The sequence below is a fragment of the Cnephaeus nilssonii genome (assembly GCF_951640355.1).
Source record: "Cnephaeus nilssonii genome assembly, chromosome: 7".
NCBI classification, from domain to species: domain Eukaryota; kingdom Metazoa; phylum Chordata; class Mammalia; order Chiroptera; family Vespertilionidae; genus Cnephaeus; species Cnephaeus nilssonii.
This window is the reverse complement of record NC_137078.1, coordinates 45,810,537-45,954,715: the sequence shown is the minus strand read 5'-3', so window position 1 is coordinate 45,954,715 and position 144,179 is coordinate 45,810,537.

The window sequence follows — 144,179 nt, the reverse complement described above, 5'->3', positions numbered from 1 at the left end:
AGTGAATGATGTAGCAGAAGTAATGGTTGGGTCTATTTGAAACAAAACAAAACTGACTTTAATCCATGAAAAAATTGAGTTTTTGTGCAAGAACATTTGAAATGTTAATTTGGTTGCTTCTGTCTTAGTTTAACCTGCCTTTATATAGCCATTTATTTTGCTTTTATCAATTGAATCAGGTAATTTCATATCATTTTTTTAGTAATTATAAGACATAATGTAGTCATTACCCTGATTAATTTTATAAACTAAAGGAAACTTGGTTGTATTTTTCTTGACAATTTGTGCTATAATGTAATTTTCTCTTTATATTAGACAAAAAATTATTGTAGTTTCTGGTGGGCTATTGTCTTTCCTTCCTATTTACTTTTGGAGGACACCTTCTGATTTCATTCCAAGGATTTGAATAAGATATATCTCATTACCATATCCAAGTCTGTCCATACAGTATATCCCATTTAATTTTACATACTGAAGAGACACACTGAAGGGTCCATGACCCAAGCCATAGCAATGAGATTAATCTCTTTAAAGTTAGGTTATAAAGACAAAAGATGGACATTTTTGCTGCAAATGAAGAACACTTGATTGACGATGAAACCAACCCAGAAGAAAACAGAGCTGCAAACTAAAGCTTGAAAGATTCCCAGTGATATTATTTGAGTCTAGAAACAAATGTTTTCCACATGCTTTTTAGTATGTTGGCAATATATACCCTTATCAAGTTAATATTTAGTTGGTTCCTATCATTTGCTAGAGAGTGTTGATTGCTAAAGTACTGTCAATTTTTAAGTGCCATCACTTGTAATGCCAACTAGGAAAGAAACAAACAAAATTTGTCAATTAAACATTGAGTGCACAATGAATCTCACTTTTCAAATTTGTTAAAGTTGAAAAAAATAGTCAAATAGCAAAAATGATATATGGTACACAGACATTGAAGAATTGGGGTTTTGCTAATGAAATATTCTAAAATATGAAATTATATACCTCAGGTTATAAGGGTCAAACTTTATCATGTGGCAAATTGTTGGGTAATGAGACTCAGGCCATGCGTTTATTTAAGCAGGAATATAGGAGACTCAATATAAAAATAAAGTTATATAAATCAGTTGGCAAATTATTATGTATGAACTTCAGTAAATGCCTACAAATAAGAGATATGGACACAGACAACAGGGGGGTGAGGGCATGAGTGGGGAGAATGGGGGGTAATAGGGGAATAAGGACATTTATGTAATAACTTAATCAAGAAATAAATTTAAAAAAATAGATAATCTGATCTGAGCAGAACATTGAAGAGAGAGAAAAAAACACCAGCCTGGTTTAGTGATTATTTTTATTCCCAGTGTTCAACATTACAAAATACCTGATTATAAGGGAGTCATCTACATTTTAGTGTTGAAAAATCTACATTGCACATCCTATGCTCCACTCTAAAGGAAGAAAGCTAGAAACAAAACAGGAGGTAATATCCTATAGGGAACTAAGGCATGGATATAGATACATTCCAAGCATCTTCTGCATTATACTTCTTCTGATTTATACAAACTGCCTACAAATAGTAAAAATTAAGTCCACACTTTTAAAAACGAAAAAAGAGCAGCACTTTACAAAATTTTCCAGTCTTTTATTTTTATTGTTTAAAGTGTTACCTATGTCTCCTTTTTCCCCCATCGATCCCTCCCCAGCCATTCCCATCCCTCTCCCCCAGGACAAGGCCCCATAGCCCCAGTGTCCGTGTCCATTGGTTATGCTAATATGCATGCATATAAATCCTTTGGTTGATCTTTAATGCCCCCCCCCCCCACACACACACACACCACCACCTTTCCCTGCCCTTCCCTCTGAGGTTTGACAGTCTGTTCTGTGTTTTTCTGTCTCTGGATGTATTTTGTCCATCAGTTTATGTTGTTCATTATATTCCACAAATTAGTGAGGTCATGTGATATTTATCTTTCTCTGACTGGCTTATTTAGTTTAGCATAATGCTCTCCAGCTCCATCCATGCTGTTTCGAATGGTAGGAGTTCCTTCTTTTTTTGCAGCAGTGTAGTATTCCATTGTGTAGATGTACCACAGGTTTTTTTTTTTGTTTGTTTGTTTTTAAATTATTTTTATTGATTTTAGAGAGGAAGGGAGATGGATAGAGAGAGATATATAGAGAGATAGAAACATCAATGATGAGAAAGAATCATTGATCGGCTGCCTCCTGCACGCCCCCTACTGGGGATTGAGCCCGCAACCCAGGCATGTGCCCTTGACTGGAATCGAACCTGGGACCCTCCAGTCCACAGGCCGACGCTCTATCCCCTGAGCCAAAACCAGCTAGAGCGATGTACCACAGTTTTTTAATCCACTCATCTGCTGATGGGCATTTAGGCCTTAATAGACACTTTTCAAAAGAGGGCATACAGAAGGCCAAGAGACATATGAAAACATGCTCAAAGTAACTAATCATCCAAGAGATGCAAATAAAAACAGTGAAGTACCATCCCACACCTGTCTGAATGGCTGTCATCAACAAATCAACAAACAAGTGCTGGAGAGGATGTGAATAAAAAGAATCCCTCTTGCACTGCTGGTGGAAATGCAGACTGGTGCAGCCACTGTGGAAAACAGTATGGTGTTTCCTCAAAAAATTAAAAATGGAACTCCCATTTGACCCAGTAATCCCACTTCTAGGAATATATCCCAAGAAACCAGAAACACCAATCAGAGAGGATACAAGCACCCCTATGTTCATAGCAGCACAATTTACAATAGCTAAGATTTGGAAAAATTTCAGTCTCTTATTCTCTGTGAACTTACACTTCCATTCTACATCCCCCGAATAATTTTATTATTCAATAAATTTTATTTCATTTTATCTTTATTGATGAAAGTATTACATATGTCCCTTTTTCCCCCATTGACCTCTTCCAGCCCACCCCCATCCATTCTCCAGGCCTTCACCACCCTATAGTTTGTGTCCATGGGTTATGCATATATGCATACAAGGTCTTTGGTTGATCTCTTTCCACCCACCCACACCGCCTTACCTCTGAGATTCCACAGTCTAAAACAGGGATACCTTAATCTTGTTGTTTTAGAGGTGAAGATCCAGAGAGAAGCCATTATGCTAAAAAGCAAGAGATGCAAGGAAAACATTTTCAAGGGCTATTGTCAAAAGACAAACACCTGGGCTGGGATACAGATTACAAGTTCTAGATCAGAGATATTCAACCAGTGTCCTGCAATAATTTTTAAAACATGCAATACCTATTTAGTCAGAGGCACTGACCTCTTTTCCCATTGTCTAATAAAATAATGACAACAGACAACACAACAATAGCCATCCAGTGTGAATGCTTCAAAATTATATCTTTTTTTTTTTTGTCAGATTGGCAAAAGATATATTGGTGTGCCACTAAATTTGTAATTAGTTTATGTGTATCATGAGATGAAAGAGGTTGAAAATTGCAACTCTAGATCCGTGTCTTTGGAGTGGATTGAATGCAAATTGATAAGAAGCCAACAAAGGTTGAAATGGAATTAGTATCATTGCCTGATAAATGTCTAAGTTTGGTAAACAAAATCCTATGATTACTTATCTTCTAACTAGAGACCCAGTGCATGAAAATTCATGCACTAGAGAGGGGGTCCCTCAGCCCAGCCTGCCCCTTCTCACAGTCCAGGAGCTCTCAGGGGCAGGAGGTGACCTGGTGATCAGGGGAAGGTGACACCCCCATCACACCTCTGCTGCTGCCACTGCTGGGAGAACAAGCCACAAGACAGTGGCACCAAGTCACCAAGTTTCAGCCGGCCCTGGTTACCTGAGCCTCAGGTGGCCCTGGGTGGCTGGGCAGCTGCCATCTGAGGCTTGCCCTGCACCTCGGGCCTGCGCTGAGTGGCTGGGGGGCTGAGGGGACTGGGGGACTCCGGAGGCAGGCACACAGCAAGGCCGGGCCTGCCTGGAGGCGGGCCCAGCCTTGCTGTGTGCCTGCTGCCCCTACGGGGCTGAGGGACTTGGTGCCACTGTCTTGTGGTTGTGGGCACCACCATCTTTGAGGGCATGGCAGCCAATTAGCATATTCCTTCTTTATTGGTTGTGGGCGCTGCCATCTTTGAGAGTGGGGCAGTCAATTAGCATATTCCCTCCTTATTGGCTGTGGTGCCACCATCTTTGCAACAGTGTGAGGGTCAATTAGCATATTTACTCTTTATTAGATAGGATGCCATCCCCTGGCACTGTGATCTAAATCTGTACCAATGGGAAGAAAATGCTAAGCCGTGGCATTCACCAGAAGTTGGTTTTCCAAATATCTTTCTCAAATGTGACATTGTAGAAAAGTGGAAACCTGAAAGCTTTCAAAAGAACAGAAACAGGGACAGGAAGACTGGTTGACCTGGGAACTCTACACAGTAAAGCATGGAGTCTTGGCCATGTGTACAAAGGACGTTGTACTTGGTATGGAAACATACTGTACATTCTCCATCTGCCCCGTCCAAATGAAATTTTTTATTAAACATATTGTACTTGCTTACTTCAACAATACATTACATATGATGATAGTGGGTTCCAGATCATAAGAAGTCAATTCTTATCATAGGTAAATGAAAGCCTTTTTAATTAACCAGGTGCCTTAGACTAAACACTGTACAAAATACATGCATCAGATATTAGGTAACCCCATACCAGGGAGAATTTGAAATGTGCCATGGTATGGTTTGTACCTTGTTAAGAAAAGATACTTTAAAACTGTCTACTTTGAGGAGAAAAATGGGAATGTTAAGGCAATAAGAGATAAATGACTATCTTCTATTTGCTTTGTCTGATCTGAATCTCTTCATGCACAGCCTCCAATCAGTTCATGTTTTTCCAGTGATGTATGAAATCTAGGGCTTGGCATGTGAACCAAAGCCTAATTGGAAAACTCCAAACACTGGCCATAATGTTTATTCAGAAAGCAAACTATGACTTCATCTAAGCCAATGCAAGTTATCCCTGAGATTTGTTGAAGATATTTGTGAGAGATGCTCTCTGGCCTCTGAAATTTCTAGCTGTGCAAATAATTTAGTTTAAATATTGTTTAAACTGGGAATGAAGCCAAAGAGGAAAGCAGAGTCTAATGAAGAGAAAAGGATGTCAGAGCCATAACAAAACTATTAGAGTCTCTGCATTCTGGTGTTCCTTCAAATAACTTCCTTCTTGGACTTTTCAGTTATACGAGCCAATAAACTATATTTGTTTTGCTTATACTGGTTTGATTTGAGATTTTTCATTTGTCACCAAATTAAGAAGGAACATAAAGTAGTAGTCACAAATGCAAAAGCTATGGGGACCAGGAACTTCACATAAATAAAAGAGGTGAGGAACTGAGAAGGTGATAAAACCATAGGAAGTAGCAGGGGCATTGAACATCAATACTTTGTTATCCTGGTTGTGGGAATGCAGATAATTTGACTTTTTTTCTGATCTTTAATAAAACATCTGAATTAAAAAGTATAAAATCAAATTGTTGACAATGCAATTATTTATTATTTTTAAAAATGCATCATGCTGGCTAATTCTTATAAGCCTATGATTTTAGATACAAGTATTTAAAATGTGCAAATAATAATTTATATTCGTCCATATAAGAAAAAATGATAAACATCTAAAGATTATTTTTTGCCTCAAGTTACTTGTCTCCAATCATCCACTTTGATGTTTTTGTATTTCTAGTAAAAAAAAAAAACTGATGCTCTATAAATATTTCTATACCACAGACCGCTTGTCTTTTAAATCAGAGAATGCAAACCCTGCATGTCTCTAAAGGCTAAGAATTTTATGATAGAGCTAGTAGAAATTAGTGATTATCATGGTAAAATGTATCCTTGTCCAAAATTCAAGGATTATTCTTGCCCCAGAGCATCTTACATGTCAATTAGAAACAACACAAAACAAAATACAAGGCTGAAAAATGTGTGTGAATGTTTCTTTCTGAACTATTAATTTGATACATTTGTGATATATTTTTTTAAAAAAGCATGTAAGAATATTTCCCTTATCTATGTAAAATGCATCCTAAAATTTCAGGACATTTTTAGTAACCAATCATATCTACACAAAACAAGGTAAGATCTTTTATGTATGTAAATACTTACATGGATCCCCTGGGGTCAACAGGCTTTCTGAGGATACTGCTAAGGGAAGGCGGGAAAGGTTACCACACCCTACCTAATAATAGACAAATATGCAAATTGACCGCACCTTCGTTATGCCCAAGCCACGCCCACCAGCCAAGCCACGCCCACCAACCAATCAGGACAAGTATGCAAATTACCCCAACAAAGATGGCGGCTAATTTGCATATCAAGACAGCATTGAAAGAAGCCAAGAGCTGCAGAAGGGAGCAAAGCTGCGGAAAAGCAAGCAAGCCGGGGGGAGGAGAAGGGAGGAGCGGAGACTGTATTGGAGATTGACCCTGACATTTGTAAGTAAGTTAAATGAAGTAATAGGGTGGGGCCATCCTACATAATAAAATGGTAATATGTAAATTACCATTACTCCACTACGCCCACGATTGGGCCAGCAGGAGGCGCAGGGGGCGGGACTCAGGGTGGCCGGGGTAGCTGATTGGGGCAGCAGGACGCTGAGCTCGCGGCGCCACTGGCCGCGAGCTCAGCGTCTGTGCCATGGCTGCGCCAGAGGCTTTCGGAAGGCCTGGTGCACCAGCGGACAGCCGGCCAGCTCCCCCGCGATCAAAAGCCAAAGCGGGGGAGCTGGCCGGCTGTCTGCTCCGGCACAAGGCCTTTCGAAAGCCTCCGCCGCGCCGGAGGCTTTCGGAAGGCCTGGTGCACCGGCGGACAGCCAGCCCGCTGGTGCACCAGGTGCATGATTAAATCATGCACTGGGCCTCTAGTAATACAATAGGAATGGTGTCCTCATAGGAAGAGGAAGAGACACCAGGACTTCACACTTTCAGGGAAAAGACCATGGTGAGGACACAGGGAGGAAGCAGCCAATGCAAGGCCAGAGGGCAGACCTTGGGAAAAGTCAAATCTGCAGACACCTTGATCTTGGATTACCAGCTTCCAGGAGCTGTGAGAAATAAGTATGTGTTGCTTCAGCCACCCAGTCTGTGGTATTTTGTTATAGCAGCCTTAGCAGACTAATACAGGAGAGACTGACATGATAAATAGTCTCCAGATCAGGATGGACTACAAAGCAGAGGGCTTTGGGTTTGCTAATTCTTGCTGGAAGTATAGAGATGCACAGAGATGTGCTCATCAGTCAGTGCAGCACTCTGGTTCGCAGGCAGACAGGCACACATTCGATGGGCTCCTCCGAAAAGTCTGAGCAGGAGCTGCCGTGAAGCTCTTCCTATTAGAGTCCTGCATTTGATATTTTGGTCACTTCAGTGAGGTGCAGTTTTGCAAATCAAAAGATTGCCAGGAGTCTACTGACCAGAGCCATCTGTGGCGGGGCACGGGGAGGTCCCTCTTCCTCATCTTTCTGGGCAGCTCCCCAACCCTCTTCTCCACACTCCGGAGGTCATGCCTCTCAGGTGATCATTTGTGTGTATTTCACATTCGTTGCCCCTACAATAATTCTGCCCCCACAGCATACCTTGCATTTTAGATAACTCTATTTTCTGCTCCTGGAATTACAATAGCCCTGAATTAATGTACAATGATCTATATTTATAAGCATTATTTACCCAGATCTCAGAGCTCATGAACTGTAGATGAAGTCATTACAAAGTAATTGTAGATAGAAAAATACAAGCTCCAATTTACTGAGGAATTTCTCCCAAACTTGAATCTATCTATCACACGTGGTAAGGAGTTTTAGTTTGGTTTTTATTTGTATTTATTTATTTATTTATTTATTTATTTATTTATTTATTTATATTTTTTTGCCAATAGCTGCGTTTGAATTGAATACCTTCAGTACAGGTATTCACTATGTAAGAGCAATGTCTGATGTTGCATTACCTTTTCCTCTGTTGATCAGTGTCTTGAGACATGTATCATTCTGGATCCTCCAGATTTCAAAACACTATGATCAGACCTCTCATATCATAAACCTGCTCACCTCTGCAAGAATGTATTACTCACAATAGGTGAGCCATGAGAAAGCATTTAATTCATGCTTAAATAATCTTTATAAAGCATTAAACAGGGTTGCAACTTTACATGCTGAGATGACACATTTTGATTGAACACAGAAGGGGATCTCCAGCTCTGGATTTAGAAACAAGCTGCTGGGGCAGGAGGGGTGGAGAGAGAGAAAGAACCCAAAGATGAAGCACTGAATGTTGAAAGGTTGATCAGGTACCCCTAATTGAATTATCCTCGGAAACATTCTCTAACTTAGAGAAATTAATCTAATGGTAGAACTTTAAGCATTGCCAAAAAGCAACAGGAATTATAATTTGTGACTTTGGTTCACTTCCAGTCACATCACATTTGTAAGTGACCATACCACTCAATTGAGTTTTGACTCATGTATTCATGTCTTTAGCATCACTCATTGAGACCATTAGAAAGGATCTAACATTAAATAGAGTGCACACTAGATAGTTTATATGAGTACCCATCATTCACTGGACAGTTATTAAGCTCCAAGTGTTGGCCAAGCATTATTTTGATGATGGGAATACAGTGAAAAAATAGATACATGTAAAGTATTATATTCTGTAAAGAATTACATCCTACTGGGTATACAAAGAAGAAGGAGTGAAATAATAAGGTGCAATGAACTTATGTAACGGAGCAAGCCTAGGATGTGCTCATAGGAGCATCTTGGAAGGGATGTTTCCTGTTCAGGCCTCAGAGGTCAGAGAAAGCATGCTACACTTGGGAAGTGCAGAGAACCTGGGATTGAATTCTGGCTCTGCCATTTATTAGGAATGTAAATTTGGACAAATTACTTAACAGCACTGTGTGTCAATTTACTCTTCTATAAAGTAGAAGCAATAATGATACCCATCTCAGAGTATGGTTTGAGAATCAAATGAGTTACTATGTCTGATACTTAAAGTCGTTTTTGGCATAGAGTCAGTACTCGATAAAAGTCAGTTGTTTCTATTATGTTATTACGTGTGTACATTGAGTTTTTAGCAGGGTAGTAACATGATCCTTTTTGCCTAGCACCCAGTCAGATCTCCTGTTCCAGTATTTATTGCCTTTTGAACTATCTTGTCTTACTTTTATATAAAAGCAAGCAAAAGAAAAAATGGAATGACCTTTGAGGGGAACATGTACACTTAACACAACTTTAAGAAATGACCCTGATTCTCAATGCAGATTTTCAAAATGTGAGAAGTAAGACTTGATTCCCCCATAGACAACACTGTGGAAAATGATCCATGCCTGTATCTGATTGTGTCAGTGAAGGGAGAGTTTGTAGAAGAACACAGTTCTGAGGCCCTGGCAAACATAATCGTGCCACATGGTTCTTTTGTACCCTACAATACATTTCAGACTCCCTTTTCCTTATAATTTGTGTGTAGCGAATTTTAAAGAAGAATGTGGATGGAAGCCTGAAAATCTGTTTCTCACCTCTCACATTCATCCTGAGGGAACTTTGCATGTTCTCCTAATTTTGAAAACCTACAAACAGCTAACTGAACATAACCTAAGTACCAAATACAGCATCTGAAACTACTTGCTAGTGCCAAAGGCACACTGCTCCTTCCATTTATGCTCATTTTGTGCTGCTCTCTCGTGCCAGCTCATGGCTTTCCTGACTTGGGTCCAGCACCACTCATCCTTCTTGTACTTTTCTTCCAAAATGAGCCTTCTTGCTGTATTCTTCCATTGCCTTTTGGAGTGTGCTATTTCTTTTGTGTTCATTTATAGAAAGTCAGTGAAAAGAACATGAATGCATCTTATAAGAGCCAGGGTCTAAATGTCTTTAGCATTCTTTATTCCTTCTTGTTATCAGCATCACTGAGTTATGTACCTCTACACTAAGATACACTTTTCCATCTTTGAAATCCAGGCTTATTTTATTTTTTTAAGATAACTGGTGGCTTTTTAAAAATGAAAAAAGATGGATTAAATGGAGGCAATCATGCAGCTGGGTTTACAAGCATGAATTACTTACAGAGACTGCAAATCACTAGAAAACTTCTTTCTATCTGATATTTTCCTTGACTTGATTCCAAATACATATTAAGTAATGGATTAACTGTTTTCCAGGATAAATACTGATAATAATTATATTACATACAGCTTGTGGGTGATACCAAATGCCACTTCAACTGAGCCCTGGTTGATTTTCAGTTTGCTTTCCAAGGCAAACTGACACCTCTATACGCTTTTTTATATCTGTGCATCTTCATTCATTTTCAGTTTGATGAACTCATAATATGATATTAATTAGAATTGCACTATGGATATTTCACATTTACATCTCTAAAGAATACCATCAAAAAACATTTACTATTTATTCACTTTGTGCCAGGCATAGTTTAAATTTTAAACATTAAAGTTCAGTAGTAAATTTTTCTGGATAAAAAAACAACCCAGAATGCTATGTGAGGTTCACAAAAAGCAGCTTTCAATAAATAAATGTCTTGTTTCTCATTATGAATAATGTATTTGACTGATATGTGATGTTTTTATATTTATATTATGAATAAAATAAATTTACTTTCTTCATTAACTTCTACATCTAAAGAAACAAATACCTTAAACCACATTCATATTAACACATGCTAAAATTTGCAGTTAAATAGGTTTTCACATTCAAATATTCTAATAATTATAAATTACACCTTAACATATTTTGCCATCAAAATATAATTACCTATATATTTTTCCATTTCTAATTTCATTTCTGCAGGTCTGCTAATGAGAAATTAGCTCAGATTTGCCTAGTCTAAAAATTACATTTCTTTGCTTTCATCTTTGGAGGATATTTTCAATGCATATAGAAGTCAAGCTTCCACTACTCTTACCATGATGTTCCATTTTCTTCCAGCTTCTGCATGTTTGGTATTTAGCTCTCAATCTTATTGTTCAACTTTTGAATGAGCTGTTTTCAAGATTTTCTCATTTAAGCAATTTGACTAATATTATGCCAAATAAATTTTGCTTTCTCTGTATTTTATGTACTGTAAATTGTGTATTTACAAATTTTCTGAGCTTCTTCAACCTATGAGTACATGCCGTTTATTAGTTTGAAATATCCTAATTTTCTCTCAAAGTCATCTAGGAAGTTCTTAATTTCAGACATTGTATTATATAGTTGTAGATTTTCTATTTGACAGTTTATACTAGTGAACTGGCTCAAGGATTCGTGCACATTGAGAGGAAATTAACTAGAAGGTGGCGGGCAGGGCAGGACTGGGCAAGATGGGGTGGACATGCCCTGGAGCCAACCTCCCATGGTCCCTCCCCTGCCAGCTGCACCTGGGGTGGCGCCCTGACTTGAAAGATGTCTGTGGAGTGAGTGGGGTCCCTCGGCCTAGCCTGCGGGGATTGGGCCAAAACCGGCTCTCTGAAATCCCCTGAGGGGTCCCAGAGTGAGAGAGGGCACTCTGCAAAGTTGCTGTCGTACAGGGTGTGGAACGCAAACACAAGTGTGCAATAAATCAGATTCAGGGCCGACAGTGCCCCAGCAACAACATAACCCACGGCCGAAGATGGAATCACTCAGCCCCACAAGGAATCAAGTTCCCCCATCTCTGGTTTCAGGGTGTGTCACCTGAGAACCACCACTGCCAAGTCACTGCATCTTGGCAGCTCTTGCATTGAGTGTCTTCCCACTGGTGGTCAGTGTGCATCATAGCGACTGGTTGGATGGAGGGAGGGACACTTAGCATGTTAGCCTTTTATATATATAGATTATATATATAGATTAGAATATCTTCATTTTCATCTATCATTTTCCATGTTTCCTTATATTTTATGGGATATATTTGCAGTTATTTATAATGTTAATCTGAAAACTTCACTATCTGTTTAACTTACAGCAATGTCTTTCTACTTTCAGGCTCTCCCTTGCCCTCTCTCTCTCTCTCTCTGCTCATTTTCATACCCAGTGACTAAATTCTGGACATCATATTAAAATGGTTAATTCAAATGTTGTTTTCTTCCTTCAAGATGCCTTAAGTTTGATACAATGGTGCACTGAGTTGAAAAAAGTTTGCTATTCAGATAATAGTCAGTCTACATGTGATAATAGTCAGTTTACACCTGTTCCTGGGGTGAACCCTTTCAGTATTTTAAAATAAGAAACTTTCCATTCACAATGTCTTCTGGTGGATGTTGAATGCTAATCACTACCTTCCCATTACTGCAAGATTGCCATAACTTAGCTATAATTTTTTAAAAGATAAAAACTAACCTTTTTGTTTGTTTGTTTTAGAGTCCCATTCCATGCAGTTTTTAATTCCAAAAATGCTTAAGTGAAAAATTAGTCAAAAATTTGTGTAAACTATAGATAAAGTGAAGTGTTAAGACATTTTGGCCAGTTTTATGATGTAGGTCAGGCCTAAAATCCATAAAATTTACTCAAGCTTATTTATTTTTACCAATTCATTACCTTCCACAACTAACATTACCTCCTATCTTGGTCTTCCTATAGCTCTAATTTTCTTCTTGACGTTGACATCTTGCCATTGACAATTTTTCCCTTAATGGAATAAAATACAAATTATAATGTGAGGCAATTTGTCATGAATATGCTTATGTTTTCTTTTTTAGCTGAGGTGAGGTAGCTTATTGGATCCCTCATTTTTCACAAGAGAATGGTAATTCTACTTAAAACTGTACTGATTAATAAAGTACATTATTCTATGGCAAATGGCCTATGGGAACTCTAGTTACTTCAATGAGGTGTGATTTTGAATTCAGTGCAATTTTGGCTGATGGAAACAAAATCTCTGATGAATTTCATGAAGGATAGCATGTCCATCCATTTCTCTAGGGAGAATGTCCTAAATGTATTTTAAGGACCTCTGGCCTCTTTGATGTCCTGAATAAAATGGGATTTAAACAGGCACATGTAGAAAATCTGTGGTATATATACTGTATTTTGTCCGGAAGATCTATAGGAACTGAAGGGGCGGGGGGGACACAATATACCACCCCATAATAGGCCTCTCTGGCATAAGGGTTATTTTAGGCTGGTTATTTTTAAGAAATAGCATAGGAAAATCTCTGTAAACAGAGTAGAAGTTACCCTTTTATGAGAGAAATCTCCATGTGTAAGGGTGTCTCCCTGTCTAGACTAGGAAAAGAAAGATAATTCTAAATCTCTAGAAACATATGAATGGAGAAGTCAATGACTAAAATCCTCATTAACAACCTTCCCCTTGTTCACTGTGTTTGTCCCTATCATCTCCCATATTGGCCTTCTCATACTATTTAATGTGGTGGCTTAAGACATTTAGAAGAGTTAGTTTTTCTGGACATCTCCCATGTTTTTGTTTTTTCCCCCTGTTAATCTTTTTATTACAGTGCAGTCTCAGCCAAGAACCTAGAAGGATAGAGCAAAACTTATTTATTCTCCTCAACAGCACATTAGCACACTAAAAGCACTGCGAATTTGACAATCAGCAAAATAAAGAAATCATTTCTAGATACTGTACATACTGTTCCAGGTATTTTAAAAACTTATTTTGGTATTAAGTCAAGTCTTCAGAAATCTGGGTACTTGTTCGCTGTCATATTAGGTACTAGCTAACAAGTATTAATCTGTAACTATTAACCAGGCTATACTCTAAGTACTTTATTGTGTTATCTCATTTACTTATCTCAGAAAAATTAGAAGGTACTTTCTTTTTCTGTTTTATAGGCAAAAAGGGGGGAGGATTTAAAAAATCCCATGCATAAAAAATGAATTTGTAAAATCAAATGTATTACTATATTTTATTTTTTACTTGCATGTTTAGTTGAATGCCATCAGTCTACTTTGTATTGCTACATTTTAAAATTGTCTATGAATGCAAATAGGAAATATTAATTAATTACCCATGTCATTCTACCCACCTTGCACAAAGAGGCATTGAATAAAATTAACTGATGCAGGTAACAGTAAGAATTATGGTTTTCCTGATTAACTATTTTTACTTTTACCTTATGGAGACTATGAGGCAGGGCATTGATTGTGTTTCCCTTTCCCCTGTTGACTCTGGAAAAATTAGAGCTAACAAGTAAATAGTACTGCATATGCTGTTCTAAGAATACTCCTGGAATCCCCAGTCTTTTTGCATTGTCAGTACAATGGTGAATAGAGGAAAATAAAATATTTTGGCTTGGATAAAACTGTAGTCACCAAATTACAGCTGAAGAAATAGAAGCTGCCTTAAAGGCTTTTAGAGTCATATATTTTTAAGCTTCTAAGAGCCTCAGAAAATTTTAGCCTGAATACTTTATTTCATAAAGGGAGAAAAAGTATTCTTTATTTTATTTTATAGGAACACAACAGCAACATCACAGCAAAACCAAGTCTGTTCAGATACATTTTCACTAAGCAAATATTGTTTATTTGTTTGTTCTTAGGCAATGCATAATCCCACAGGTATTATTTATTTATCAAAAAATGTGATATATTCTGGATTTAAAGTAAAACTCAGGAATGGCAGGATCTCTGCTCTAAATGTTATTGGTGGGAACTCTCCTTGTGGTCAGACTATATAGTTTGGATTCAGGCTCTATCTCTTTCTGGCTTTTGAACTTGGGAAAGTTACCTAATCTACCTCAGTTTTAGTTTCTCATATTTAATATTAAAAATACAGTAGTACCATCAAAGGACTCTGGTAAGGAACAAATGAGTTAACACATAAACTTACCCATATTCATCATTGTACTGACAAGTTACTCCATCAAAAAATATTCTTAGATTGAATTTAAGAACAATGATAAAAACCCTTGCTCTTTACTAAAGAGAAACAAGAAATGAAGTAAACCTGAAAGTAAAAAAGGCAAAACAATATAAGAGATCTTATCAAGGAAACCTCAGAGCCCTTATAAACAGCCCTGCAGTTTGTTATTGTTTCCTTTGATGAAGGCCTTGGAGTGAAGAGGAAACAAGGTACTGAAATCTGGCTTCTACTAGTAGAAATCTGCTTCCACTATTATTTATAGAAAGACACGACAAGTTCTGCAAAAATCTTGACACTCTAATTGCTTGTTGATATTGTTAACTTCAAACCTAAAATCATTCTTTAATGTTAAAACCAAATAATAAAATGACTGTAAAATATTCCACATTTGAAGATCAGATACCCTCCAGCCTTTGGGGCATGTTAAAGGTTAAAGTTAGGACTCATTTTAGCAAAATCATTTACCTGGCTACATAAAGAAAAAACTAGGAAAGAGAAGATGGTGACTTTTTAAACAATATGTTTTTATTGATTTTATAAAGAGAGGAAGGGAGAAGATAGATAGAAATATCAATGGGATGCCTGCCTCCTGCAGGATCGAGCCCACAACCAGGGTATGTGCCCTGACCAGGAATTGAACCTGTGACCTCATGGTTCATGGGTTGATCCTCAATCACTGAGCCACACCAGCTGAGTAAGATGGTGACTTTTAAGGAAAATGCCTGAAGAGAGACCTTTGTGCTTCTTTATCTTCTGTGATAAAGGGGACAGATAAATGGTTCTTCTCTCCAAAGTCAAGTCTGCAGGTGTGGGGCATGGGAGTAGGAGAAATGGGTGGGGGGTAGAAAGACTACTAAGAGGCTACATTCATAAAAGTTGGGGTACCTAAATTTCACCCCTGAAAAAATAGAGAAGCAGAACTAGTAGGATCTGTCTAATATATATATATGTATGCATATATATATATATATATATATATGCACACATATACATAATTTGGGCTCACACAAGGGTGAGTTGGCAAGTAGGAAATCTGTAGAGTAGGCTGACAAGCTGGAAGCTCTCAAATAGGAGTCTTGGGGATAACTTTCTTTTTCTCTCGGAAACCTCAGGATTTTATCTTGAGTCCTTTCCATTGACTGGATGGGGCCCACTGATATTATCTAGAGATATCTTTTTATTTAAAGTCAACTAAATATAATGTGAACCCCATCTACAAAATACCCATAATGCCATAGATTAGTCCTATAGCACAGCCAACCTGACACCCCAAAACTAGCCATCACAGGAAATGATGTCGGTTCCCACAGAAGCACAGACTGTGTAACTACAGACGGACTAAAATAACTTGATAGGAGCTCTGGAACCTTTCAAAACTCTGCAACAAGCAAGCAACCACCCGATCAAGAAAAGAGTGCATTAAAACAATAGAAATTATGGTGCATGTCACTTGCCCTTTCCCACCCTCTCCCTTGCACAGTTCAGTGTAGTCAGGAGAAGTAGCCCAATCTCTGGCTACCTCCCTTGGGCAATCATCATGCATTTAGAAAACCTTCCCTAGTCTCCTTACATACATTAGTTTTCCTAATTTTTAATCTTATAACAGAGTGCATGTCTCCATCTCATCTCTTTCCCATAGTGTAAATTTAATTGTATGTGATTTGTTGCTAAGTATATGTCATCACACTAGGATGTGAATTCAGGTCACCTCATCAAGTCCAAGTTTGAGGAAGACATGTGATTCCCTAGTACTCCGAAGTAAGTGGAAAATTGCCATTTATTGAATTAATTTGAAGGATTATGTTTCTGCTTTATTTACCTCTTTCTGTAACAGAAATACTTTGCATTTGACCCTTCTGAGAAAGATACAGGGTTTATGAAATTCTTAAGATTAATGCTATTGTTCTTTCATCCTAGTTATCATTCTCATTCTCTTCATACCCACAAATAAAACAGAGCTCAATTAACGGAAATATGTTAAATAGATTCTGACTGCTTTTAGAGCTTCAGGTAAAAATACATTAATAGATCCCTGGCCAGGTAGCTCAATTGGTTGGAGCATCATCCAGTACACCATAAGGTTGCAGATTGGATTCCTACTCAGGGCACATACCTGGATTGCGGGTTTGATTCCTGATCAGTGCACCTATGGGAGGCAACCAATCAATGTTTCTCTCTCTCCCTCTTCACCTTCCTCTCTCTCTAGAATATATTTTAAAAACAACAACACAAGAACAAAACATATCCTCAGGTGAGGATTAAAATGATAATAATAATAAAAATTAATAGATACAAAATGTATTTATGTATTTTAAAACACACATTTTTATCTCAACTCAACATTTTGCATGTTTACAGGCAGTTTAGTATAAGAACTAGAGTATTTTTTAGTTCTGATTCTCATATGGATAAAAATTTGATTTAATATTTATTCATCTTAGCACTAAAATATAATCAGATAAACATTATTCATTTTTACCATAAACTTTGAATAATACAAAGGATATTCATCAGGTATTTTTCATAGTCATACAGAAAGTGTCTGATAGCTTTGCAAGTAAAATGTAATGTTGCATATAAATCATATTACTGTTTATGTTTTATTTGAAATATTCATAATACTCATTTTGTAAATACAATATACAGTACAAGAAAATGACAATATTGTCATTGAACCTCTATGAAAAATCTTGCCTCAAAATATTTTAGATGAAATCAATCTTGCCTGAATTTACTGGGTTAGGAAGACTAATTTACTCATCTTCTTTTTTATTCTAGGAAATATATCATGTAAGAGATTACTGTCATTTCTTGCTTTAACTTTAATCAATAACCTGGTAAAAGTATAGTGTAATTATAAACAAATATTTTTACCTATTACAAACCTCATCATGCTTTAGTAAACCCACACAAATGTATATACTCTAACATTCTCTATTAGTCATATAATTATATATTAAATAAATGAGGATGTTGTAACATAAACAGTGTATAAAATATTACAATGTGTTTCCCAAACTGAGGTAAACTTTAATTTTGAAAAACATGTTAATAAAATATAATCATAAGCCTGCTTTTCTGTAAACAATAGACTAATATAAAATTTTAGCAAGAAATTATTTAGGAGAAATGTGATTAGAGTGTGGTAGATCATTGAGAAATAAACAAATTAAATAAGATTTCAAATATTTTCTGCTTCTTACATTAACAACTCTTTTTGGTCAAAAAGCACATATATGAATATATCTGAATCTGTTTAGAAGATGTTAATTTTTTTCTTGATTCATTAAGAAAGTATTAGTAATATAACTGCCTTTGAATTTATTTGCATTTTCTCAGAAGAAAATCTCTTGAAGTACACTAAACACCTAAGAAAGATTTTTAGAAATTAAAGCCAGCTTATCTTTGCAAGTTTTCAAAATTGTCAGGATTGTAGATATTTTAGCACTTTTAAAAAAAAATTTACAACTAAAATATCAAGGTGACTAAATTTGTTTCTCTTTTAAATATTTAAATTATCTTTCCAAAATAAATGAAAAATTTGAGAACATCTATTTAATAGGGAAGAATATAGAAGATGGAATCTGAAATACACAAGATTGATAACATATTGTGTAGACTTTTAAAAATATTTTAAAATTGATTTTAGAGAGAGAGGAAGAGGGAGAGAGCGAAACATTGATGAGAAACAACATCAATCCGCTGCCTCCTGCATGCTCCCTCCTCCTCCCCACAACTGGGGATTGAGCCCACAACCTTGAGCATGTGCCCTGACTGGGAATTGAACTGGTGACATCTGGTGCATAGGTCGGTGCTCAACCTCTGAGCAACACTGGCCAGGCTGTCTAGACTTTTGAAGGAGATCATCCATGATTTCATAACATATGTGGGGAAGAATTAGTACAGTGCCAAACCACAAAGAATTTGAAGCCAGAAGTTATGAAATAATGAGACAATCATTTACAATATGACTCGATATTATCTACCCTCTTTGAGATGAATGAGCTATTACCCTCATTGAGCGAAACTTATTACATGGCCCTATTAACGTGTCTTTATACATGAAAGTAAAATAGAAAACATTTGGAATATATGGTGGCCAATAAAATCACAGATCTAGAATTTTAAACATCTGCAGCTCAAGACGGAAGGGAGGGGTTGTTCACAAACTGGATGTTGGATGGTGTCCCCAGCCAAGATACTTAATATAAAAAGACATTAATAAGTTTTTATTATATTTTGCTATAAAACAGGTCTTCCTCCAAGAATTCCCAGTGACCATTAGGGGAAGATGGGCCTCCCAATACTCAGGTAAGTGACAATGAATCTTGCACTCATACATTAGCAATTTTCTTAAGAGCTATGCAAAGGAAGTGCAGAGAATCCATATTTGAATGTGGTCAAATTTTCCAGTAAAATGCTAATGTTTTATTATGTAATTGAGCATTAGAGTTTTCTCTCTCTACTTTCTAACACATAGCATGAACATAAGAGTTGATTGCTTCATTATTTATCTTTACTCTCTTTAACAGAACTTTAAGTAGCCAAAGAATACAATTATCTAGATTGATTTTTTCTGATACTTCTTGGCATATAAATGAAACATATAATAAGCTTATTTAAGTTTGTGATGTCATAGAAGGGTCTCCATTGTACCCTATTAGGGACAGGCATCTCGCACCTTAAAAGGCAAAATTTCCATATTTGGACAACTGTGACGTTGACCTAAACTCTGTGTTCTTGTATATAATGACCAGAGACACAGACTCTGTGCTTCTTCATAATGCAGCCCTTCAAGGATTTGAAGACCACTCATGTTCTGCCACTGTATTAACCTGGACATATTTGTACAGTTTTCTCATACTCAGCTCAAGGAGGCACTGAAAAAAAGAAAAAAGAAAAAAAGGAGGGGCTGAGAGCTTGGGTCACCAGGGGATAATCAGGCCAGGATGGGACGGCAGTTGTGGGTGATTAGGCTGGTGTGGGGCAGGGCGGTTGGGGGTAAGCAGACTAGCAGGGGGGCCAGTTAGGGGTGAGCAGGCCATCAGTGGGGGTCAGTTGGAGGTGATCAGGATAGCGGGGAGGGGGGGCAGTTTGGAGTGAGCAGGCCAGCAGGGTGGCAGTTGGGGCGAGCAGGCTGGCACAGGGGGCAGTTGGGGGTGAGCAGGCTGGTGGGGCGGGGCATTTGGGGGCGAGCAGGCCAGCAGGCAGAGTGGTTAAGGGCAATCAGGCAGGCAGGCAGGCAGGTGAGAGGTTGGAGCCAGCAGTCCCAGATTGTGAGAGGGATGTCCGACTGCCAGTTCAGGCCCGATCACAGTAAACCAGCAGTAGGACATCCTTCAAGGGGTCGCAGATTGGAGAGGGTGCAGGCCGGGCTGAGGGACCGCCCCCCACACCAGTGCACAAATTTTGTGCACTGGGCCTCTAGTTACAAAATAAAACATGTATTTTTGTTTAAACAATATACAGACTGTGCCTGACTCATGATGGTTTGACTTAATGTTTTTTTGACTCTATGATGGTGCAAAAGTGATACACATTCAATAGAAACTGTATTTTGAATTTTGAGTTTTATTTTTTTCTCAGGCTAGCGATATATAGTAAGATACTTTTTTTTTTTTTTTTTTGATGATGGGCAGCAACAGCGAAATGATTTTACCCAACTGTAAGCTGATGTAACTCTTCTGAGAGTGTTTAAGTTAGGATAGGTTGAGCTTTGATGTTCAGTAGGTTAGGTGTATTAAGAGCATTTTTTTTATTACAATATTTTCAATTTATGCTAGATTTATCTAGATATAAGCCCTTAGTAATTTGAGGAGCATCTGTACTCGTGGTGGCTTGGGATAGATTATGTAAAGAGAATAATTATATTAATACCTGCAGAACAATATGCACTATAATAAATCAGATTTCCGTTTTATAAACAATTTAAAAAAATTGGAAAATGTTATTTAAAAACTGGATTTTTAACCTCATTTAAAAATTAGTCCAATAGGCATATTGTCACCTATCTTTTTTGAAGATGTCTCACCCTAACTGAAAGATATTTTTATATTGATAATTTTGATAGATACACAGTCAGACTAACCAGTTACCTTTCCCCTTGTATGCTGAGAATAAAGCATAAGTTATGAGGTTAAGTCTATAGGTGACTTACACAGCAGTTCAAGGGGAAAAAAAGTTTAATAAAGTTTTGAGCCTGTGTTTGTTTTCCCAAGGCACAATATAGCTGTTATTTATAGTTTCACTGAAAAAGCTAGTGATGAATTTTCAGCACTTTATGAAACTAACTTTCTGCTTGGGAAGCCAACATTACATTCCAAAAGCAGCTAAGAATTTGTCTCTGACAGCAAGATGTTGAAGGAGAGAATTTTTTTTTTTTGGAAATCCATAATTTAACAATAACAGTGCCCGTATGAAGTCAATTGCAGTTTTGTAAAATATATGTCTTTACTATGAGTACTAAGAGAACTTATTTTTTTTTAATGGTGCAATATCCAGGCACCCCGAGTTAGGTCAAATCTTTGATAAATTACTTTCTTAATGGGCATAGGAGTTTTCTTCAAATACTAGAGGAAATTTGCTTCAAAAATAAAACAATTCTCACTCACCAGAGCCAGGGATATTCAGAAGCATGCCCCCAAAATTGATTTTAGTTAGAAAGCTACTTCAGAAATTCCTGTCCCTGTATTTCAAATATTATCCATTTACCTTCTGAACTAACATTTACCTACTTCCATTTCACCTTACTTATAATGTGTGACTTGTGCTTCTGTTAAACAGAAGGTCTGGCTACCTGATAGAATCCAAGAAATTATCACGCTTCCCATTTGAATCTGCTTTAGTCTTGTACATACGTTCTTTCCAACTTGTCTTCAGGAGGTAAATATATTAAGACATTTCAGATTAAATCCCACTGGCTGTGTTCTCAGATCTTCTCCCATGCCATGTTCCCAATGGTGCCTTGTGCTCCATCACTCTTCCTTCCAATATTCCAATTCCTCTCCCCTTCCCTTAATCTGGAGGTCCTCCTGAGAAATCTTTCTATATTTTGCTTTTCTTTCATAGGCAAATGCCTTCATTGATTGAGAATGTGATATTTCATTTTCCCAGCTATACTCTAACATCTCCACAATTTTATTTTCATTGTTTAACTAAAAATGCACTTTCAATGATCTCAAAAGGTATTTCATAAATTATAGTGGATTTTTTGGGGGAAACCAGCAAGACATACCATAATATATGTTCTCTTTTCTCAGAGTAAGAAAATTCCTGGATTTTAGTTAGGCACATGGCAACCTAGAACAAAGACATGTGTCAATTACATTTTAATTAGGAGAGGATGTATCACTTTTTATCTCATTGGACACAGCCAGTGGGATTTAATCTGAAATGTCTTAATATATTTCTCAGACTTCGTTTTTAAAGCAAAGCTCATGCCCTGCTTCATCCTTTTCTCCTTGATGTTGGCTGTCATGTGCACATGATGGTCAGAGTTCTGGTAGCCACACTGGGTCATGATTTGGAATCTAAAGAATATGGAGCAGCCTAAAAGAAGAAGATTCAATCCTTCACTATTTCATGTAACCACCTTTGTCTCTAGACTTTTTTATCTGAGATAAAAAATAAGTCATTATTTGACAAAGTTTTATATACACTGAGTGGCCAGATTATTATGATCTCTGAACGCATAACAATCTGGCCACTCAGTGTAATATATATATATATATATATATATATATATATATATATATATATATATATATATTAGAGGCCTGGAGCATGAATTCATGCATGGGTGGGGTCCAGCCAGCCTGGCCAGGGGGAGGGGACATGGGCGGTTGGGTAGCCTTCCTGCTGGTGGAACTCCTGGTCGAGGGGACAATTTGCATATTAGACTTTTATTATATAAGATATACACTGAGTGGCCAGATTATTATGCATTCAGAGATCATAATAATCTGGCCACTCAGTATATATATATATATATATATATATATATATATATATATATATATATACAGTATATATATATATACACTTTATATACATAACATATATATCTTTGTGTCCATCAGTTAACTCCTCTTAAAAGAGCATATCACATAATTGACTCTCCTTCAAAACAACTTTTCTGGTCTAGCAATTGTTCCCTCTTATACAAATCTTTTGATTTAGAAGACAATTTCAACATAATGATATAACAAATATGACACACACCCAGCAAATATTTAGTAATGGCCCATTTCTTCCTCTCCATTCAAATAGAAGCAATGTTCTTATTGTCACTCTAACATGTCTTCTGCTTTTCCTCTTCACAGTTTTATATAACTGGGTTTTAACTGACTGAAATATGCTTTTTTCAACTTTCCGACAATTATATTTCTCACATGGATGAAGTACCATGTGAGATGTGTTACTTTTTGTATGACAATTTTATCTTGAGAGAATATTGTTTTTCTTTTAGTAATCATGTTTCTTTCTGAGTGGACCTTTAATTTGATACATGACATTTTATACTTCATCTTATTAATTGATTAACTCAAGTACAAAAATAAAAATTTGTATTACCCATGCTCTAGAAAAAAGAATGCAATCTAGTATACCTGGTAAAATAATTTTACAAAAATAAAAATGTAGCCGAAACCGGTTTGGCTCAGTGGATAGAGCGTCGGTCTGTGGACTTAAAGGTCCCAGGTTCGATTCCGGTCAAGGGCATGTACATTGGTTGCGGGCAGGCCCCCGGTGGGGGATGTGCGGGAGGCAGCTGTTCCATGTTTCTCTCTCATCGATGTTTCTAGCTTTCTATCCCTCTCCCTTCTTCTCTGTAAAATATCAATGGAATATATTTAAAAAAATAAAAATAAAAATGTAGTTATAAGAAAAGCAGGGTGGTATTAAAGATAAAATTAAAGAGCTAGTACATTTATTTTGAGAAAGTAGAGACTTCAAAAAAAACATGTTTATTGAAAAGCTTTGACTGATTGGCTAGGGCTTTTCCAATAAGTGATAGAGATAGAAGGCATATAGGACAAAAGAGAAACATAAGAACCAAACAGAGTAGGGAAATTTTAATGAGAATTTTGAAAAATAAAGAAATACTAGTTTGTCTATATCATAGCCATGTATGGGGAAAAGAGTGAAATTCAATAGAAAATATGATAGATCATATTATTAAAGTTGTTAATTCCCACTACAAATACTTAATATTTAATTGGATTTACATTCAATATAAACCTCAAAGATCTTTGAGCAGGGAATTGTGATTGGAGCTTTGTTTTAAGAAATCTCATTTGTTAGTGGTATATAAGAAAGCTCAAAGAAATTGAGGTGATAAGTAAAGAAACCTCTGCTGAAGTTGTATTTTTATGTAGATAGTCTTTTTTTATGTAGCTAGATTGAAATATATCTTTGTGATGTCTTTGTGTATACTATAAGATGTGTAGTGGTATTTAAATAAATTATTATTACTGAATTAAAATAATTTCAGAGCTATAGAAGAAAGTTATTATGAAAAATAAAGTTGATTAACTTCTCATGTTTGACAACAGACTTGAGCCACTGAGAGGTGATTTTTCTATACTTTCTAAAAACCAGATGCTGGTATTTATAATCAAGAAATATTTATTACAAGTGTGCTCATTTAAGCATAGTTCATGCTTCTGAGAAATGCAACATAAAAATAGAAAAATCCATATACTTAGGAATTTAATATGACTAAAGGGTAAGCAATACAAAGGACATATTCACTGAACTGCAAATGGGAATAATTTATGGTGCAATTGCATAGTTTAGTTAAGTAAATGAAGAAATGAGAGAACTACACTATAATATAAAAAATAACAGTGCAAAGAGAAAGAAAATATCTAAGAGATTTTTAATTATTAACAGTTAAGTGAGTCTATACTTTTATGTATCAGACTAATCACCATTTATCCAACAGCATTTACCTGGTGTCTTCATTTACCAGCCATTTGATTCATACAAAATCTCTGCCCTCAGGAATTTTACTTGGTTTGATTTTAATAGTTCTCCTGGGTCAAAAATGTTTCCCACCCATCCTGACCTAAAAGCTAAGTTTTGCTGATAAACCATTATATTAGATATAAAAAAGACCATATTCTATAGTTTCCTAGGATATGCCTCCTAAAAAGTGATCAGAGCGATTATTGTACTCAGAAAAGGAATTACTATTGAAGTAGAAGTCATAGTTTGTTTTTTGTTGTTTTTTAAAATATATTTTATTGATTTTTTTATAGAGAGGAAGGGAGAGGGATAGAGAGTTAGAAACATTGATGAGAGAGAAACATCGATCAATTGCCTCCTGCACACCTCCTACTGGGGATGTGCGCGCAACCAAGATACATGCCCTTGACCGGAATTGAACCTGGGACCTTTCAGTCCACAAGCCTACGCTCTATCCACTGAGCAAAACCAGCCAGGGCAGAAGTCATAGTTTTAAATTTCCAACACAGCTTAGAATTTGTTTTAAAGAGAATGCATTAGTCATTAAATGCATTTTTAATCCATTGAAAGATATAAAACGGGTTTCATTTGAGATAAAACAATTTAAACATAACCTTCATAGTATTATCTGAAAACAAGACAAAATACTATTTAACAACATTTTTATCAACAATTACTTTATTTCTTTATTGATTAAGGTATTACATATGTGTCCTTATCACCCCATTGCCCCCTCACCCCCAAAAAACCCTAAAGACTCCATCATAAAATTATTAGACTTAATAAATAAATTTGGCAATGTAGCAGAATACAAAATTAATGCCAAGAAATCTATGGCATTTTTATGCACCAATAGTGAATTTACAGTAAGAGAGATTAAAAAAACAATCCCATTTACCATAGCACCAAAAAAATTAAGATACCTAGGAATAAACTTGACTAAGGAGGTAAAAGACCTGTACTCAGAAATAACAACATTTTAGAAGAGAAAACACCTGAGTTAGCTTATTGCCTCTAAAAATATACAGTTAAATGCAACTCTATCACCAACGGTAATGTGTCTCAGTACACATGGATCTTTACAAAAGAAGACTCATACTAAATGTGTAGTTTACTTGAATTTGACTGGAAGACTATACATAACCACCACCATCACTACCATAACTTGAAATTGGCCACTTTACTCTTTTCTCCTAATTCAAGCCCCTTTCCTGTATGCCTTAGTCCTGTTTACTTACCTTCTCTATTTTCTTAACTATTTTGTAACTACAAAGTACTTGCTGAAGACAATAGATTAGCAGGGCACAAAAATACATCTTTAAGTGAAAATATCTCTTTGGTGTACCCAATAGTTAATATATAAAATTGCATGAAGATGTGAACCTGTTTAATCCTTTAACAACTTTGATCCTAAATTTATAATATCCCAATGAGCTGGTGTATAAGTTTTCTCTTCAGAAAGTTAGGTGTTCACATTTTACCCAATGGCTAATTTTCATCTAGGGTTCCATTTCTAAAGATGACAAAGAAACCTCATGGGGAGAAAGCAAACTTTTAAAATAAGTACACAAATTCTCTTTTTTCTCTCAGTCTAAACAATGGGTATATAATTTTTTGAATAATAAATAATACCCACGGATTACCAATTGACTATGCATGCCCAATATTTTGGGAATTTATATACTCTGTCACGTTATATCATTGTTATCAATCAGGATCATTTCTTTAACATGCATTTTTAGCTTACTAAATATCCTTTGTGCTAATAGTATAAAAACATGAAGATGACAGTTCTCTTCAAAATCACTAATTAGAAAGGTAGCAAATATTACACACATATACAACCAATTACAAAGAATGTTGACATTCTTTTGGATTTCAATTTTTCTTTTTGGAGCTCATGTAAAAACCACGGATTCATGTCTTAGAGATTTCAGAGTAATGGGGAAGACAAATTCTGCATTGTTTTAAGAACTGGCCTTAATATAAGTCAGTAAATTGATGGTAGTTTGCAATGATTCTCTAGGCAGATGTTAAATATCTCATGGTACATAAAGAAATAATGTGAGTAATACCCATGTCATGCCACATACTTAATAAAGTAGCTCCTGATAGCATTATTAATGATTTAAACATTCTTAGAGTGCTTCATCTCTCCAAACACATTTTTTATAATGTCTAATGCTGTTTCTGTCTTGTGACTAAGCAGATAATCATGGCCATTTTTATTCAGTAAGTCACTTCTTGAATTGTTCAGTGTTGCCATGGGTATAAAAAACATCTTGTAAAACACAGTTCTATTCAATAAACATTTGCCCTTGTTTTCCCCTAAGAAACACCGATTTGTCGAAAAAGACAGTTCAATGAAAGAGTTTTTATTGGAATGATGGTTCCAAAATCACTATGTAGGTGTTTTACATACACAGCTCATATTCTGGTCAAAAGTAGCAATTTCATTAGAGAATTTAGTATTGTTCTTGGTGAAATTTCCCATAAAAGTACCTAATCATGAGCATTTCAAGATCCTTAGCTGGCAGTCCCACAGATTAAAATATTATTCTCTAAATATTTATATAATTCTCTAATTTTGAAATGAACACCTTTCGGATTATGGTATTTTTGTGTGTTTGGAAGAAAACATGGGGTTTGCTGTACAAACAATACTCTGTACAGTAAATACACAACCAAGTACCCTTACGTTAGCATTTGAAGCTACAAATTTGGCTTAGAAATGCAGTTTAGTCAAGACCTGGCATTTTCAGCTACTAGCTATGTAAAATACCAAATTTAAGAGATGAGGTTTTATTAGTGGAAACATATTCTCACATTGACTTCAAAGTCAATATTTAGATTTAATTGATTCTATATTAACAAATAATTATGTGTCTATGACATGTCTGGGACTTTGCCAGTCTAAATAAAACACACATAATCATGCAAATGTATCATTATATATTGTGCAGATTCCTACAATTAAAAAGTATACAATATTATCTGGACCTATCATATCTTGCTGGTAGGAATGTAAAATATTGAAACAGCTTTGGAAAACAGTTAGGTAGTTTTTTACAATGTGAAAGATATAATATATGACCCATTAATTTTATTTTTTTCAAGAGAAATGAAGACCTATGTCCACACAAAGATTTATGCATGCATATTTTGGCAAAATTTTACACAGCATACAAAAATTAGAAACACCAGAAATGTTCCTCAGTTAGTAAAAGAATAAATTAATTTTGGCATATCAATAAGATGAGACATTTCTCAGCATGAGTAATGAACAGATATCTGATACAAACAGTAACATGAATGAATTGCAGAAAATATTAAAGGTGCCAGACACAAAATAGGGACTATTTGTACAAAATTTTAGAAAATAAAATTCTAATCTACAGTACCATAATGCAAACTCATAGTGTTCTGGGGTAAGGGAGGTGGCATTCACTGAAAATGGACATGGGGACATTTTCTAGTGTGATGGATCTGCTCTATCTGTTGATCCATGGATTGTTATACAGGTATATACAAATCTGTCAAAAGTCAGAATTATACCTTCATATGGGCAAATTTTATTGAATGTCTATTATATCTTAATAAAGTCTATATTTAAATATAGATAGTTGTCCAAAAGTGATTAATAGAGGATATATCTTAGTTTGAAATGTATTTTTGATCAAGTATTAATGGAAATTAAATCTGGTGTATTAGCCCTAGCTGGTTTGGCTCCATGGATAGAGAATTGGCCTGTGGACTGAAGGGCCCTGGGCTCAATTGCAGTCAAGGGCAAATGCCTGGGTTTTGGGCTTGATCCTCAGTGGGGGGCGTGTAAGAGGCAGCTGATCAATGATTCTCTGTTATCATTGATGTTTCTATCTCTCTCCCCCTTTCCCTTCCTCTCTGAAATCAATAAAAAAGTACAATAAATCTGGTTAGTAAAGAGTATTGCAAGAAAGGGAGGCAGAGAGAAGAGCCTCTGTAAGTGAGGAAACATGCTGAAGGTGGTGTGTAGTAAACATTTAAGGAACTGAGAGAAAACTACACCTGGAATTCAATGGCTGATGGGAGAGTGAGGTGAGAAAATACTGAAAAAGTAAATTAGCGCCCCATTAGGTATGGCATGCCATATGAAGGATTTTATTGCATCTGCAAGAATGCTTAATTAGGAAGGGTACAATAAGTCAGAACCACCTCTACCCACTGGTTGACTATCTTGTGATAAAGCTTCAATTAAAGTAAGAACTAGACATACTAGTAGATGTTTGCTATACCTACCTATGTTTTACAAGTTTTTGGCAGCACGACTCTATGCAAGTAATTGAAATAAATATTAGAAATCAGTTAGTGAACAGACCATATTTTTCTTATATGTTATGTGTCCAGAAAACCTAAGAAAAGAAACTGAAAAACTCGGTAAGACATAAAGAGAAACTTTAGGAGAATGCCTGGTATATTAGGTTGAGTAGGGTCCCCTCCAAAGTTCATGTCTATCTGGAACCTCAGAATGTGATCTTATTTGAAATGGTGTCTTTTCAGGTGTAATTAGTAAAGACAAGTAATTGTGAATGCCATAAATCTCATAGCTCCAGTTTATATATCAGATGATAATGTGAGCATGCCGAGTGAAGGTGATGTGATAGCATATTCAGAGATTGCAGCGATGCAGCTACAAGCCAAGGATTGCCAGCAACCACCAGGAACTAGAAGAGAGGTAAGGCACAGATTCTCCCTTCCAGTTTTCAGAAGGAAGTAACCCTACTGACACTATGGTTTTTTACTTCTATACCCCTGCATTGAGATAAAATAAATTTCTGTTGTTTTAAACCACCAGTTTTTTTTGTAATTTGTTACAGTAGCCCAGGAAAATAGTACCTTTTATTATGCAAAATACAAAAATCAGGTTTTCCCACATAAACACAGAATAAGCAGGAAGAAAATATAGAGGGTAAAAAATACTATTTGTAATAAAATAAAAAGTTAAGTTAATTTAACATGATTAATTTAATTAAGAATTATGTTAAGTACATATTTGAATAAAACTTTAAAATATTAAACAGAAAAATATACCACCTTTGAATAATCAAAAATTTATAATCGGTTTCTGTAAGAAATAAAAGATAATTCTCTCAAAATAAATTTACCCATCCACTGGGTAGCAATAAAAATAATAAATTAACTTTTATATGTTTGGAGAGAATAAAAAATAATAATACTGAGTAGTTTTATTTAGACAACAAATGCAAACATAGACAAAAAAATCTTTAAAAATAAGGTTCCTAAAAATCTTTAAAAATAAGATTCAAATACACCTCCATATATTAAAACATTTGAATCTACTAGACTTCACATCATTGACAATGAAATTGTGAGACATAACAGGGAGCTGTAAATAGATCCAAATATATTAATTAATGGTTAAAAAGCTATTTCTAATTAATGGGAAAAGTTTAGTAAATTTTTTTGAAAGACAACTATCCAATTGGGGGAAAATTAAGCTGGATTTCCCATGTTATGCCTGATATCAATATACATAGTTGTTAATATAATAGATATTTTTGTACAAGTGTGGGCATCTTTCTTTTGTTCAGTGAAGTGTCCTAAGCATAGAGAAGACTACCTGTCACATTAAGGTAGTTGATAAGTATATGTTTCATACACGTGAAATCTGTAAGAGAAAAAAATAGAATTTATATACTATACTCTGCGTGGAAGGTTAAAATATAAATATTGGAATGATGTGCACAGAAAAAAAAACTCAGGGTGGAAAAGGTTGATTGAAAGTTAATTTCTTTAATTTACAGTAGATTCAGGAAAAGTAATCTGCCAGGGAAACAGACAAGTTGAATAAAAAATAATTATAAATGCTCAGGAAGCATTAGAAAATATTTTCTTCTCACTTATAATTTAAGAAATGCAAATGAAAATTAGATATTATTTTTATTAGTTTTTGCCAAATAGATACAGAAACATGCAAATGTTTGATGATATTCAGTGCTAGTGAGAAAGTGAAGAAATATACAGTCTTAACTACTATTAGAGCCAACTATTTAGAGGAAATTTTGGCAATATATGTAAAAATTAAAGATGCAGATTCCAACTGATAAATTGCACTGATGGAAATTTACTAGTATTCATATAGTGTTCATGAAAATTTTATAAATGTGCTTACTACCAACATGCAATATTTATTAAATTTCACCTATGATACAGGAATATTTTTAAGACTGGTGAGAAAAAGGTAAACAAGAAAGATAAGGTTCTTTGACACAAAATGTGTAATTAACTGAGGAGTTCTCATCTCAGTTATCCTAGTTAGGATGTAGTGTGATATCTATAAGATTGAAAAGAATCTGTAGGCATATATATATTAGTTCCCCCTTATCTATAGTTTTGCTTTTTGCAGTATCAGTTTCTGTGTTCTAGAAATATTAAATTAAAAACTCCAAAACTAAAGAATTCATAAGTTTAAATTGGGCATTGTTCTGAGTATGGTGATGAAATCTCACACTGTTCTTCCCCATATCACCCAGGATAGGAAATATCCCCTTTTCCAGTATACTCATGCTGCATATGCTACCTGCCCACGAGTCACTTAGTAGCCATATCAGTTATCAGATCAACTGTCATGGGCTAGTGTTCAACTCACCTTTATTTTACTTAAGAATGGAGCAAAATTATAAGAGTAGTAATGCTGGCAATTTGGACATGGCAAAAAGAAGCCATAAAGTGTGTCCTTTAAGTGGAAAGGTGAAAGTTCTTAATAAGGAAAGGGGGAAAAAGAATATGCTAAGGTTGCTAAAATCCACTAAATTGTGAAGAATGAACAAGAAATCTATGCTAGTTTTTCTGTTGAGACTCAAACTATGAATGTTATGGCCACAGTGCATGAGAAGTGCTTAGTTAGGATGGGAAAGGCATTAGCTCTATGGTGAAAGACATGGTCAGAAAACATGGTCTGATGGATGGCATCGGACTGCAAGAAAACCTTGAGCCCATATGAAGACTTCTGCAAGGGGATCCCCTATAAACGATTGATCGACTGATATAGAGGCTCTTACTGCAAGTAAGAGGTGGTTACACAGATTCAGGAATAGTTTTTGACTGAAAAATTTAAAAATTACTGAGAGAAAGAGAGACCACATCTGCACAATTTTTATTACAATGTATCATTATAATTGTTTTATTTTATTATTGTCGTTATTCTCTTACTATGAATAATTTATAAATTAAACTTTATCATAGGTATGTATATATAGGAAAAAACAATATGTTAGGATTTGGCACAATCTGCAGTTTTAGGAATCCATTAAGGTCTTAAAATATCCCTCAAGGATAAAGGAGGACTATTATATGCTGGTATAGCAAGATAGAAATAACATGAGCTTCAATTAAAAATGTAATATGTGGAATAGTACATCTACTATGATTCATTTTATGCATATACAAAAATTCTCTGCATAGATGAACAGTATTGTCATTTTGAAAATATATGGGGTGAGGAAGACAATTTTTAATATCTGGATTTTAAAATCATGTCCAAACAATACCAACAGATATTTTTGGACACGTATTAATATCTGTAATATCTGGATTTTTAAATCATGTCCAAACAATACCAACAGATATTTTTGGACACGTGACTTAATGAGCCATTTAACATTTCTTCTTTATGCAAATACAATTTTTTTAACACTTACAAATTTTTCACAATAAATTATTTTAAAAAAACAAGAACTCTAAAGAAAAAAATAAATGCTGTCTTTTTGAGGCCAGGTTTGGAACGAGGGAAAGAACGCTCTCTTTTTGGTCGGAGGAATCACACTTTTTAAAATTTAGTGTAAGAAGGATTCATATTTATAATTTCAAAAAAAGCTGACCATGAAAAGTACACTTTATTTGTTTCAGTCTGAGTTGGGATCTGAAATGAATCTTTATAATTCCATTCGTGTAATCAACAGAAGCAAGAGTAAGTGCTGACAACGGGCAAACTCCAGTCTGTGCTAAGACGACACCATAATGAGTTAGGCTCACTGTCTTTCCCAGGCATGCACTTTTTATTTATTTATTTTTAAAGTCTTATCAGGCTGATGGTCTGCATCATATACACTACGCAAAATTTCATGATAAAATATTTTTTCAGTTCATCTGAAAAGAGGGGGGGAAAAAGGGATCGTTTTCTTTAATTACTCTTTAGTTTGCCAAAGACTTTAGAAAATGAGCAAACTTGTTTTTACAAATTAATAAAAAAAATCTTTCAGGATTTCACATCAAGGTGCTGGATGTTCCTCACATTTAATTTTTTTTCCTAATGAGATGTTTTAGATAGCTGCTTTTTCTGCTTTGTAGTTAATAGATGGTAGGTGTTATCTGCATTATTCATTATCAAAACGGTGGTATATCTTGGTTAGATTCTAAACTCAAACAGTTCTTATGACTAACCCTATGTCTCCCATAAAAATCATGAATTATGTAATGTACAGATCTTTTCACTATAACATCACTGTTTTGGCCAAGCTAGTCAGCTATTTTTATTAAATGTTGCTCATCTGCCATATGGACTCCCATTTTCAACTTAATTATGAAACAGAGATGAAAAGATATTAAATTTGTAAAGTATCTTTCCAATTAAAAATATTTTAGGAGACTGCACATATTAAATGGTTTCTATACGACTCCACACATCAAGAATAAGTGTTCCTTTCCCTAATTATACATAAAATGACACAAAATGCTAAAAGCTTTTATTCAGGTGGAGTTACAAAATATTGGCAATATACCATTACTTCAAACTAAAAAAAAAAATCCACAAAACTCGCTTCATTCTGTATTATACAGAGTCTGCAGAAATTTTAATTGGCTTTAGTCCTTATAGTGATCACTTAAATTGTTAAAAGCTTGAAAATTTGTCATATTGTTGATTAAAATACTATTGATGTGAGTCTACAGTCATTTTAATGTGTCAATAACTCATGATTTTTTCTCCTTAAAAGCCCAAACACTGTATTTCTTTCTTAATCTCAAAACTATCTCCTATAACTGCATACACCTCTGAGCTATATGTCTTTATTTTACATAACTTTTTTTCCAATTTGTATCTAGAATTTCCCATATTAGAACTTCCACCTTTTTTTCCTTATGAATTTTGTTTGACAGAGGAGTGTTAATCTCTTCAGCTACTCAACATTTATGACAATTACCTTACCTAAATCATCTGACTTTTTTTGTTGATATTTAGTAAATTATGTTAGACTGGTGAAGAAGAATATCATACTAATTTTACTAAGATAATGGTAAAATATTGGATTTTTTCTTCTTTTCCTCCCTAGTTTGCAGAAGTGTTAGTCACCAATTTAAAAAATTATATAATTTTTTAAATCATATATATATATATACACACACACATATATATGTATATATGTATATATATATATATATATATATATATATATATATATATATATATATATGATTTCAGAGAGGAAGGGAGAGGGAAAGAGATAGAAACATCAATGATGGGAGAGAATCATTGATCAGCTGCCTCCTGCACGCCCCCTATGGGGATTGAGCCTGCAACTTGGGCATGTGCCCTGACTGGGAATCAAACAGTGACCTCCTGGTTCATAGGTCAACACACAACCACTGGGTCACACTGCCGTGCCACAGTCCACAAACTATATTAATTCATTCCCTAATTCATACCAATAAAAAAGAAAGAAGCCAAAAAAAGAAAAACAAAGGATAACCTGAAGTCAGGTGAGAATTTCTCAAATTAGTTATGAATTCTCAAATTGATAGTTACCAAGGATTTCTACTATTAGGATCATAGGTGCTAATAATATTTTGGGAACTGGCATACTTATTTTTAAGAAGTAAATAGATGTATGCTGAGTAACTAATAGATTCTAATTATGGTCAATTTTGTATCATAATCACATTATAATTTCACAAAAAGTAGGTAATTACTGATAGATCAAATAAATACATATGATTTCAAATCTGTGTGGTTGTGCCCCTTTTAAATTATTTTGTTTCAAAGCTAGAACCATAATTATCAATATGACTGCTATTTTATTCTACTTTTCTGTTTACAAAGCATCTTAAGAACCAGTATGGAATCTGTTTCTTACAGGAACTCAGGAAGGTATGAGTGTGAGGCCTATTATCTCCACTTTACAAAGGAAGTGAAAGAGTTAAAAGTTTGAGAGACATGCCAGAATATCACCTTATCTAAGTTAATATAATCTATCTGCTATAACATAAACGCTCAAATAATAGTTGTTTAATCCAAGAAATATGTATTACTTATTGGAGCATGTCCAAGCCTCCTTTGTGATGATAGCAAGGGCTCTCTATTCTACATAGCCCTTCAGAGGCTGACTTAGACTCTGACTTCTTCACCATGTGATTTTCAGAGTGATCCTGGGCATTGACTTCCATAAAAGGACAAAGAAAGGGTACTGGATTACTTGAAACTTTGTTATGGGCCAAGTATAAAAATAACATTAAACATTTTTAGTACCAGAGCACTGTCACATGGCCAGAGTCATAATTGTACAACAAAGGAGGTTGAGAATGTTGCTGTTTGTTTCAGTTAGCTACTACTGCATAACAAACCAACCCACATATTAATGCCTTCAAAGAAGGAATTAGTCTATCTCTCATGGCTCTGAACGTTGACCAGACGCAGCTGGATGGTTGTTATGAAGAGTCTTCAGTGGTTGCATTTTGATGATAGCTAGGTCATTAACCATAAGAAGTCTAGCCAACAATTTTCAATTTCAAGATAACTCACTCACATAGTGAACAATTGATATTGGCTATTCAATTGATATTGGATAGCTCAGCTGGGGCTGTTGACTGTAACACCCACATCCTAAGAGGAAACATTCTAAGGTCAAGCATTCTAAGGAAGAGGAAGAGAAAACTGCCTGTTTAAAATAGAATTATACTGGAATTTCCACAATTCTGCTTCTGCCCTACTCTTTTGGTCACAGAGCCCACTCTGTTTTAAAAGAGTAGAGAAATAGACACCACTTCTTAGATGGGAGAGTCACAAGATCACACTGAATGAAGGATGGGGGATGGGAGATATTATTGTGATCATCTTAAATATAACGCATCACATAATCTATCTACCTATATGCCTAGCAAGAAAGAGATCTGGTTAGGAATAGCTAGCCTATTTCTGGCACACTCATTTAATAAAATATACACCAAAAATATTAACTTGATTATCTTCATTACCCAAGATATATGCCAGATAATCTAGGTGGGATAAAGTTTTATGATTAGTTTATTAACTACTAATCTCTCCTAAGGGCCAGGGAGTAATAACATTGGGCTAATCATCCACATGCACTACATTATCTGTTACCTTCTTACTGAACACTGAAACTAGACAAGGAGGTTAATTTAATTTGAACACTTCTATTATGGAGAGGATTTCTATTCCTCGGCAGAAAAGAAACTTATTCTGGATGAGTATTTTCCATTTTTTTCCTGCAAAGCTTCTTATAGTACTAACATCTATAGACTTACTTCATCATTATAGTGTTATACACTCAAAAAGTTCATTCTGTTCTATGAGAGGAACCAATTGTAGAGCCAAATCAATGAAGCAGTGATCTCACCTCATACAATGATTGGACCTTTACGTTTACCCCATTACCCAGTTGTAACTGGTTCTAGAGAATATAGATATAATCTTACTGAAGAGTCAGTTACTATCCTAATTGGGAGAAACAAATTGGAAGTTCAGGTGTCATTTTGAATATGTTTGAATGAGTAATCACCATGATCTTTCTTTTTTAGCTAGACTACATTGATCTGAGAGACAAGGAATGGAAGTCAGTAAAGCCAAATTATATAAACCACTTTGTAGTTTTCTAGGTTAGAGTTTGTAGTAATTAGGCTAATTAATTTTAGTTGTATTAGTTATACATGGCTTTCAAAGTTGGCAGAGAGGGGAGACAAGCAATAAAGAAACATGTCATCACTAAAGTGCACACAGACCAGATGTGATATATCATCACTCACATTTCTATTGGCCATGATGCAACCACTTGGCCTTATGCTTAAGTCAACTTCAAGGGATGAAAGGAGTGTGCTAATATGTGTTGTCCCTAATTTTCTCTGCCTCAAAGATCGTAATCACCAAGAGATGAATGATTTCACCAGTATACACAGCAACACTCTCACTCAAGTAGAAATTCAGACTGTCACCTTTTTGACTCCACATGCCACTGAACCAATAGGCAAAGAAAAAAAAAAGACCAATTTGCTGGTTGGGGTGACTAATACTGATTATTAAGGCCAAATAAGATTGCTACTATACAATGGCAGCAGGAAGAACTCAGCCAGACACTCAAGTGCTTCTCTAAAAATTTATCTTAATATTACCATATGCAGAGGAAGTAGAAGGTAAATATAATTGAAGACTACATGAGCGAGTTTAACCAAAAACAACTGTATTAGCTTTTACTATGTAACAATAAAATAACAATAACAACAAGCCTAGGGATTTCAGTGACTAAAAAAAAATAAATAAATAAACATTGTCATACTCACATGCTCACTGGTATGTAAATCAGCTGAGATTAGGCTGATTTGGGCTAACTGCAACTGAACAAGGTTCAGGGCTTTTCAGTGAGTTTTCTGAAGGTGAAGGGGTAGCATGATATTCTTCTGGAACATGGTCTTCTAATGTCAGACCACAGAGAGAAAATAATATTTAAGGTTTTTGCTCACATCACATCTGCTAGCATTTTTCAAGTCAAAAAAGTTACATGGCCAAGTCAAAACCTATCTAATAAAAGAGTAATATGCAAATTAACCATCACTCTACTACGTCCACAAGCCACACCCACCAGCCAATAAGAAGCAAGTATGCAAATTAACCCAACCAAGATGGCTGTGGCCACTGAGCGAGCAGGAGGCTTGGGTTTCCCCAGCAATGTAGGAAGCCAAGCTTTCCGCACACCCTGGCTGGTTCAGGCCTCCACTCAAGGCTACAAAGTTTCAATTATAGAAGATAAATAAATCCCAGATACCAGGGCCTCCGCTTAGGTTGCTGGGGTGGCGTGGCCGGCCTGCAAACCACCACAGGCCCCTCACTGAGGCTGCCCCATGCCCCAAGGGAACCCCCACCCTGATCTGGGACACCCTTCAGGACAAACCAGCCGGCCCCCACCCCCACCTGCGCAGCAGGCCTCTATCCTATCTAATAAAAGAGTAATATGCAGATTGACCATCACTCCAACACACAAGATGGCTGCCCCCATGTGGTCGAAGATGGCTGCCCCCATGTGGACACAAGATGGCGGCCACAAGATGGCCAGCAGGGGAGGGCAGTTGGGAGGGACCCGGCCTGCAAGGGAGGGCAGTTGGGGGTGATCAAGCCTGCAGAGGAGGGCAGTTGGGGGGGACCAGGCTGGCAGAGGATGGAAGTTGGGGGCGACTGGGCCTCCAGGGAAGGGCAGTTGGGGGAGACCCAGGCCTGCAAGGAAGAGTAGTTTCTGGGTGACCAGGCCTGCAGGGGATGATAGTTAGGGGTGACCAGGCCTGCAGGGGATGGAAATTAGGGGTGACCAGGCCTTCAGGGGAGGGCAGTTAGGTGCAAACAGGCTGGCAGGGGAGCAGTTAGGCATCAATCAGGCTGGCAGGGGAGTGGTTAGGGGGTGATCAGGCTGGCAGGCAGAAGCGGTTAGGGGCAATCAGGAAGGCAGGCAGGCAAGCAGTTGGGAGCCAGCAGTCCTGGATTGTGAGAGGGATGTCCGACTGCCCGTTTAGGCCCGATCCCAGTAGGATCGGGCCTAAACGGGCAGTCGGACATCCGTTGAGTGGTCCCAGATTGGAGAGGGTGCAGGCTGGGCGGAAAGACACACCCATGTGCACTAATTTCATGCACCGGGCCTCTAGTCTATAATAATAAAAGTGTAATATGATAATTAGACCGTATATCCTTCCAGACGTTCTTCCAGATGACCTTCCAGATGAAGCTGGGGCTGTGAGGGAAGCCCAGGTCCCAGATGCGTGCTGGTGGCCGGAGGGAAGCCCGGGTCCGGGGTGCCAGAGAGAAGCTGATGCCAGCAGCCGGGGACAGAAAGGCCTACTCTTGCATGAATTTCCTGCATCGGGCCTCTAGTATCCCAAGAAGACCAAGAAAATGTACATTGACTACTCTAGTGAGAGACACAATATTACATGGCAGAGGGTGTGAATGCACAGTTCTATAAAAGATAGGGATTGAAGAATGTAATATTAAGTAATAAAAATTTCAATCTGTTACTGAACCAAGTAATGAGATTTTGGCTGAAAATAAAGGGGATATAGATTGGAAGTGAAAAAACAAAAAACAGTAAAGGTTAACTCATCTGAGAAAGGAAAAGTGTTGATTTCATGTAAACTATCTATTCTCCAATAATTAAAGCACTCTCCTTTGGTCAACTGCAATACTGAACTCCAGCTCCCTTAGCTACACTAAACCATCTTACCTTATAATAGAGAAACATGCAAATTGACCGCACCTCCGCTATGCCCACGATTGGGCCAGGCAGGAGGCTGGGGGCGGGACTCCGGGTGGCATATCCGCTGTTGAGAAGATCAAGATGGCGGTGCCCAGTGGCCGGGCCCATGCCGCCGCTCCCGGGGGTGCCTGGGGCGATCGGCACCCCGGGGGTGCCTGGGGCAATCAGCACTCCGGGGGAGCGTGGCCGGGAGATAGGCACCCCGGGGGGGCGTGGCCGGACCCATGCCGCCACTCCCCGGGGTGCCTGGGGCGATCAGCACCCCGGGGGGGGCGGGGCCGGGCGATCGGCACCCCGGGGGGGCGTGGCCGGACCCATGCCGCTGCTCCCCGGGGTGCCTGGGGCGATCAGCACCCCGGGGGGGCGTGGCCGGGCGATAGGCACCCCGGGGGGCGTGGCCGGGCGATCGGCACCCCGGGGGGGCGTGGCCGGACCCATGCCGCCGCTCCCCGGGGTGCCTGGGGCGATCAGCACCCCGGGGGGGCGTGGCCGGGCGATTGGCACCCCGGGGGGGCGTGGCCGGACCCATGCCGCCACTCCCCGGGGTGCCTGGGGCGATCAGCACCCCGGGGTGGCGTGCCCGGACCCATGCCGCCGCTCCCGGGGGTGCCTGGGGCCATCGGCACCCCGGGGGGGCGTGGCCGGGCCCATGCCGCCACTTCCGGGGGTCCCGGGGGTCGATCGGCCACCCGGGGGGGCGTGGCCCGGCCCCTCCCGCCGCTCCCGGGGGTCCCAGGGGCCGAGGCTTTCTGGGCCTTGGGCACCAGCGGGGAGCCTGCACCGATCGCAGGAAACCACTGGGGGTCGGCTCCTGTGATTGGTAGCAGGGACGCTGGGTGCGGCGAGCCCAAGGCCAGGAAAGCCTGGGGCGGAGGCTTTCCCGGCCTTGGGCACCAGTGGGCAGCCTGCAAGGATGGCAGGAAACCACTGGGGGTCGGCTCCTGAGATCCTTAGCAGGGATGTTGGGTGCCGCGGAGCCCAAGGCCACCGCCCGGGGCCAAGCCCCGATCCTGAAAAAGGCAGAAGGCGGTGGCCACAGCCAAGGCCTGGGTCCCTGGTGCAGGCAGAAAACTGGTGCAGGCAGCCAGGTGAATGAAGGTCTATTGCACGAATCTTCGTGCAAACGGGCTACTAGTGTTAAGATAATGAGTAATGTCATTAGTTCAACAGGTTTTGTAACTACAATCACAAGGCATACATACAGCCCCTGATCATGCAGGGAAGAAATTGGTACTTCCAATATTTTGTATGCTGAGTATAAAGAATAAGACTATATCCACATCATATCATTATTGTATATCTGTCTCTGATCTTGCCACTCTTTTTCTAACAAAAAAACTTCTAATAAAACCCCACAGCTCAAGTTTTAGTGCCTCTACCTTATAATCTAATGTTTGTCCTTGCTTCATTTCTATGTGCTACCCCTAAAATTCCATGCCAAAAGGGGCTCCCCATATTTGCTACTACTCTGTGAGTTTTCACCAACAGACCTCCTGTCTATACTGTCTAACTTGTGTAAAGACCTGAACCCTTCCAGAAATTTGGAATCTAGCCTTGTTCAGTTGAGGTTGGCCCAGATCAGACTAGGCTCAGCTGATTTACACACCAGTGAACATGGTAGGCTTGACTGCCTTTCAGACTCAATTTTCTGCAGGATTCCTGGGAAGGTTTTGGTCCTGTTACATGAAATGTCCTTATGAGATACTTAGAAGTCAGAGTTGGGGGTAGAAACAATTCTTTTGAAAGTAGTGGCAGATATTTGGAGAGATGTGATTTTTATTTAGTTTCTGAATGAATTTATTTCCTCTGAAGGTCATGCATGATTGAGCTACTGTGATGTCAGCCTCCATGTTCTATAGATTCCTAACCTTTAGGTGACAATTGCAACTTCCTTCTCTCGGGACTACAGTTGGACCTCCACTCAGAAACCCTCCAGATTTCAGGTCTGCAGTCTTTCTCAATGTATTTAAGCACATTATTTCCTATAGTAATCCCTTTCTCCTTGAAATAGGGGGATTTCTTTTTTTCCTAATTAATCCTTGAATAATGGCACATCACTCTTTTAATGCTTTTAGATTTAACTTCAACTTTTCCCCTAAACAGTTGTTTTTGTCTTCACGGGTCAGAGATAAAGACCAATCTTCTGTTTTGTTTTGTTTTGTTTTATATTAATCCTTACTAAATATTTCCCTTTTATATTATTTGGGATGCCTGACATAATTCTCTCAAAACCGACCGTTAGTCATTTAGTATAGGAGGTTAATTGAGTTCACCCTGGTGTGCACACCATGTCTGTCAGAGCTTAAGGGTCTGACTTGGCTTGACTCCCAAAGTGAATCAACCCTATCAATCAACTTAACCAAAATACTAACAGATTCTACCTGGAAATATAGGTCAGTAAAACAGACAGACAAAGCAAATTCAGAACATATTTGATTACTTAAAATATTCTGCCATCTCCCAGTTTGTGTCAAAATAGTTTGTATTTGAAAGATTAACTTGTTTTGGAAATCAGAAGCTGATTGTATGTGGGCAGTTTTAGATCTATCTATTCCATTCTTTAGCTCAACATAACCAATGAATACTTGAAACCAAGGAAAGAGATATCAATTATCCATCACATGCTAATAGAAAAGGCAGGTGAAAAACCTCCACATTAAATTAAGGTGCCATGAACATAAGAGAGTAGCAGTGAGAGGAGGATCAAGTGTATTTGTTGTTGATGATGATGATGGTGTTTATTCATAAGTGAGATGGATAAAACAGAAAACATGGGAAGCAGCAAAGAATGACTACTCCCCAAACTGCATAGGTAACAACTGGCATAGATTTTACAATTCTAGGTTCCCAGGATGATTTTTTCCCCCTCTTCACTGTTGTCACAATTACTTGATGCGTACTTTTGTCAATATCAGAAAACGTAAGGCTTAAGAAACACTATTTGTACTAAAGATCTGAAAAAGGGGGTGACGTTTCCCCTTTCCAAAAATGCCTGTTATCTTTGAAACTTGTCCAGGGAAGATTTTACTTAGCATTTAACCTATAGGTTCTAAAATATAACCTAGCAGTTTTCGAAAGAGTCATAATCGTTGTGTATTAGGTAACCTTTGTAGTATTTGATTGTGGTAACAGAAACCTATTGATCCTAAGTTCCCCCAGAAAACATACATTTTCACCAGGTCATCCTTCTTCAGAGTGTTTCCTTATGAATTTTCCAAAAAGTAGAGAAAAAGGCAGAGAAAGTCTTAGAGAGTAATGAATTAAAGCTGAATCCTCCATCTCCTAATTCAAAGGCAGGGCCTTATCACAGGGGCATATCTTAGGCCAGAGACTTTTATAATTTGGGGCTCAGCCTCCTTTTATAAGCAATGGTATTATATATTCACAATGACAGTGTATATTTACACTTACACTTAGTATTTTTATAAGTAAACCTAATTAGCATTTTAATTTTTGGAGATTTTAAATGATGGATGACAAAAAACAAACAAAAAAACAACAACTATCCATTAAAAAAAAGAAAAAATATAAAAATGTATAATATGTAAGATACACCTTATTTTGTGAGAAGGTAATATTCAGATATTTTTATTGAACAAAAAGAAAAACCACACATTACTGGGTGTAGAAATTATATAAATTGTATCTATTACTTAGAGCTCTAACAATGACAAGGTTTATATTTCAGGTCATTTTATTATCATTGTTATTATTTTTCTTTGATAATCAATTACTTGAAAACTATTTTTAACTTCAATGACTCCATGTTAGGACCATAAATATATCTGGAAGTAGTTTAGAATTTGTCATAAATTCCATTATGCTAACATTCCAGTTAGTACAATGAAAAAAATATATAGTGATTGTAGAAATATTAATAAGAAAACTACAGCCATGACCGGTTTGGCTCAGAGGATGGAGCGTCGGCCTGCGGACTGAGGGGTCCCAGGTTCGATTCTGGTCAAGGGCATGTGCCTTGGTTGCGGGCACATCCCCAGTGGGAGATGTGCAGGAGGCAGCTGATCGATGTTTCTCTCTCATTGATGTTTCTAACTTATGTCTCTCTTTTCCTCTCTGTAAAAAAATCAATAAAATATATTTAAAAAAAAGAAAACTACAAATCTAAAATACAAATTAAATTATACATATAAACTCCTAATTCTTGTTTTATTTTATTGTTTAAAGATGTTATGTATGGTAGAGAGAATTTATGGGTCTAGAGACTTAGCTTTTAAGATTTTTCTCATGTAACTTTCCTATGTGGGCCTTACTTCACTCATTCATATAATTTTTTAAAAAATTGAACTTAGTAGTTTATACTTTTTAATTAAATATGATTATTTTAAGGATAAATAAATTGCATTTGTTTCTGAATCATTCAACTGCATTCTTCCTTTTGTATTGGAAGCAGAATCCAATAGATGGTATGAAACTTTAGGTATTCTTAAATGTTAATGTAGACACTATAATGAGGTGCATGTATTATGTTTATAAATCTTTAGTCTCACTCTTTAAGAGCAAATGTCTGAAAAATTTCCAGGTCTTAAAAAAAAAAAATTCCAGGTCTTTTAACAATCATATAGATTCACTTTTGGATAGTATATAGTTTGTTTTGTTTTGTTTTGAATTGTAGTACAATACATATAACAAAATTTACCATCTTACCCATTTACTATACAGTTTACTGACTCTGTGTGTATAAGTATATATGTATATATTTATGCATATATGTTTAATTAACATATATTATTACTGTCAGAGGTTTACTTTCTTCTTGCTTTGTAGATGCAGACTCCTTGCTCACATGGTCTTTTCTTGGTGTGTGTTCATCCCTGGTGTTCCTTTGTGTGTCTGAGTTTCATCTTCTCATAATAGCCAGAGTGTATTAGTGTCCAACCTAGCAAGCTCATTTTAACCTAATCATCTCCTTAAAGGCCCTATATCCAAATATAGTCATATTTTGAGGTCCTGGAGGTTAGGGCTTCAACAGAAATTTGGGGGGCACATAGTTCAGATATAAATAGATAGATATAGGTGTAAATATAGACCACAATGCCCTATTAGCCTATTATGAATAATTCCTTGTTCTCAAACCATTTATTTAAAGCCAACATGAAAAATCTATAAAACATATGACCTACTTGTCATAGTAACAATAGGTTAAAAAACAATTCTTGGACACAAAACAGAAAAGTAAAATACAGTTAGACTCTATAAGACAATTCTAAAATATTAAAAGGGATGTGGTGGTTCTAAAATGTAACCTCAAATATTGTTGGTTAAAATTGTATTAGTTCCATCAGTTTATGCTTTGTGGTTTTACATACGGCTGGTTATGATTACTTACGTGTGGGTCATAAAAACTCAGTGTGTTTTCCAAGCAGTCAAATTGCCTGTCAGCTGCTAAAGGGGCAGAATTAATGAGAAACTTACTTTACAGTCTAAAGAATAGCAGCTGGGGTTTGGTTTAACAAGTCCCGGGAAGTGTACATGGACGGGAATTCTTTGTGGCTAGACTTATATCCTGCCTTGTCTCTAAAACATTCTACTCATTGACTTGAGCAGTTAGACAGACAAGATGCGAGGATGCAGTAATCGCTTTACATATCATTCAATTTGAGTAAAAGAACACTGTGCCACTTAGTTTTCACTGTGGCAGAGAGTGCCACGTGTTTATCAAAGCCCGTTTCCTTTTTCTCCTGGCGTAGAGCTGGACCACCTTTCTCAGCCTCTGTTGCATGCAGATGCAGCCATGTAAATTAATTCTTGCCAAGGGAATTTGGGAACAAGGGGTACGCACTTCCTTCCGGCCTCGACCATCTCCTGTGTGAGTATCATTTTTGTCCCTTGATTTATCCACTGGAAAAGTGGATAGCCTTCAGAGTAAGTCAGAAGACATGGAAGAGGACACAACAATAAGATAGAAGGAGCCTGCACCCTGGAATTATTATATAGACCACCTGCCAAACACTCGTTCTGTTATGTGAATTAGAAAAAAAATATTGTGTTAATTCTCGAATACTTTCAGATCCACTGTTAACCATAGTTAGCTTATCCTAATAAAACACTCACTTAAAACTTAGCTTATTAGGAGAGCCATCTAATAATCTGACATGGTATTCTCCTTAGGAATAAGCAGAAAAATCTATTGAGAGGATATGAAAAATTTTCAAATTTATTTTTAAATCTTTTTTTTTATTTCAAAGAAAGAGAACTTTACTGATATTTAACATGTGCCTCACTGGTAGTATATAATTCTTAAATATGTTTACATATTTTATTGGGGATCAAAATTTAAAAAAAAAATTAATAGTGGCCCTTGATTAAAAAGATTTAGACACCTCTGATCAAAGATAAGCTCTAGGTATAAAGTTCAGAAAATATTTAACTGTGAAATTTTGAAGAATAGAGCATTTCAACATTATGCCAAATCAAAACCCTGAAAAAGTATATAAGGCAATGATATTTGATAGATTTCATTTATCAAAAGATGCTACATTATTATTAGTACATTAATACGAGGAAATATCATTGTCCATTCTCCGTTTCTTATATCTGGAAAGGCCTTGTATTGTGCTTTGACCAACAGAATGCAGTGGATGTGTCCTTGTGTTTGGCTGACAGACACCTTCCTTAGTCACCCCCACTCCACTGTGCATGGTCTATTTCCCTTTGGTTGGACCACTTCCCCCAGTGATTGCAAGGCATGGGCTGGTGGTTCCCTGGGGAGTGTGAGGTTGCAGCTTCCTGGTGAAACTGCCAAAATGATGTGCCTATAATGTCTGGCCTCTCTCGCTTCTTCCCTATAGTTAATAACTAGCTAATTACAATGGTATCAGTGTCGATAATAAACTTCGAAAGGAACCATCTTTAAAAATCAACAGAAAACATATGCTAAAATTCCAGGTCAAGGAAAAAATCCTTTAGCAAAGGGAAAGTTCCCACCAAGTACCTTGATGCTGGTAAGTCCAACAATTGAGCATCCACGAATTCAAAAAGTTGACTGATTAATTAAATGTATTTTATCTCAATACTTAGCACTTTATTTAGTTGACAGAGCCCAGGTCTTTAATAAATAGTAAAGCTGGTTCTACAGGATGAGCTGTATTTCCAGAAAATATAATTTTCTTGGAAAAAAAAAAAGTTGGGAATCAGAGTAGACTCTGCAGGGACATGCTATTACAGTATAAGAATATCAACAGAAAATAGAAAGAAAATCCTCTGAAATATGTTTATCAGTAAATAACCTGATCAGCTATGATCCATCACAGGCATATCATGGTTCTGTAAATCAGAACATCCCAGGGAGCAAGTTTAAATGGATTTGAGATTACTGACACTTTTTATTAACGTTCCCTTAAAACTCGGGCAAGGAAAATATAATGCCCAAAATGTTACACCTTTTAAAACTTCATAGGTTATCTTATTTAAAACAGAAAACTTTCCTATTTTAGACTCCTTTATAGAAAGCTTAAGTCACTAAGGTTTAAAAGCAGAGCTGACAATTTTTAAAGACTCTTTTTGAGGTTGTACTGCCTGCTTCCTATCATGGGTTTGATCAGGATAGCCTCCTCAGCTACCAAGCAAAATGATATATCAGACCGGCTCAACTCAAGGAGTCAATTAGGATAGCAGCCCAAGCACACTCAAAATATTTAGAGGGCTCCTACTTTAACACTGGGGAAATAGCCATTTGTTTTTACAGAATCATCAGCTTGGAAGACTTTATCTTTAGGCAAAGCACTTTGAAAATGATCCCTGCTTTGGGAGAAATACCCTAGTGGAGTCAGATTTCCTAATTTGCAAACCTTGGTTGACTATGGTTCTTTGAATGACCTTAAATGTGAATCCTGAATACATTGTTTTCAGTTGTACTAATGAATTTCACATACTTAGTAGCACATGCAAATTTATGTAAATGGGCGTTCTATTTTTTTAATGAAAAGTCATATAAATATGAAAGTCATATAAATATGCGTGCCCTAGATTCCTTAAAAGAAATACAATTTCAAAAACACAGTTTCTTTATTTCACTTTGGTTTTCCAATATTAGTAGAAAAGACTCACCTTTGATACATAAGTGGCCCTATAACAATAAATTCTAAGCCCTCTAATTAACTTTCATAGGCTGCACGTTTCAGTCTTTGTTTTTCTCAATTTTAGGGTAGAAACTGATGCTCTGATTTTATTAACTGGCTGTGTTAGCCTCCCTTGCAAGATTTCCAATAGACAGGATAAATATATCAGAAAGGTCAACTAAGATCACAAAATGTAAAGACACTAATATTGCCTTATTATCAGGGGCCTCCGGTATTCCTTTTATCTCTTTCCATAGTCAATCAACTTATGCTTGTGTGACAGTCTATTAAACCAAACCTCTTCAAGCAATTAGGAAAAAAAATGAGTTCAATAAAAATGTACACGGAAGTATCTCATGAGACTAACCCTGATTTAAACCTAATATTTGAAAATAGTGGTTTGTGTAAATTATGGGATAACTTTTTTAACAAATGTTTTACCTTTATATGACAAACGATGCACCAAGAATAGTATACATTTTTTAGGTCACCATGCTGCTTACTTGGAACTCACAGTAGTCACCTGAATCTTGATTGTAATTGAGAATTACCCAGCCTTATCTTTAACTGGAGAGAATTATAATGACTGATTAGACTGGAAAAATGTGTAACACAGGTACATACACAGATATACACACAAAGTATGAAATGCCCTCTGGGAATGGTCTATGTAATTAGTTTCAATATGAAAACATTTAAACTAAAAATGATATACTGAATATATTCAGTCATGGCAGTGATCCTTATTAACTGGGAATAATCAGCTGCATGCAGCTAATGACAGTCTTTGCCTTGGTCTTACCTGAAAACTTTATCTTTTTTAGTTACATCTCCATTAACATTTGAATGGCTATTTTTTAGTATCAGGGCTGATATACAAACTGCAAGAAATTTTGATTCTCTCTTTCTACAATGATAATATTCTTCATATTTTTATGTTTCCGCCACTTGTACTAATTTGGATAATTCCGTTACAGTTTTCCAGGAATTACTCACATTTACCCAATATGTGTTTTGTGTGTTTAAAATAGTATCTGTTTCAACCATTGTTCTTAACAGTGGGGTGTCTTCTCTTAGTGTGTTGTTGTTGTTGTTGTTTTTTACTTCATTAAGAAAGATATATGTCATATTGGTTCATTATATTACAAGGACATTCAAGGACTGTTTTATTCTCCAGGAGAATATACCTGTGTTTGGTTTGTCTATTTAACTAGAGTCAGATGTTAATTTGTTGATATCTGCCCAGTAGAAGTCATAATGCCAACAGTTATGGTTTTAATGCCTTGTGGAATATTAAAAAGTTTTATATGTAATTTAACAGCCTTATTTCAATATGCATAAAAGGGGAGGGAAAGGGGACTCCTGCAATAATGTGAACATTAAAAAATTAATACAGCCCTGGCCAGTTTGGCTCAGTGGATAGAGCGTCGGCCTGAGGACTGAAGGGTCCTAGGTTCGATTCTGGCCAAGGGCACATGCCCGGATTGCGGGCTCGATCCCCAGTAGGGGGTGTTGCAGGAGGCAGCCAATCAATGAATTCTCTCTCATCATTGATGTTTCTATCTCTCTCTACCTCTTCCTTCCTTTCTGAAATCAATAAAGAAATATATTTTTAAAAATTAATACAAAACTGAAAAAGAAAGTATGACTTTTCTGAGGGCTATATAAACTTTAATACTCAATTTTTTTTAAAACCAGCTTTATCATATTACTATTTTTTAAATTAATTAATGAGTTAAGTAAAATAATCTGACATGTATCTATTCAATATTTTGCATGAGAGTCATGTTTTTAACCTTTGAAACTACACTTTGACAACTTAGTGTTTTATTTCTTTCTAAGCTGTGAATGCCTCATTCATATAGGAGTGACTACTTAAAAAAATTTTTTTTTGAAATAAGCCTAAATCTAAAGCCTAAATCCTCTCCTCTTTTCTAAACCTACCTTATGCTATTAAACCAGATCATTTTCTAGTAAATGCTGGTACTAGTTTGGTGTTTATCCACTGTGACATTTTCTATGTATTTACAAATATCCATATGTGCATATGTTAACTTAAATAGTAATACACTATGTGGAATAATCTGCTCTATACATCTTAAAATTTTTTACATTTTACTCCTCATTCTTAACTGTTCCATACTGACCTATCATAAGAAATGCCATAATCTGAGTATTTATCTATTAAAAGGGAATCTAATGAACAAAATAAACTGACAAACAAAATGGAACCAGAAGAATGGATACTTGGAACAGATTGGCTGGTGCCCAATGGGAGGGGGTTGGGGGGACTGGATAAAGAAGGTGAAGGGATTAGATAAAGAACATATATGCATATCCCATGGACTTGGACAATAGTTAGGTGAAGGCTGAGGGAAGGGAAGACAGGGGTGGGTGGAGGTGGACAAATGGCAGGAGAGGGCCACTTGCAATAATGTCAAAATTAAAAAAAATTAATTTAAAAAGATATAAAAGAGGCATTTAGGTTGCTTCCAATTTTTTATTATAAATAATGCTAAAATGATCATTCTTGTAAATGTTTCCCTGCCTTTATATTTATGAATACATCTCTAGTGTAAATATCAAGAATTGGATTTGCTCTATAATTTGAATTTTAAATAAGAAAATATATTTTTTAAATTGCCCTCCAAAGGAGTGCCTCTTTTACATAAGCAGTTAGCCTCATTGGTAAATATCAAACAAATATAATATTTTGCCACACTATTTAATGAGATATTTCAATGGAGTAATATATTTTTAAGGGTTAAATTCTAAAGTCATCAAGGAAGATAACAATAGTGTACATAAATTAAAAATTACCTCTAAAATATATTTGATTTGTATATATAACACTATAGAAATTTTATCAGTTTCTCTAAATTATCCTTAATCTATTTATATTGAATATTGTTTGACTCTTATTTAATTGGTAATGGTAAATCAAGGGCAGCACAGTTTTTTTTCCCATATCTTATTTTTCTTTTTTACACTAAATTTTGTAAGAAGCACTGTATCTCTTAACTGAGACACAGCTCACTGAGCTAAGTGATAGAAGCTAAATTTTTTAGTCTCCTATTTTATACAAACAATGCTGAGATAATTTTGTGGAGTTTTTCTAAGTTAAAATGATGTTTTTATAAGATTCTCTACTGTAGCAAATCGATCTTTTGAAATGTAAATCAGATCCCATTTCCCCCAATCTTTTCTCCATAGCACTTGCCTTCTGTCACTGCACTTTAGGACCCCCAGGGAGAGAAGAGTGTGGGCACAGAGAACATATTCAGTTAATAGCTGTCCAGTGAATGGATTGCTGTTAATTGAAAAGAATCAACAAATGGTTAGTCTAACGATGTTCTATGGATGCTTTTAAAAAGTGTAAAATCTCTACTTGTTTTGTAATAATGCATATCTGTTCACTAGTGTACACAACTGAATTGTTTTATTGAAATATTTGATCTGTGGTTTCTGAGAAAGGTGTAATAAACTATCTTGCTGAAGTTTCAGATTTGTCATTTAGCAGTTGTCACTTTTTGAATTATAGAGTAATTCAAAGATTTTATTTATATGCATGAAGATTTGTGACTATTATATTGTTCTGGTATATTGTTGCTTCTATCAATATAAATTATGTCTCTTCATAGTATTTGGGGCATTTTGTATTGAATTTGGTTTTATCTTTTTTGTTTTGTTCTGTTTTGACTTAATCTGAGCAATTTTTGTTTTATAACATTAAAGATTTCAATATATACTATTTTGTTTCTTTATCCCAACTGATACCTACTTTAAGTTTCCTATTTTCCATACCTTATTGAATGTTTCAGTTTCCTTGTTATTTTTTGAGTGTTGAGTGAATTTTCTAATGATTTTCCATTCTAGTAGTTTGAATGGTATACCTTCTTCTTCTAATCATTTATTATATGTCCCTAAATAAATTTGTATTTTTCAAACATTAAATATTAATGAGTATGTATAGCTGTTTTCTACCAAGACAAGATGTGTGGAATGCTTATACTTACTTTGGCTCTCTCCTCTACCCTTCCTACAAGTCACTATGGATATTATCTGGGAATTTCATTTTATATTGTTAGAATTTTTTGTTTACTTTCAACACTGATTTACTTTACATCTGTGGGCCTCAATTTTCTTATGACATTTGTCAGCCCTATTGTATCCACAGCTTAGCATATAAATTCACTGAGCTAAATCATAGGCATTAATTTGTTATTGTCTCTGATTTTTTTCTAAAAAAATTAATTGTGGATTTGATGAGTTCCCAACTTTCCAAACCTAAATAAAATGAAACTTAGGTGACTATGTAAAGTACTTATTCTAAAAAGAAATGACCAGAGATGTAGGACAGAGACCCTGAATTGCAAATTGAACAGTCAAGCAGTACAATACTTAAGACAGTTCTGAAGTGCATTTCTAGTCCAATTATTAGGACAATTATAATGGTTTCTTCTCCCAAAACATGTCCCAACTTCTCTATGTGTATTTTTGTTGTTTGTTTTTGCTTCTCTCTAGTTCTGTCATTAAGGATTCTATCAGCAAAACAGAAATCTACTTAGGTATTTTAAGCAGAAAGAGAACTGGGGCACAAAATTGTTGGCAGGAGCAAAAAGGTGGAGTGGCATTAGTCAGATCAGAAGCTATAGGAAGCTATGAGTGCCTATGCATTCCTCTGTGCCTGCCATGCATTATAAGGAATCAGCATTCACATCTTAGCTACTTGCAGAGCTGGTCTTTGTCCTGTATTATGATATTGATGCTATTTATAGTAGAGAATAATCTGAATAATCAAGAGCCTAGGTGACTTGGTATGGAAAACCTTAAACTTGATCTAATATATGATTTAAAGTGAAGATTAAAAGTATGGGTCCTCACTCTCTTTGTTTGCTAACCATCTATAAATTTACATGAGCTCATTGATGAATGCTCAGCTGGAGGAAAATGACTTTTTTATTTTCTCTGTGCCAAAACACAAATGAGTTGTTCTATTGACTACACACATCAAGTGAAATAGATCTACTAGGCTTCAGTGTCTCAAATCATGACATTTCGCCTTGGTGTCTATTATTGATAAAATCTGTAAACAAGAAGCCAGAAGACTTCATTAAAATAAAAATAATTTGTTATCCCACATGCTGTTTTGAGTAGTTCATGAAAAAAAGTATTACATAGGAAGGATAGAATGATAAGTTTTGAATCACCAACCATTGAACTTAGCAATTTACTATAGCTCTTTTTTTTCTTATTTAAATAAGAAAAATAATTAAATGAAGTAATTTACATGATGGCATCTTGCAAATTGTCTCACAAATATTTGGTACTGTAATTTACTATTCTTAAGTGCCCATCACAGAAATATTTTATCATCGTTGACTCATTTAGTCCTTATAAAAAACCTATAATCTAAGTTTTATTAAGATTCTTATATTTAGATAAAGAAACAAGAGTTTGGAAACAAGACTTTCCCAAAGGGCATTGGCGAAAAGTCCTGTGCAATCATAACTCTCTTTGGAGAAAATACACTTCATCATTATCCCACACACCAAAGTACAACTATTTTTTCAGAGAGTAGTAGGGAGAGTAAAGAATAAATTAGTTGAAGAAATAGGTAAACATCGGGAATCAAAAATATACTTAACATTTTTAATGAAAGATATGTATATGTACAGTTTGCCAGACTTTTGATTAACACTATGGATCATTTTCTTGCTGAAAACACAGAGATATTATTCATCTCTAATTTTCAAGTTTGATGTCTTTAATAGAAAGGACTTAGACAATTGCAAATGTATCTGAGTGTAGAATCTCTCTTTGGCACTGTCCAATAAAATGTTTTGTGATGATGGAAATATTCTGTATTAGTGCTGTTCAATTTGGTGGCCACAAGATGCCTGTGGCTATTAAACAGAGAGCAACTGAGAAATTGAATTTTTAATTTAACTCAATTTTAATTACTTTGAATATGAAGACCTGTGTGTGGCTAGAGGCTACTATATTGATTTATATGTTCCCAAATCAAACCCTCTTCCCACCAAGTAGTTTACCATTTCATTGTTCACATCTAAATTCAATAGTATTTCAGAAAGTTGCAAGAATCATTATATTCTTCCGAAGCACTTGAGTTTTTAATGGGCAAAAATGCCAAAAACTTTTACAGTCTTTTTATTTTTTTCAGTTCATGCAATAGTTGAACATATTACCTAATTACAACAGCAAGTTTGAATGGGATAAAAGGTTGTGAAATCTGACAAGCATATAATTCAACTGGTGGGGAGCACATGTCCACAGACATATTAGAGGGAGTACATTGGATACAGATATTCATTTGCTGTGAACATGGTTTACAAGAGGAAAAAAATGAGCCCTATATTGGGTGAACAGATTAATGGAGGTCAGATGAAACCAGCCCTACTGTGCTATGAGTGCCCCTGTTGATTGCACACCCTCAGCAAAAATAAAATAAATCCAGTTATACACCATATAATGAAAGTTAAGTCATTTATAGACTGCATATATGACATTAGTCTCATAAGATTATGAATGAGCTGGAAATATCCTATTGGCTAGTGATACGGTAGCCATCATGAGGTCATGGTGTAAGTAACACATTACTCTCATGTTTGTTGGTGTAAGCAAACCTACTGTGCTGCCCGTCATATAAAAAATTAGCTCATACAGCCCTGGCCAGTTTGGCTCAGTGGATAGAGCATCAGCTTGCAGACTCAAGGGTCCCAGGTTTGATTCTGGTCAAGGGCATGTACCTTGGTTGCAGGCACATACCCAGTGGGGAGTGTGCAGGAGGCAGCTGATCGATGTTTCTCTCTCATCGATGTTTCTAGCTCTCTATCCCTCTCCCTTCCTCTCTGTAAAAAATCAATAAAATATATATTTAAAAAAATAGCTCATACAATTATGTACAGTACATAATACTTGAAAATAATTATAAACAGCTATGGTACTGGTATGTATTTTTTATGGTATGCTTTTTATTGTTATCTTAGAGTACATATATTTGAAAAGATTTTACAGATTGCTGTAAAACAATGGGCCATGTTACACTATCAGCCATCTCATATATCTCGTGTTCACTGTTCCTTGATTGCATTAATTTCTCTTGTATTTGATTTAATCTCTTGTTGTTCTGTACAGTAACATGCCACACAGGCTTGTAGCCTAGGAGCAGTGGCTGTACCATATTGCCTAGATGTATTACAGGCTATAGCCTCTAGCCTTGTGAACTTTGTGATGTTTGCACAATGACTATATCGCATAATGATGCATTTCTCAGAATATATATCCATCATTAAGTGTTACATGACTGCCAGAAACCGGTTTGGCTCAGTGGATAGAGCGTCGGCCTGCGGACTCAAGAGTCCCAGGTTCGATTCCGGTCAAGGGCATGTACCTTGGTTGCGGGCACATCCCCAGTAGGGGGTGTGCAAGAGGCAGCTGATCGATGTTTCTCTCTCATCGATGTTTCTAACTCTCTCTTCCTCTCTGTAAAAAATCAATAAAATATATTTAAAAAAAAAAGTGTTACATGACTGTAGATACATGAAATATGTATATAAAATAAAATGTTAATGTAAAGTTATTAACACATAATTACTAAGCATCTAAATTCACATAAGACAAAATTAACAGAAAGAAGTAAAATCATCAAAATATTATAAAAATAATTTCAAATTTTCTTTTTTTAATAGTATCTCACTTGAAAAACATATGACAAGACTTTCTTACTCTAAGTGAAGCCACACTGATATGAGAGAGAAAAATCTTTCTTGTGTGTTTCATGAGAAATCCCCCACGCCTGCCTGATGGGTTGCTGTGAGAAAAGGACTGGCTCAGAATGAACCCTAGATAGCCCTTTCACTCCATCCTGAAAATGTCCTCTCTCAGTTATTGCACCTGCAGGAACAGGTGTAGCCAGGTTATAAAAGGCAGCTTGATTGGTTATGTGCCAGATCAAAGTACAGTATATATTTGAAGATAGAAAAAGTCTGGAAAACAGGAAGCTTAAATGAATGTGGCCCTGGGGGCACTAACAACAGATGTGCTGACAATTTATGAATATTTTACTGGAAATGCATTCTTCTTCTTCTGTTAAATAAGGAATTAGGTAATGCCAGACGCCATGCCAAAATGCCTGATGCTTACTTAAAATAACTGGCACAAACTGGTATTTTCTGGAAAATAAGACTCAGGAATGATTGTATTTTATTTTATTTTAATAAGTAACACTAATGTGTCCATGCATAGGGATGCACACATCTATTGCACAGATAGATTTAAACAGGAAATCATAAATATCAAATCCACATGACATGGACACCCATACCCAATTACAGAGTGGAAAAATTGTTTTTAGTGGCCCACTGCCTCTAGTTTTCACCATTTGATACACTAGATGAAGTATGAGCTTCACAACTCTGGAAAGAGGTTGCTAACATTTGCTTGGGGCCACAACACAGGCAGGTCATCTTTATGCTTCCCCAATAGCTGTAGTAATTAGGTTGAGCTTTATATCTAGACCTGCATACAAATAGGCAATAACAGAAAGAGCCATGAAATGCTTCTGTTTTTAATAGTGGGATCAATTTATTCTCGCCTTCTTCATTGATGTAAACCACACCCAAAGACAACATCTGTGTAATCCAGGAGTGTTAATTTATCAATTTAAAGGTGTTTGTAAAGCAAAGTCTTTAGAGTTGTCTAATATAGATATTTACTGGGCTCATTCTGAAGAATGGAAGTCCAAAAAATAGTCTTTACCAAACACTCATGCAATAGGTGATAATGGATTTAAAGAAAATATTGTGGACCATTACATTCTCAAATTTAGCAGGCTCATCAAAACACTCTAAATGACTAGGAAGGGACATTTTATATTACATGTGTTCAATAATTAGAATTTGATTCAAGTGGGAGACTAATATATTTAGAGAAAAGTCTCCAAATCCACAAATTATTTGCATAAAATGTTTAGTCTAGTAGTGCTTTGCTTGACAGAGAAAAAAAATCAAATTGTTGAAAAGTAAGGAGCCCATGCCTCAAGGCTGATAACATTCAATAGATACTTTATGAAGAATAATAGCTTTCCATTTTGATTATTATTTGGAGAAATGAGGATATTCTTGATAAAGAGGTAACATGATATTAAAGCAAGAGCTAGAATTTAAAAAAAAAATAGATCAACAAACAGCAGAGTATAAACCCCACCCTTCCACTACACCCTCCCACTGCAGTGACATAATGTAACTTTATTTATTTATTTTTAAAATATATTTTATTGATTTTTTTACAGATGAAGGGAGAGGATTAGAGAGTTAGAAACATCAATGAGAGAGAAACATCAATCAGCCACCTCCTGCACACCCCCTACTGGGGTTGTGCCTGCAACCAACGTACATGACCTTGACCGGAATCAAACCTGGGACCTTTCAGTCTGCAGGCCGAAGCTCTATCCACTGAGCCAAACCAGTAAGGGCATAATGCAACTTTGAATAGGCTACCACTGCAGGTTTAATCATTTAATGGGGATTTAAAACACACAAACAAAGAAATCTGCATTTATCTATCTAAAAGGTAGACTATGCAGCAGAGAAGATTAAACACCACAGAAATACACAGTGTGCTAAACAATACATGCTTTAGCTAGATAATTCTTGTTAAGGATTAATTTTAGAGGTTTATTAAAAATCTGGGAAGGGGGGGTTGTCCCTCAGCCCATCCTGAACCCTATCCAATCTGGGATCCCTCAGGGATTGGGCCTAAACCGGCAGTTGGACATCCCTCTCACAATCTGGGATGGCTGGCTCCCAACTGCTCGCCTGCCTGCCAGCCTGATCAACCCCTAACTACTATCCTGACAGCCTGATCGATGCCTAACTGCTCCCCTGCTGACCCAATTGACCCCAACTGCCCTCCCCTGCCGGCCTGATCACCCCCAACTGCCCTCCCCTGCTAGCCCGGTAACACCCAACTGCCCTCCCTGCCAGCCCAGTTGCCCCCAACTGTCCTCCCCTGCCTCCCCAGGCGCCCCTAACTGCCCTCCCCTGCCAGCCTGGTCACCCCCAACTTCCCTCCCCTGTAGGCCTGGTCCCCCTCAACTGCCCTCAGGCCTGGTCCCCCCAATTGCCTTCCCCTGCTGGCCTGGTCCCCCTCAATTGCCCTCCCCTGCCGGCCTGGTCACCCTCAACTGCCCTCCCCTGCTGGCCTGGTTACCCCTAACTGCCCTCCCCTGCTGGCCATCTTTGACCACATGGGAGCGGCCATCTTGTGTGAGGGCGTGAGGGTCAATTTGCATATCTACTCTTTATTATATAGGATTAGTATTTTTTAAAGATTTACCAAAATAAATACATGGTCAAAAATTGAATTTTTTTTCACCCTAGTTGTTTTGGATCAGTGGATAGAGTGTCAGCCTGCAGACTGAAGGGTGCTGGGTTCGATTCAGGCCAAGGGCACATGCCTTGATTACAGCCTCAATCCCCAGTGGAGGGAGTACAGGAGGCAGCTGATCAATAATACTCTCTCATCATTCATGCTGCTATTTCTCTCTCTCCCTCTCCCTTCCTCTCTGAAATCAATAAAAATATATATTTTTTTAAAAAGCTGATTTTTTCTACACTTAGTGAAAATTTTGTAACTATTCCCAATTACTGTTTTTCAATTATTTATCCCTCCATAACCCCCAAAGAAGTCTAATATGTATAGTTTGTAATAACAATGACATAAACACCCAAACTCACATTTTTGAACTTCCATCAAGATTTTAGTCATATTATCTATTTATTTTTGTTTTTGCTTTATTTTTGTCTCCTGTTTTGTTTATAATAGAAATCTCAGAGCTTGATAAATTACATGTCAAAATAAGTTTCTGCTTATTGTTTAGGGGCTTGAGGGTTTATTTAAAAAATGTTTTATTTTAGATATTGTTATAGTCACTTGTTATGGTGGCAGAAAAACAAATGCATATGAGCATTTTGATCAATTTATGATATCTATATTATGACATGATTTAAAAATCTAACAGCGCTTCCTAGATTACTATATATATTATTATACAGTGGTTATCTGTTAATCTTGCCTTTCGTGAATAAAACAGATTTTCCATTAGAAATTATTTTCTATGTACTGCAAATCACAAAAATGCACACAGCCCTGAGTAAATATTACTTAGGTAAACAAACAAGCTTAAAGTCAAACAAATAGTGTAGCACTAAGCACGACACTACACTTTACTGTTTTTTATCTTTTAAGTCAGTTAAGCATTCTGTGTTGCTTTCATTTTACCATTTCCCCTCAGTGTTGTATTTTAAAATATAATCAATAAATATATCAAGCTATAGTATAACTGTATGTGAGTGGGCTGGGGGACCCAATGTAGGAACTGTCCTAACAATTCTCCTGTAATAACAAAATCATGAATAATGGATTGACAAATCTTGGAGATAAACTAAAAACAATGCAAAGCATATACAAAGGAAGCTTGTTTGAAAAGAAAGAACTTGTCTCATGAAAAAAATATTAATTAGTTTCAGGAATGGTTTGAACTTGTCTAATATATAATTGTCGCAGAGAACGACCATCATCATTATGATAATAACTACCACTAAAATAGTGGGAAATATGGATATAAGTGATTTAGTAGGAAACAAACTCATTCAGAGCCAAAGTAAAATGAAACTAATAAAGTTTTGATGGTTATTATTGAATTACAGGCCATTTATGAAATTGCAGAAATATGCTTCAAAACTTACATGGCGTAATTCTTGTTCTAGCCACATATATAATGATTCCACTTTTTACTCTATAGCTTTCATTCTGAAGCCCTTGGGGAAAGTGACAGAGTAGGAGCCAGATGCCTCATTGACATTATGGAGCAGGCAAATTACAGCTTGCAGCAATAGTTACGGTTGGGCTTATGCAGTTGTCATTTTAATTCAACAAAGAGTAGACTGTTTTTTGTTGTGTGTGTGTGTGTGTGTGTGTGTGTGTGTGTTTAGATGCCCAGCACTGGGCAGGACAGATTCAATTAGAATGGAAAGAAAATTATACATGCAAATTCTGGCTGCTATTTAGGCACAAAGTCTAATAGGTTATTAGGATTTTTCTCTTCATAAAATAGATAATTTTGGTTTCTATTATTATTAGTTCACAGTGGTTGGATTTGGAATAGCTAGAGATAGTGACGTAACTTGATTTCAAGATGCTGTATAGACAGTGTGCTTTTCAAGGTTTTGACTGATAATAGATTGACATTGCTTATTTATAACTATACCTGCTATTATTAATTGGAACACCCATTCCACAAATATTTATTCTGACAATGTGAAAGGGACTGTTCTAGGCACTGAGGTTGAGTTTCGAATGAGATGGACAGCTATTGGTTAGTATCCACATTTATAAACAAAAAGCATTCCTAATAGATTAAATTTGTATCATTTTAAAATTTCATCTCCATTTAAACATATAAACTACAGGTAAGAAATTTGGAGGCAGAAGACTTTTCAGTTCTAAGATAATTAATGTCAAACTTTGATATTCTTCAGCCTAAGACATTTGAGCAGATTAATATATACAAGGCATGCATTAGATGTTATAGAGAACATAATAATAAAATAATTCTTCTCAGTTTACACAGCTTCATTTAATCCTAGTAACAATTTCAAGTCTGTATATGTAAATATGGAGACTCGTAACAGTTTGAATTAAGGCTGTAATGATCATGTACAGAAGAACTCAGTGAAGTTTGTTTCCTTTGTTTTCTTTTCTATGTCTTTATTTTTACTACTAGTTCCCATTAAGGTCTCTTTTAAAACCCCCTTTCAGCAGCTTCTTTCTTTCAGTCAGTCCCCAATATTGAGACACAGGATGCGGGGCCTTGCAGCAATGGGGAATGTGCTTGCTTATATCTTTGAGGCTTTGCCCGTCCATCAGTGGTAGTAGTCAAGCACCTCTTGACTTACTGCCCTGTGCTCCTCTCCGATTAAACTTAAATGTTGTAATCCTATTGTAGAGTCCTGGGATGAGAACTTATTCCTGTCCTTGGGAAGGGAAAGTAAACCTAGGAAATGAACAGATTGACCCATCCACCTTTTAGTTCCTCCGACTTCTCTCACTTCAGCGACTCTCGGGTCTGTGCTAGTGACACATTATGGGATGAGAGCTGGTTGCCAGTCTCTCCAGTAGACATAGTCCATATGCTTTACAGAGACAGAAAAGACTCCTTGTGTGTTCTTTTTACACTTGATTTTTTAATATTAAAAATATACTGTAACCCTTGCTGGTTTGGCTCAATGGATAGTGCTTTCGTCCTGTGGACTGAAGGGTCCCAGGTTCAAGTCTGTTCAGGGGCCCGTACTTAGGTTGCAGGCTCCATCCCTGGCCCTGATCAGGGCACGTGCAGGAGGCAACCAATGGATGTGACTCTTTCACTTGGATGTTTCTCTTTCTTTCTCTCCCCCCCTCCCTTCCAATCTCTCCAAAATTCAATGGAAAAATATCCACCGGTGAGAATTAACACCAAAATATATACTTTATACTCTCTTCAAATGGATTATGATAGCGATTGTTCAATTACTTGGACAAATAGCCATCCACGCTTCATGTTCCACTCTACTTTTTGCTATGCTAACAACAAAAAAAGTCCAAAATAGGATTTTCCCCCATATAAAACCTTACTTCTAGTGGCATATTTATAAAAGAAATGACTACTCTAGTCTTCTAACTCAAGTGCATGAAATTTAGATTGTTTACCAAGATTTAGAGACATAAGAAGAGTTGCAAAACAGATATGTTACACATGGGAAAACATCTGCTTAGGAGAGATAAACATTGGATGGTAATATTGTGACAATGTTAAGTAGGTCTTGCTGAAATGTTTGAGAAAAATTTCAGTAAGTAGCAGAATATTCATTTATCCTCTCAAAAAGTATTTGTGTCTTCTATTTATCAAGAACTAAGCATGCTTCCTGTTGGGGATACTGGGATGAGTCAATTTGTGTTCCTGCCTTCTGAGAGCTCACTGTCTAGTCACAGTGTGAGGACAAGTTATAATGCAGCATTTTACCCAGGAAGCTCTGGGTGCATTGACTCGGACCCACCTCTTCAGCCTGGGGCCTTTGTTAGTGAATAAACATCTGTTGTTTGTGCCTACATAGCATCCCTTCTGTCTTCCTGAAGAACATGGTACCAATTTTCCATTGGGCCTGCAGTCTATGAGGAATATCAGTTTTGTATTGTTGTATTTTTGTTTTGTTTTTGTTTTTGCCTTGTTTGGTCAAGGGGTAAAATGTAAATACCAGGCAAACATCTGATTAAAAATATAAAAATGAAACATTATCTTTTATAAATGAACAAAGTATTGTAGAATGTATCTTAAGTATCTTCTATCAGTGACTACTTCAAGAGGAGAAGACTAGGCGACTAGAGAACAGTGATGAGTAAGGGACTTAAATTTTTATTAGATTGTGTTTTCAAATTTTTACATTTTTCTAAAACATGTATATGTAACCTACTCAGAAAAAAATTAAATATATATTAAAGCTAAAACAAAAACCAAAATCAAAACATCAAGGCTTGAGACAGCATGACAGGTTCAAGCTTCTAAGAATTAGATAGAATCATATGCAATTGCAGATACTGGATCATTTCCCACTTGAAACTTTGCAGTATCACATTTTCAATAAAAAACTATTGATAGAAATTATTTGAACAACAGCCCATGTGGAAAGATGTAAAGAAAGGGAAAACAGTCAAGCCATAACTGCTAGTTATTCTACCAATTACTTATAACCTTCCATTGTGTGTGTGTGTGTGTGTGTGTGTGTGTGTCTTTAACTAGCTGGGTCTTCTACTTTCAGTCTGAGAGTAAATTGAGATGTTGGTCACCCTACATAATATAATCAGTAAGGGGCAAAATCAGATTTGAGACTCAGGTATTTCTGACTTTAAAGCACATACTTGTTCAATTAGCCCACCATGCCTTGGGACCAAGAGTGGAATGGCTGATGATTCTGTTTCCTGACCCTATAAACCATGTTACCTTTACTGGTCTTTGACAAGTTACTAAATCTCATCTATGCCTCGGTTTCCTTAGCCTTAAAATGTAAACAATATTCCTTACTCTGCCCGCCTCGTGGTGGTTATAACACCCAAATAAAAACACATACACGGAAGGACTTTGTAAACTGTAAGACTTATCTAAATGCATATAATTATCACTGGTTATCCACATCATGATTTTAACTGTGAAGACAGCAGTAACCTTTGAGAAGGAACAAGAGTGTGTGGATAACAGAAGGATAACAAATTAAGTTAGAATGTGAAAGATGCATTTCATTTTATTTTATATTCTTATGAACAGCAATAAGTAAGAGAAAAAAATACATCAAACATCCATTTATTCCCAAATAGACAAGGCAATAATTATTTTTAGGTGTTTAAAGGGATTGAGAATAATATTTTGTCAGTTCAAAACAAATATGCTTTTATTTTATGCAAAACATTGATTAAAAATGAACATTCTGAGAGTAATCAAAGGCTTCACAAATTTTATAAGTTAATTTGGTAGAAACAAATTTTAATGAAAGAACATTAACAAAAGGCTTTTCCTTCTTTCCCTTTACTCCACATTTGGAATGATGAAAGTGTTAGAATACAAGTATTACCATTTTAAGATGAAATAAGACTTCTGTCAGCACAAGAGATGAATAGTTATTATACTTCCTCCCAGGCTCTTTCAACCGCAGTGCCAACAGGCCAGTGATCAGCAGGCTGGAAGGCGAGGAGTCAGGTGCTGGTCCTGGAACAGGAGCTGGCTCAGCTGCAGCCCTCAGGTGGGGAGGCCCCGGAGTTAGCTGTAATGTTTGCAGCTGCAGCACTTGGGGCTACAGTCTCAGCTACAAAACCCTGGGGAGAAGCTTGCTCTGTCTGGCCTTGGGCTCCAAAGTAGCTTTTCTCTATATTAATCACCCAGAAGACAAGGTAGCAGCAGCAACAGCTGAGGTGGCAGGAGCAGCGACAGTTGCCAGGACTGAATTATGACTCAAATACACACTTTTACCCATGACAAACTCTGTGACAACCTCTGTCTCCTGAACCCATCATTTCCTAAATAACATCAGCTGCTAATTAGGATGCCCGCTCTGGAGTAGAGTGAAATTTTCTCCTAAATTTGGGTGGTAGCTCCAGTTATCCAGGGCTTTATTTTAATTCACTCAAGTTTTTGGTAGCAGCGGTGATGCCCAGAAACTTTCTGATTTTACGGAATATGTTTGGCAGTTATCATAGCTACCATTCTTTCGGTGCTTTCTATATATGAGGCTCTGTTATAAGCCCTTTACATATATGACTCAGGTAACCATATGACAACCCTATAAATTGTAGGTATATTACAATTTCCATTTTTCAGATGAGAAAACTGAATGAGGCAAGGAAAAGTTAAATCAATTTATCTAAAGTGATGCAGCTATTAAATTTAGGAAAAATGTTTTAAAATTTTTCATCTGGCTTTAGAGCTTGTGACTGTAATCACTGTACCCTGGTTCCACTCTTTACAATGGAAAAGTGGGCAATGGTAATAAAATCCCTCCTGTTCGACTGACAGTGGAGAAGTGGCTCCTTAATGGGAAAATACCTCATGATGGGTCTCTTTATGTTACTCACTCTGTGTTAACTCCCTTCATTGAAGGCCCTCTAAACTGATTGGCAAAGTACTTGCTGAGGATATATGCCAAAAAATATGCAACAAAATATATTTTGAGCCCTCGTTGGTGTGAGCCTCTCTCATATACACTGAGTGGCCAGATTATTATGATCTTTGAACGCATAATAATCTGGCCACTCAATATATATATATATATTAGAGGCCTGGTGCATGACTTCGTGCATGGGTGGGGTCCGGCCAGCCTGGCCAGGGGGAGGGGACATGGGCGGTTGGCCAGCCTGCCTGCTGGTCAAACTCCTGGTAAAGGGGACAATTTGCATATTAGCCTTTTATTATATAGGATACTAGAGGCCCATTGCACGGTATTTGTGCAAGAATAGGCCTTCCTTCCCCTGGCTTCACTCCCAGCTGCCTGGGAGCCGGCAAGTCCTCGCTTCTGTCTGGAGCACCACTCCAGTAGCTCCCTCTGCCACCCTCCTTCCCCTCATAGCAAGCTTCTCACCTCTCCGTGCCTGCATATGCAAATTAACCTCCATCTTTGTTGGGTTAATTTGCATACTCACTCTGATTGGCTGTGGGTGTAGCGGAGTGAAGGTTAATTTGCATGTTTCTCTTTTATTAGATAAGATACACTCAGTGGGCCAGATTATTATGCGTTCAGAGATCATAATAATCTGGCCACTCAGTGTATATATATATATATATATATATATATATATATATATATATATGAGAGAGAGAGAGTCTCAAAAGTCTCAAAAGTTTCTTGGACATTTTTACATATTATAATTTAGCAATCTTTCTATTTTGAATTAAATGGATTAGGGCACTATCATTTTTATTGCATACAGAACCTAAATGCCTTAAATAAGATCTGACCACTATCAAATACCAATATGAGGTTTCTGGTGATTTTTGAGAAGCAATAGTCATAATTGTTTTTTTTTCTTCTAATACTATCATGGAATTATCAGGAAAGAAAGTTATGTTGTGTATCATTTATAAACTTCAAGGAAAATTACATGAAGTGAAAAATTAACTATACTGTATATTATTATATCCTTATTGTTTGTGATTCCCCCACAAAAAAATAGAAAGCCAATTAAGTAAAAATAATGAACATGCAGGGCAATTTCAGGGTTATAATGACTGCTTGGAAAAATCTGAGGGTTTTGTGAAAGCTGAGCCCAATAAAGCTGTGGCAGTCAGTAATCCCCAGGAAATGTCCTTCACTGAAGTCATTACTGCCACTCAGAAAAATGCATGCTTTTGGATTTATTTCAAAATTATGGATTTGTTTTTATGGCTGATGCCATTTTAATTGCTTCTGCAGAATATTTGTAAGGAAAGAATGTCAAATGTGTTGGTCAATTACATTGATCAAATTGCCTTCCAAATTCTTTTTGACTCATAATTATTTGCTGGAATTCTTCATTAAAATTCCAAAGAAGGTAAAAAGTAATTAGATTTGCTATTTGTTAACATTCAACCCTCCAAGATTCCATTATTTTCTGTTGGAAGAACCTAGCCCATTTAGTTGTAATCTACATTCTATTGACCTAAAATCTACTGGAAAGAGCTTGTTACTACCTTTTTCCCCCAAAATTGCCCTATTTTTTTAAAAAAATATCTAATATAGACAGTTAAAAATCTGTGGTGAAACCTTAGAAATCTATTTCAAATATCTGACATGCTAAAAATTGTTAAAGATACTTTAATGTTTGTGAAGCTTTTAATATTATTTTGTCAGTCAGTGATCAATTTATTAACACATTATTAAAAGTATATCTTTTATACTTTCAATTGTACATTTATTAGGCCTACAGAGCAATGCATAATCCATTTAATAACATAACATTATTCCTTATGGATCCTGTGGAATAAAAAAAACCTACACCCTGTTCACACTTTTTCTGGCTGCCCCAAGTTATGGCACACATTGCCTCCTTGTTTACATGGAAATTTTCATATATGATTTTTTTAAAGCTTTTGGGTTGGTATGGCTGTTTGTGAAATTAAAAATAAAGTTTGAATTTGTTGTTTGTCTAATGCTGACTTAGTACCCAATACCATTCTCCATACATAGTATATATCTTCAAAGTATATTTTAAGTAAAGGTAACCCTCCTTCTCTTACTTTATTTATTGCAAAGTAAATGTTAATTCTTTCACAGTGCTTTTTAGATTTGGGATAGGTTGGAAAAACAAGTTGACAAAGCCTTGCAAAATCCTGTTGTATTTATCAGGTCTTCCACAGTCATCCCAGGTTGAAATAATATTTCTGTGTGCTATACAGCCTCTCAGCTGCTACTCACCCATTCAGGAAAGACCAATAAGAGATATTTTTGTCTGAATCTGCAATGAGCATTAACATATGGATATTGGTGATCTTCTACACCTGGCACCTGTGGAACTGGAATTTTCTACTAAATAGGACCCTAAAAATTTTATGCCCTTGTTGAATTTACAGTTTATCCCTGGTGGAAATGGCATGCACATGAGGAAAAAATGAGGAATTAGCCCCAAAATGCACCAGGCCCCTTTAAAATTGTAAGAAACCCATTCAAGAACATCTTTAAAAAAATGAATAGGTCAAATTAGGTTTGAATGTCTTAGAGAGAAAATGGATTAGATGATATGACTTGCATGGTTTTAAGTATCTTGATGAGAAAAGGTTTGGTTTCATAATAAATATATGTATTTTTTTCCCATACTAATGATTTTTATGTGTAGAGAAAAGGAGATTTAGGGTCAGCAGGGGCAATAAGAGCAGCCTGGGAATGAGTGAGGAAGAAAGCTGGAGTGTGCATTATGCTGGAGCCACTCTTTGATGCAATCATTTGGTGAGGACTACAAACCTCCTGAGAGGGAGAAAACAGTTTAAATATATGTAAAAAGTGCATAGCTCATCTATCTTCAATCCAGTTATGCCGTTGGCCATGCATATCCCCTAAATATGGTGGGAAATTAGGTGTATCCAATAGATAAGAAGAGAATCAATTATAGTTTTGTCCTCAAATTAATTTCTTTAAAATATTTTTATGATATTTATACTAATAAAAGGGTAATATGATAATTAGACTGTATATCTTCCGGACATCCTTCTGTACAAAGCCATGGTGGCAGTGGACAAGGCAGAGGCAGTTAGGGATGATCAGGCCAGCAAAGGAGAGCAGTTAGGGGGCGATCAGGCCAGCATGGGGGAGAAGTTAGGGGGTGATCAGGCTGGCAGGCAAGGGAGCGTTTAGGAGCCAGTGGTCCCGGATTGCAAGAGGGATTTCCCAGATTGGAGAGAGTGCAGACTGGGCTGAGGGACCCCCCCACCCCATGCACGAATTTCGTGCACCAGGCCTCTGGTAAAGGGATACTATCTTTATGAATACTAGTATATATAAAAGCTTTATGTCTCTCTAGAATATTTTGACATATTTACATGGTATTTATTTGAAGTTCTATTATTTTAAGTTATTTATATAAATCATAAAAGCAATTATGAAACAACATATGTGAATAAAACAAAGTCTCATGTAAAACTTAGTGAAAGCAAAATCTTAACAATCTTACCAAAAGAAGGAGATAGAGGAAAAAAGGAAGAGGAAGGGAGGAAGGAAAAGAAGACAGCCTTTTATGACAGCACTCCATCCTATTTTTAATTTTAGTCCTAATTATAATATTCTTAATCATAAGCAATGTTTAAATGATCTATGTGACCATTCTTTATTTAATAATTACTTGGGTATTTGATTGTCAGTATTTGCTTTTGAGATTCTATAATTTGTAATGCTTTATATTGTACTAGAGACCCAGCGCACAAAATCTTGTGCAGATAGGGTCCCTAGGCCTAGCCTGCGATCAGGGCCATCTTCTGCCTGCTTGCCAGTCCCCACTCCCGCCCCGCCACCACCCACCCCGGTTCTCCGTGGTTCCCTGTTTGCCATGATCGGAGCCTGCGGGCCAGGAGGAGGGACCAAGAGGTCTGCCTTCCACCTGCTCGCCAGTGCCCAGGCCCTGCCGCCGCCACCCACCCTGGTTCCCCGTAGTTCCCTGTTCGCCATCTGGTGATCGGAGCCTGTGGACTGCGGGGATGGACAGAGAGGTGGTCAATGCACCTCACAGTGACTGGTTGATCGGTCATTCTGGTCGTTACGCCATTATGGTCACTGGCCTTTTATTATATTGTATAGTTTTCTCAATTACATGATTTTGTATAGGGTTATACAAAAGTCCAGACACACCATCTACAGGAGTCACAAAATAATAGTCAAATATTCACTAAGAAATGCATATACATTTAATTCTTTTGGAGACTATGAGTGCGGGAACATAATGGTAATACATATGTTTAATACATACTATACCTAATGCCTAATACAGTATGTGGCATACAGAATACAACAAAATATATTTTTTCCACAGAGTGAAAGAATGAGTTTTAATTTATTAAATTTATTAGTTGGCTCCACTACATGTCTACCACATTGCTACTTCAAGGCTCCAGGCTTTTTTCATGCTTTGAATAGGAAGTTAAAAAATTTACTTAGAAAAAAATTTGGAGTCACGAAATGAATTTGTAAATGTCAGCATAATAATAGGAAAAGATTTTACTAATGAGAGCTGCTGTCAAAATTGTTGAGTGATTATTGTTATGTGATCCATCAGCCCTCCTAGCTAATTTTCAAAGGGATGGGTATCAATCCTCTGTTGGTTTGACTTTAGCAGTAGTGAGAGCTGCTTTCATGAATGAAAAGAGAGCTTATTCTTAATATGACCTCCTTTGTCCAGAGTCTTTGTTTATCTAGCTCTGTTTTCAAGCTGCATTTTTTTTTTTTTAGTTGCCTGTGGTCATAGAAATCCTCTGCTTTAGTCAAGGGTGATCCCACAATAAACAGTGTTATTTCTTCAAGACTATATAGTTAGAACCTTCTGACAGCTGCCATTCATGAATCCATTTTCTGCAAATATAAGACGTAGAACTTGGGACAATGCAGCCTTTATTATTTGTATTTAATTACGCTCCAGTGGGAAATAATGACTGTATGTTCTCTCCCTTTAATGGCCAATTTTAAGCATTTTGTAGCATGCAACCACCTCAGTTCGGCTTCCCGACAAAGTCCAATTTTGCTGCCTCAGGGTAAATGCTCAATTTTCCTAATATTAATTTAGACAGTTGCAATTTTCCATCTAAATAATTAGTCTCTCTATGAAACTTGGGTAATAAACAAAGTTTAAAATAAATAATGAATGACTCTCTTAAGTCAATAACATTGATCTAGCACTCTCCTCAAATCAAATTGTGAAACAGCAATTTCTTTTGATTAGAATTATAGCATATAGCTAGAAAACATGATTGACATTTTACTTTTTTGGTCAGTTATTGAATATAAAACTAATTTTAAGGCTATGCGTATTTTCTCCATTTGCTTTAATTGTATTTAAAGGTAAAATGTCTATCCATTTATGCATTCCAGCAAATACACAAGATGAACATACAAATATCTATGTAAATGCATAGCCTTAAATGTATAACTGCATTTCATGAGGATATAAACTTTAAAAATGTTTTTTGAAAACAATGCATTTCAACTCTTTAGTCAGGGAACAATTTTTAGATTTTTTAGATTAGGAAGAGTGAGGGCATGTTTTCTGTGGCCAGCACCTATATTTAAAACATCTTAAGCTTCCATTTGAAATAACAGAACAATGGTTATTCTTTCATTTTTTTTTCTTGGAGGCAACATCATGACTCTTCTACCTTGTGGGATAGTTTCCTGTGCAAAAGGATATTAAAATGGGGTCTAAAGTTACCTACCCGGATCTAATATAGTTCATTTATTCAGTAACCTGAGTCCTTTCTTTTATACTTTTCTGAGGTTCCTGACAGCAGGATTGTGTTTACTATCATTAAAAAGGATCTTTATGCCTCTATTACAAGGCAGTTTTTGAGATACAGAACTGTCAAGCCATCTTATCTGACACCAGCTCTGATTAATATACATCCAAGAGTGACCTGCAGGATAGCTTCACCTCAAATATGATCAGTGGGAGGTGATTGGTAAAGAACAGTTTGTTAAAGGACATTGAAAACCTTGTGCTGTGGAAAAGCTTAAGGACCAACATAGGTCACTGTGAGTGTCTGGGAATCCATATTATCTCTTTTCCTTATTCCTATAAAAATGTAAATGGATGCAATCTACCCAGCCCTTGGGTATACTCTCTGGAGCTTCTCTGAACCCTGCCTCCTGAAACCATTGTCCAAGTTTTCCTATTACCATTTTTGTCTTTTCCCCCCATTTCTTCCTCTGACTCCATTACTAAATGTAAGGGATGACCCTTATATTTTCCCCTCTACTTTAAAAATCTTCTGTTTCTGATCTGTAAAATAGGGATAGATTGTTTAAAATACTTAGCAACTCCTGCAGGCTATTTTTATCCCAAATATAAAAGTGGGAAATTGCAACCCACCCCACCATTCTTTTGACATTGTTTCTGCAAATGCTGACTCTGACTTATATGTAGCTTGTAGATAAACATCAGGTTTGAATCTTAGGAACTAACGTCAGAAGATGCAGACGACAACCTTCAATTATACTATTTCCAGGAGATTTTCTGACCTTCAACTGTAGAGCCAGGATGATGAAGGCCAGGATTATGCACACCAGACCATCTCTTGACCAGTTTCAAGATCCTTATCTGAATGGACTGTGCTAGACTGCAAATAGAGAACTTTTTAATCCCCAGTCCTTGGGTGTGTTTTGTTCTGCTTTTCCTCTCCCTCCTAAAACCTCTGCCTGAACTGAGGTGGAGGGATGGGCTTTGTGACAAGAGTTCCACATCTTCCTCAGGTGACGGGTACTTGAATAAACCTCTTTTCTTTTTCACCAGCATCTGTCTTATGAGTTTGGCTTTTCTGGCATGAGACAGCTGAACACTAGTTACAGTTACAGCCTGCATCTAGCAAAAGTAAAAACTGAGCTTCCTTGGTGTTCACTACCTCTTCCTCATTTGCACTCTTCCTATGCTCAATGCTTTAATGCTGTTTCATGCCAATAAGATTTGTTCCCACAGGAGACTTTTTTGCAGTACTATGGGTTTCCACTAGTATGTTATTTTGACCAGTTGTCTTTTTCATTACTTTTGATTCATAGATGTATCATTTTATTATTCTTTTGAAAAGCATATTACATTTGCTAAAAAATGTAAACTATGAAATCAGACTTTCTAAGTTACAATTCAGCCTTGGGTACAAGTAGCTATTTGGCATTTTGCAAGTTATTTATTTCTGGTATATTTGTATAATTATCATTAAAATATAGCTACTGACAGTACTAGCTTCATAAGACTGCTAAAATGACAAAATGACCGACTCTGTAACAATGAACACTCTGAATGCTCATATTATGATCTTAAAATATCATTTCTCACTAAAAATAACTATAACTTATTAAAAGATTCTAGATAATATATAGAAAAGAAATTGTAGAATTAAAATGTCACATTTTTGCAATCTCCAATAAAACAATGAATCTATATCTTAACTATTGTCAGCTGTAAACATCACAAAAAGAGAGACAAACAATCATTATATTCTTCTTGTTGAAAGAACACAATGCCATCTAGAATTTTGCCAAATTGTTAAACCTGAATCTAATCAAGCCTCTGGATTCAGCTGTCAATTTGCAGGAAATGATGAGGTCAGAGGAACATGGTGAGGATTCAAAGAATATATAATCAATTATAATTAATAAAATCTAGAATTCTAATGGCCTTGAAACATCAATGGACAAACAAGTAAATGGCTAGCTTGCTATTGTATGCAAAAAGAAAGGGAACTTGTAGATTGAAAGAGATCTAAAATATTAAATTATTTTTAAATGACCCAGACTAAGCTATTGTGTTTAAATAAGACACTTTGAGTAATAAAGCCATAAAGTAATGCAATGAAGTAATTACTATAAAGGTTATCATGCTGGTAACTTAGAGGGGGGATTAAAGCAGGCTGCAATTGGGATCACTCATTTCAAGTGGTTTCTGAATTGAGTGTCAAAATTCTATTTCTTAATTTGGTAGGAGATGAAAGACACAATAATAATTCATTAAGCCACATATTATATGTATTTCTGTGTCTGCAATTTTAAAAAGAAGTAGAGGTAGCAACAAGTAAAAGGGAGAACTTCCAATTGACACTTGCAAAAATATTCCCAATAAATGATAATGCATTTGCTGTCTTTAGGTCAGCTGCTATAATTAATTAATTAACTATGCTGTGCCCACTTTAAACAGTAAATCGGCCAGAACCAATAGTATTCTGAAATACTTTACTTTCATCCTTTTAGGAAATGACTTATATTTAAATATTCAATATTTTCTCATCCAACTAATGGGAATTAAGTAGCTTGATTTTTAGATTATTTAAAAGTTTTTCACAAAGATGGCCAATTAAATAATCTCATCAGTATCAAATGACTTTTAATTAGTACAGTTTACATGAACATCTTATCTATAAATATATAGAATAATGGTATGTTTATATCCTGCTGGAAATCACTTTAGGTTCACATGCTCATTAAATTAACTTACAAATGAGGAAACAAAAATCTATATACCAGTCTAGGATAATTTCTTTAATTTTTTTGTTAGCTTGCAAGAAAGCTGGCTCACCAGATTTTTAAGATAATTATCTGGTTACCTCTGTGTGTGTGTGTGTGTGTGTGTGTGTGTGTGTATTTAGATAATTTTAATTGTAAGTACATCCTCTTTATTTCAGGAATAGAAAAAAAATTAATAAACTAAGTACAAGTTATAATTCTAGGGGATGATTATGTCTAACCATATGTATTATCAAAGGCTGCTGAAAGGTTAAGGAAGATGTGTAAATGTCTACTGGGTTAATAACCTAGAGTTCCTGGAAACTTTAGATGGGCTTGTTTTGATGATGTTCATAATGGAATTCAGATAGTAGTATGACTTATGAATGGAAGGTGAGGCAATGAAAATAATGAGTAATGAAAATTCATTTAAGTTTTTGACAATAAAGAAGAGAGAAAAAAAAGAAAATGATAACTGGAATGGTACATTCCTCTAGATTTTGCCAAGTCATAATTATCTTCAAATAGTAGAGTGTTTATAGATGTCATAACTTAACATGTGTTATAACACTATAATGTTGTGAATCACATTAATATGCAATTTTATAATATTTAAATATATACAGCTAGAGGATGGTAAATATATTTTTCTTTTTTGTATCCCCATTATTTTTAGCACAGTTACCTACAGCAAAGTCAGCACAGAATAAATATTAATGTGAATGAATGAAGCTTAGCATCGGGATTATGATTAAAAGAGTAGACAGAGCATCTTAAAAATTCTTGCCTTTCAGTAGCTTCAAATTATTTCTAATTAGAAACTTTTATTATTAGCCTATGTGCTTCTTTAGAATGTTTCCAAATGATTTAATATATAAATTGTTATCTGAAAATTTGTGTTGTTATATAAAAAGAAAAAATATACAAAGTTGAGGTTTGCAAAGTGTCCATCATAAATAAAATGTACAATCATTGGTGGCAAAGAAATTTCCAAAAGTTTGAGGCTAAGTAACTGAGTGTTCATATAATCTATACCATGGTTTAAAACATTCATAAATATATATTTCCCAATAAACTCAAACTGTATAAGTAAACAAAATGATTTTTTAAAAGACTTATAAATATGTATAACCACATAAAATGTATGAATCTCGGTAATATATAAAAACTGCTTAAATCATCCACAGTATTTACTGGAGAGCTCAGAACAGCACCACAGTGGAATACTTTACTAACACTCCCATACAGCATGGTGACAATTTACAGAGCCAGAGCTGAACAAATCAAATATGGTATTCTGTAGCTTGTTTAAGAAAATGAAATGGTCCAAAAATCTTGTAAAATGTATAGTAAATGGAATTAATGAATCTATAGGTTAACATACAAACATAGAAATTAATACTTTTAGATTATTCTATTAAGATATAAAAACAAAATATCCAATGCAACTCTTCCTAGTGCAGCACCTTTATATTCTCCAATTTTAAAATGAATTTATGACTCCTAAGGTGAAAATGCATGACATTAACTTGTTCATGTTCAGAAAAAATAATAAAATAATAGTAGTAGTAATAGTAATAACCACAATAACTCATGAATTCTTTAAAATCAAACAGTTATGGGGAGTTCTATGTTTCTGTCACTGTGAGTAATATTTAAAATACATTAAGCAAAATTAACCGAAGCCAAATTTTAAAAGGTATCAGAAATGACATTTACAAGAATTACAACTCCAAAGGAAAGGAATTATATTTTTTCTTGCAAAGTTTAGCCCGATATAAAATTTTAATTTTGTATTACAGTTAAGAATTTACACATAATTTTACTGCATGCCTCTTGAGGTTATTTAAATAGTGACTAATTATTCAATTAGTTCATTTTGGGTCATCAGATCTCTTTCTGGTGTATTATGACTAAAGATCCTGAAACTCCAGGCATTTAAAATGTGTTCAATGAATCTTTTACTCAATTCAAGTATCATTTATTAAAAACTTAACCTGGGCATGACTATCTTTTTGACACTTTGAAAAATTCTTTTGAATGATACAAGTGGCACTTGCCCTCAAGGACCATCATCCAAAGTTTAGAATGGTGAAGAACGTATAGAATTACTAATGTAAGAAAACTATATTATCTGTATATATAAAAGGCTAAGCAACCATCCGACCATCTGACCGGCCAGTAGGTATGATGTGCACTAACCATCAGGGGGCAGACGCTCAATTCAGGAGCTGCTGAACTGCGGTGACTTGGGAGCGGAGGTTCTCGGGTGATGCACCCCGAAACCAGAGAGGAGGGAGCCCGATTCCAGGGTGTGTCACCTGAGAAGTGCTCTCTCGCAATCTGGAACCCCTCCAGGGTTGTTGGAGAGCCGGTTTTGGCTGGATCCCCGCAGGCCAGGCCGAGGGACTCCCACCTTCCGGAGGGACTCCTCTCACTCCATAGATACCCTTCAAGCCTAGGCACCATCCCAGGTATGGCCAGTTAGGGAGGGACCATAGGAGGTTGGCTCCAGGGTGTTTCCACCCAGTTCCACCCTGCCAGCCACCCTCTAATTAATTTCCTTTCAATGTGCAGGAATCCGTGCACTGGGGCACTAGTGCATTATAAGGTAACATAAGAAATATGAACTCTTACCAGTAAATGTCCTGCAAAGTAGATATGATTAAAGACTATCCCCTGAATGGGAGAACATATTCACCAATGATACATCTGATAAGGGGTAAATATCCAAAATTTATAAAGAACTTTTAAAAATTAACACCAAAAAGTAGAAACTTCTCCAAAAAGGAGATGCAGATGGCCAATTGGTATGAGAAGATGCTCAATGTCACTAGTCATCAGATAAATGCAAATTAAAACCACAATGAGATATCACTTCACACCATTAGAATGGCTATTATCAATACATCAACAAACAAATGTTGGCAAGGATGTGGAGAAAAGAGAACCCTTGTGATTTGCTGGTGGAAATGCAGATTGGTGTAGCCACTGTGGAAAACAGTATGGAACTTCCTTATGACCTAGTGATTCCACTTTTGGGAAATTATCCGAAGAAACCGGGAATACTAATTTGAAAGAATATAAGTACCCCTATGTTCATTGCAGCGTTATTTACTAGTACAATAGCCAAGATGTAGAAGCAGCCCAAGTGTCCATCAGTAGATGAGTGGCTAAAAATGCTGTGGTACATTTACACAATTGAATGCTACTCACCATAAAAAGGAAGAAAAACTTACCCTTTGAGACATCATGGATGAACCTGGAGAATATTATAGGAGAATATTATGTAAGTAAAATAAGCCAGTTAGAGAAAGACAAGGACCATAGGATTTTCTTATGTGTGGAATTTAATGAACAAACTGAACTATCAAGCAAAATAGAGACAGATTCATAGATAGGGAGCCAGCAGACAGTTCTGGTGTCAGCGTGTGTGTCGGGGGGGTGGGGGGGGGAAGGTTTAAGAGCGGGAGGGATTGAACAAAAAAGAAAACAAAAAGAGAAAGAACTCATGGACAACACTGTGAGGATTGTGGAGGGGAGGTAGTGGGTGGAAGTAGAAGAGGACATAGAGGGGATAAATGGTGATAGAAAAAAAATAAACATTAAACATTCTAACTGTGCTATGAGAAAAAAAAAGTTGTCTTGCAATCTTTCACAATTTTTAGCCTTTTATAAAACCCCCTGCTTCCTCGCTTCTTTAGAGTGAAAAGAGCCTTTCATATTTCTTAATATTCTTATGTTAAAAGATAAATAATAAAAATTACACATCACTGAAATAAAAAGTAGATATGATTATTGCACATGTACATTATACTAGAAACTAGGCAGTGGGTGTCCAATAGCAGCTCATTAGTTTGAGCTGCTCAAAATGGTGCATTAAACATACTGTATTTTTACAGTTATATATTTAACACTATGTGAAATTCTTGGAAAAAATGTCTCAATAAATATTTTTATTAATGCTTAAATTTATTATAGTGAATATTGTTAATAAGAATGTATTTAATCACCTTGCATGTTTCTAATCATGAGATATAGATGATAACATAAAAGCCTAACTTAACTAAACAGTAATAATTATTCTCTTTATTAGGTTTATATATTATATAATATTTACTTAGGCTAAGGATGAAAATGGAATATAAGAATCTATGCTAATAAAAGGGTAATATGGTAATTAGACCGGGACACCTTCCGGGAGACCTTCTGGACGTCCTTCCAGACAAAGCCATGGTGGTGAGGCCAAGGCAGAGGTGGTTAGGGACGATCAGGCCAGGAGGGGAGGGAAGTTGGGAGTGAGCAGGCTGTCAGGGGGGGTCCAGTTGTGGGTGATCAGGCTGACAAGGGGGGGGGCACTTGGGGGCAAGAAGGCTGGCAGGAAGAATGGTTAGGGGCGATTAGGCAGGCAGGCAGGTGAACGGATAGGAGCCAGCAATCCCGGACTGCGAGGGGTCCCAGTTTGGAGAGGATGCAGGCTGGGCTGAGGGACACCCACTCCCCTCCCCACCCCGTGCACAAATTTCATGCACCGGGCCACTAGTATATATTATAAAATGATTTATCAGTATTTTATTGATTGCTTTGATAAGAGCTTAGTTTCTTTTTTATTTTATTTTATATTTAAAAAGATGGGTTTGTAGAAAGGACTTGATATGATCAAGGGATAACTAGATGTCATCACAGCTAATCATTTCAGATGTTTAAGAAGTAGGATGACCATCAACGTGGGAGAAGCAATGTCTAGGTTGTGTCCACAGAGCTGACCATCAGTGACCTTCATTCCTCTATCCCTCCTAAGACAGGCTAGTCTCCAGGGCTCCTTTGCCCTCTACATTTCAAAGGAGTAGAAGGGGCACCTCAGAAAAGATCAAAGGAATGAGTGTGTATAACTTCTGAATGCACCATAATGGAAATAATGCACTTGTAGATTTTTTTTTATAGTTCTTTTCACTGTGTCATTTTGTTTTCAATAATCACTGGTTTTATGTTTCAGGGTCATTTGTGTTGTTATTTGGCCCATTATTTTTTAATTAGAGGACTGGGGCATGAATTCGTGCACAGGTGGGGTCCGGCCTCTTGTCCCGATGGGGGCTAATCGGGGCCAGGCTGTTGGAGGGGAGGGGATGTGGGAGGTTGGGAAGGGCTGATAAGGGCTCTGATCAGGCCAGTTGGCTGCTGCAGTGCATGTCATAGTGACTGGTCATTATAGTCACTCCATTGTTCCAGTCATTTGGCTTTTATATATATACTAGAGGTCCGGTGCATGGATTCATGCACATTGAAAGGAAATTAATTATAAGGTCGCTGGTGGGGCAGGACTGGATGAGATGGGCTGGACACACCCTGGAGCCTACCTCCCATGGTCCCTCACTGCCTGGCTGCACCTGGGGTGGCACCGGGGCTCAAAGGGTGTCTGCAGAGTGAGCAGGGTCTCTCTGGCAGGTGGGGTCCCTTGGCCTGGCAGGCAAGGATCAGGCCAAAACAGACTCTCTGACATCCCCCAAGGGGTCCTAGTTTGAGAGAGGGTGGTTCTTGGGTGATGCATCCTGGAATTGGGCTCTCTTCTCTCTGGTTCCAGGTGCGTCACCCAAGAACCGCAGCTGCCAAGTCACCACAGCTCAGCAGCTCCTGAGTTGATTGTCTGCCTCCTGGTGGTCATTGTGCATCATAGCTACCGGTTGGATGGTTGGATAGTCGCTTAGGCTTTTATATATGTAGACTAGTGGCCCAGTGCTTGAAATTCGTGCACAAGGGTGGGGGAAGGGTGTCCCTCAGCCTGGCCTGCACCCTCTCTAATCTGGGACCCCTCAGGGGATAACCAGCAGTCGGACATCCCTCTCACAATCCAGAACTGCTGGATCCTAACCGCTCACCTGCCTGCCTGATTGCCCCTGACTTCTTCTGCCTGCCAGCCTGATTATCCCTAACTGCTCCCCTGCTGGCTTGATTGCCCTTAACCACCTCTGCCTCAGCCCCGCATCTGGGACCCAGGATTCTCTCTTCCAGCCAATCACAAGCACCTGGGATCCAGGCTTCCCTCCCTCTGGTCAGCCATAGGTGCCCAGGCCAGCTTCAACTGCAGGGGATGGTGGGCATGTGGCTTTGCCTTGGCTGCAGCCACAAGTGCTGGCATCCGGGACCACAGGATGGGCGGCTTCTCCATCTCCTGGGCCATAGCCAGCTGTAGGTACTGGTGACCGGGTCTGCGGGGTGGGCGGCTTCTCCATCTACCAGGCTGTAACCAGCCACAGGTGCTGGTGCCTAGACCACAGGCGGGGGTGGCTTCTCCGTCTTCCCTAGGATGCAGTGTGGGCAACTTCTCCAGCTGTCTGCAGCCTGGGATCACGGGGTAGGCGGCTTCTTCATCTCCCTGGCTGCAGTCAGCCTCAGGTGCTGGCACCCGACCTCTCTGACCCCCACAGGCCCGGAGCGGTGGGGGGGTAGGTGCTGCCACCATGTTTTCAGGTTAATTTGCATACTCACTCTGATTGGCTGTTGGGCATAGTGGCGTGACGGTAACTTGCATGTTTCTCTTTTATTAGTGTAGACTAGCAGCCTGGTGCATGAAATTTGTGCACAGGGGAGGGGGTCCCCTCAGCCCAGCCTACACCCTCTTCAATCCGGGACCCCTTGTGGGATGTCCGACTGGGGCCTAAACCAGCAGTCCGACATCCCTCTCACAATCTGGGACCATTGGCTCCCAACTGCTCACCTACATGCCTGCCTGATCACCCCTAACTTCCCCCCCCTGCTGGCCTGGTCACCCCCAACTGCCCCTTCTGCTGGCCTAGTCACCCCCAACGCCCCCCCCCACTGGCCTGGTCACCCCTCACTGCCCCCCCCTGCCTGACTGGTTGCCCCTAACTGCCCCCCTGATGGCTTGGTCACCCTTCACTGCCCCCCCTGCTGGCCTGGTTACCTCAAACTACCCCCCTGCGCTCCTGGTCGCCCCATGCAGCCTGCTGCTCAGTCATGTTGTTGCCCCTCGCTAAGCCCCTTGTGGGCCTGGTCGCCCCACACAGCCTGCTGCTCAGTCGTTTGGTTGCCCCACACTAACCCCCCTGCAGGCCTGGTCACCCCATGCAGCCTGTTCGGTCATTTGTTCGGTTGCGATGGTCATCTATATATATATATATAGATAGAGATAGATAGATAGGTAGATAGATAGATATAGATATAGATATAGATATAGATATAGATATAGATATAGATATAGATATAGATATAGATATAGATATGTAGATAGATAAGTACATGTTATGAGGTGATATTTATCACTGAATTTGTTGGATAATTGACCCACTTCTGTATTAACTGTTGAACTTCATATTTCTGCACATGATGTTAAGAACTGCTTGCCATTTAGAGGTATCTTAACTCTTTCTGGTCACTGGAAAGAAGCAATTTATTAAAAGGATTCTGGGTACTTGACAAAAGTTAATGCGGTTTGAAAGAGGAGATTTCTTTCTATCTCACTCAAAGAATAAGGTCAAATAGCCTTTCTCCTTTCTATTTTCTACAATTGCTAAAGATATCATTTGGACTTCATTTTAAATGAAATCCTTGGATGGGGAGGGATGTGAGTATGCCCAAACTCAGCTAGCACTGCATGTAGTGCTTTTGTTTTATGAGATCCAGGGCTATAACATCCTGCTTCTGGGGTTAAGCTGTCAAGAAGGGAATAGCTTTCTCTATCAGAGACCTGAGACTTTAAACTCTTTCTCCACTCAGAGACACCTCATTCCCAATATGAAAGCATTTAGAAGGAGATGCAGAAGCTATTTTCACACTTAAGAACTCCTCAGTCAGGCTAGGTGCAGGTCACTCTTTTTGCTTCACTGGTCTTAGAATTTTACAGAGCTTAAATAATAAGAAATTCATCTCCATCTTTTCTTACTTTAATGCACTTCTATTTCTTTTTTAAAGTGACATTGTTAAGTACCAATATCTCCACCAAGGAAAAAAATTGAATTCCTATGTAATTATACTGCTGTGCAATTATAAAATCACAGTAAACATAGTGCATATTTTTACTTATCTTGAAAATGTCTAAATCATTTATATTGCTTACACTTACTTTCTTTTTCCAGACCCCTTTGTGTAATTAACAGCTTTTTTTTATCTATCCGTTAATTAAATAATTCATGTGCAATTGTTTTGTATGACATGCAGGTAGGGCTACAAGGTAATCTTACTTTTTCTGTGAGTCACATGTGATAAATCAGGGTCTTGGGTCCAATAGGGAAGTGAAACAGAGTTGGATTAACTGTAATTAGAACAAGCAAAGAACTGGTAGCAGTTTCAGGAGTGGGCTCTTATGGCAAAATCCTGTAGGGATCTCTAAAGAAACCTGATATCTTGTGTCTCAGTCATCAGACCTACAGCAATGAATTTTGTCAAGTGAGAGGTGTCCTCATCATATAGAAGTATTTTTCTCTGTTTTTATTGAATTTATTAGGGTGACATTGGTTAACAATAGTATACAAGTTTCAGATGCACAATTCTACAACACATCATGTGTATACTGTATTGTGTGTTCACCACCCAAGTCAAGTTTCTGTCCATCATCATTTATACCCCCAATACCCTCCCTCCCTCCCTTCCCCCCACCACCTGGCAACAACCACACTATTGAACAAAATGAACTAACAAGAAAAATAGTGACAGATTCATAAATAAGAGAGCAGGCTGACAGCTGGGGAGGTGGGGGCTAGGTAAGGATGGTGGTGGAGGGATTGAGCAAAAGAGAAAGAAAGAAAAAAAAAAGAAAAGCCTCATGTAGCATTCTCATGCTGTCAAAAGCAAAACATTTCAGAGGAGCATAATTGGAGTCCAGGGCAACATGAAGTGGGAAGAAAGATTGGGCATATTACAGGAATAGCTTTAGGAATAGTTCGACTATGCCCAACTTAATGTTACGGACATCACGCTGCCTGTTGGAATCAGCTGTTTTCTCTGCACACTTAGCACCCTCCACCTGAGCCAGGTGTTCTTAATGACTATTTCTGCCAGGCAAGGCATGCCGGGATTGCTTCTTATAGTCACAGATACTATGTAAAACTTCAATCTCTGATCAGAAAGAAAAAACCAAGCAAATCGACAACATCCTCTCTCAGTGATAAAGCTGCTTTCTCGTGATAGGACCTGGCTATCTGTCCTTTCTGTTCAACAGCATCCCCTCAGTTCCTGCAGGTCTTCACCCTTTGGGCCTGCATGACTGATCAATGACAGTGAGGAAGGAACTGCAGCAAGACTGTGGGGCTGGATCTCAGTACCCATTTGATCGGCAACCTGTAGTGATAATCATTATGATGGCAAACCTTCCATAATGCTTACCCTGTGCTAACACTTTGTTAATTTTATCCCAATAAGTCCTCACAATAGCCCAGGGTAGACTCATTTTTTCCCCCACTTTTACATGGAGGAGAAAAAAAAATAAAGCACAGAGAGTTCAAGTGTGCAAAATGTATTTCCAGAATACATGAATGAATACATTCAGTCAATAAGAATATTTATTGAGTACCCCAAAGTAGTTCCTGTTGTCATGGAAATCATGCCTTACTCCATAGGAAGGAAGGATGGTGGGTAGGTAAGAAGCAAACAACAAATTCTGGAGGTGGGGGTTGGATGCAAAGGAGGATGGGTACCATTGCCCTAGGCCCGTGGTCGGCAAACTGTGTCTCGTGAGCCACATGCGGCTCTTTGGCCCCTTGATTGTGGCTCTTCCACAAAATACCACGGCCTGGGCGAATCTATTTTGAAGTGGCGTTAGAAGAAGTTTAAGTTTAAAAAATTTGGCTCTCAAAAGAAATTTCAATCGTTGTACTGTTGATATTTGGCTCTGTTGACTAATGAGTTTGCCTACCACTGCCCTAGGCCAGTGGTCAGCAAACTGCGGCTCACGAGCCACATGCGGCTCTTTGGCCCCTTGAGCTTTTAGCAAAGGCCAGCTTAGGAGTACCCTAATTAAGTCAATAACAATGTACCTACCTATATAGCTTAACTTTAAAAAATTTGGCTCTCAAAAGAAATTTCAATCTTTATACTGTTGATACGTGGCTCAGTTGAATAATGAGTTTGCCGACCACTGCCCTAGGCAGACTGAATAGTGCAATCCGCTGTGGTATGAAAAGTGTGACCTAGAGTTGGGGAAGGCAGAGGGGAGAAAGGGCATTTTTAAGCATGATATAGGTGAGCTCTGATTCTCTTTCCCAGATGTTTGATCTCTGCCTGACTTTATAACACCTGCTGCCTGTGGGTGGCCCCAGGGTTAATTTTGGCCAGAAGGGACCCTGAAGCCTTTGGGTAAATCTTTCCTGGAAGAAAGGACAGGACCAGCGATCCTGAAAATAATTCACATTTTTGAGCAGGTTTTTTTTTTTCTTTTATTCGGAATCATCTGTTTTGTTCCATATACTCTGAAATTCACTTCTATTGAGTTCTTATCTGTATTTTACTTCTGGTCTATTTTTTTTTTTTTTTACTCTCTTTTCATGTACCATGAACTGGTTTGTAAATGAGAACTTACCTAGATGTTTTACTAACTGGTGAGTACTCCAATTACTTTTTTGCTAGCTAGTGATTACTCCTGAATTCTTATTTTTTTTAAAATCACACACACACACACACACACACACACACACACACACACACAATTCTGGGTCTGCCTTAATGACCAGCCTCTGGGCCCTAGGAATATTTACCTACCCTTTTAGAATTGTGGGACTAAACACTATCTGCTCCTTTCTCTAGCTTTAGTTATGACACTTATTTCCTACTAGAGGCCTGGTCATCAAATTTGGGCCCTGGGGTGGGGGGTCCCTCAGCACTGCCTGCACGCTCTTGCAGTCCGGGAGCCCTCAGGGGATGTTCAACTGCCATGGAGGTGGGAGGGGCTCCTCGAATCACCGTTGCACTAACCATCCATGAGCCTGGCTTCTTGCTGAGTGGTACTCCCCATGTGGGAGAGCACTGACCACCAGGGGGCAGTTCCTGTATTGAGCATCTGCCCCCTGGTGGTCAGTGCGCATCATAGCGACTGGTCATTCCGCCGTTCGGTTGATTTGCATATTATAGTTTTATTATATAGGATTACTTAGTGATTTCTAGGATAACTTCTATAATGTATACATGTCTGCCTAATGCATTCACATTGTTCAAGTAATTGGTGCTTTTTAATGCCTGGCATGTATGAAATGAAAAAAGACCCATTCCTTGGTTACCTGGGAAACATAAAAAATTAGAAATAGTTTCATTGACTCAGCCCTGGCCTGCTTTGTTCGTTGATATTAGGGTCAAGATACTCATGGTCTTAACATTAACTCCTCAAGGTCTCTGGGACCTCGAGTCATAGACCCCTCCGGCTGCTCAGATCTTTACCTCTTCTCTCAGAGAGAGACAGACTTGTAGACCTGTATCACAGAACAAGGATCTAATATGACAAATGGACGTGAGAAACAAAAACAGAGCATAGGTCTCTTCCATTTTCTCCTTCTCTCCTCCCACATATTCCTTCCACCAAAGAAAGCCTACTCATACTGCAGATTTCCTCCAGTTATCATGTCAGAGCTAAAGTGGAGACCCTCTCCTGTGCTCCATTGGCTTACTTTCTCCTAAAGATTTCAGGAGAGAAAGGGGATTTCACTATTGGCTCTAAATGCTGTTTTATCTTATTCAGTAAGACACATTCAATGTAGTTATTCTACTGGCAATGTACTTATTTTTGTTTCATGATATATTTTAGTCAAATCATACTCAAAAAATGAACCCTAATTATAGCAATGAAATTTTTTGCTTCTATTTTGAAGGTTAAAATAGAAGCAAAACTATTATTTGAGTGTTTACATTTTTAATTTTGTCAGTTTTCTCATATTAAAAATGGAGATGGTAATAGCACCCAGAACAAAAGGTGTTGGGAGAATTAAATAAATTTATGCACCTAAATTACTTAGAAAAGGCTGACACAGTAGATTTCTGTTGTTGTTATTTCTTATACCAATACCCAAAGCTACTAATAAACAAAGATATATTTAAAAATATCCTGAAGTTTTTTTTTTACTTTTTTTCTAAATATTTGTATAGGTTTTTTTTTTTTCTTTCTTTTTTTCCTAATGGAATAAATTTGGAGTCAGAAGAATGTGGGTTAGTGTTTCACATCTGTTACTTAGTAGATGAATTGGGCAGGTTATTTATTATCCTCTCTAAACATCAGGTCCTTGTCTTTGAAATGAACATATTTCCTCCTAATTCACTGGTTTGTAAAGAGTGCATGTAACATTGAGTACACGTGATAAGCTCTGAATATATGGTGGCTGTTATTATCCTGCAAAGATTCTTCAGAGAAAACTGACCTAGTCTCTGAGTAGTTTGACTATTTAAGTCTAGAAGGGTCTAGTTAAACTTGCAAATCCCTGGATACAATGGGGCAGCTTCAGGACATTTGTTCTGATTTAAAATTATTTCTTTTCTCAAAAGATAGTTGTGGCTTCCATTATGTACCCCTAGTGCTCATTACAACATCAGAAGTAGCTCGTCAGTCCTCACGGATTCTGGATGAAATTATTGAGTTACTACTAGAAAGAACAACTTGCCTCAATATGACACTTTAAAAATCCCCCTTTGCCCTGGCCCAAGTTGCTACGTTGTTAGCAAAAAAAGGTCTCCAGTTCAATTTTCAGTCAAGGGCATGTACTAGCTATATTGGTTAATAATGCAGATGTTGTAATCAAAGAAAACATGATAATTTCAAGTGAAACATCAAAAGTACTTTATTCAAAGTACTGTCCATCTCTAGCTACACATTTCCCCCATCTTTAGGTAATTTGTGGATACTGTCCCAATAGAACTTTTCTTGTTTTGAGGCAGACCATTCAGAGACCCAATTTTTCATTTCTTCGTATGTTTTGAAGTACTGCTCAGAAAGTGTGGGTGCCGAACAAGTGGTAATCTGAAGGAGCAACATCTGGTGAATAGAGCGGGTGGGTTAATACTTCCCAGGCAAGATCTTTCAACGTGTCTTTAACTGGTTTTGAAGTGTGTGATGGTGTGTTACCATGAAGCAAAATTACTTTGCCGTGTCTTCTGACCCATTCTGGTCTTTTTACAATCAAAGCGTGGTTCAAATTGATTATTTGTTGTTGGTAGCAATCAGTATTAATGATTTCACTTGGTTTTAGAAGCTCATAATACACCAAACCTTCCTGATCCCACCAAACACAGAGCATTGTCTTCTTTCCGAAGCGATTTGGCCTTGCATTCGATGTTGATGGTTGACCTGGATCAACCCATGATTTTGTGCCTTTGGGATTCTCAAAATAAGTCCACTTTTCATCACCAGTCACAATTCGATGCAAAAAAAGACTTTCTTTCGTGAAGTTGAAGCAACACTTTACCAATGACTTTTTGGTTTTCCATTAGTCTTTTGCGCAGTTGATGTGGCATCCATTTTCCTTCCTTTAAAATCTTTCCCATTGCTTGTAAATTATTGGAAATTGTTTGCTGAGCAATGTTTAATCTTTTTAAACCAGCTTTCACAAGTATCTTGAGATGGAGCATGTTACCATAAGATTCTTGAAGTATTCAGCAACACTTTTCTTCAAAATAAAGTAATGAATTAAAACTTCCCACAAATGCTCTTGTTTTTGGCATGAAATTCGACATTTTTAAGTGTAAAAATATCTATGATGTTAACATCTTCAGCAAATTTGACATATGAAGTTTTGAAGCTTGTTGTCAATACAACAAAATAGCATACATATCAAATCGCATATATATCAACATATATGTAACTCCATCTATTGAAAAAAATCTGCATTGTTAACAGGTACACTTAGTATATGGGTTGCCAATTCACTACCTGTCACGGTCAGGCACATGCAGGAGGCAAACAGTTTATGTGTCTCTCTCATATTGATGTTTCTCTCTCTCTCTCTCTACTTAACCCTAACCCTTCCACTCTCTCTGCAAAACAATGAAGGAAAAATATCCTCAGGTGAGGATTAACAAAAAAACAAAAAAACAAAAAATAAAGAAATTCCACCTAATAATAGAGTAATAGAGTAAATGATGTTTCTCTCTCTCTCTCTCTCTATCTCTTTCTCTCACACACACATAGCACCTTACTTATACTGTGGTTTTATAGAAACATGAGATTGTTTTGGAATTTTCTCTGCAAAATACATTGTTGATATATAAAGAAGGATTCATTCAAAGACAGTGAAATATTTGTGATCTGGTGAGAATGATGTATTTTAGAGTGGAGGTGAGGATTATCAGTGCTGGTAGTACATAGCTCTTCTATCCTATTATGATGTGCAGATGTGAATATATGAAAAATTATGTAAATCTTTGGACATTTTAATAAGAAATGGTAATATATTTACAAACATTAAGAATAATAATAACATTGCTTTCAGTCAGATCTAGAATAAAGCTAATTCCAATAAATGTAGGCTTCTGTGGTATAACTCTAAAAGGGCTTGTTGCTTTATTTGCTAAGTAATTGATCCAGAAGGCATAGTAAGTGGACTATATATGCATATATCATAGTATATGGTACATGTTCATTTAAAACCATTGCTCTGAATATTTAGAAAAATGCAAAAATTAATTTCTGTTAAAATTTTATACTTTCTGTTTGCTTTAAGAAGACTCCGAGTGTCTCCATCAGTATTTTCTTAACTTCTAAGTTCATTTTCTTTAATTTGGGGTTACAGATGAAAATCTATCATCCCCGGTAAAAAATGTCAAGAAGAATAAAGAAGAAAGTATTGAAGAGGCTACAAAAACTCAGGGCCTCAAAGCCATTTGCAAATCTTTAGTTAAACTTATCACTCCTCCAGAGAAATCAGAGCAAGATATGGATCCACTAATATGTGAACTAATAAATATGTTTAATATAGCAAAGAGAATGGAAGATGTGAGGGGTTTATGTATATATTATCCAAGGTAACCTGTAGTCTAGAGCAAATCACTATAGAAGCAATAGTAAAACTAATATTTTTTTTAAAAATTAAAGCAATTTAGGTGTAGAGGATATCACTCGATATGTCACATTGTCCCAAGTATAACTTTTTCTACATATAATGTGGAAAATAGTATTAAAACTCCATAGAAAGGTGGACTTATACAGTGATTCTGTTGATACTTTTAGAATTGTCTTGGTGCAGACCCCAATGAAACAAATGTTTTTGAATAGGAAGTTTATGTTAGGGGATCTTTTTAGTACCATTGGTTATTATAAAATATGTATATTACCTTGTTTGTTATATCCCACTCTATTAATTTCCTCAAAATATTCCTATTTCTCTAGAACCAGAGATGTACAGGCAAAAGTTGAAAAAGGAAAGCCACAGCATGTGTGGAGGAATTCCTAATTGTGTTAAAAATAAATTCACTTTTGTTTCCACTTTGTGTTTATGGTGAATGTTCATTATAGGGTAACAAAGTGTGATTCCTTGTTTTTTTGGTTTTTTGTGTGTGTGATTCACTCAAAGTTAATAAAAATAAAAGAATGAGTAAGTCCTCATTGTTGAACTAATACAGTGGTTTTCAACCTTGGCAATTTTGTCCTTCCCAACTCCCCGCCCCCCAAGACATTTTACAATTTTGGAGACATTTTTGTTTGTCGCAACTTGTGGAAGGGGCAGGGAAGTGCCACTGGCATCAGGTGGATAGAGGCCAGGATGTAGCCCCATACCTAAAGAATTAACTGGCCCAAAATGCCAATAGTGCCAAGGTTAAGAAACCCTGATCAAGTCAAACCAAATTTAATCTGAAGGAAGGAAGAAGAAGGAAATTTGCTTGGACTTGAGAAAATGGCTAAAGTGGGGCTTAACATCAGATCTGGAAGCATTGTTGGAAAGTAAAAATAATAATAATAATAATAAAATAAAATCAAGTCGACATAATAACTTCATTTTCTAACGCTGGTATCTGGATGCTTATTACCTGCAATGGAGATGTATATTACATTACTATATTTGAATTTCTTTGCATTACTTACTTGACATATCTGTCTCCATACTAATCTCTTATCTTTTCTTGAATCTCTGTTCATAGGGAAAAAAACATATATTTCATACTTTAAAATAATCTCAGGAATATGTTTCTGAATTTGTATTACTTTTTTTGTATAGAAAAATTATTCAGGAGGTATTCTCAGTCTTCAATGCACTAGAAGAGTGATAATGACAGACCTCAGACAAATGTTATCCTTGCCACTTATCAGCTTTCTGACTTTGGGAAGCACTTTAAGCTACTTGAATTTTAGTTTTATTATCTGTGAAATGTGACTATTAATGTCTTCTTCATAGGATCATATAAGTTAAGGAATATAAAATATATTATATGTTGTTTAGAACGTAAATATCCAAAACAGGCAGTTTTGTAAAATTTTAGTGTAGTTTCATATGAATTTATCTACCCATCCCCCATTCCATATATGTACTTACTCATCCTTGAATAAACATAGCCATAAGCAACCTTAGCAGTTGCTATTGGATACTATGGGTAAAGTATCCTTATATATCTTTACTAGCCACTTGGGTCTTAACTGCTTCCTCTTTCTCACTTCTAAATCTAAGCATGGAGAGTAGTTCCCTAACTGCTCAAGTGACATGGATTCCTACTTCAAAACATCAATGAATTGTATTTTTTTCTCAGATACTCCTCTGCTACAAATCAGTAAAATTCTCTGTTGTATTTTAGAAGCATGTTAGCTGATTGGGAAGGAATTATCAGCAAATGATAAATTAATGAATGGCACTTTTATTGGATATGAGACAACTTTTTTCAAAATTACTATTTTAAATTATTTAATTACTAGAGGCCCAGTGCATGAAATTCGTGCACTGGGGGGGGAGTGGTGTCCCTCAGCCCAACCTGTACCCTCTCCAATCTGGGATCCCTCAGGGGATGTCCGACTGCCTGTTTAGGCCCGATCCCACAGGAGGGCATTTGGGGGTGACCAGGCTGTCAGGGGAGGGCAGTTGGGATCGGGTCTAAACAGGCAGTCAGACATCCCTTTCACAATCTGGGACTACTGGCTCCCAACTGCTCGCCTGCCTGCCTGATTGCCCCAAACCGCTTCTGTCTGCCAGCCTGATCACCCCCTAACCACTCCCCTGCCAGCCTGATCGACGCCTAACTCTTCCTCTGCTGGCCCGATCATCCCCAACTGCCCCAACTGCCCTCCCCTGACAGCCTGGTCACCCCCAAATGCCCTCCCTTGCATATTCCCTCTTTATTAGATAGGGATTTTTCTTTAACATATTGGACAGTGTACCTGCCATGATCTTGACAAACCAGTGAAAATGTAAACCCAAACTAAAAGTGTCATAAAATAAACTCCTTAAACAGGAATTTCATGAGACCTTGGAAAGGTGATATCATGTGGTTGTTTCTTCCTTTTTTCCTTCTCTTTGTTTTTCTTGATGTTTCATCTTTTGTCCTTCCTTTCTTTTCTCTTTTTATTCCTTTTCTGTCCTTTCTTTCTCTTAACTTTTCCGTTGGTAGAATCGTCAGTACTTTAATCTGTCTTGCTTCCAGAAGACGAAGAAGAGGGAAACACACCATCATCTGAAGAAAAAGATGATCTATGTTGGGATCCGTGGTATTTCTGCTTTTGTTCTTTTCCTGGTTTGTTTGTCATTTCTGCCAGCCCTGGCACCTTCAGGACTTGTGCATGAGCACTTCTTATTCATGTCTACAAAACCTCCCTGGCTTGGTGAAAACTGTAGGGGAAAAGGCCTTCCTGGGTGGGCTCAAGCCCTGCCCAAGGTGCTGAGGAACCAGGGTGGGGAGCACCCGCCACCACCCTTGCAGAGCCAACCTCTGAACCTCAGGGTACTCTCCAGTAATGTAACTGCAATGTCTCCATTTGCCTTCAGAAATTAGTTGTAAGTTACTTCTGATGTTAAACCCTACCTCAGACATTTCCTTTGAGGTTTCTAAAGATTTTAAACAAAACCCATTTACCTCCCTAACCTGGTCAGAAGTTTCTACCCAATGGGAGAGGTTTGATGGGCAGCATCGCCCAGATACGCGCCCCCCCCCCCCCCCCCACCAATCTCCAATCACTCAGCTGGGGGCAAGGGAAGTTCCAAGGCTATAGGTGTGTGTGTGGAGGGATCACTCCATGGCGGTGTAGGCCCTTTGGAGGCTAACACCCCAGACTGCCACTGGGAGAGGATCGCTCTGGGGGGCGCGGCTGCCTCCCAGGCCGACAGCCCAGGCCACGGCTGGGAGCAGATCACCCCAGTGGGCACAGGCGCCTCCCAGGCCAACAGCCCAGGCCATGACTGGAAGCAGATTGTGCTGGGGGCTGTCGGGCATGGGTGCCTCCCAGGCGGACAGCCTGGGCCACAGCTGGGAGCAGATTGTGCTGGGGTCGGTTGGGCGCAGGCGCCTCCCAGGCCAACAGCACAGGCCATGGCTGGGAGCGGATCGTGCAGGGGGGGGCACAGCTGCCTCCCAGGCTGACAGCTCAGGCCGCACGCTGCTGGATCTCAGCGGCAGCCCTCCCTGGGACTGGGGGACTCTAGCAGGCCTAAGAGGACTGAGTGCCGCCATCTTGTGGCTATGGGCGCCGCCATTTTGTCACGGAGTAACGGTTAATTTGCATATTACTCTTTTATTAGATATGATTTTTTGCTCTTCCACATTAGTGAGCTTTACTGAAAGTTTGAAGATAATGACAATGGTTATGAGGCACAGTGCATGATATAGCATTGACTTAATGCTCTTGAACCTCAGCCATTCCTGGTAATATTTCATTGCCACCTCTTACCATCAAGCCCATGGGTTCTTGCCATGTTGTTTAGACTCCTTGATTTTCTCTTTTATTTATTTTTTTAGTTGTTAATAGTGTTAATAGTGTTACAGATCCCCCGTATCTCTCCCCCAACTTTGCCCAACTATTTGTTCAAGTACACTTTTCCAGAAAGAGAAACCTTGCCCTTAAAATGTGTTTCAGAGTTAATAGATCAAATTAGTGCCTTCTCCCTGTTCCCCAACCAGATTTCTTGAATGTGACTTAGTAGACATACAAAATAAAAATCAGAGAAAAAAATTATGAAAAATAAAAGATACTAGTTATAAAAATGTGACCCACAAAAAGTGTTTAAGGTTGCACCGCATCTGTATTCATACAAGCTAAATTCAATAATTCAATAATTAAATCAAATAACTTGATCATATGTGAATATTTTCAGTGAAAGTTTATTCAAATAAAAATATTTATATGATTAATTAAATTGTATCAGTGGGGTTGATACCAAACCAGTAATTAACTGATAATATCTAAAATTCTAATTTTAATAAAAGTTTATCATATTATTTCAGATAAATTAATGTTTCCATGTTAAAAAAGATTTTGATGATTATATTTTAAACCATTTCCAAACCCTTAATATAAGACATAAATAGTATTAAAATGAGATTTTTTTATGATACTTATGAACTAAGGCCATGGTCAGCAAACTGCGTCTCGCGAACCACATGTGGCTCTTTGGCCCTTTGAGTGTGGCTCTTCCACAAAATACCACGACCTGGGCGAGCCTATTTTGAAGAAGTGGAGTTAGAAGAAGTTTAAGTTTAAAAAATTTGGCTCTCAAAAGAAATTTCAATTGTTGTACTGTTGATATTTGGCTCTGTTGACTAATGAGTTTGCCGACCACTGAACTAAGGTAATATTTGAAATTTTACCAATTTGTACCACAGAGACATCAACTAATAAGATAATGGTGTGATGCATCAGAAAGGACACTGGTATGGAAAATATAGTAGTGCACATTAGTACATACTGGCTGCATATCAGCCTTGTGTATGTATTCTTAAAATCAGACTATAAATATTTATGTTTTGCCTAGACTATAAATCTCAAAAATGTGCAGATATATAATATGGTTCATTAGTTTCTATTGATACATGTTTCATAGAACCGGGAGAAAAGAAGTAGTTAAATGTCAACAGAGTGACATAGTATATAAGGAATGTAGTAAAATTTTAGAGATTAAACAACAGATTCTTTCTTATCTAATTATCATTATCCTGCTTTAATTGGAAGTTACACAAATGTCAGACATTAAATCTAAGAGAAATGTCAAATTGAATCCCACACCTGTACAGTAACATCCCAGGCATGAACATATATTTTAGCTGATCATTAGCAATTTCTCTGTCCATCTAATTGGTTCTACTGATCTTTCCTAGGTGATTTTTTTTTAGTTTCTATAATGCATTGGCTTGGAATTAAAATGCTATTGGCTTTTTATCTTGCAACCATTTCATTAGAGTTTTAGCCTGACTGAGCCCATTAAAATCATTGCTACACACTTGGGCTGTGTTTACCCATGTGAGGTAGAGTGGAGCACAGGGCAACCACTCATAATTCAGGCCCAGGAAACTCTTTTACCTGAAATATTTAAATAGTTGAGACTATTTTCTCTGGTTAAATTACAAGAATTACTTCAGTTCTCCACCTCAACTTAAGTGAATCAGCCCAGGCTCATTTGAACATGTCGATTATCTATCTTAGCCAGAACTGTTTTCTAGAACAGTTGTAAAAGAAAGGAACCAAGTATTTCTTTCTCAGTTCTTTGCACATCTCTGCTTGAATTTCCCTTGACCAGATAAGACAAATAACTCCTACATAGGTTTGGTACCTCACTTTACCTGGATGAGAGACAGGAGCATATACTCAGCTGGAATTCTAACCTAGGGCCTTCCGATTCCAGAGGCCATGTTCCTATGGGTATCCTAGACTGAGTTTAGGACCAATGCTGAAGGATCAAGAAAAGTGAGATAATTTTGGGTCATCACAGCTTAGTACCATTAGTCCAATATTGCAACAAAAGTGTGCTTTTCAGGTATAATGTTATCTAAGCTCGCAGTACAGGACAGATTTTTCTATGGCCAGAAAATGTCATAATCAGTTTCTAGTGATTAGTGTAAAGTGTCACAACAGTCTAATGAATTGCCAAGTAGAACAAAATGCAAACACTTCCCAGAAATAGTATTCATATGTAAATTATCAAATAAACTGATTATAAGAAAATGTCTTTAGATCATAATTGCATTATCTTCTACTTATAATCTACCTGGACTGCCCAGACCACAGCCATATTAACTCATGTCTATCTCAGCATGGTTTATACTTGCCAAAACCTCTCAAATACATGCTTTGGGGATGTGGCAGTTTGGGCACCAACAGAGTATATTAATAGCACTGTGTATACTTAAGTAGTAAAATATTAAATCCAGCTTTCTTGTTCAGAAAATATTTTATACAAAAACTAGGAATAGTTTATAGTTTGAGAAGTAAATATGCATGGTTTATTTATGCATACTGAATATTAGGTGATTTTCACCTCATTACCGTGTGTGTGTGTGTGTGTGTGTGTGTGTGTGTGTGTGTGTATGTGTGTGTGTATGTGTAATTATCCTAGTATAAATTTCAATAAAATGGCTAACTTGAACCAAATCCCTATTATGTTCCAGGCACTGAGTCTAAACACTTTAGATACAGTAACCATTTAACCCCTATACAACTCTATCAGGTATTAATAGCTAATTTTTACAGCTAAGGAAACTGAAACATGGAGAGAATAAGAATTGTGCCAGAGGCCCCTCAAGTAGGAAATAATGGAGCTGGGATTGGAACTCAGGTCATCTGGCTGTGAAATGTTGATTAAGAGTTTTATATGGTACTGTTAGAATGTAGCTAGAGAAACTTTAACGTATCCTTTTAACTTAACCTCCATTGTCTTCTTCTTATGGAATGTTAATTTCCAAATGATCTTTATAGAGAATGAAATGAAAAAAGTAATTTTGCCTAATTTCACTTACAAGTGATTTTTTGTAACTTTTGGAAATTATGATGTAATCAAGGTTATATCATGAATTAAAATAAGATTAAAAATATTTGGACATAATTATACATTTAAATATGTTTAAAGACATTTTCATGTAGCATATCAATTTCAGTTCATAAAATAATGCAAAAATTAGCAAATAGCAGTTGGAGATTATGTTAGCCATGCATGTAACACCATTGGTTCTATGGATCCAGATCTTTCATGAATATATTTGTTTGGCAGTAATGAGATAGTTTCCACCAAAAACAGAAAATCTGTGATAACTTTTAAAATAACTTCTAGGATGTGATGTTGATGCTTTTTTAAAATTTCAGATATTCATATAGTATCAGTTATTAAAACAATACATTGTGGGTTGTTGTTTTTCCCAAACTAAGAACTTCAGCAACCTTAACTGCCTCAGCCATCAATTTGAATGAGGTTACATTTACCTGTTCCATGTCTGAATGTGGTCTCAATTTCAGGAGACTCAGGAAAGTAGTGGTGTTGTGTCTTGCTATTAGACCCAGGATGGAGCTATGTGATGTATTCTGCTGCTCCTCTCTTTCAGGCATTACTGAGGGATCCAGCATGCCTTCCTTATGATCTTGGGCATATGTTATGCAGCTCTGCAGGCAACTCTTTTAACCGAATAGAATTGTCATGAGACTTGTCATCCATAATTAAAATAATAATAATAAAGCCCAAACAACAACAATCAAAAAATTTTAGGAAATAGATTATGGCCAATGAAAAGGCCAACGCTGTAACAGCACTAACCAATGAGTAAGCACTTAGAGCTGCAAGTCTCTTACTGTTTTAATTTGAAAAGTTATAAGTACAGGTTTTTAATGGGAACTCAACCATTCATTTGCCTCTAGACAAGATAACTATGCAATTATATTTTATATAGTAATACTTGCAAATGTCTGCCTTGTATTAGAATTTTTTTGTTTGATCATCATAGTTTGTTAATTGCAAGTATCTTGAAGGCAGATGACACATTCTTCATAATTGTCCTCTTTTACATGTTATTTGCAATGAATAGTTATCTAATAAAATAATTAAGTGATTCTTTAATCATTAACATATCCCTTGATTCATTTTAAAGTGTGTTTTTTTTTTTTCTATAAAGATCTTTGATAAGATTTAGATAAATATAGCTGTTCCTCTTGTTTATATATGAACTAGATGCTGGGTGCGGGAATTCATGCACAGGTGGGGTCCAGCCGACCTGCCCTGATCGGGACTGATTGGGCCAGGCCAGCCAGGAGGAGGGGATACAGGCAGTTGGCCAGACAGCTCCACCTCCAATTGGGGTGGGGAGTGCTGATTGAGGGTGGGGTCAGCCTTGAGCGGGGGGGGGGGGGGCTCGGACAGTTGGCCTGCTGGCCCCATCCCCTGGTTGAGGTCCCGGTCGAACACCCAGTTAAGGGGACAATTTGCATATTAGACTTTTATTATATAGGACTAGAGGCCCGGTGCACAAAATTCATGCACGTGGGGGGGGATACCTCAGCCTGGCCTGAACCCTCTTGCAATCCGGGACTCCTTGGGGGATGTCCAACTGCTGGTTTAGGTCTGATCCCGCAATCCAGGACCACTGGCTCCTAACCGCTCACCTGTCTGCCTGCCTGATCGCCCCTAACCGCTTGCCTGCCTATTTGATCACCCCTAACCACTCGCCTGACTGCCTGAATGCCCCTAACCACTCTGCCTGCCTGCCTGATTGCCCTTAACCACATCTGCCTTGGCCCCCACCACCATGGCTTTGTTTGGAAGGATGTCCAGAATGATGTCCGGAAGGTCTTTGGCTGCCCAGTCTGATTAGCATATTATGCTTTTATTATTATAGATTAGTATCAATAGGGTCTAAAGTTCCCTGAACCTGATCTCCCCCACCACTAATGACATCTAGAGAGGATGCCAAATTTTGCTAAATTTAATCTACTACCAGACAGTCCCATTTGCAATCTTTAGATAGTTCAATCTAGTTTAATTTTTAATTTTTCATCTACTTTTTTTAGTGAGTTATGATGATTTCTATTTTTAACAGTTGAGTTAGTCAAGAAACCTATTTACAAAGGAGGTTTGATAATCACTTAATGACTGACATGAAATAGGTTAGTGATGGATTCACTCAATAAAACTGTACTGAAACATGTTGAATATAACCTAAGATTTTGTATTGTAGTTTTCATTATTACTTTATTTTATCAAATTTAATTGGGTGACATGAGTTAATAATATTATATAGGTTTCAACTGTATATTTTTGTGATACATGACCTGTATATTGTGCCCACCACACAAGGTTAAATCATTTTCCATCACCATATATTCAACCATCCTTACCTTTTATTACCCCTCACTCCCCTTTCCTCAGGTAAACATCATACTATTTTCTGTGTACATGAGATTTTGTTTATTTGTTTTTGTTTGTTCATCTGTTGCTTTCAGTTTTATATCCCACATATGAGTAAAATCATATGGTTCTTGACTTTTTCTGTCTGATATTTCTTTTCGCATGATATTCTCAAGGCCCATCCATGTTTCCAAAATGGCTATATTTCATCTTTTCTTATAGCTGAGTAGTATTCTATTGTATACGTGTACCACATCCTCTTTATCCAATCATCTGTCAAGGGACACTTTGGTTATTTCTATGTCTTGGCCACCATGAATAGTGCTGCAATGAACATAGGGGTGTATATGTGTATATCTTTTTGTGAATAAATGTTTTCAAAATTTTCAGGTAGATACCCAGAAAAGGAGTTGTTGGGTCATATGGTAACTCTGTTCTTAATTTTTTGAAGGACCTCCGTACTATGTTTTGCATAGTGGCTGTACCAGTTTACATTCCCACCAGCAATGAGTGAAAGTCTTTTTCTCCACAACCTCTCCAACATTTGTAATGTGTTATTATAATGTGTTGTAATGTTCTTGAGCTCCTTTTGATTTCTTTCAAAAAATTTATTATATAGATGGGACATTTTTTACTAGCTCTAAACAATTCAGCATCTACCTTCCACATTTCCATAACCTCAAGAACATCAGACTCATACCTCAAAGTTATTACTTTTTCCTTATTTTCTCTCTAAAAACATTTGGAGAATCAAGTATGCAAAGCAGATGAATATGAAGATTTCATCAATGGTAAAGTTTTATAATCTCAAGATTTTATTTTTATTTTTATTCTAATTAAATTAAATTTGGGGCATATTCTTCCTGTTCATTGAAATAATTATGAGAATAAACGAGGAAACAATTTGATTAGGGTCTTTCTTCTATTGTCATGCATTACTGTTCTATAATTCCCTGTTCTTGACATGATTATTCCTTCACAAGTTTCAAAATAAAATCACCAATTCTTCCTGGAAAAAAATATTGTTTGTAAGAAAAAAAAAAAGGAAGAAAACTGATGTTTTTCTCTACTTTTTTTAGGTTAATGGGATGATTGCCCTCATAGTACAGGCTGTTGATTGATACTTTGAAATAAGCACACCCTTGCATTACAGAACTGTCATGAATCACCAGAATCACTTCAGGTTTAAATTCTCATTTTTTCATCAGTTCAACCCTTACCCAGACTCCCTATCCTTCCAGCTCAGGACTCATCCAGCTGATGAAAACAATGGTGAAGAAGGAGATTGCTTTCTTTCCTTTTCCCTCTCTACCCCCTTTTCCTATTGGACATTTCATAGATGCAAAAGGGGCAGTTTTGTAGTAGGCGCTGTTGTAATATGTATGGTAATGGGACTTTTGGAGTGGCAGATCGACAAATGTTAGTATTTTCCTCTTGGGAAATATTTATCAATTTTTTCAAGGATCAGCCCTACGTTTTCCCCTTAGAGGCCTTCTGAACTTCCACTCAGCTAAGTGACAGAACCTTTTGTTATAAATCACTTCCCCATCAGTCATTTCTGTGACTCTGTATAACACACAAACGACTTATGATGAGGAGAGTCTTGTTACTTGAGTCTTTTCAAGATTCCTCACCTGTTCCTGTATTCCCTACTTTCTATGGTATCCTAGAGAAAATATGTACCCTTTCTGTGTATGGACATCTGGCTTTCACTGCCATTCATCTGTCATCACAGCCAAATATTGCAACTTTCTCTATCTTTCCCTTAGATTTTTCCAGTTTCATGTTAGTCACCTGTCTTTGTGACCCACAAACCCTTGAAGTTGTCCTCCCATGACTTAGAGTGGGAAATGGGGTCCCTCACCTCTTTACCACAAGAACAGTATGGAGAATTGCACTGCTCTCTAATGAATTTCTTCACTCCAAGTCTTCCCTCTCCTGATAAATCTGGCCTTCTTTATATAAGGAGAAGGGGGATGAGAAGCTATGATGACAAATTAGTTTTGGATTATATATTAAAGTCATAGGGTGAAGGGATTCTAGTTGTTGTCTTTTGAATATGTGGGAATTTGAAATTGATTGTCTTCAGTTTTGAGCTAAAATGCCAAATCAAGAAAAAGATCTATTTGTCATCCTGTTATGCAAGCAATAAAAGGAAATCCAAAGAAATGTAAAAGTGTTGATATTAATAAAAGTAATCTAGATTAGTACTACTTTTTTGGTTCCAGAAGCGATTAGAAAATCATAGTCCAATCTTTATGGAAAATCAAAGACAACAAATATTTGATCCATATTAATTTTCTAGGCCAATCTTTTACCATATTGTTTACATTTACTATAACTAAATATAAAAAGATAAAACCATTAAATCTAAGAAGGTTAAGTTGCCGAAATCTAAAGAAATGTATTTAGTAAATAATCTGAAATCTAAATCTTACTTTTTAGCTTTTCATTTACCCTAAGACAGAATGAACCTTGACTGATAATTATGTGCAACTTGTTCATAATCCTAATATGTTTCTTGTGGGAGCTGTAGTTAACTGTATAAAGTGTCATCATCTTTAATAGTAAGGCATTGATGATAGAGTAACACAGTATTCCTGCATGATTGCTTACAAAAGTTTACTGAGAGTGCAGATGAAAAATGGGCATTGTGATAAGGGGAATTGGGAAAGATTTGACTAAAATGAGAGAACATGGGCTTTAGGTTTAGGAGAAATAAGTGTTCAAAAAAAGTCCTTTAGCCTAGCTGATGTGGCTCAGTGGTTGAACTTTGACCTATGTATCAGGAGGTGATGGTTGGATTCCTGGTCAGGGGCACATGCCCTGGTTGTGGGCTCCATCCCTAGTGTGGGGCATGCAGGAGGCAGCCAATCAATGATTCTCTCTCATCATTGTTGTTTCTGTCTCTCTCTCCTTTTCCTTTCCTCTCTGAAATAAATAAAAATATATTTAAAAAAAATAGTCCTTTAAAGTTTTGGGAAATAAACACAGAGACTTAGACATTTAAGTATTAAATAGCACTTTTGTCATTACTGCATATAGATATAAAACACATACTATCTCTCTCTCTCTCTCTCACACACACACATATATATCTGTGTGTGTATATATATATATATATATATATATATATATATAGCATATAGTCAGTTCATGGGGAAGGTATATATATATATATATATATATATATATATATATATATATGTGTGTGTGTGTGTGTAAATAAGCCTTTTCTCATCATCCTGTGTGTATTTATTGAAGACTTTTTACACATACTGCAGTGTGGGACATACAAATTTAGTGTAGGACATTGCCCTGATCTCAGTGAGTTTTTAGTTTTAGCTTTATTTATTTATTTATTTATTTATTTATTTATTTATTTATTGAATTCATTAGGGTGATGTTGGTTAATAAAATTATATAGATTTCAGGTGTACAATTATGTAATACATATCTGGATATTGTATTGTGTGTTCACCAACCCATGTCAAGTTTCCATCCATCACCATTTATCCACCCTTTATCTTCTTCTACCTCCCCCACCCCCCTTTCCCTCTGGTAATCACCATACAATTATCTGTGTCTATGAGTTTTGCTTTTTTATTTTTTTGTTTGTTTAGTCATCCAACTTTTTTCATCCAACCCCCCAACCCCTCTTTCCTCTGACAGCTGTCAGTGTGTTGTTCTCTCTATCTATGAGTCTTTTTTTTAAATTTTGTTTGTTAGTTTATTTTTATTCATTAGTTTCCACATATAAGTGAGATCACATGGTACTCTTCTTTCTCTGACTAGCTTATTTCACTTAGCATAATAATCTCCAGGTCCATATTTTAACCATATTGTTGCAAAAGGTAAAATCCCCTTCCTTTTTTTACAGCCCAGTAGTATTCCATTATATAAATGTACCACAACATTTTTATCCACTTGTCTACTGATGGGCACTTGGGTTACTTCCAAATCTTGGCTATTATAAATGACACTACAATGGACATAGGAGTGCATATATCCTTTTGAATTAGTATTTGGGGTTTCTTCATATATACATAACTAGAACTGGAATCACTGGATCATAAGGCAGTTTCAGTTTTAATTTTTTGAGGTAACTCCATACTGCTTTCCACAGTTGCTACACCAAATCTACCTTCCCACCAACAGTGCAGGAGGGTATCCTTCTCTCTTCATCCTTGCCAATACTTGTTGCCTGTTGACTTATAGATAATAGCCATTCTGACAGGAGTGAGGTTATATATATATATATATATATATATATATATATATATATATATATGAACTTTTAATCATAGAGATGTCTAGCATACACCTTAAACAGACTAGTATAACAAATCTCTAGAAACCCATTACTCTGCTTTAATAAATTATAAATATTCTGCAAATTTTGTTTTATCTATACCTTTCCATGCTCTCCACTTTCTCAATTGATTATTTTTAGGTAAAATGTGCATACTTTGAAATATAAAGTATCTGAAGAATTGTACATCAATGTAACTCATACCTAAATTATGAATGTGTTAAGAAGTTAAAAACAACAATAACAACAACAAAATAAATTATTTTTTACATAAATCATAGTTAATAAGCTTTATACTGATTTGAAATTTCATTTCAACTTCAAGAAATGAAGAAACTTATTTGATGCCTGGACAATAAATTTAATAAAACTTATTGTTTGCAGGCAATTTTGAATGTTGACTGAGTCTGTCAGAAATAACAAATAATCTTCTTTATATAGCTCAGTGCTGAGTAAGCTTAAATAGCTTCTACCTCTAGAATGCAATGTGATTATAAGACATGATTACAACTGATTATAATCAATCAGCACAGTCTTATGTGAAATTTATATCGCTGCAGCTGTGGTTAGATTAAATCATCACATAAGATACAATTTCTATGAGGTATGTGAAATTATTTGAACAAACCCAAATACAGTAAACTCATAATACTACAAATGCATAGTAAATTTTGCCAATTGCATAATACTTCAGGACTCTGTTTATTTCAAAATAAGTTTCCCCCTACAGAGTCTAGTCTTGATTTGAAAGACATAACTGTTATTTCACCAAGTTTGGCAGATGTGACTCCTGGCTGTTGGTTCTGCCTGTGCTAATATTTTAAGCGTACTATGTAGTGTGATTGCTATTAAGTTTGAAAAGAATACTCTACACTTTTTTCACCCAGGAAGTTAGTTTATGTGTGGGATTTGTTGTTGTTGTTGTTCCTAATCGAAGTTCAAACAGAGGGAGATTTCTAACTTTTATCTACAATTTCTATAATAAGATCATTTCCATGTTGTTGTTGTTGTTGTTGTTCCTAATCGAAGTTCAAACAGAGGGAGATTTCTAACTTTTATCTACAATTTCTATAATAAGATCATTTCCATGTTGTTGTTGTTGTTGTTGTTGTTATTCCTAATCGAAGTTCAAACAGGGAGATTTCTAACTTTTATCTACAATTTCTATAATAAGATCATTTCCATGTTGTTGTTGCTGTTGTTGTTGTTCCTAATCAAAGTTCAAACAGAGGGAGATTTCTAACTTTTATCTACAATTTCTATAATAAGATCATTTCCATCTTGGCCTTAAAGTTGAAACTCAAGTCACCAAACATGTATTGGTAGAGATTAGACCTGATGAATTAGGTACAGCCCTTGCTCTCAATACACTATAGGTGGGACTTGAACAAAACAAAGACATAAGTGGAGACACTTTAGATTGACAACAATTATAAAAATGGAAGTAGCTTTTAGAGTATTAGGCAAAGAGCAGGGTAAAATTGGAGCCCATTTTACTCCTACCATTTATTATCTATTTACTAGGGGCCTGGTGCACGAAATTCATGCACTGGGGGTGGGGGGTCCCTCAGCCCAACCTGCCCCCTCTCACATACTGGGAGCGCTCAGGGGATGTCCTACTGATGGCTTAGGCCCGATCCCCATGGGAAGCGGGCCTAAGCCACAGTCTGGCCTCCCTTTGTGGGAGGCAACCTGGCTGGTCAGGGGCACCAGCCCCATCACCCCGCTGCTGCAGCCACTGCTAGTCACCACAGCCACCAAGGTGTTTTCATCAACATGACTCCAGTCCCTTCACCAAGAAAAAAAGGCAACTTTCTTTAGGCATTTTCAAGATGTCTCTTTCATAGGCTATGCATTTCTTTCTTTTTTTTTTTTTTTATCCTCACCTAAGGATATGTTTCCATTGACTTTTAGAGAATGTGGAAGAGAAAGGGAAAGATAGAGAGAAACATCAAAGTGAGAGGAACACTTTGATTGGTTGCCTCTTGCATGAGCCCTGAACTGGGCTCTGGCCAGGGAGGAGCCTGCATTCTAGGTACATGCCCATGATCAGAATCAACCCAGACCCTGCTGTGGGCAGGCCGAGGCTCTATCCACTGAGTCAAACCGGCCAGGGCAGGATATGACATTTCTTAGCCCTCCAGCAGCAGACCTTCGTTTTTTTTCTCCAGAAGTGTGGTGGAAAAACCCTAGATCACCTTTTTGGATTCTTATTACCCAAGTTACTAAGAATATTACCAGTGGCATACAGGAAGCTTAGCCAATGGGCAGTCAGAAATGGTGTTTCCTCTATAGCTCACACCAATCATCGGCTGTGCCCTGCCCAGGCCTAAAGCCTCTGGCCAAAGTTTTAGGCCTGGGAAGGGGACCTCCAGCTCCCTGTGATTGCAGACACCACCCATTGGGCAGGGGACCCCAGCTCCCTGCAATCCACCACAGGAGCAGAACCCCTCGCAGGAGTGGACCCCCAGTTGCCTGTGATCCATCACAGGCTCCCTTCTTGTGTCCAAGGCCAAAAAAGCTTCCAGGGGAGGCTTTCCCGGCCTAGGGCTCAGCCGGAACCCAGCCTGCCTGCCACGGCTCACAGGACCCTGACCCCCGGTTGCCTGCGATCCATCTTAGGCTCCCTGCTGATGCCCAAGGCCGGAAAAACCTCCGGCGGAGGCTTTCCCGGCCTTGGGCTTGGCCGCACCCCAGCGACCCTGCCAGGGATCGCAGGAGCCGACCCCCAGTTGCCTGCGATCCATGGTTTCCTGGTGGGCATGGCTGGTGGGCGTGGCTTGTGGGTGTAGCGAAGGTACGGCAATTTGCATATTACTCTATTATTAGGTAGGATTGGCATTTTTTATAAAGTTAATGTGTCTGAGGTTTAATCAGTTTATAGATTAAAGAGGAGAAATACTTCCCCTTTTTCTAGTGTAGGGCTTCTGTAAGGATCAAATAATATAATTAATTTAAAGCTTCTTTGAAATCAATTAAAAAGTAGTCTTATCATTCTTAAATCACCTATTATTTTGTTAGAATTAATTTTATTTGGTTCCTTGAGCAAAAATGTAAAATAGTATATTAACATGTCAATGATTTTTTTCTACTTAATTTCTCTCCTAAGTATAATATAATTTCAATTATATTCCATATAATAATATAATTACCATTACTCCATCTACTTTTTAATAACTCCTTGGACATAATTTTTATATACCCAGTGATTTAATCAAATATCCTAAAAGTGTGTGTACAGTAACTCTGGCAGACCATAGGTATAGCTGTATGAACAGGATACATGTTCACTACTAAATAAGAAAACACATTTTAATGATTTAAATATGAGAAAATAGTCAGCTTTCATACCTAAAAATTCAGCAATATTTTGTGCAGATTCACAAAATGAAACAAAAGAGGTAAGAGGCTATACTATACAACACAGATAGGAGCCAGATATCCCTTCAGTATCAATAGTTTCTAATGCATTTTTTAAGATATTTATGTTTTTTAATGTTTCAAAAGGAGCAGTTATTTTTCTAGACTAATAAAGCATCAACTTTCTCTGAACATAAAAACTTAACCTTTGAAAATAATAGTGATATTGATTTGGGAACTGATTACATTTTAAAAAGCAGAAAAATAAGTCTAACTGTGCCACAATGCAGGGACTCATTTAAAATCAAACTCATGAACTATTGATATACCCCCAGGTAAACACTAAGCTTGTATGGAATGAAGAAGATTGGTGAGAACAAGGCACAGATAGTAAACACAGAATCTACAGAGGCTATCTGTCAGTAGATATTAAAAAATTACCTGCATTTTCATAAATATTTTATCTTTGCCTACTTCATAGAACTATTATGTTGTTCAAATAAAGAACACAAAATAATTCCACTCAGTTTACACTATTTTATAAAACTAAGCCTACAGATAAATTATCTTTCAGAAGTTTCTTGCCAAATCTTTTCTTTTGAAATGTGGGGATATAAAAATCCTGGTTCCACATTTTCTTGCTGTGTATAGATATTTGAGAGAATCACAGTGTGGGTACCAGTGTGGCTGGGTAAGCAGCAGGTGATAGTCAAATCTCAGCTGCTGTGGGTACCACGCACTTTTCTAGGTAGGGCTCCTACCTTTGTCAGCATGTTTGGTGAGAATAAAGGCCAATGTGCAAATGCAGACATAAGTGGAAATAGTTGTTTCAAGTCAAGGCCAGTGTATAGGTGCTCCCTTCCCCCATCAATCTCTGACCCGCATATCTTCCTAAGCACCATCACAAGGAAGGTGAATAAGAAGAGGTAGATTGAAATATTCATCATTTTCTCAGCCAAAAAGGCAGGCTAAATTATGGGGGAGAAATGAGATCCCAGGAATTGTCAAGACTGTTCTCCATCACCTGGGAACACAAGATAATCATCTATAGGAAATAATCAAGAGATATTTTATACCTTCCTGATCACACATTTTACATTGCCTAAAGTATTATTAAGATTTGCTAACATGTTTATTTTCCCGCTTCTAAAATAAGGATACTATACCAGTACTATCTACCTCTCTTCTCAAACTTTGTTACTCCAACCTTTCTCTGACCCCCTCTCCAATTCCTCTTCTACCACCTAACTCCACTTGCCCTAATTCTATTCTTCCTTCTGCCATCTGAGTTGTTGATTTTATTATTTTAAGGTTGCCAGATTAAGCCAATAAAAATACCAGCTGCTATCTAAATTATAGTATTACTAGAGGCCCTGTGCATGAAAATTCATGCACTGGAGGGGGGGGGTGGTCCCTCAGCCCGGCCTGCCCCCTCTCACAGTCTGGGAGCTCTCAGGGGCAGGAGACAACCTGGCGATCAGGGGAAAGCAATGCCCCCATCACACCTTTGCTGCTGCCACTGCCGGCAGCACAAGCCTAAGCTGGCCCTGGTTACCTGAGCCTCAGCCGGCCCTAGGCAGCTGGTCAGCTGACATCTGAGGCTTGCCTGTGCCTCAGGCCAGCCCTGGGTGGCTGTGGGTCTGAAGGCACTGGGGGACTCCAGAGGCAGGCGTGCGGCATGGCAGCCATGCCGCATGCCTGCCACCCCGGCGGGGCTGAGGGGAGTGGGTGCTGCCATCTTGTGGCTGTGGGTGCCGCCATCTTTGAGGGCATGGAAGTCAATTAGCATATCCCCTCCTTATTGGCTGTGGTGCTGCCATCTTTGTGAAGGTGTGATGGTCAATTAGCATATTCCCTCTTTATTAGATAGGATATAAAATAAATAATGATTTTAGTATGTTCAAAATATTGCAGTAAACAAAATGATTTGTTATCTGAAAAACAAATTTAGTTGGGTGCCAGGTATTTTTCTTGTAAATCTATACTATTTCTTATTTATGCAATTTGAGATTATTTTTCTCCCTGAATTATCTGAGCAATTAAAAGGAAGTCTCCTTTGTTGAATGTACAATATTTTACTTTCATTTTAAATTATCTTAATAAGACCATATAAAAGTTATTTAAATATGCTAACCTCTGGATTAAAACACAAGCAAGGAAACTCTCAATGCCCGTGGAATTAAGATTCACCCTTTGATAGTCTACACAAAAGCTGGGTCAGTAGGCCTCCCTGTGGCTATTTTGCAAACATAATACTAACTCAACTCCAATTAAGATAAAGAGAATTCTTTTGATAGAAATTCAGGCTAGATTTTAAAACACTCAAAATCTATTATATGCTTCATCACTCTTACTTGAGGTGAACATAAAAGTCACTCTTTTGGCAACCCCAATGCTAATTCCATTTCAGTCCTGCCTAATTATCATACTTAATATCAAACCCAAGCTAAGTTAATGATACAGTGTTTTAGTTATCTATTCCCGCATACCAAACCACCCTAAAACTTAGTGGTTTAAAAACCAACTATTTTATGTGCTCACAACCCTGCAATCAGGTCTAGATTCAGCTGAGTGATGGTTTTGCTGGAATACTTGCTAGTGGTCTATTGAGTGGCCGTATTGAGATTGTGGGTTGGCTGGTGACTGCACTTGGTTAAGATTCTAGAACTGGACTTCCCTCTCTCTCCATGTGGTAACAGACTTCTCCCCTTTGAAATCTCCTCTCTGTACTTGTTCCTTATAGTCTCCCCTGCAGAACAACTGGCCTTGGTTTATCAGAGTTCTCACACATGTAGAATAGAAAGCTAGCAGGCCTTTGTAAAACATTGGCCAGAAACTTCTACTTAGGCCAATGTCAGTTCCACCACACTCTGTTGGTTAAAGCAAGTCACATTCTCAGTTCACATCAAAGGGAATTTGTAGAGGTATGGTTTATTTGGGGACAACAGTGTAACAACCACATAAAGTTAAGTCTTGCTCAAGAGATGACTCCTCAAATAACACAGGTTATTTTAATCAAAATTTGATTGTTACAGTTAATTAATTTATTTATATCACTTATCATTTCATTATTTCTTAAATAAATATCTAAGAATAGGGGAGAGATGGGGCAGCTTCAGTGTCTCATGCACAACTTCTTTTAATGTGGGTGGAATTCTAAATTCTTATTTAATTTTCTAAAAACTAGTTTGTTTATTTGGTATTGTGGTATGAGTTACATGCAGACAAATCTTAGTTGCACAAAGTCAAGAATGCATAACTTTGTGCACTAATATATAAACACTACTCATAAGAAAATGTAGACCCTTCATAGTCTCCTCTGTGCTCCTTCCCTCTCAACTTCCTCCCAAGGTAACCACTATTATGGTTTTTGTCACCATAGATTGATAGTTAATTTGAACTGTTTTTCCTAAGATATAGCTTATTTGGGTAACATTCCATAACTACTTAAAATGAATGTGTGTATTAACATTATTGGTTGTAGGCTTCTACCTAGGTCGCTCAGCTAAAGTTAGTGAATTGTGTTTTTCAAATCACCAATATCTGTACTAACTTATTAAATATTTTTGCTTGCTCTGAATAATATTTGCAGAGATATATTATAATGTCCAACTATGTTTGTGTATTTATCCATATGTTCTTTTAGTTGCTTCATCTTTTACTTTATAAGTGTTGAAACTATGTTACTAGGTTAATACACATATTTTTGAGGGGTGTTAGCTGTTTCTTCACTGAATTCTTCTCACTGCCTGCGTTTGATAACTACTGCTCAGGTAAAGTGACCTGGAAAAAACAATTTGTGTTGGCATAATAAACATAGCAATCACCTGGAGTATTTCATGCTATAAAATTGTAATAATGTGTCTTTCTCTATTCAGTTTGAGTATAAGATAATACACACTGAATATAGTTGCTGAAATCCCCAAATTAAAAATATATATATTGTCATTTTTTTCTCATTTTGGATGATTTTATTTATACACTTGTGGCTAAACGTATGCACTGATCACCATCTTTCTATACTATCCTTTCCCCAAATGAGTACATAGTAGCCATTTCCACCTTATTTAAAGGCCATTTAAACAACCCGTAGATTCCCTATGTGAATAGATGCCTCAATTCTTCCACAGAATACAGTTCAAGTGTGAGATATGCTCTTTTTAAGGAGAAAAATTACATCCAATAGTATGGTTTGTTGTATGCTTTTTCTTATACTTTTCTGATCACAGGATTGATAAATCCCACTTGATTATCTTCTTAGAATTAATAACACATACCCTATTGGAGGGATTCGAGGTATTTTTATGTTAGTTTGATTGCTTGGTTTTTGTTTTTTGTTTATTTTTCTGTTATTTATTTCCCCCAATGTCCACAGATGTTAATCCTTCTAGACACATAACAACTATTGTCTTCAATACAAATTTATAATTGACTATTTCTGATTCTTTATTTCTATCTTCACTTCTATTTTCCTATAAAGTTTCAGCAAAGAGTTTGAATAAAACTATCCAATTAATTTCCTGATAATTTAATATGAGCAAGGTCAAGGAAAGGATTGAATACATTTTGACAGAACCATTCAAATCACAATTTTGTCAATTCTTATTTATTTGTTTAATTTTAGAGGATATATACATTTGTTTACATACACATGTGCACACATACCCTGTGTAATGCCATTGAAGTAATATTATCAAACTTACTTATGTGGATTCATATACTAAATATATATTAACATGATTTTCATCAAGCCAACATGGGATATATTTTCTTAGAAGTGTTCATTAAAATCACATAAAGTGATTTAGAGTTAATTATGGAGAACCTATTTAACTCTAATGCATCTTGATGATTACAATTTGTTATTTTAGAGAAGATTAAAATATAAAAACTTCAAAATACAATATGGTTAACATAGCAAATTTTATGAGAGAAATCATGTATTCATATTTTGAATGAGTATAACACGCCTCATGATTTAATTAAAGCATTATAATGTAGTGATCATTTTGATAATTTTTTTAAAATATTATTTTATTGTTCACAGTATTACAGATGGATCTCATTTTCTCCCTTTTTGCCTCTCTCCCATGGGCCTCTGCCCCACCCCAGTCCTTTTTAATTTAAAATACTTTTTTATTGATTTGAGAGAGAGAGAAGAAAGGAGAGAGAGAGAGAGATAAACATTGGTGAGTGAGAAGCACTGATCAATTGCCTCCTCCAAATCCCCTACTGGGGACTGAGCCCACAACTGGCATTGCCCTGACCAGGAATTGAATGGACAACTTCTAGGTGAATGGTGCGTGGGATGACGCTCAACCAATGCAGGCCCACGGGCCAGGGCAATACATTTTAATCATTAATATTATCTAAGAAAAAAATGAGAGTTAGGCTATATGGAGTATGGTCATGCCTCTGCCATTATTCACCTAAATACTTAACTGGCCAAATAACTTGGTGAGTGTAGGATTATCACTTAAACGCCATTGACACAAGTATCCTCATCTGTACTAGTAAAATGGGGGGGGGGGGGCTAGGATTCTCTTATCTTTATTGTAATCATAATAATGAAATTATATCAGAACAACCATTGATAAAATAAATATTAATAAACAAGATGTAATGGAAAACAAAAACACATCTGACCAGGAGAAAATGTTGATTTATTTTTTTGTATATGCAAAATTTAAAGAAGAAAAATTAGAAGGAACAACACATCAAAGAAAAATTGAAGGCATTTTAAAATGTAAATTCAACTATATTTATACATAGTTTAATTTCTAAGTTGTAGAACATGAACAAAATATTGATTTTCTAGTGAATGAATCATGTATTACATTGTATTTCCATGGCCACTCAGCATGACCATTACAATCACATATTTGGGTTAACTGATCCTGTGGAATTTTGTAAAGGTTAAATGTAAGGAAAATGTAACTAGTGATTTAAAATGTATTCACTCATTTACTATTTTCTAGTTCTATGAAGTGATATATAGATGGAGAAAAACAGGCTAGTGAAAAAGACAGGAAAATCTTTTCTCTTATCTCCTCCCTGAAAGACTGAAAATCTATCTTCTGTGTGGCATTTGGAGAGAAACATTTCTTAAAAAGCTGTAAGTGTTATGTGGGAGTTAGTGATTGTGACAATGCAGGGGCAACACTGGCCTCATGGAATGAAGGGTAGCAGGGAGTCCAGGACCAGTTCTGCCCTTTGTTTCCCCCAGTGGCCCTCCTGTCGTTCAGGCTTTGCCTATGTCCAGAATCCAGACTTCTGTGAGAACTGAGCGATGTGCTCTGACTGCTGTAAGGAGAGAGAAACTAACTCAGTTTAGGTATATTTATGACTGTTTGAAGATCAGACTTAACCTGTTCTAATTTGTATCAAATAAATGCAGTATGTTTTATTTGTTTAAATATTAGATTTCGCACATAACAAAACTTCCATGCATGATAGTGAGATTTTAGTTTAGTTCAATGGTCATTTACTGAATACTTCTTGATATGCCAGATATGCTTCATGTTGTAGTACAAAGGGAATAAGATATGGCTTCAACATTTAATTTTTTATAATGTAGCATGACATCTAATTGCTTATATTGCTTTTGTGTATGACCATTCTCAAATCAACATATTCTCTTCTAAACAAGTGAATAGGTCCATCTAAATAGTTTAATTTCCTTTTGGGCAAGCAAATATATTATTAATTAAAATAAACATTGTTAAGCAGCTACTACATTCATGACGCTGTGCTGGTCTTGTTCACATAAAAGAAAATTTTATTCATTCATCAAAATGATCTCCAGGTTATATATGAGGAAAGTGTCTAATTCAAGATGACTCAATTAGAATGTGACTAAAATAGAAGTTTTCCAGCCCCTAGGATTGCAGTTCTGTGCTCTTTCACTGTATTGTAGCTGGCCTGTGAATTGTGGCTGACTATAGAATTCAGGGATACTTTACTAAAATAATGTTTCTGAGTACTGTACCATTGAAATTTGAAACTTGAGTTTAAATTTGACTGCCACCTTATTGCTAGGTGATCTTGTACAAACCACTTAAACTTACTTTGCTTCAGCATTCTCAATTATAAATAGGGATAATATTAACCTCATGGTGTTGCTCTGGTGTTAAATTAATACATGTACAGTTAAAATAGGAAGAGGGCTTACTGATAGGTGCATTAAAAATCAGCTATTAGTACTAAATAAGCACAACCTTTAACGGATGCATAAAATGATTGAAGTGATTTTATAGGATCAGATTAAAAAATACTATCTATATCTTCTTTATCCAGTTATCTATTAAAGGACACTTTGGTACATATATACAGTGGAATACTACTCAGCCATAAGAAAAGATGAAATACTGCCATTTGCAACAACATGGATGAACCTTGAGGATATAATGCTAAATGAAATGTCAGTGATTTCACTCATATGTGGGATATATAGCTGAAAGCAACAAATGAACAAACAAGAAAAACAAATAAAAACTCAGAGAAAACAATATGATGGTTATCAGAGGGAAGGGGTTGAGGGGATAGTAACGGGTAAAGGTGGTCAAATATATGGTGACAGATGATTTGACTTTGGGTGGTGGGCACACAATGCAATATACAGATCATGTAATATAGAAATGTACACTTGAAATCTATATAATCATATTAACCAATGTTAAGACATTTAATAAAAAATATACTATCTACATAAAATGTTCCACCTGTGCTTGACAATAAATATCAGCTATTACTGTAGAAATTTAATGTGATTAACATCATGGTATCATTGACGTAATATGTTTCAAGCATGCAAATAAAACATTGGTATTTGTTTTAGACTTATTTCAGAGCTTTGTATTATTCTGTCCACACTTCAATATGGAAAACTGTCAACTTAGTTGATTATTTTTGTCTTGTATTGTTTGGTTTGGTTTGGTAACAACAGGGATCAAACTAGTTTTATTAAAAAGAAGTAGTCAAACAAAATTCTAATTTGCAACCAAAGAGAGTATTGTATCCTCTACCTGAAATATACCAGGAGGTGGGTGAAACTCAAGTGGCAAGTTTCTCCATCAGCAAATAGGGCTTAATGGGATTGTGGGATTATTTCTAAGGCCACCCAAATTCAATACCCTCTTTTCTGCAAAGTCACATTTGACCAGCCAGTTTTCTTTAGTGAACAACAATTACATGTCCAGGTGTTCACACAGGAGATGCAGTTGGGAGCACTACTAAGAGACTTGCATTGAACTGTGTTTACACAGGAAACACAACCTAGGTTTCGTAGAGATTGAATAAGATTGATGTTGATGAAATGCTTAAACCCCTCAAAACCATCTCTTAGCACTCATAGCATAAAACTAAATAATGCTTGGTTTACACATTATTATGCATGTTTATGCTTCTGAATAAAAATAAAACTGCATACTTTTATTTTATAATAATGTGTAAATATTAATGTGTTACTAAAATAAAAAGAGAAATGTCAAGAAAGGATGGAGAGGAGCCCAATTCTAACAATGGTTTGTCTGGTGACACTAGTTTATTTAATCCCATTTTCCTCTTCACAATGTAAAATTATAGGAATGTATACACAAACCTCTAAGGCGCATTCTATTCCATACTTGGAGTTGAAATTCTATAGTTATGTTATAATTTGTTCTACTTAATGTTTTTTAGCAATATATGAATAATTTAACAAAAATTATTATAGGTGTTCTTATATTTTCTAAATGAAGAAGCAAAACATTACAAGATACATTATTATATTGATTTTTAAAGAACTGATCATTCTTCCAAAGTGGATCGTTGCTATACATTGTGTAATACAGTGGTCTTAAATAGGACATTTTCTATAGAGCATAATTCTATAGACATTTTTCTTAGACTTGTACTGAATCTTGATTTTCGCTTTATTTGAAATATGTTGCTATCTGACATCTGTACCATAGCAGACCTGTGAGTGTTTATTAGTAAGAATAGAGCTTTGATTCCAGGACCATCTGATACAATAAAATGTGGTTGTGGCTGGATAAATAATGCATATGCTCTTTGCACAAAGAGCTTAAACATGGAGTAAAGCATGCTATTTTCAATTGGACATTTACTTTACTGACCCTGAAAAGCATGTAGTACCTTGAAAGCAACAATGGTAAAATAATATCCTGTTTAATTAGAACAAAAGAAGAGCTTCCCCCTTCACTGCTGTATTCTCACATGAGTGTGACAGTAATATTTAACTTGTCAGTTAAGATGTTTGACAAAATAATCATATCAGTATGTCTTAGGCAGTAATAAAAAGCTGTGCCTAGCATACTTGTTTGTAAAATTTGCCAGACTCATTAAAAGTCAAAGATATACTATATATTATATATAGCAATGCTATAAACACAACAGCTTGGCCATTTATAGTTGTAACTAGAGGCCCGGTGCACGAAATTCGTGCACAGAGGTCCCTCAGCCCAACCTGCACCCTCTACAATCCAGGAGCTCTCAGGGTTGTCCTACTGATGGCTTAGGCCCACTCCCCATGGTTCTCTGCTCTCTGCAGGGCCTGGAGGTTTCCCTGCAGCCATGGAGATGAAGTCCCCATGCCCTGCTGTCTACTCTCTGCCTGCTGCTGCCATGCACCATGCAAAGGAAGCCCCAATGCCCTGCAGTGTGCTCTGTCTGCCAGGCCTGGGGGCTTCGCCAACACGGACACACTAAGGAAGCCCCAATGCCCTGTTGTCCGGGCTCTGTCTGTAGGGCCTGGGGGTGTTCCCACTGTCATCTTGCTAAGGAAGCCCCCAAGCCCTGCTTTCTGGGCTCTGTCTGCTGGACCTGGGGTGTTCCCTCCACCTCTGCTCTAAGAAAGCCACCATGCCCTGCTCTATGGGCTCTGTCTGCAGGCCTAGGGCTTCCCCTCTGCCGCAGTGCTAAGGAAGCCGCCATGCCCTCCTCTCGGGGCTCTGTCTGCAGGGCCTGAGGCAGCGATCAGGAAGCTGTCATGCCCTGTTCTCCCTGCTCTGTCTGCAGGGCCTGGGGCTTCCCGGCTGCCGCGATCAAGAAGCCGCCATGCCCTGTTCTCCCCGCTCTGTCTGCAGGGCCTGGGGCTTCCGGCTGCCGTGATCCGGAAGCCGCCATGCCTGCTTTCCCCGCTCTGTCTGCAGGGCCTGGGGCTTCCCCTCTGCCGCATTGCTAAGGAAGCCGCCATGCCCTTCTCTCTGGGCTCTGTCTGCAGGGAATGGGGCTTCCCGGCTGCTGTGATCCGGAAGCCGCCATGCCCTCCTCTCGGGGCTCTGTCTGCAGGGCCTGAGGCCGCGATCCGGAAGCCGCCATGCCCTGCTTTCCCTGCTCTGTCTGCAGGGCCTGGGGCTTCCCGGCTGCCGAGATCCGGAAGCCGCCATGCCCTGCTTTCCCCGCTCTGTCTGCAGGGCCTGGGGCTTCCCGGCTGCCGCGATCCGGAAGCCGCCATGCCCTGCTTTCCCCGCTCTGTCTGCAGGGCCTGGGGCTTCCCGGCTGCCGAGATCCGGAAGCCGCCATGCCCTGCTTTTCCCGCTCTGAGGTGACTGGGCGCAGCCATCTTGTGGCTATGGGAGCTGCCATTTTTGTCGCGGAGTGATGGTTAATTTGCATATTACTCTATTATTAGATAGGATTACCAGTGATGAACTTACCTAAATATAAAGCTAAATAAGCTGATATAATTTTTAAAATGTTTAGAAATACTTTTAGAAAACATTAAAGGAAATTTTATTTTGAAAAATCTCCTTAAAAGTGGATACCGGTATATATTTTCTACCTCTCATGATATGTGTATGTAATGTAACATATATAAATAACATTCCTTGGCCATAATAAAAAGACATACAAAAATGACATTTTTAATAATTGATGGACTATAATCTCTATTAACATAAAGTGATTTTAAGTCAGATAAAATATTTTCTATAGATTACCATCCTATTGTTCTACTGATCCTTTCTGCTAGACTGCCCAGTATGCTTTTAATTTCATCCAATGCAGTTTTCAATTTATATATTGAACATTTTCCAATTCTGGAATTTCCATTTACATCACCTTTATGGTTATCATTTCTCCACAAAGATTCTTCTTCCATTCACTCACTGTGTCAATCTTTTCTTTTAAGTTTTTGAACATATTTATACTTGTTTTAAAGTTCTTTACTATTATTTGAACATTTGAGTTATTGACGGTCCCGAATTGACTGCCTTTCTTTTCATTATAGGCCACATTTTTCTGCTTACTCATATATCTATGAATCTTGATTTTATGTAGAATGTTTTAAATTATATATTTTAACAGTTTGGGATTCTGTTTGTTTTCTTCAAGGGCATTGAATTGTGTTCTGGCAAATGATTAAGTTGCTGACAGATCATCTTAATTCTTTGAGGCTTGATCTTATTCTTTGCTAAAATAGGTCTGTTTTGTTTTTATTTTGTGTCCCAAGGCATGGTCCTTACACTGGGAGATGGTTCTTATTCTAGAGTTTTGCCTTATTGAGCATGTCAGCTGCATGCCTAAGGTGCTAAGGTTTCTTTACTCTGGCTGACTAGGAACTTCCATATCACTGATGTAATCTCCAAGTTGGGTCTCAGCCAGTCTCAGTAAGTATTTATGTCTCTTAGAACAATAGTATATATATATATATATATATATATATATATATATATATATATATATATATATATATATATATTATGTGTGTGTGTGTGTGTGTGTGTGTATCATACATGCATATATTCTGGAACTAGTATAGGCATGATTACTGTGCAATTCTAGTGTTATCTATAGATGCCTTATCATTTTGGCACTATGTTTATTACATAGAGCAAAATGGGATGGAGAATCTTACTGATCTTGTATGTTTCTCTTTTCTAATCTGATTCATTTTCAATTATCAAATTCTGTATTCCATTGCCATGCATGTTATATACTTATTCATTTCAGATTGAGCACTAATCAATAATTAATGAATTAGATGCTGTAAGTTCATGTCTCTGTTCCTAATTAATTAACTGCTGTGAATTTCTGTCTCTGTTTCTGTAACTACCCAAATTTCAGTCTTTAAAATGCAGCCATTATTAATTATATTTTGAGATCTCTGCAATATTGTTTTCTGTTTGCTATGTCATATGGTCTCACAAGAATTAAAGGGGTCAGCTGAATCGTGGAAATGTTTTTATACACCTCTCTGGATTGGGGGAAAAGGGAACAACTTAAATGGTATTGCTACCTAAGAAAAACATCCCTAACCTTGTAACTCTAGTGTTCAGAATACATTTCCTCTATTTCAACAGATGTTTTCACTTTACACCAGCAAAATGTTCACCCTCCCTGTGTCCCAGCTGCTGCTGCCACAGTTTCCTTATAAATTGACTGCTTGCTGGACTCCCCAAAGTCTATTTTAATCTTCATTATATAAGCAGTGAGGGTGACCTAAGGAGAACGTCCCCAGGCTTAGGCATAGTTAACAGTTTACAAATTATTTTCAACACATGTTTATGGCCTACTATGGCCCAGTCGTGGTTTTAGGTGCTTGAGATACAGTGGTGAATAAGGGTTCTGCTTGCAAGGGCTTGGCTTTCTTGGGGAGATGATGATGATGAAGGAATGAAGATAATGACTCCATGATCTTAGCCAATTGCAGATAAATTCTATAAAAACCTATTCAAAAGATAAAATGATAACTATTGGGAAGAAGGTAACTGAGAGTTATCAGCAAAGGTTCTCTACTGAGCTCTTTACCTTAGGGAGGCCGCTGTAGTAAGAAAGCTTTGGCCCTGAGAATGGGGCGGCTCACCTGTGACAAAGCTTGGTTCCACTTCATGGTGACTGTGTCACCTATAGCATGCATTTAACGTTTTAAATGTTGTTTCTTCTTCTGTATGGTTCTTTTCTCTGCAGCACACCCTCTTCCCCCCCAGGTCTCTCTTACTGTCTTGATTTTGTCATTTTTATATCTCACAGTATTTCTTTAATTTTTTTCTAGCAGCTTTTGGGAGAATTTTAACTGCTTTGTTTTTCCGTTGAATCTCTCTGTATTAGTTTCCTATTACTGCTGTTAACATATTACCATAAACTTAGTGTTTAAAATAAGACACATTTATTATTCTAGAGTACTGGAAACCAGAATTCTGAAAGGGGTTCACTGAGTTAAAATGAAGATGTTGGGAGGGCTGTGTTCTTTCTCGAGGCTCCAGAGTAGAATTTTTTCCCTTGCTTTTTCCAGCTTCTAGAGACTGCCTACATTCCTTAGCTCATGGCCCCTTCCTCCATCTTCAAAGTCAGCAACCCTTGGAACTCTTATATCTTGCACTAGAGGCCCAGTGTATGGATTCATGCACTGGTGGGGTCCCTCAGCCTGGCCTGTGGGGATCAGGCTGAAACTGGCTCTCTGACATCCCCTGAGGGGTCCCGGATTGTGAGAAGGGACTGGGGAGGGCTCCAGGGCATGTCTGGCCCATCTCACCCAGTCCTGATAAGCCGCACCCCAGCAGCAAGCTAACCTACTGGTCAGAGAATCTGGCCCCTGGTGGTCAGTGTGCATCATAGGTCAAGCGAACAGTCGGACACTTAGCATATTAGGCTTTTATTATAGAGGATGCTCCCCTTGCTGCTTTCCCCTTCCACATCTAAAGATCTTTGTAACTAAATTGGTCTACTTAGATAATCCAGAATAATCTTACTATTTTCAGGTTTGCTGATTAGCAACCTTAATTAAACATCTGCAACCTTAACTCCCCTTTGACATATAACCTAACATATTCAGAGATTCTGGAGACTATGAGATGGACATCTTTGAAGGGGGGAACTCATTATTGTGCCCATTGTCACAATTCTTCTATTCATCCTATCTACTTATTATTTGCTCTAAATACAAGTGTGGGGGTAAATTTCACTTGGTCTTTATTTATAATTTTTTATTGTGCCATTATTGAAAGAACCATATCAGGCCATTAAAACCAGAATATATTTTCTGTTGAGTTTACTGCATTATCTTGTTCAGATGAGATCCCACCATAAAGAATTTATTGTTTTATATATATTAAATTTAAAAAAGACAGTGGTGTTAGTGTATACATTACAAAAGAGGTCTTACCTTCAATTTAAATGTCCTGTCTGTTATAGTTAATAAATCAGAATTGTTAATAGACAATTTGAATTATTCTTCTAGGAAGGTATATATAGTACATATACTACCATAAAAAAGTCTATGATAGTTTTGCTTATAAAAGACTTTTAGGTCCAATGTAAATCTTTTTTTTTTTTTTTTTTTTTTTTTAGGGGAGAGCGCGAACGCAGTCCCCCACTACCACAGATTATGCAGTCGAGTTTCCCACATTTGGGGAAATCGCAGGGGTCAGCACATCCGGAGTGCAATGGATAAGCCTCGCCCTGGGAAAACCACCTTCGTGATCATGGTATCTCCCCTGCCAGGTAAGTATCCAATGTAAATCTTTTAATTTATAAGTTCTTATCAAGGGTCTGGTATATCATTACTAAGTCAATATTTATTAAATAACTGAATGAATTGATTAATCTAATATTAAGCCCTAAAGAATACAGTGGGATGAGAAAAATAAAGCACATTTTAGCATCTTCACAATTGACAATTTTCAGAATCCTATGATAAAGTGTGAAACATGTCAAGATTCATAATATATTATTTATTTATCATTATTGATTAACTTAAATAGTTGTGTTACAAACTATCAAAGCCATTTTAAGTATATTATATTATTTTGTGGTGCTGATTTTCTTTTGTGAATTGATTTTGTTTTTGACATAATTCTCTGTTTATTTTGGCATTATGTAAACATAAGCCTATTTTTTTTCTTTCTTTCTTTTTTCTTTTGCTTGTCATCCATGTTTCCTTTATTTCCAAGAAAGTCATGAGACACTTTAGGGGGCAGAAATGGCAACAGCTTTCCTAAATAGTGTTCATTCCAACTTGAGTCTTTTTAGGTGAATGATACTTGATACTCTGGGCAACCCATACACCAAACAGGAAGAATTTACTGATCTCTGTATTAACACTTTTTAAGAAAAATGCACTATACCCATAGAATTTTCATTTTATTTTTTCATTGAAAGCTCCATAGAAACCAACTGAAAATGTACAATGAGGGGGAGATTACTGTCAGAAAACTGTATTTTATTCTTTATGCTAGACTATGAGAGCTATTTCTCCACAGCAGTTTTCTCTTCTGAAGCTGAATAACGGCAAGGTGAGTAATTATTAGAAGCACAGCAAGTTCCTGGATACAGCCTGTTGGTGAAAAGCTTATTCTAAGGCATTAGATTGCAGGTAGAGGAAAAAGGATTTCCAAAGCAAGTGGATATCTTCAGAGAGTTTTTACCCCTAAAGTGATCTCTAAACAACAAAGGTAGCTTTATTTGGAAAGAAGAATATGGCCTGCTCTAGATAGTTGATACTGTAGTAGCCATTTAGTCAAAGGAATGGCTACCTATCAAGACTCAAGTTCCAAACAGAATTAAAACATGTTGCTACTTATGCACAGAACATTAGGTTAAGTTAGAGATAATCAGAATTTCATTTATGAATTACAGTTAAGGGCAAAATGCATAAAAAAAGCATGCATCATTTACACAGAACTTTTCTGTGCTTTTATTAAAAGGCATTTATCGATTCATTAAGTTCTCTCTTTTTCTTCCTTTCTTAGTCCCGAGTGACCAGCTCTCAGCTATGTACTGATGGATATGCAACCTTAAAAGGAGAGTGTTATGGAGAAGTTATTTGTTTCAGTGTACAGTATTCTACAAGAAGACTAGAAATGTAGGGTTGTATAAGGAAGAACCCATCCTTGCCCTCAAGCATGTAGGTTACAGAACTATTTCTAGCAACTACCAAGGGCACAGTGCTTACTGAAACAACCACTGATGGACAGTGTGACTTATTTACTTTCATTTTCTATTTACCTTTCAGAGGCTTTAATCAAAGGGTGCTTATCCTTTTTCCAGGTCATGAGTTTTAATTGCCATTTACACCTTAGCATTAGCACCTAAATTTATACTGTTATTTGTGCATCATATATGACCTTTAGAATATAGATGAATGTCTTTGAAGCTTTCAAATCCCTAAATATACTTTTTTTTTCTTGTATGTATAATTCAAGGAAATTGTTTGATTGAAGAATATTATTGCTGAGGCTAAAAAAAAGTTACAAAGATAAATTGACATTACATTTCCCTTATGTCATTTGTTTTTATTTAATAATTTTATTTTATAGTCTATTGCCTAACTGTCCTCTCCTGAAAGTGGGGCCAAAAAATTAAGAGTGATTTGTTTGTACTATAATGTTGAACTTTGGAAGCAAATTTTAGGGACTAGTCTGTCAGTGGACTGATGATGGGTTATATTCACAGGAATATAGAATATCATGTAGTGAGATAGAATAATACAAGTGACAACATTAACTTTTGCCTCAAACTATATTCTAAATTATTCAGACCAGGACAAGAAAAATGCAAAAAAATATTCTGGAAGCCCTGTTCAGTGAAATTGATGTGGAATGTATATGTGTGTATTCACGTCTCTTCTGGGCGTATATTTCTATTAGTACCAAAAATGTTGCTAAGATTCACTTAACTAACTACTGGATGTCAGTGTTGCTGACTATTTTAAAAAATTGAACAAAATATTTAGTATATATTTTTCTTTCAAGAAATTAATACATTAGTACTTTGCATTTACAGAAGGGATTAACGGCTCACTTAAAAACTTTCATCCAGACTGCTTATTTAATTTTGTTTTTAAATTAATAAAATTGGTTTAGTTTAACCCAAACTAGGCTCAAAGTATCAATAAGATTTTAAAATATTTTCTCTTAGAAATTTTAATTCACACTTTGGAATACACTGAAACCAGGTGAGAAAAGATTAATAATGCCTTTAAGTAATTATCTATCTATCTATCTATCTATCATCTATCTATCTATCTATCTATCTATCTATCTATCTATCTATCTATCATCTATCATCACCTATCTACCGCTATAAAAAATTTCACAATATCATTTTCTAATTTTTTTTTTTGTTTGTTTTTGGCTGGGAGCAGACTTGAAATTAGCTTACTTGAAGGAAATATTTGAGATATGTCATGGAAACTACCCTGAAGCAAATCTTGATATACATATGTGTTTCATATTTTACACACAAATATTTTGTTAAATATTACTTTTTCTATAGAGTTAAAAGTCTGTGACACACTCTACAGCAGTATTTTTCAATAATTTTTCATTATTGTCCATAAGAAGAAATTATCATGATACCAACAAAACATACTAAATATTAAGGAATAAAAATTTATCTAGCTCTGGAGGAACAAAACCCATTGTTATATCTAAGCTTGTTTTCACCCTTCCCAGGACAACTTTCTTCCCCTTGGGGTCAATATTACCTCCATTAAAAATCCCTATTATATTTCCGACGAATCATGATAATATTCCTTTCTCAAACTTTACATTTTCTTTTGGATTAAGAAATGACTATAGCTGGTTAACACACAATTACTTTTGTTTCAAAGGCTAATCTAGTATAATGATTTAAAAAATAAAAATGAGTTATTACTTATGGTTATTTAGCTGACTCTAACAGGCTATTTTCAAAATATGTTTTGGTTTAGCTACCTCAAATCACCCATAAAATAAAAATATACTTATATACAAACATAAAAACATTACAAATTTTAAAAATAAAGCTTTTGCTTTGCTGAATGCCTCCTCCCCTTCCTAACCTCTTTCTCCTTAAATTGTGTGAATATATGGTCTGAAAGTCACACATAATATATTCTTGTCAATGAATGTATTCAGAGTTGATTTCCCCAGTACTATAGACTCCATCTGTGTTTCTATTAGCATTTATTTCCTTTTCTAACTCAAACCATTTCAAGAAAGAAAAATCCATTATATTTTCAAATAAATTACACTTGTAAATGAAATAAAAATCCTCAGGGAGATTTGACTTCAAAGTGTCTAAATGCCAAAAGTGGTTATTGGATTACTACATATATATATATATATATATATATATATATATATATATATATATATGCTGCTATGTATACACGTGATTTAAAAGCATATATATTTTGTAAATATACAACTAGCTAAATCTGGCCTCACAGAGCAAATCATTATTTATAACTGTTTCAGGTAAAAATGTGGGAGAATTAATAGTTCTTAATATGTTTAAAATAACTAGCCAATAAAAAATCCATTGTTTTCTCTTATTATTACATTATTTTCAACTTTTAGAATAGTGTGGACATTTTTAGAGGAAGAAATTATTCAAAAACAAAACAAACATTTAATTTGGGAAATGCCACTTGTAATATACTCCCAATGACTGATTCGGTAATACTTTGTAGTTAATTTAAGAATGACTGCTGCCTCCTGAATTTATTCTTCTTAGTTGTTTTTCATGAGAAATACTAGCCTGATTATCCAGAAACATAAGCTGTGAAACTGCATAAGTAGCTTAGACTGTTTATAATTTTATCTGTTTGGGAACTAAAATTGAAATAATTAACTCTTAATTACATGTGATAATCGGGTGATGAAGCCATGGCTAATTTACATTATTTTGTTTAATTTTCCCTTTTATTTTGATTTTTCCCCCCTTTGGCTTAAACTGACTCACATACCTTCTTCTTCCTTGCTTAATCATTAAATCCTCACTAAAATGAAGTTCTGGTCAACAACTAGTCTTTAGGAACAAGGTCCTTGGTCTATTGACTACTGAGACAGAGTCAAAGATAATATCTTGACTTCAGTTGTGTTTTAGCTTAAGACCCAGGGAAGTAGAATGATCTCACAGAACAAATCCTTGAGAAATTGGACAGAACAACTCCATGGCTGACATCAGGACCAGATGCAATGATTGATTACCTCTACCCTAGCACCCACCAATCAGTAGAGACCATGATCCTAGCTCCATTGCTCACCATGACTAATGACTTTCCCCCTATATGATTTTTCTCAGGAAGTCATCAGGGAGTCAGGTCTTTGAGCATGAACTACCTGTGATTCTGGTATGGCTCCATGTCCTTAATACATTCTTACTTTCTTGGCTACAAATTCCTGTTTGTGTCTTATTGGACTTTGCTGCACACAGTAGAATAGATTGTTTTAGTGTGGTAACAAAGACCTTTTAAAAAAACATCAAAAATTATTTTACTAAGTCTTCATCTTTAGTTTTATAATAAACTAGAGGCCCGGTGCACAAAATTCGTGCACGGAGGGGGGTTGTCCCTCAGCCCAGCCTGTACCCTCTCCAATCTGGGACCCCTCGAGGGATGTCCGACTGCCCATTTAGGCCACCTGGGATTGGGCCTAAACGGCAGTCGGACATCCCTCTCACAATCCAGGACTGCTGACTCCCAACTGCTTGCCTGCCTGCCTTCCTGATTGCCCCTAACCGCTTCTGCCTGCCAGCCTGATCACCCCCTAACCACTCTGCTGCCAGCCTGTTTGCCCCCAACTTCCCTCGTCTGCCAGCCTGGTCACCCCTAACTGCCCTCTCCTGCAGGGTTGATCACCTCCAACTGCCCTCCCTTGCAGGCCTGGTCCTTCTCAACTGCCCTCCCTTGCAGGCCAGGTGCCTCCCAACTGCCCTCTCTTGCTGGCCATCTTGTGGTGGCCATCTTGTGTCCACATGGGGGCAGGATCTTTGACCACATGGGGGAGGCAATATTGTGTGTTGCAGTGATGATCAATCTGCATATTACTCTTTTATTAGATAGGATAGAGGCCTGGTACAGGGGTGGGGGCCAGCTGGTTTGCCCTGAAGGGTGTCCCTGATCAGGGTGGGGTTCCCTTGGGGCATGGAGAGGCCTGGGCGAGGGGCCTGTGGTGGTTTGCAGGCCAGCCACGCCCCCTGGCGACCCAAGCAGAGGCCCTGGTATCTGGAATTTATTTACTTTCTACAATTGAAACTTTGTAGCTTGGAGCAGAGCAAAGCCTCCAGCATGCTCCACCGCCCAGCCATTTCTGTTTGAGTTAATTCACCTTCTATAATTGAAACTTTTTAGCCTTAAGCGGAGGCCTGGGCCCGGCCAGGGTATGCGGAAAGCTTTGCTTTCTTTGTTGCCGCGGGCAACCCTGGCCTGGTCTCTCCAGGTCTGTGGCTGCCGCCTTTCTGTTTGAATTTGTTTACCTTCTATAATTGAAACTCTGTAGCTTGAGTGGAGGCTTAGGCCTGGCAAGGGCAGACGGAAAGCTTGGCTTCCTCTGTTACCTAGGAAACCTTGCTCTCTGTGGCTGTAGCCATCTTGGTTGGGTAATTTGCATACTCGCTCCTGATTGGATGGTGGGCGTGGTTTGTGTACGTGGCTTGTGGGTGTGTCGGAGGTATGGTCAATTTGCATACTTGTCTATTATTAGGTAGGGTGTGATTTTTATGAAGACTTTGTTAGGAGATAATTTTCCGTGGTCTCTCCCATTTCTGCATATCTTGTGAGAAAGGGCACTGACCACCTTCTTCTTCAGGACGATCTTATTGAAGATGTGTGTAGAGAAAAGGCCTAGAAAGAGAGAGATGCCCCTCCCCACCCCAATGCACACATCCTAAGCAAGAGGAGTTAGTTTCTGTCCAATATAACAAAGAAAAGGTCTGCCTCCGGAGCAAAAGTTGGGCTGGCTTACTGCCCCTTGTAAAAGATTGGATTCCTTAACTAAAGGCACACTACCATGCAAATAGGTGTCACCTGGCTTTGTTTGCATCACCGTATGGGAACTGGATTTTCACCAACTGGCACATGTGCTGAAGCACTGCTACTGTTATTTCTGTGAACAGAAATAAAGGAGTCTGTGTATTCTGTTAGCAGGCCAACCTGTTACATTGCTCATGGGGTGAAACTTCAGACCTTTCACAGTTCTTCAAAGTCACCTTCCCACCTAGATGTCCTTAATAATGGTATACTGCTTTTAAAATAAACATGAGAATATTCACATTATCCATAAAACCTAGCCTGAGCAAACCTGAGCTTGTCTCTGAAGCTTTATACACCTTTCCCCCCATAATTATAGTGATCTGTATTTTTATTCCTCACACTAGGCATTAATTTCCATCTCAGGTCTCTGTCCTGAAAATTCTTCTTTACATACTGGTATTTAGCACCTACCAAGGATTCAATTTTCAGTTCATACATTACTCTTTCATAGGAACTCTACCTGAATCCCAAGGCCCAAGAAAGTATTTCAGTTATATACCTATATATAACTTCCTCTATTTTTCTCTCATTTGTCACATTTTGAAATTAAATATTTTTGATTACATATTTTTTAACATTGTGTATTTTTGGTGACAGTTGTCACACATAAGGCATCAAAAAGGTGTAACATATAGGAGACTCTCAATATGTGCTTAATGAATAACACAATATTTATTGAGTGTTTAATGTGCAGGCAGGATCTATATATAACCACATGGGACATAGCAGTAAACAAATCATAGTTTATAGTCTCATGAGCCTTATACTTTTTGTGGGAGAAGAATTATCCCATAGTGATTACATTTTCTGTTTCTGAGGCCATATTGCTTAAATTACTTCTAGTTCTGCCTCTGATAATTTGAGACACCTTGACCAAGATTTTGATATTGTTGAGTCTGACATATAATGATGTGCTCAATAAGTTTTAGTTATATATATATATATATATATATATATATATATATATATATATATATAATATATTTATGACATATTCAAGGTGCCTGATATATAATAGGTAGATATCTATACTGAGTGGCCAGATTATTATGATCTCTGAAAGCATAATAATCTGGCCACTCAGTGTATATCCTATCTAATAATAGACAAATATGCAAATTGACCACACCTCCGACACACCCACAAGCCATGCACATAAGCCACGCCCACCATCCAATCAGAGCGAGTATGCAAATTAACCCAAACCAAGATGGCTACAGCCACAGAGAGCAAGGTTTCCTAGGTAACAGAGGAAGCCAAGCTTTCTGCCAGCCATTGCAGGCCTAAGCCTCCACTCAAGCTACAAAGTTTCAATTATAGAAAGTAAACAAATTCAAACAAATGGCAGCAGAATGGAGCTTGAGAGAGCAGGCCAGGGTTGCCGCTGGCAACAGGGGAAGCAAAGCTTTCCGCACAACCAGGCCGGGCTCACCCACTTAAGGCAACAAAGTTTCAATTATAACCCCAACACAAATGGCTGCGGGCCTCGGAGGGAACCCCAGGCTTGGCTCTGCTCCAGGCTACAAAGTTTCAATTGTAGAAGGAAAATAAATTCCAGATACCAGGGCCTCTGCTTGTGTTGCCAGGGGGCGTGGCCCGCCTGCAAACCACCGCAGGCCCCTCCCTCAGGCCGCCCCATGCCCCAAGGGAACCCCACCCTGATCAGGGACACCCTTCAGTGCAAACCAGCTGGCCCCCACCCCTGTACCAGGCCTCTATCCTATCTAATAAAAGAGTACTATGCAGATTGATCATCACTGCAACACACAATATAGCTGCCCCCATGTGGTCAAAGATCCTGCCCCCATGTGGACACAAGATGGCCACCACAAGATGGCCAGCAAGAGAGGGCAGTTGGGAGGCACCTGGCTTGCAAGGGAGGGCAGTTGAGAAGGACCAGGCCTGCAAGGGAGGGCAGTTGGAGGTGATCAACCCTGCAGGAGAGGGAAGTTATGGGTAACTAGTCCGGCAGAGGAGGGAAGTTGGGGGCAAACATGCTAGCAGCAGAGTGGTTAGGGGGTGATCAGGCTGGCAGGCAGAAGCGGTTAGGGGCAATCAGGAAGGCAGGCAGGCAAGCAGTTGGAAGCCAGCAGTCCTGGATTGTGAGAGGGATGTCTGACTGCCCATTTAGGCCTGATCCCGGGGATCGGGCCTAAATGGGCAGTCGGACATTCCTTGAGGGGTCCCAGATTGGAGAGGGTACAGGCTGGGCTGAGGGACAGCCCCCCTCCGTGCACGAATTTCGTGCACTGGGCCTCTAGTCCTATATAATAAAAGGCTAATATGTAAATTGTCCCCTAGACCAGGAGTTTGACCAGTAGGCAGGCCGGCCAACTACCCATGTCCCTTCCCCCTGGCCAGGCTGGCCGGACCTCACCCATGCACGAATTCATGCACCAGACCTCTAATATATCTATCTATCTATCTATCATATATATATATACTGAATGGCCAGATTATTATGCATTCAGAGATCATAATAATCTGGCCACTCAGTGTATAAGCCCTTAAAATTCTTGTTCTTCCTTTTCAACAAAACACTGAAGCAGTCACTGAAAAATTAATTTGAGAAATGAGGCAATTTGTCCATCCTTTTCAATGTATGCTCTTTTATTTTTTTAAAATCTACTCTTTGCTTGGGATAAAATAGTAAAATAATAAAAGTTGATTCATGCCATTTCTATCAAAAATCTTTCCAAAATTTGGACCAACTTTTTTTCTCATTTCCAGACATTGAATCCCTGTGAACTAGAATAAAACCTGAAATTGGAAATTTAAAAATAACGGATATATAGTAACTGCTCAATCAATAAATTTTAAGATAAGAAAAAATAGAACTCCATTTATTAGTCATGGTTATCTAGTATAATAGAACCAATAAGATATAGGAGATCTACGATTTGAGGAATTAGCTTACATGATGTGATTGTGGAGGGTCAGAAGTCCATCTTGAAGCTGGAGACATGGGAAAGCTAGTGGTATAATTCAGTTTGAGGTTGAAGGCCTGAGAACCAGAGGAGTCAATGGTGTACATCTCAGTCCATGGGCTGCAGAAGATGAGAAAAGATATCCCATCAAGCAGTGAAGCAGGCAAAAAGTGGTGAATTTCTTCATCCTCCACCTAAGGTCCTCAGAGGATTGGGCATTCCTAGCCACACTGGGGAGAACAGTCTATTTTACTGAGTCCACTGATCCAAATGTTAATATCATCTGGAAACACCCTCACAGACATATCCAGAAATAATATTTAATCTGGAAACTCTGTGGCCAGTGGAGTAGAGACATAAAATTAACCATCACAAGTTCATCCCTTGTCAGCTGGCACCCATACACATCTTCTTAATCATACTTAATCTCCAAATCAATGGAATAACAAAGTCGTAATTCTGCCTAACATGATACAACTACTCTGTATACAATTGAAAATGCACTAACCCCTCATACAGCAAAAGGTAAAGTCTTGAGAGATGTTTATTCTTTTCATGATATCCCATAAATTAAAAGCTATCACATAAAATAAAGACACCTTCTATTATATGATAAGGGGATAGGAAAGTAAACAAATGTCACACACACACACACACACACACACACACACACACACACACATTCACACACACACGCATACACACACCACGATTACAGTCCTTATATTTATACCTGGTCACATGGCCATAGCTGGCATTTATAAGTACCTTTTCTACTGCCCACTTTGAATTCTCTTTGCCTTTCATAAGTATCTCATCTGGCTATGGTTTTGTACCTGATGCAATGGCACAAACCTCTCTTTATTCCTGAAGGGTTTGGGTTATTAGTAATTATGCCTGCATTAAATTGCTGTAGTTTTCCATTGACCTTAATCATAAGGCATGCAAATTGTTATATTGTGATTTATAAGGGATATATAGTTGGTCATTCAGATGACCAAAACATATTTCTCATATCTACTTGGTCTTTGTTCATGGTTTCTGGCTCACAACACCCAAAACCCTTGGAATGTTTTGAGTGATAAAGGAATCTTTTGTTGTATTTTTCTCTTGTCCCCAGTTTCTGGAAATGCTTCAGAGCCATAACGGTAAAACACATGTCTTTTTATTCATAATAAGCTCCCGTTTTCCACAGTTGGATTTATGTTAAAGAGTTGACTTTTGGAAAGCACCAGGGATGGGGGTTGGTGGCCAGGGGGATAACCGATACAGGGATAAAACATTCAGTCCATCCCTTGAGTTATTGGGAAGGAAGAGAAGATAGAGGTTTAGTCAATCGCATGCCTATGTAATGAAGCTTTCATACAAACCCAAAAGGAAGGGTTACGGAGAGCTTCCAGGTTGGGGAATCATAACTTTTCTATGTGCCACTGTACTGGGCCCCAAACTCCATGAAGACCTCACCCTATGTATCTCTTCATCTGGCTGTTGACCTGGCTTTAATAACCTTTAATAAATTGGTAATCTAGTGAGTAAATGAGTCTCCAGATCTGTGTGCCATTCTAGCAAATTTATAAAACTTAAGGAGGGAGTTGTGAAAACCTCTGGTTTATAACCAGCTGATCAGAAGTACAGGCAACAACCTGGACTTTAAATTAGCATGTGAAGAGGAGGAGTCTTTTGGGACTGAGACCTTTACTTGTGTAATCTGATCCTATCTGTGTTCCAAGCATTGCTTGGTGATGTGTGGAAGAATTGCCCCTTCCAGAACTATTAAAGAACACTAAGAAATGCCCCAAGAGACGTCCTCTATTCCAGACAAACTTTTTCCTACCTCCATTGTTGAATAGTAATTCCTAGTAGTCAAGATCAATCACCCCATCCAACAGAGTAACTTTTTTATTTGCCTATGGATTCAGAGGCCAGGGAAGCTCAAAGTAACCAGGTGGCAGGCTTAACTTTCACTCAATGGAATCACTGTTATGACTCCTGGTGGAAGCATTGTTTCCTCTGGAACTAAAACCTCTAGGTCAGCAAAACATACAGTCATGGGAATGAGAAGTAAATATTTTGCTAATGTGTCATAAGGAATAATAATGAGTGGTGCCATTACTATGTCCCACCCTTGATTCCTGGACCTGTCAATCTTGTCTATCAGAGAAACAACACCATGTATCAAATGCTGATTTATGGCACATACAGCCTTCTCTCAAATTATCCTCTTTTCTAGAGTTTAATTTTTGTTTGGGATAAAACACTAAAATAATAAAAGTTGTCTCCTGCCTTTTTCTATTAAAGATCTTCCTAAAATTATGAATAAACATTTATCTAAGTAATTAAAATCATGTGATCTAGGACAATATCTAATGTTGACATATTTAAATAACTGATGTATGGTAGTTAATACATCAAAACCCAGGAAGAGGGAAAAAAGGAGGAGGAAGGGGAGAAGGAGGAGGAAAAGAAGCAAGTGCGAGGAGCGGATCTCCCCCTTGGGGGTTCTTGTCTCACAAAGTTTGAAGAATAAAATTTGTGGACTAAAAGGACTTGTTAGCAAAAGGGTGGACATTTATTGGAAGCAAATACAGACTCTCTTGTAGGGAGGGGTCCCTAAGGGGGATAACCCACTAAGCCCCTTTTTTCTAAGGTTTATAAATGCTGTTGTTCTTTGTTCCTTCATGATCCCTTCTAATTGGATTATTTCCCCATTTTATGACTCTGTGCTTTTCTAATTGGTCAGTCTTCCACAGAATATCATCTTCAAAGTCCAAATTCCACATGGTAACACCCTCATTCTCTCCCCCTTGTCTTACAACATTCCTCTATCTCCTGGGAACATATGTTTCCCCTTTTCTAGCATTTATCCACATTTCTCCAACCTCTGTGAAAGTATGTCTCATTTTTCCCCATACTTTGTGATTTTTCTCTATCCTCTGTGAATGAATGCCTTCCTCTCCCCTTATCCTGTGGCACCTTTCTATTCTCTGTGAATGTATGCCTTCTGGTAGCTCCAAGCCCTCACCTCTACATTCCACCCCCTCCCCGCCATGGACCTTCTTTATTCCTAGACTCCCTAAACCTGCCTATTTTATCCCTAAAATTCCTTTCAGTAGAGTTCCATAAATTATTTTAGGCACCTATTAAATACCAACGGTTTGCTAAACAAAGGTAAGCAAGCTTCCTTATCCCCAATTCCTTTATTCTTTAAAAATATATTTATTTTAAAAGTATTTCCACATTAAAATTTTAGAAAGCAAGTAAATTTTCTATAAACAATCCAAATTTAAATAACATAAAATAGGATGTGAATTACTCTGACAATTATATAAAAGACCATACATAAAGCACTTATAAGGTAGTTGTGCACATATTAGGTACTAGCTAAGGGTAAGTTCCCTGAATCATTAAATAATTTTTCAGTGTTTATGTTCCTGAAACCGTTTTAAGTGCTGAGCACACTGATGTGAATACAAGAAAGAAGAAAGGGTGGAGAAGGAAAAGAGGAGGAGCAGGAAGAGGAAAAAAAAGGAGGAGGAAGAGGAGAAGGAGGAGGAAAAGAAGCAAGTGCAAGAGACTATGAGAGATTATTTTATGAATTCACACAATTTATGCTGGCTACAAATAAATGTTTGCTAAACACATTTTTAATAAAAATAATGAGTGTACAATAGCAGGAATGCCAAATATAGGGTTGCTTATGGATTAAGTAGTCAAAAGGGTCAAATTTTGCTGATTAAAGTTTCAAATTACCAAATCATTGGGGATGTAGGAGGGGAGGTTAATTAAAAGTTATTCTCAGAAATCAATTTACCCAAGCAAAAATGGAAATAGTTCACTAAATGTAGGCAATGAAAAAAAGTATATAATCTATAATGGTAACTAAATGAGAGTAGAAGAAAGTTCATATTGGAAGTTAGGAAATTTAAATTATTTTCCTATCTCTCTAACTAAATGAAAAAGAAAAGCAGTAAAATTTGTGAGAACCTCCTACTGGAATTTTGTTCCCTGAAAATAGAAAAGCAGAAATCCATATCTGCTTGTATATCAGGCCTTTGTTATACATCTCCATATGAATGATTTAAGGCAAAGGCAATTAAAATAACAATGCATTGCCTAATGTGGACTGGTGGCTCTGGGGATTGGATTTGACCACCAAGTTAAGTTGCACAACCAAGCAGGCTTCTAATTCAATGGTTCTATCCCATAAGAGAAGGTACCAGGGCCACAATCCCTCAACAATTATAAAACCAAAAAGCTCTTACTACCAAAACATTTTCCAAAGTTTGTGGCATACTTATTTGCTGTCCAAACCTGACTAGAACTACTGAAAGGTTTTCTAAATATAAATATTTTCAAGGTTTGGTGAAGAAATGGTGATATATTAAATTAAAGATCACTGGCCCAAACCTCACATTACTTACATTGCATTACCTGGTGAGGATAGTGGCCCAGATGCCTTATTATATGCAGTGCATTACCCTTTTAAAATATTAAAAATTCTGAAATCTGAAAATTGTTTTCCACAAGGGTATCCTATAACCTGCAATGTTGACTTGAAGCACACTGACAGCCCAGGCAAGAATGAGGCAGAGGGAGCAAAACTGCATTTTCCTCCAAGACACTTGGTTATGAATTGTCAACCTAAATTCCAGAAGAACTTCTAGGAGGCAAAAGAGATTTTTATTCATATTAGGTTTGCAAATGAGGGAGACACAGCTTAGCATAAACCAAGAGTGTCTTCTCAAGTAGGAGAATGCTGACGAATTTTTAAAGGCAAAAACTGCAGATAGCTGACCTTTAAGGAAAGGAAAGCTGCAAATATCCACCATACTTTTTTTTTTTTTGGGGGGGGGGAGGCTAGGGATTTCCAGTTTTATCTAATTGAAATGTTTTTAATGATTTTTAAAGAGAAAGGAAGGGAGAGGGATAGAGAGATAGAAACATAGATGAGAGAGGAACATCATCAATAGGCTGCCCCATGCATACCCAGTGGGGATCCAGCTAGCAAACCAGGCATGTGCCTTGACCAGGTATCCAACCTGTGACCTCTTAGTTCTTGGGTCTATGCCCAACCACTGAACCATACTGGCTGGCCCCATTTTAGCTAATTTAGCATCAGCAGGTAGGACCAGGTCAGCAGGGGCGACATAAGACATGAGCCAATGCCTCAGTTTCCCTTGGAGACTGATAGATAAACTGGTAAAACAAGATTTGTAATTAAACAGACAAAGCAGGGAGTGCAGTTTGTATCCTAGACAAAGTCAGAGTTCAAACTGCAAAACTGGCAAGTCACTTAATCAGAACCAAATATCAAATTTAAAAAGGTCTCAATATTTGGTCACAAAATTATAATATTGGAATACCCACTCATGTCCCATACCCTCTTCCATCTCCACCTACCTCAATAAATAAATAAAATCTTTATAAAAATAAAATTTCTATTGCAAATAGTTAAAAGAAAGAATCCTCAGTGTCAACTTAATATCCATGCTATATGTATGTGAAGAGGAGGAGGGTCAGAGAGAGGGAAGATCATGTTTTGAAGGAATAGTTAATGGCTCTTTTGGATGTCAACAATAACCTAATAGGTAGTTAAGTCACTGAGGCCCAGAGAGTTAAATTTCCCAATCTGTGAAGTACATAGGATTCTCTTTGAAGGATTCTTGTGAAAATGTACTGCAATGATACAAGCGAAAATAGTTTGGGAAACATAAAGCATTATGCAAACAAACATGGTTTTTCTGGTTAAAGAAAAATGGTTAAGTAAGTAAAAGCTTTTTAAGCCAACTGACACTGCTGTATATTAAGAGAATTGGGTTCAAGAGACATATTTCTGTTTTTAAATTACAAGACCCTGAAGGTAATGGGTCAAGGCAAGTTTATTTATGACTTTGCTAGAGATCCCAAACTAGTGATTTTCTCATACAAATCACTCAATTGATGTTGATAGAACTATCTTTTTGAATAATAGGAGAGTAATGTGATTTTTAAAAATCTGGCATAGAAAAAATTTAAGATTTAAAAAGATCAATTTGTTAGATTTTATAGAGGAGAAATTTTAAAAATTTGAAGATATTTTAAATTAGAGGAGCTTCGATAAGAAGTTAGTATATTGATATATATAAGTACAACAAAATTAATGCTATTAAATACACTAAATTAAATGAAAGAATATACCTTTTAAAATTTATCGTTGTGACTAAATACAAACAACTATATCAATGACTCAGTCAATTGTAGAAAAATGGTCTAAAATGAAACAAAAATGTTGATTTAACAGTACAGTAGAGATAGTGGTCAAATTTGGACACTACATCTTTGCTAGGACACTATATAAAGAACTATGAAAAAAATTCATATATATCTTAGAAGAAAATTTTAACACATCTGTATTTGCTAACTCAATATAAAAACAGATATTTAATAATGAATCTACTGAAAACTACAGAGTTCGATTTACCTTGGAGACTACCAAAGATGAATAATAGTTTTAAATGCTGACAATGTGCCAAGCAGAGCACTAAATACTTGCATTTATATCATCCTCATAACAAAACTCTAGTTATAACTTCTTAAATATTAATTTTATTGATGAAAATAAAACTCAGAGAAGTTCAGTAACTTACCAAGACTCATAAGCTAATAACTGATGAAGTGAGAATTCAAAAATATGCCCTAATAATTTTTACGCCTATACAATTATCACATAACATCTGTTGTGAAGTTGACTCTACTTTAGTGTGATCAGTAGTTAATGAGACAGTATTGTGGTCCAGGCTTGTATTCTCAAATTAGCCTGTCTATTTTGAATCCTTAATCTGCTTCTACTTTTTTGAGCAATTTTGGGCTCGTTGCTTAATATTCCTAAAACTCATAATTTTCATTCATTAAATACAAATATTTATGAAATGGAAAATTTGGACTGGGAACGTGCAGTGTTCCCCTGGGCAGGATGGTTCCTGGGCTCTTGTCCAGCGGAGTCAAAGAATGAAACCATGGGAAAGGTGGTATAGCAAAGGTGAAAATTTTTTGAGAAACAAGCACAGACTGCCATGTGGGGAGGGGGAAAGAGTCCCATTGAGTCCCTTTTTCCTCTGGTTTATAAAGCCTGCAGATCTTTGTGCCTCTGATATGCCCACTGATTGGTCACTATCCCCTTCTGATTTGGTCACTATAGCAACTCCAGAGTACAAAGGTGCAACCTCACATGGGACATGTGAGGCTCTCCTCCCTGCCTCCCTCATTGTTTCCCTATTCCTACTGGGCTTTCTTCTTCTCTCTTTGAATGAAGGGCTGCCTTCCCTTTATTCTGTAAATGTACACACTTCTGCATCTCCCAGTCCCCTTATTCTATGGAAATATGCCTTCTGCTGTTTCCAGCTCCCTTATTCTATGGAAATGTGTCTTTTGTTGCTCTGTAGCCCTGTGCTTTTTCCATGGACCCCTTTGTTTTCCACAGTTTTATTTTCCTTGGTTTCTGTTAGCCACAGTCAACTGTGGCTCAAAATTTTTAAATGAAAAATTCCAAAATAAACAATTTGTAAGTTCTAAATTGTACATCATTCTTAGTAGAATTGTGAATCTCACCCTTTCCCACTCTGTCCAGCTCTGTCCTGCCTGGTCTAACCCAGGATATGAGCCATCCCTTTGACCAGTATATTCACACTGAATAAGCTTCCTACCTGTTAGTCACTTAGTAGATACCTTGGTTATCAGATCAACTGTCACAGTAAGGCTATGCTTGTGTTCAAGTAACCTTTATCTTACTCTAATAGTGACCCCAAAGCACAAGATGTTGGCAATCCATATATATAAAGAGGTAATATACAAATTAGCCGGGAAGCCATAACAGTCACAACCAGCTCAGAAGAAGGTTGCACGCGCAGATGGGTGGGAGGGGACTGCTTGTGCTGTGAGGCAAGCCATGGATGGCACAGCCCCGAAGTGGAGAGGCAAGGGGGTGTGCCCAAGCCACTGCCACCGCCCAGCCCCAGCAAGCCCACCTCTGTGTGTGAGCTGCAGAGGAAACACCTTTTCTGACAGCTCATTGGCTAAGCTCCAGGTATGCCACTCGCAGTGTTCTTGATAACTTGGGTAATAAGGATCTAAGAAGGTGATATAGGGTTTTCCCACCTCACTCCTGGAGGAAAAAATGAAGGTCCACTGCTGGAGGGGCTAAGAAATGTCATATCCTGCCCTAGCTGGTTTGGCTCAGTGGATAGAGCCTCAGCCTGTGGACTGAAGGGTCCAGGTTCAATTCTGATCAAGGGCATGTACCTAGGTTGCAGACTCCTCCCTGACCAGGAACTAGGTCAGGGCTCATGCAGAGGGCAACCAATCAAAGTGTCCCTCTCACATTGATGTTTCTCTCTGTCTTTCCCTCTCTCTTCCACACTCTCTAAAAATCAATGGAAAAATATCCTCAGTTGAGGATAAAAAAAAAAGAAATATCATATCTTATGAAAGAGACATCTTGAAAATGCCTAAAGAAAGTTGTCATTTTTTTCATGGTGAAGGGACTGGAGTCTGTGTTGATGAAAACACCCTGGCGGCCGGCAGTAGCAGCAGCAGTGGGGTGATGGGGATGGTTCCTTCCCCTGATCAACCCTCAAAGAGAGGCCAGACTGCCAGACTGTGGTTTAGGCCCGCTCCAGGGCCTAAGCTGTCAGTAGGACATCCCCTGAGGGCTTCCGGACTGTGAGAGGGGCAGGCTGGTCTGAGGGGACCCCCCCCCCCAGTGCACGAATTTTGTGCACCGGGCCTCCAGTTTACATATAAAGAAAAGCCATGCAGAGTATGTATGGGAAAAACATGGTGTATGTAGGGTTCAGTTCTATCTGTGGTTTCAGGCATCCATTGGGGATTTTGGAACACATCCTTTGTGGGTAAGGGGCTTTACTGCATTACTTTCTTGTTGAGTTACCTGTGTACTACACTGCATAGCAAGGAAGGAAAAGGCAGCAGAAAGACCAGGTTCTTTTAAGATTTAATTAAAATAATACATCTTGTTAAAAATTAAAAAATACACACAAATACACCAGTTACCATAATATATTTTAATAATTTGAATAAATGTTTCCTTTTGTTATAAACTAGAGGCCTGGTGCATGAAATTTGTGCACAGGGAGTGTGTCCCTCAGCCCAGCCTGCACCCTCTCCCATCTGAGACCGCTCGAGGGATGTTCGACTGCCGGTTTAAATGGGCAGCCAGACATACGTATCAAAATCCAGGACTGCTCAACTGCTCACCTGCCTGCCTTCCTGATTGCCCCTAACCGCTTCTGCCTGCCAGCCTGATCACCCCCTAACCACTCCCCTGCCAGCCTGATTGATGCCTAACTGCTCTCCTGCCAGCCTGATTGCTCCTAACTGCCCTCCCCTGCAGGCCTGGTCACCCCTAACTGCCCTTCCTTGCAGGCCCGGTCGTCCCCAACTTCCCGCCTCTGCTGGCCTGGTCAACCCTAACTGCCTTTCCCTGCAGGCTTGATCACCCTCAACTGCCCTCCCTTGCAGGCCTGGTCCCTCCCAACTGCCCTCCCCTGCTGGCCATCTTGTGGCAACCATCTTGTGTCCACATGGGAGCATCTATCTTTGACATCATGGGGGCAGCTATCTTGTGTGTTGGAGTGACAGTCAATTTGCATATTACTCTTTTATTAGATATGATGATAGAGGCCTGGTGCACGGAGGGGGCCAGCTGGTTTGCCCTGAAGGGTATCCTGGATCAGGGTGGGGGTTACCTTGGGACATTGGGCGGCCTGGGCAAGGGGCCTGTGGTGGTTTGCAGGCCAGTCACGCCCCCCGGGGACCCAAGCGGAGGCCCTGGGATCTGGGATTTATTTATCTTCTATAATTAAAACTTTTTAGCCTTCAGCAGAGGCCAGGGCAGGCCAGGAACTTGGCTTCTTCCATCGCCAGGGAAACCCAAGCCTCCTGCTCACTCCATGGCCACAGACATTTTCGTTGGGATTTATTTATCTTCTATAATTGAAACTTTGTAGCCTTGAGCAGAGGCCTGGGCCTGCCAGGGTGTGCAGGAAGCTTGGCTTCCTCCATTGCCGGGGAAACCCAAGCCTCCTTCTCTCTCCGTGGCCACAGCCATCTTGGTTGAGTTAATTTGCATACTTGCTGCTGATTGGCTTGTGGGTGTGGCTTGTGGGTGTAGCAGAGGTGCAGTCAATTTGCATATTACCCTTTTATTAGATAGGATGCTATCAACTGCTACAGTGCTCTAAATTTTTATGACATTATTAAGAAAGGAAGAGAAAAATCAAGAGAGCCAAGGTAGAAATCCAGAGACACCTATATTTAGCAAATGGAGGAGAAAGACATATCGGAAAATTGACATTTAGAATGGGATCTAAAGCGTTTGGATAAAAGTGTCAAGGAGTTGAAGGAAGCCAAGTCGCAGCACCAGTGATATATACTTCAGTGGAACTTCAGGAGACACAAGGCGAAAAGTGACATTGGGATAGGGAGGCCTAAATTCATTCATGTCCAGTATTTATAAAGCAAATCTGAAGAGGTCTTACCCATTTTTTGTGTTAAGTCTATTATTGTATGATTTAATCTAAATATTTTTGTAAAAGTGGCACAATGCTAATAGCAAGTATATAAGAATATTTGACGGCACAGGCTCATAATTATGCTGACATCATGATTAACACAAAATTATGGCTTATTTGATTTAAATGAGTGGTAAAAAACAAAATTTTTGTTGATGTTCCTAAATGGCTATGACATTACAACCACCTTTCTCTTGCAGCTCTCAGTCTTCCATCCTCATTAGATTATTTTAGAACCTTATGTTTCTCATCAGGATCTTTGTATGGACCATCCCTTGTTTAGAATGTTATTTTTTTTCCTACAACCTGTTCATTACTTCAATCTTTAAAACTCAACTCAAATGTCACTTTCTCAAAAACAATCAAACTAATAAAAACAACTTTATGATACAACCTTTAAGAATAGGTCTTATTCCCCTGATAAACAGTCATTGTCTACTATATATTTGTTTGCAGCATGGTCCAATTTTAATTAAAATAAAAAACCTATAATGTTTTTTCTGTCTTCATTCCAACTAGAAAACAAACTTTACCAGCATAGGAATAATATTTGTCTCATTCTCCAATGAACCTCCAATTGCTTGCATATGTTGCTATCTGGGGGGAAACAAACAAACAAACAAAAAGGAACTTTCTATGAACTTAAGGTCTTCTTATTATTTTTGTATCTCAAGAATTTAATACAGTTTTTAGCATATAGTGGCTAATACACAATTGTTAAATTTATCCATAAATAAATGAGTCTTATTTTTTCACATATTTAACATTGCACAGTTCCATATAGTAGTATCTGGTAGCTGGTGTCTGCTATGTACTGTAGGTTAAGGCCATACACTCCAGGAGCTCATACTCTAGCTGAGCAAAACATAAAACTACATGTGAATCACAACAAATAATAAAAATAAAAGCAAAGAAAATAAATTGTATTTCAGCACTTGTGAGGTTAAAACCGCCCAGTTATTTTGTCTGTAAGCATGCTACACTTTCCCAAAGAAACTATCAAAATATCTCCATAGGAGTGTATGCTAAGGGAGAGAAACATGCTGCTCTTCAAGCTCTTAGCCTGGAGTCAGGTCAGGGATACCAGCTGTGAATAAATTGTAAAGTAAGTATGAACAATTTGACAAGCCAGGCAAAGATTTGCTTGTTGGAGTGTTCCAAATCTTTTGTTCTTAGTTTTGTCCCTCCAAATGTTCAAAGGTAACTAAACAGCATGCAAAATCAGGCATAGGGAGTATAGCAATTGCAGAGTACATATTGTTTTCACTTTGTGGGTGCATTACTCACAGCATTGTTGTTCTGATCATCTATTTGCATTGCATTGTTCACTCTCATATTTATGAATGCCATTTTCTCCCCTAGTAGCTAATTATGCCTACCTACTCTATCACTTCCCCCATCAGTCAGTTGTTACAGTACATCAGTCAGTTGTTACAGTGCAGCAAACACACGAACTGTGTCTTCACAAAGATAGTCAAACAGTTGAGTCAGCTGGAGGACTATAACAAGCAGTGGATCTTAGATACAGGGTAGGGCAGGGGGAGGAGGGGACACAGAAGCAAAGATATGGCTAGAGGGCAGGGGAAGAAAGAGATTGGGTACGGGGTTTATCAATTGATATGTTTGCAAATAAATCCTAACAAACTGAATTCTTCTTATCATTTCTAGAAACTTTGGGTTAATAGGTAAATATAAGAATGAGAATTCACCATGGTCTACACTAAAATTCTTCTGGATGTTATAAGATAAATAGGTTATGATATTTCTATTATTCTAATTTCAGCATATCCTATCTAATAAAAGAGTAATATACAAGTTGACCATCACTCCAACACACAAGATGGCTGTCCCCATGATGTCAAAGATAGCTGCCCACATGTGGACACAAGATGGCCACTACAAGATGGCCAGCAGGGGAGGGAAGTTGGGAGGGATCAGGCCTTCAGGGGAGGGCAGTTGTGGGTGATCAGGCCAGCAGGGGAGAGTAGTTGTGAGGGACCAGGCCTGCAAGGGAGGGCAGTTGGGGGGGACCCAGGCCTGCAGGGTAGGGCAGTTGGGGGGAACCAGGCCTGCAGGGGAGGGCAGTTATGGGTGACCAGGCCTGCAGGGGAGGGCAGTTAGGAGCAATCAGGCTGGCAGGAGAGCAGTTAGGCATCAATCAGGCTGGCAGGGGAGTGGTTAGGGGGTGATCAGGCTGGCAGGCAGAAGCGGTTAGGGGCAATCAGGAAGGCAGGCAGGCGAGCAGTTGAGCAGTCCTGGATTGTTATAGGGATGTCCGGCTGCCCATTTAAACCAGCAGTCAGACATCCCTCGAGGGGTCCCAGATTGGAGAGGGTGCAGGCTGGGCTGAGGGACATCCCCCGCCCCCCATGCATGAATTTCATGCACTGGGCCTCTAGTTTGTTAAATAAAGAAGAAAAAGCAATAGAACTGTTTTCTGAGTTCTCTGCATCTTCCCTTATCCAGCACTCAGAATGTTTCCAGGCATTTGATGAACATGCAGCTTCTACAGGTAAAAATAGAATTAATAATACTTAGCTTTATTGAACGCTGTTTATTGCCTTGATAAATTGCCACCAGTCACTGCCCTCTGGACACTGTAGAGCCAGCTTTTATTTTTCACGCATGTGCATTTGATTGTTTCCATTAAAAAAGGTCTTCAGTATGATTCAATATTTCTGTGTCTTAGTCACATTAGTCTTTACCCCGATTTTAATGCTTATAAGGGAGAAGGACCTACAACACCCTAAGTGTCAGACCCTACGTCCCAAACTTGTCTACATTTATATTATAAAGAAAAAGGATATGGGTGTCCTTCAAAGGGGGAATAACATGTGTTGTTATATAATGGGCCTTAAATAAATAAGGATCTAGGACAATAATTTATAAAAGAAAGAAAAAATACTGTATAAAAGAAAGTTATGTAATAGTCAAAGCTTTCGAAAAATAATTTAGCTGCCCAAGCTTGCTTGCCTGTTGTTTTTTTTTAACCTACCAAGTTTTCTACTACTTTATGTCATCTGAGTCAGCTTTCCAAAGGAGTTTTCTAAGTTTAGAACTTAATTTAATATACCTGCCTTTTATCAATATTATCAACATAGCTAAATAAGCAAATGCAAATAGTTACAAACACACTGTGATCAGCACTTTGGATTTAGAAAATAAAAATTTTAAATGTTACTTTGTAGGAGCTTAAAATCTATCCAGGCAGAAAAAAGGGGGGAGGAGAAAAAAATACACACACAATTATATAATGACAAACAAGAAAAGAAAATGTAAGTGCAAAATCCAATTCATTAACTTAAATGTTGGTGTTATCTGATGGTTTCTAATTACAAAGTAGTCTTAGATGACAACATACATACACACAGTTTTATATACTACATATAGCCTTATAGCTTGGTGATAACTATGTATGTATGTAGTTGAATCTCACTCCTAATTCTCACCTGTGTACCTTACATCCTATGCAAGCCCTTAATTTAGATAGATTCTAGTTGCATGAAAATCAACATATTAAAAACAAATTGAGCAATCCTTAACATTCTTCTCCCACTGTTTTTTTTTGTTTGTTTGTTTTTTTAGTGAATAACCAGTCACACAAACTGAAAATTAACTCAAACTGTTCCACTTCATCCCAAGTCATTATTTTCCTTTACAGTTTATTTTAGTTCAATTTAAGCAATATTTGTCATGTGGGCCACACTACATCAGAAAAAGCTGGAAACAATATTGTAAAACTGACAATCTAGACATATTTTTTCAAAAATAAAAATATGATGAGGCTGAGGATAGGATGTAAAGGGCTGTAAAAAAGTATGTAGCAAGGATAGTTAGTGTAGACTAAGGATGTCTATAATTTTTTTCTACGTTCTCACTTCATAACATGCTTTTTATTTTAACGAATAACAGAAACAAATCAAGGCCTCCATATTCACATTCACCCCTGCCATGAACTGTGTGCATGCACCCTGCCTTAGTCTTGCTACTTTGTATAAACCACTCATGCTTATGGCCAGATAATATACTTGCATATCAGGTTTCATTCCCTAAATATTTATGCAAATAATTTCTCTGGCAATTCTTCCATCTCTCTGGCATCATCATTCACTCCCTCTGTACTGGGTCATTTTAATCAAGCAATTTCCACCAGCAAACACACCAGCATGACTGAGAGATTATTTGCAAACTAGTGGTCATCGCTCTGCTTAGAGATATATGATGGGCATTTACCTGCTGGTGTGATAACATGTCTTCTGATAGATTCTGGGAAGGCTCCTGGGATGCTAAGAAGTAGAGAGGAAGATTAATCAACAGAAGCCTTGGTGGGGTGGCCAGTAGAATGACTTCTCAATGGTGCTTAAGAGCAGTTTATCAGAGGCCACAGAGGCAGGTGTGTAGGAAGGGTGAGATATTCAGGATCCCTGGGGGATCAATTGGTAGTGCTTGGGAATTTGGGATCATTGGAAGATTGATTGGCTTTACCACAAATTAAGCAAAATTAATGCAGGAGGCAGGGCAGGAGAAACCTTGTTATGCCAATCATTAACATTTTGATTATTAGATGATCTGGAAATCCTGGGGTAAAAACTGGATTAAACAGTGCACAAGAGAATACTAGAAGCTCAGAGCAATATTCATTTGCCTGTCACCATAACCATTATTGCTTGTCTCATTTTCGGTTCTTATAAGTGTATTTCTAATAGCACGTGATCTCACTCATCTAGGGGAAATAATGAACAACATAGATGGATGAACAAGAACAGACCCAGAAACAAGGAGGCATGGATCAGACTGTCAGGCCTCAGAGGGAGGGTAGGGGAGGGTGGGGGTAAAGGGGAGAGATCAACCAAAGGACTTGTGTGCAAGCATATGAGCCTAACCAACTGTTAAGGACAACAGGGGGGTGGGGGCATGTGTGGGGAGGGGTGTGGGATGGGAATGGGGGGATGAGGACAAATATGTGATACCTTAATCAATAAAGAAATTAAAAAAAATATGGCAATATTTTGACCAATAGAACTATCTTGCCAGTGCATAATGAGTGTGTATCAGTACTGCCTATCTCTATTATTCTCTGGATTTACTTATTTATGTTCACTTATATCTACCTCTCTGAATGTGGATTCCATAATATTTTGTAAGATACTGTATTCCTAATACCTCAACATGTGCCTGATAAATAGTTCTTAACATATGTTTATTGAAGTAATTAATTGGTGGATACTTCTTTGAAAAATGTCATTTAAGACATGAAAATAAAGAAATTTTAGCCAGAAAAAAATAAACAATGGATGAGTGACTATTATTGAAAGTGAGAATACTATATCTGAAGGTTCAGGTGTAGAAAATGCATGATGCATTCTAGGACTTGAAAGAAATCCGTATGTTTGGAGTTTAAATAACAATGGTGAGAA